At 41.4% G+C, this 124,798-nt stretch overlaps 6 protein-coding genes and 1 long non-coding RNA gene across 14 annotated transcripts; 4 read left to right on the plus strand and 3 right to left on the minus strand.

The window, feature by feature from the left end:
* Window positions 1–2,323: 2,323 nt before the first annotated feature.
* Window positions 2,324–14,163, minus strand: LOC149092170 (uncharacterized). Its single transcript, XR_016197334.1, has 2 exons — window positions 14,104–14,163; window positions 2,324–2,975 (listed from the first exon to the last, which is right to left on the minus strand). It is a non-coding gene; the product is annotated as an uncharacterized LOC149092170 (long non-coding RNA).
* A 3,837-nt stretch (window positions 14,164–18,000) lies between these two features.
* On the plus strand, window positions 18,001–21,348 carry LOC108655811 (uncharacterized). The gene is made up of 5 exons (XM_018107639.3): window positions 18,001–18,089; window positions 18,151–18,226; window positions 18,280–18,687; window positions 18,738–19,055; window positions 19,118–21,348. The coding sequence occupies exons 1-5, from the start codon at window positions 18,050–18,052 to the stop codon at window positions 19,611–19,613; spliced, it is 1,338 nt and encodes a 445-aa protein (XP_017963128.1). The 5' UTR covers window positions 18,001–18,049; the 3' UTR covers window positions 19,614–21,348.
* Window positions 20,089–99,484, minus strand: alph (protein phosphatase alphabet). Of its 8 annotated transcripts, none has more exons than XR_016197327.1 (6): window positions 25,157–26,040; window positions 24,968–25,085; window positions 21,742–21,847; window positions 21,626–21,680; window positions 21,103–21,325; window positions 20,089–20,818 (listed from the first exon to the last, which is right to left on the minus strand). XR_016197327.1 is itself a non-coding variant. In XM_018107666.3 (5 exons), the coding sequence occupies exons 1-5, from the start codon at window positions 25,967–25,969 to the stop codon at window positions 20,804–20,806; spliced, it is 1,107 nt and encodes a 368-aa protein (XP_017963155.1). In that variant the 5' UTR covers window positions 25,970–26,040; the 3' UTR covers window positions 20,089–20,803. The 8 variants fall into 8 exon arrangements, 6 of the variants coding, with proteins under 6 accessions (XP_017963155.1, XP_017963148.1, XP_089119827.1 ...); XR_016197325.1 differs by having other exon boundaries at window positions 20,914–21,325; XM_018107666.3 differs by lacking the exon at window positions 21,103–21,325.
* Window positions 29,074–29,987, plus strand: LOC108655910 (uncharacterized). The gene is made up of 2 exons (XM_018107737.3): window positions 29,074–29,518; window positions 29,580–29,987. The coding sequence occupies exons 1-2, from the start codon at window positions 29,141–29,143 to the stop codon at window positions 29,865–29,867; spliced, it is 666 nt and encodes a 221-aa protein (XP_017963226.1). The 5' UTR covers window positions 29,074–29,140; the 3' UTR covers window positions 29,868–29,987.
* Window positions 31,377–32,273, plus strand: LOC108659183 (uncharacterized). Its single transcript, XM_030383233.2, has 2 exons — window positions 31,377–31,836; window positions 31,907–32,273. Exons 1-2 carry the CDS (start codon window positions 31,456–31,458, stop codon window positions 32,192–32,194), a joined length of 669 nt encoding a protein of 222 aa, XP_030239093.1. The 5' UTR covers window positions 31,377–31,455; the 3' UTR covers window positions 32,195–32,273.
* Window positions 33,122–33,878, plus strand: LOC149092171 (uncharacterized). Its single transcript, XM_089256467.1, has 2 exons — window positions 33,122–33,520; window positions 33,576–33,878. The coding sequence occupies exons 1-2, from the start codon at window positions 33,158–33,160 to the stop codon at window positions 33,861–33,863; spliced, it is 651 nt and encodes a 216-aa protein (XP_089112593.1). The 5' UTR covers window positions 33,122–33,157; the 3' UTR covers window positions 33,864–33,878.
* Window positions 58,668–69,472, minus strand: Dr (muscle segmentation homeobox protein Drop). Its single transcript, XM_018097954.2, has 2 exons — window positions 67,767–69,472; window positions 58,668–59,429 (listed from the first exon to the last, which is right to left on the minus strand). Exons 1-2 carry the CDS (start codon window positions 69,049–69,051, stop codon window positions 59,092–59,094), a joined length of 1,623 nt encoding a protein of 540 aa, XP_017953443.1. The 5' UTR covers window positions 69,052–69,472; the 3' UTR covers window positions 58,668–59,091.
* Window positions 99,485–124,798: the final 25,314 nt, after the last annotated feature.

Here is a 124,798-nt window from a genome sequence, read left to right on the forward strand (position 1 = left end):
GAGCTTTAAAGTATTCAAGCGTTTTGTTTATATTATTTTATTCTACTTTAAGTCACAGTCTTGAGTATTTACGGAGGATTCCTGTAAGACTTGTAACTTAAGATTTCATGTAAACTCTTAATCTTTTATTTTCGACTGATTCAATTCAGCATATATCATTATTCAACCAAGTATTTCCACATACCACACAATGCCATAAATCATTCTCAGCTAATATAAACATTTTGAGTTTTTTTCATAGAATACTGACTCATATTCTGTGTTCTGTCGTTTCGAATTCGAGGAAATATTCCATTGGCTGACTGCGTTTGCTTGCTTTATTTACAGCCGCATATCGCTGGCTTGCAGTCTTCTGCAATGCCCTTAAATTGACCTTAAGGAATCAGCCAGCAGCAATCCGCAAAAAACTGTCATACTCCACTGGCCTCAAATTGCTTTGCAGTGGAGCAGCTAAATTGTTGCCTGGCAGCTCCGCGCGGCACTTTGCAATATGCAAAATGCGACAAAATAGCTGAGGCCAGTGACACGCCCAGTCGGTTGACAGCTCTTGCTGCGTAAATAAACATTCAGCATTCCATTTGAGTTTCGTTAGCATGGCCGCGCAGAAGCTGCTGGAAGAAAAAGAAGAAACAACTCAGCAAAGTATCTGAGAGCCGCAGGATGAGCTCGCAGCAGCCAATTGGCGCGGGGCTAGTGGCACGGGCTTTAGCAGTTAAGTCTGATTGTGAACTAAACACGCTAATGGCATTATAATTATCCCTGGGGTTCTCACACCTCGCACACCCCGATTACCTGGCCGGCACATCCCGAATGCAAATTAAAACTTTGCACAAAACTTTTCCACGCCGCTTTAAGTCTGCTCGCTGCAAAGCACTGGAAAATTGCACTGCGGTCACCGCCGCCGAAACACATTTAGTCCCCTCTGGGCAACCCGTCCTTCGCCAACCCATTGGGACAGTTGCGAAGCGCCGCGTCGCGTTCACCAGTTGGGCGAGATCCTTTACATTAACGTATAATCAACATTAATGGAGCTGACAATGCGCTTCCGGAGACACGGACACGGACACAATACAAAACCACACACAGTGGCCGACTATGAAACGGCCAGAGGGGAGTGGAGGGGGCGCATTCTTTATGCTGTTGTTGTGTCTGCTGGCCAACCGAGTGAAAGTGGTCCTTATGTTTAGCCAGTGCTCCACTTAGTCCAACATGGGGATTACATTCGCATCAGCTCGATGAGAAATTATGCGAGGGAGGATGCTTTTGTGCTTGTGCTTTGTTGTTTGCCATGCGCGATTCAGTTATCCGGTTGTTCGACTCTGCTCGCCCCAAATTATTGCCTCTTTATTGGTTTATTGTATAAAAGCAGCTCCACTTGGTTTATCACTAAATGCATATTTACTGGCTTATCCACTAGAACTAGAAGCCTTCAGCAGAGCTGAGTGTCAGCTGGACCAGGTACAGGCCAACATTGCGTATACTCAACGCCAACTCGCAGCGTGAGACAGGTCTCTGAACAAGCCTGACAATTTATGGTTGTGTGCGTGTGGCCATATAAATTAAAAGCAGCTCAGACTCGAGCCAAATAGCCAAACCACTCCGAGCTGAAATATCTGGCTGTGGCTTCAGCTTGTTACTGAAGACAGATTTAGATAAAAAGTTGAAATCTGTTGCGGCTGCAACTTGATGTGGCACTTGGTCCATAAATGTGGCCAGTCCGACCACTATCTGCAACTGAAACACTTTTGCTTTGCCTTTCCTCTCGTCGTCTTTTGCCCGGCGAACGACAAAAACAAAGCAAAAACCAAGAGGCATTCAGCACTCCGAAAGACAGAAATGGGTGGCACCCGAGCACCGAGCAGAGCCTACAAAATTAATGGTGCTAATGCCAAGTGGGTCTAGGCGAGTGTGTGTCAGTGTGCCCCAGCCTGGTCAACTCAATTCTGTGGCAGACGTCTTGTTACCTAAAACCACTTTGCAATATGAGCAGCAGCAATCCACGGCCGACGGAAACGTGCTCCTGACTTCAAGTGTTGTTGGTTGGGCTTGCCAAAAACGCTAAAAACAAAACTGTATCTTGCACTCCTTGAGCCAAAGGGGTCTATTAGCTTGTGTATGGTCGGGCGCAGGAGTAAAGCGAAGGACAAGTAATTGGAATGAAGTTGGTTAACTCTTCAAGTTTAGTAAGACAAAACTATATGGAAACTGTTTAAATATAAATATGTATTAAAGTCCATAAAGCAAGCTATTGACTAATGCCTGACAACTTTTTTCTCCTTTGATTAGACTTGAGATTATACAACTTGGACCGAACTAGTCAGAGTTTTAAGTAGTTGCAAAAGTTGTTTTATTTCCATCATAAAAGTGTCTCACACACTTCATTGAATTTAAGGGCAGCCAAGTCTCCGAAGCTGGACAAATATACTCAGAGTCCACTTGAGAGAGGTATTTTCGTGTTCAAGCAGTCGTTGGCCACAAACTCATTTTGATTCTAAGCTACATTCTGAATCGACAGACAGTTGCTGTCGTCATTTTCAGCGGTGATTTATTATGCAGCAAGTTTTTATGCCTGCTCTGGGCGGGTCTAGAGGAAGAAATTTGCCACTGGAAATTTGTCGGTTCACTAGGCACAATACGTGATTGATAACCCCCTAAACAAACGCCAGGGGCAACGGTTGGGTTAAATGTTTCCGAGTGGATCTGCTAACTATTCAAATATTTAATACCGAGACCTTGACCGGCATTAGTCATATAAATTGGCAAGGCACAGCGAGGCAGAAGAAACAGAAAATCATATAGAAATATTTGAATTATAATTGGCATATTAAATGTATGTATTTATTGAGCTCATCTGACCATATCTTCACTTCACCTCATCTCACATCAGTTGATTTTCAAAGCTGGAGCTTGTTATATTATAATCGATAAAAATAGTCGTAATTCAAGTCATATTCCTCATAATTGTAAGGCAGAATCTGAAAAGAGATAATGTTAACAGTGATTAAAATTTCTAGAATTAGATTAGTTGCGTTTGCTATTATCTGTGGCGGACTTTCAATGATACAAGACTTTGAAGCCCTATTACTGTTTTATAATTAACTAGCTCAAGTAAGATGAGAAAATGCTTATATATTGATTCCTGCACAAATTGCTTAGTATTTCCTCTAAGTATATGCTGAAAGTATTGCCTTGAAGTATTTTCTCCAAGTATTGCCTTCAAGTAGTGCTTCCAAGTTTTTGTTGCATGTATTTGCTCTTTATGTTTCTTTTTGCTTCACTGCACTGTACGACTGACCCCATACAAACTTGAACGACTGAAGAAATGCTGCAGCAGCTGCCCTTTATATAGGGCGACGCTCTCTCGCGACCAAAGTAAGTAGGGCTCGTTGCAGATTAATGGAAACTCTTTCTGCTGCTCTACTACTGCTACAGGTCTATATATAGAGATAAGTGATCTTCTCTAGTTCTTCATCCTTTGCGTTTCATAGTCAGACAGAGACAGAGAGAGACAGAGAGAAACACAGAGAGAGAGAGAGAGAGAGAGAGAGAAAGAGAGAGAGAGAGCGAGAGAGTGAGAAGGAGCGAGAGAGGGAGTGAGAGCGGAAAAGGGAGTGAGAGAGGGAGGGAAAATGAGAGAAAGACTGGGAGCCAGACTGCGGGATAGACAGGGAGACTCAGATATATATAAAGGCAAAATTTATTTCTATAATTCAATGAATTTATTATAAATAGGCTAAAGCACTTTCCAATAGGCTAGATCTAGCTTGAAATGGGCTAAGCGGGCAACTCTGTTTGCAATCTCATGCGTGCGTACGTTTGTGTGTGTGAATGTGCAGTTTCTTGTGTAAAGCAAAGAGTTATTGAAAGATCAATACTCGAAGGGTTCAGGGGATCTCTTATCGAGCGGTCTCGACTAAAACTGCCATTGAACTATTCTTTAAAAATAGGGAGAATGCGAATGGTTACCCCAGACAGATTCAGAGTCACATTTTTAGTGTATGCCGATGGCGTTGAACTGTGTATCTAATTTGTATATAAAATGTGGCCAGCGCCTCATTATGACTATTATTTCGGTCAATGTATTTATAGTCGCGCAAGTTAAATCTACTGGGACTTAAGGGCATGACATTTTGTAGAGCGAGGCGCACAAGAATGAGGCCAAGCTGCTTTAACGGCTGCCAAGGCAGACGGCCATAAGGTCATTGCGGGGACGGAGTGTGGGGGCTAGGGGCAGGCAAGCGCAGCTGCAAACAATGGCATTTTAAAAGGCGAGGGCGGGAAAGAACATCAGTGTAGATGAGGCAGGCAGAAAGGGGGACGGAAAGACAACATGACGTTTGCGACGCCCACGCACTCCGACACACACGCACGGCACACACCGACACACACACGCGCACATGGCGTATGCGTAATAACATTTTGCGTTACATTTGTTTTTTCCTTTTATTGCATACCGCAAGTCGGCTCGTCTGGCCTGGCTCCTTTGTATTTCCGTTCCGACCCAAGCGCCACATTCCCGGCTAACGTCTCTGTTTATTTTTGTTTCTGTTTCAGTTTCGGTGGCTATTGCCCTTTGCCTGCCGCAATTTCCGTGCCATGTGGCACAGCGAATGTAAATGCCGCACGACAAATGCGAAAACTTTAAACTGCCCAGCAGATGGGTATCGCCACAGCCAGGCGTCCCGGCTCTAGCTCTGGTGCTTTCTTTTCCTGGCATTATCGCACATAATAATTCCGTAAGTCATACGTAAGACACTAAACGGGGCCCATGTGCCCCGGGGCGCTTGCCAAGCCGCACGGGCCTCACTCACAAATGGAATACCCTACACGCTTCCCATGCGAATATTCGATCTTTGGCCTGCCTATGCCGCTCAAGTGTAGCGTACAACGGGACAGCAATCAGTGGAGCGGCAGAAAGAAAATGCGACGCCAGCAGCGGGAAATTGTGTCATTTTCATTTATCTGCGCATGCATTTGTAGCTGCTCTGTGTGTGTGTGTGTGTGTGTGTGTGTGTGTGTGTGTGTCTGTATTTATGTCTCTGCTCGAACTTCATTGAATATAACTGCGAGCTGAACAGCAAATTCGCCAGCAGCAACAGCAGCAGGAGCGGCAGGAGCAGCCGAGCTGAGGCGGATGCCAATAAAACGGAAGCCGCGATTAAATACAAATAAGGCATTAAGTGCAAAGGCGCTGAGGCGCATAATACAAATTGCGACGCTTGCCAAGCGAGCGCAGGAAGGAGTGCTGCTCCGAGCAGACACTGTGGCGTTCGACAAGGAGAAGGGGGCGCAGGAGCCGGAGGACATATTGAGAGTGTCGCACAAAACTAAATGAAAGGCTGATGGCTTTCACCTAATACCCTTCTCCAATTGATTATAGCCGCTTATAAGGCAGACATATAAAAATTTAATTTGATTTAAATGAGATTATAAATAAGTGCCTAATTTCTATTCTATCTGTGATTTAACTCAACTATAATCCATGTGTTGTATAAGTAAAAAATTTATGATAGTAATAAAATAAAAATATATATAAGTAAATATAAAGAAAACATATTTCTTATATAAAATACCTGTGTCTAAATAACATAAATAATAGTATACTTGCATACTTCTGCCTTAGCTAGACTCTAACTAATTCAGAATATTCAATGCACATTAAAGTTCCACAATGATTTTCCAGTGTTGCCATCAGGCAATAGTACAGCCTGTAAGTAGGCAACGATTTTTTTCTAGGCAAACTTTTTATTGGCTGGACAAGGAAGATGTGCTAAATATACATACATACTTGTATATACATACATATATATATATATATATATGTACTCTTTTATACTGTAGCTGGACGCGCTTGTATGACACAATAAAAATGCTGGCTATGGAAAGTTGTGCCCTAAGTGAGAATTAGCATAGAAACGAAGAGAAGCAGAAGCTGGAGCTGAAGCAAATAGATGGAAGAGTGAAAGATAAAAATTGAGTTTAATGGTCGTTGGTTGGGCTTGGGCTTTAAAATTTGTATGAATGAAGCAAGCAATTTGCGTGCCATCCAATTTCGAAGAGTGCCAAGGTTAGCAATGATATCATATTCTATGCTCTTATTTAGATATTCATCTCCATTGCTCCCCACTCGCCCGGGGAGGAGCTGCAGCAGCTGCTGGGACTTGGTTAGCTGAACAGTTTTGCGGTTCATTTAATAATTCGGCTTCTTATTTACCTGGACAGCCAATTTTGTGTGTTCGGCTTTGATGCGTCGACAAGTGGCCGCTTAGCCTGCGGCCAATGGCATTAGCCATTAGCCAAACTGCGGACCAGAACAGACCCGACCCACAGACCGGGTCGCCTTGACTCGGCACTTCAACGAGCTAACGAGCTGCCATGGCAATTAGAGACGCCCGCGTCGAGTTCGACTCTACATTGCAAATCATATGACTGCCATTTTTCCATTTCAAATTTATTTTCATTCTCATGCTTTGCTTCTTCTTCCTTTTTGTTCGCTCTTTTGCTCGTCCCCGTATTTTTTGCACACAATTTTGATTAGCAAGAAAACTCGCGACGCCAAAGTATTTGCCCAGTCAGCGCGATGTGAATAAGTCAATGATCTACGTGTTGTTGTTGTTGATGATGATGGAGACGATGATGATCATCATAAATTGGCTTTTTTCAGGTGTCTGCAAATGTGTGTGTGTGTGTTTGTGTAGGTGTGCTGTAAGTGTCAAGTGCCCCGACACGGCTCAACTCAATGACTCGGCTTGCTTTCAATAATATTTATGCACTCGGCTTGTGTGCGAATTCAACAGGGCATACATTTCCAATTAAACTGAAGCATTCAACTATAGCAACCGACATGCATACACCCACCCACCCACACACCCACACAGACACAACAATCACTTCGATTTTACTCGCCATAAAAAGTTTTTTTTTTGCCGTCAATTTTAGTTAAACTATTTTTGGGGTTAATGCCAGCTGCATATATAGAGAAGAATTCTTTAGCAGATAATTGAGATAATAAAATACGAAATAAAGAGTCGAAGCAACTGATGAACTGAGACCTATTCAGACTTTAGCTAAACAGACTAAGAAACTAATCAAGGAGGCCAATACTTAGGTCAATGAACCGATTCGGTCAATGTTAGTCATGCCAGCCCTCTGATTGGTATCCTCAAGTCAAATTTGTACAGGAGCCTCATGTCAGGTTGTGGCATGTTTGCCAGGGCAGCAAAAGCCAAACGGCCCAGGGCTCTTTAAATAGATGGCAGTGGAGGCATATTTGGCTACTGCTGATGGCAGCGCAATAGCTGTTATTGCTGCGGACTCGATTAGAATTGGCGGTGAAATCGAATCGCTACAGACTTTGAAATGCTTAGGCCATGCATAGGCAAACAGCTCATGTCAAATGGAGAGAGAGAGAGATGCGACAGATGCCACAGTCCCACAGCAGAGTTGTCCATTTTCAGGCATTCACGTCACCTGAAGCAACATGTTTATTCGTGTGCTCGCGGTCTGTGCGTTGCCCGCGTCTCTGGTCGAAAAACAATTTTGCATATCAAATGGAAAACGTCAGCAGCGCTCATCAACGTTGGCCAGGAGGAGCTCTTAACTGATTTCCGTTCAATGTATGCAGCTGGCGAATACATAGACATGTCTATCCTCTCGACAGTTGTAAAATTTATTCGGAAGTTCATCAAATTCCTGTTCCAGTTCCAGTTCCTCTTCCTCTTCCTCTTCATTTACGCAGCATGCAACAGTTTGTGCAAGCGGAACTGGAACTGCAAAAGGCATTTGCAGAGTGCGTAAAAAGCCAAACGCATTTCATAGCGTTTAATATATGCCAATTTCTTTGCCAACATGTACTGCAATATGGGCTTGATGTTGGCTCACATTCGGTTCACCTCAGATTCTGATTACAAAATATTTATTGAGTGACGCAAATATTAACTTTTGATAACAAAGTCAGAAATATTTTAAAAAATGATTATTTCATCTTATTTTTATTTTAATTTTTATATTTTTATTTTATTTTATAATATTATTTATTTTATTTTATGTTATATTTTAAAACTATGAAAGTTAGAAATATAACAAAAAATTATTCTAAGAAGTTGTTTGTTTTTATTAACTTTTTTCCTGTTTTTTAATATTATTTATTTTATTTTATATTTATTTTATATTTATTTTTTTTAGGTAATGCTGCTCTTGCTTTTTTACAAGCCATGTCTGTATATAGAATTATTCTGTTCTTAGACAATTTTGTATCACAGACATTCCATATTTATTTTCAAATTAATTTCTTCGTGTTTCAGGGCATATTATAAATTGAGTAAGAAACACAAAATAAATTAGCAAGAGCTCAAAGAGATGACTCTAAAAGATAAACGCAAGTCCACATAGCATATACGAGGAAAGTCGGCCAATTCAATGAGAATCATCCTCCCGATTATCGAGAGCCTCACAACGCCCCGGAGTACAATGCGTCAATTATGGGCAGAGGCCTATTCTGAGATTCTCCGCGTATCTGCCGAATTGCCTGCAGCATGGATAATGAATGACAGCTCGCTGATAAAACGGCGCATGATGGTTGCCAGTTGCCTCAGTAATTGTTGCCGTTGAATTGATTAAAATTGGCAGCGGAAAGCAGATCGAGACTGACTCTGCTTAGGCATGGAATAGCCAAACAGCTGCCATCAAGTGGAGCGACAAGCGACAGGCAGTCTCGCAGCTTCCTGCCACAGCAATGCATTTTGAGTTGGCTGTAGTATGGGAATCAGCATGTGTATGCATGCGATGCGTTGCTGTCAGTGTGCATGTGCGCGTGTTTCTGACGGAAAAACAATTTCGCATGTTAAATGAACAACGGCGGAATCAAGGCGGAGCCAGGCTCAATGATGGCCAGCAGCAGCTGCTAACGGTTTTGCGTTTCGACATGTGCAATAAGGGGAGTAAACACACACAGAGGCAGCTCTCCATAGTTGTCTTTTTGTTTTTTTTTTTTTTTGTTAATTCTGCAAACATGCAACAGTTGCGAGCTGCATTTGATGAGCCAGTTAAGGGGCAGGCGAATGTCCTGAAATATCGCTTTGCGTTTGCTTGTCACTTTTCTGCTTTGGTCCACCTGTGATAAAAACGCGATAATCAATGCTTCCAAGTGCAATGGGATATGCCAATTACATTCAGGGACAATTGAAAGTGTGTAATACAGGATAAGCATTACCTAAAGGCTGAGCAACCGGTGGCTGAGCTTTATAAAATATATATTTCATTTCATTATTGTCTGTTCTGTTCTGCTTCTGTCTCTTCCTTTTTTTTTTTCAAACGAGCAGAGTGCACTTCATTCGAGAGCTCTTAGCCTCACATTCTGTGCCAGCAGCAACTAACTCGATACAAATCCAATAAAAAATGCAACATAATGAACTGAAAAAATAGAATGCAACTTGGCGTCTCTGATCACCAGCTCGACGTGGGTGGGTGTAAAGTGTAACGACCAGAGAGGGAAGGAAGCACACGGATGCTTTTTATAAAGCAATTTGCATGTTGGCATCTTTTTTCATTTCTGTTTTTCCTGCGCTGCTTTGGCATAGTTGCGGCTGTGGTTGTTCAAGATTGTTGCTGTTGCCTTTGATAAGAAATCGCCAATGTGCTTCCAAGTGGCGTGTGTCCTGCGGCCACGTACTGGATTTTACACAAATATATGTATGTGTGTATGTGTGTGTGGTATGGCATAGCTGGCTCAACTTTCGAACTGAGTTCTGGCCAAATCCTGAAACATAAATCCGTGTAAGGTGCGCGCTCATTGCTCGGCCAAAGGATGCATACAAAGTTCAGGGAACATAAAACGCACATAAACAAATGCATGTAGACATAAAACACGAAAGCACGCACAGAATCTGCCATCACACACACACCCACACACATGGACACACATGGGCACACATGTGGCGTCGTCCACTCGGCGAGGAACGTAAAAAAAATGTAGGCACTGATTACATTTGCATATTATAAGCAACCGCTCGCACACTTCCCATATTGATGAGGGTGCAGCGCCGCAAGGGCTGGGAAGAGGCGGGGCTGGGCTGGGCTGGGCTGGCGATCAAATGCTGCCGCAACTGGCGAGCCAACTGCAGTTGCTGCCATTATATGAGTGTGTGTGTGTGTATGTGTGTTTGTGGGTGTATTTGTCCAAGGAATTTAATTTCCAACTTTTACGTTTGGCATGTGCCACACACAACTTTGGTAGTGGGAAAGTTTGCTCCAGCGACGCAGGCTGTGTTGATCTAATAATGCTGGTGGGCGTGCGTTTGCAGTAGGTCGTGTGTGGGCGTGGCTAAGCAGAGCATTTGCGGCACTTGTTGAGGCGTAGCTGCAACCTCAGTCGGGGATTATGCAGCTGCTAAAACTTTAAATTATGTAATTCAACGTGTTGCCAATACTTACCGCTGCGGGCAACAGGCAGCCAACACACACACACACACACACACACACACGCAAACACAGCTGCCGTATGAGCGCATACACACACACACATGCGAGCAGATGCACATCGAAACTTTAGCCGTATCCGGCAGACGCTGAATAAATGCTCTGCCTCACCTGGGGCCCACGTATTTCAATTAACGTGCCAGCACGCCCGAGTTGCATGTTATCGGCGCTAGGTGGCGCCCATGGCGGTCGTCGTGGCTGCTTTGCTACTTATTTGATGATACACCATAAATATTCGAAAATAACAATAAACTGAACTGCGCTGAGGTACACAGTGCAGCATAGAAAAGTTCGGCAAAAGCCAAGGACTATAAATAATGCCAAAGATAACAGATAAACGAGCTGAAAACTGTATGAAAATGCGGCATTCAAAGTGCATTACATAGGTGTAATGTTTAGTTGAAAAAAAAAAAAAAAAATAAATAAATAAAATAAAATAATAACAATAAAAATATTACAAATTATATTTACACTGATTATATTGAAACTTTTATAATGTAAGCAGTTAAAAAAAAAAAAATAATAAAAACTATATAACTATAATATATACATATTATAATTTAAAATATGCAAATATTTTTGATTATATAAACATAAACTGTCTGCTCTGCTCCTGCAAATTGCATTAAATTATGCCAACTATGCGCTCAATGCCTGCATAGCTAATTATGTTTTATTATTATCTCCTGCAGCAGAAAGTAAAAAATGAAATATTAAAAACTTTTTAGCTTGACGTCAAATTTGCGCTATTTTATGTTTATTGTAATTAGAACAGCTTGTTAAAGGGACTGCAACTAAAAATTTGATATGTATGTAAACTGTTTTGAGCTTGCCCGCGTGTGTGCAAACAGAGGAACTTTTCTCCACGTTCAAACTTCGCTTCCCATTTTTCGGAGTTAACAATTTCGCTCGCGAAACTTTCTCTTTGTCTTCACGTGGTGAGCAATTAAAGTGTGTGTGTGTGTGTGTGTGTGTTTTGGTGTGGGTGGCAATATTTACACATTCGCATTTACACTCACACACATCTACCATTTTTCACACGCACACTCAGTTGGCGCAATAAAAAAAAATTTATTTTTTACCTTGCAGCTTTAAATAAGAGAAATTGTTTTTTAAACACGATTTCATCTAAATTGCAATGAGCGTTGAAATAATTTATAAGCACACCAAATGCGTAAATCGCACACAAATCACATTCTGCGAATCGAGCGCTCCCAGCTCTGCCGAAAATTCGTTTGTGCAAATGCTTCAGCTGCGTGCTCTGAGGTTTTTCTTAACCATATATGTAGTATATTTATGTATTTGCAATGCCAACCACCCACGCGGTCCGGCAAAATAACAAAACTTATTAAATAACATTTATTTGCACAAACGTGTAATCAAATGAATGCAAATGAAGCAAGCCTTCGGAACGGCAGGCCGCGTGCTTTTCTATATGGATAGGTCTCCTCTCTATTGGCATGAATTAGCTTCGCATATTGACGAATTTAGGCGTGAATCCGCAAGCAAATAGAGACCCATTGCATGCTGCTCGATATCAGTTTCATCCTTTAAGCATCAACAGCCATCGACTGCGCTCTTTTCCACAATTCTACGGCGGCTTGAATAGACGACTTACTCGATGTGCCGCCTGGGGCGCCATTTGCGTGCGTATGCGTGAGCCAAGGCAGCGGGAGAACAGGGAAAATGGCAAAAGCGAGACTGTTAAGCAAACACACGTTAAGTTAAGCTTATTATACACAGAGCTGCCAAAGGCTGACTTAGACGCGGACTAGAGTAGGCAGCGCGGAGTGAAACTTTTTGCGACAAGTAAACACCGGCTCTGTCAGCCTTTATATGCGTGTGTATGTGTGTGTGTGTGTGTGTGTGATATCATTGGATTACCGCGATTATCTTTCTCAAATATCATATCGCACGAAAGCCAACAATGTCTACATTTTGCTATTACAGTATATTACAGCGTATACATATGTACGCAGATTTGCCGTGTGCTCGGCTTAGCTGACGGCCGAGAGGGCGTGTGGGCGTGTGGGCGTGACCGTGTTGTATACCGCACACAAGCGTGCAGGTGGTCGGAAGCAGCGTGCCTCTTTGCGGTCGCCCAATCGCCCGGCAGGAGTCGTCGTCGTCGTCGTCGTCGTCGTCTATGCCGTCGTAGCTGGCTATTTGCTTTTATGGCTTGTTTGCCAGCTCATGAAAACTTTGGCTCGTACGCCCAAGTGACCCATTAAACAAATTGAAAATGAACGGAAACCGTTTCAACAGCTGGACTGTACGCCTGCGATAGTTGTACGAGGCAAGACGACGCGTCGACGCTGGGGCTCTGGCGCGTATGTGTGATAAATTTTAATTGACTGCACTGCATTGCAGCAGCTGTATTGTCGGGGAAGTTCATTGGGGTTCTAAAGATTTCATTGAATCACGAGTCGGAAATCTCAACTTTTCAAAATATTGAGGCAAGTTCTTGCCCTTTTGGCCAAGCCAAAAACTTTGGCCATAAACACAAGTGTGCAAAACTCGTGCCAGCAATAAGAGTTACATAGCTACAACAACAACAACAACAACGACAACAAGTAAAGCAGCAACAGCGACATTCAACTGGGCTCGTTAGCCCTACGGCGTATACGTAATATGCAGTTAACTGGACAATTTCACAAAGCTACGGTCCAAGGCGCAGGTGCAAAGTAAATTATGGTCGCAATTAATGCTAATTAAATTCATATTTTTGCCATTGTAAATATTATTTGACTAAGTAGTTGTTTTGCTTACGGCAACTTCCGCCCGGACCGTACAGCTCAACTGTCGAACCGCTCGGGCAGCAAACGAGCCCAACAACACGTTGAGCACCCCCAGAGACCACATTAATCATTTCGTTAGCTGCGACTGAAGTGCATTTCGGATGTGCTGAGCGTGAAATATTTGCTGCTCAAACTCAAATGGTTGGCTTCGTGTAATTTGTGGCTGGAGCTCAACCAAACACACAGCAACACATGTGCATAGCCACAAGACACCCACACACACACACACACACACGCACACCCAGAGAGATGCTCGTCATTCATCATTGCACACACAAACAAATTGATGAAAATCATAGAAGTGAACTGAGCTGATGAGGAATGTCCAAGACTCTCTCAGGCCTTGCTTAGAGATTAAATTGCCAATAATTAAATTTGATGTACAATTTAATTGTAAGTGACATATTACACACAGAATTAGCAAGGTGGGTAATATAATACTAAAATATTATTAAATACTTTAAAGAAGTTCAAGGTGTGAAGTAAGCGAAATTGAATTTAAATAGTTTGTAGCATTTGAGATAAACAAACCAAATTGAAACACACACACCCACACACCCGCACACACATGCACCGTGGCACACATTCATGTTTATTTATGTGGAGCACAAGCCCTAGTTGATTATGTATATTTGCTTCTTGTTTGCATAAATTTAACGCTCATTTTGGTTTGCAAATCCCGAAGGGACATTCGTGTGCATTTTTCATGAAAGCAATCAGTTAGCCGCATGTTTAGTGTGTCATGTGTTTCAGCCGGTTTACGGCCGGCCCACACATTGAATGCTCCATTAATTATGATGAAAATACAGGAATTAGATTATCAGCTTACCTGAAATCAGATGACTGCCATTAGAATGGAATGAAATATGAAATGGCATCGCTCTGTAAATAGAAAGAGACGAACGATATAGAGAGAGAGTTGAATATGTAAAATGTTATCATGGCCAAATTGTCATTGTTTGACTTCCCAGTTAGTCTTAATTTTGGATTAACAATAATCTCTAATACATAACTAAATATACGATTCACATGACCATATGCTCTGGCTGCAATCAGTGCTCTAATGTGCGGCCAATTGGAGCAGTTATGTGAGAGATGCCACAGCAGAACTGGTATATAAGAACACCGACAATGCATAATTCATTTTAAGCACCACTTAAAGTTATGGCAGACGGCCGGAGCGCAATTTAAGACAGAGTTTAATGCATTCAATACGTCATTGGGCATGTTGTGAGCGGTTTGGGTCGTTGCTCTGATTTATGGTGCGTATACTTGATGCGGCCGCAAAGCCGCACAAAATGTTGCTGCTGTGCTACCTTCTTTACTTTCGGCTGTTGCCACTGCCACTCTGTCTGCCTTTCCCTTTTGATAAAACACAAAACAGGCCTCAAAATAAACTCGCACACACACACACACACACACACACACACACACACCGACACAACTTTGGCTGCGGATGGGTCAGAGTCTGAATTGGAGTCTTATTTTGAGTCTGAATGCTGATATTATTAAATTTTATAACATTTCGATGCGTCTGCATTTCAATTGACCATAAACGGCTTTAAGGCTTTACGACTGCGCCAGTCCTGAGCTTAAAAGTATCCACGATCCGGAGCCATTGTAGGCGCCCTGTGATAAGACGATATGTATATGCATTCATTCAACCGGCCATGCCCAATTTAATTTATCAAAGTCATAAACTGTTAAACGACTCGACCGGCAAATACTACATGAATAATGGGCGTGGCGTCAGATTCTTGGCAATGCGAGACACGATGGCCGATTAAGTGAGCATTTAGTTAGGAGCATAAGATGGGAGTCTTATATATGAGGGCGTGATAGATGCAGAAAGAGTCCGTCAGATTGTCTAAGCCAACATTAAGTTAATTAGGCCAATAAATAAATGAATCAAAATTTGATTGATCAACAACATATTTAAACAAATGATTTGCTCTTGTTTAATTATTTAATCTTCATAATATTGCCTTTGCTGGCTTTAAGATTGTAGTGGCTGGCCGGGCCCACACTCCTGCAGCTGATGGCTCTCGAACGGACTCAATCTGAGTGCTTGGCCAAGTTTCGAGAGACAGCAAGTTTGCAAAACCGAGTCAAATATAATTACGTGAGCATCGAACGTGAGTGTGTGCTCTGCCAATTATATCTAGCACTCTTGCAACTGGCAGCTTGAGAGCTGCGTAAAACTGCAGTCTGTGGGCAGAAGTGATAAGCCCCATGGGCTATGTGATGTAAAAATTAAGTTAACAACAAGTGGCCGATACACCACTCCGTTATGGCAGCCTGAGTCCATGAACCATATGAACTCGGGGTAGTAAAGTTTTGTGGAAGTGCGCGTGAGAGACAGCAGGAGGCGTATACCCTATATAGTATAGACAATATTCCTGATAAGGCTGACGAGCTGAGGCTATATAGACCTATCTGGAAACGTTTCTCATTTATAATATTCAATCAAAATTAAAATAGTTTTTAAAATTTTTAGCTTATCTCTAGTATACTATGGAAAGCCAACTGATAAATAGATAAGATTCATTAGCAGCTACATTAACTCATAAGTACATTTCTGAAAACTATACAGTTATATCATAAATTTGCACTCCATATACCCGTTTGATTTTATATTTTTTGCACAGAGAACAAAGTAATCTGAAAACGTTTTGCTGACAAAAAAGAAACACAAGATAAAAGTCGAAAATCTGTTTATGTATTAATATCATTCACAGTGTCCGTACAAATAACTGAATTTAAGCCTCGGGCTGCTGCTCTATCGGCCCGGAAACTCGTCGTCACTGCAAAAGTTTATGCCATTTAAACATAATTTGCTTAACCAAAACGAACCGGCCAGCGCGAGGATGGGTTCGCAAACTGTCGAAAAAACACGCACACACACACACACACACACAGACACACACTCATAAAATCGGCAATAATAATTTTTGTGGGTAAAGGTAGCATTCGCTGGTCGAAGGAGCGAATCTCTCCGTGGCTGAGTGGGGTGGGGGGAGGATGAGCGCGTGCGTCTTTAATTTATGCAGCGCCGCATTTTTGCGGGACTCATCCACACACGTAGGGCTCAAGGACTGGCAGGCAGCTGGCTTGCCGGAAATCAACAAAAGTTTATTGAGCATAAATTTAAATCGGCTTGATGCTCACTGTCTGCCTAGCCTCTGGGCCTGCTTTGCTCTGCTTTGTCTTGCTTTGCTTTGCTTTGTTTTGTTTACGCGAGCGTTTTATGCGCTTTTAAATTGATTTCATATCCATTTCATTTCGACGGCCATTTCCGTATCCACCTTCGCCCCCAGCCCAGCCAGCATTTGCCCTAACGAAGTAAGTCGCCAAATGAAGACATGATTTGTGACAGCAGCTGTTGCTGCCGCACACCCACGACATGGCTGGCCTCATCAGGATACGCTGTTCCAGGTTTATGCACTCGGCATCTGGCTTTCATGTTCGTACTCTGAACTATGCACTGGGCTCTGGGTCCGACGAAGACAAAATCAATGAAATATTTCAATATAAATAAGCAATTTTCGGTTCGCATTATATTATCCAATGTCTTCTTCTCTCACCATCAGACATTGCATGGCCCATTGTTCGCTTCAGTTCTGTGCGATGGTACAAAATGGGGTGTGATAATAAGTATCTAATAATTTGTTATCATTATTGGCTATGGTCATTTTGGTGTTGACTCGCTCGCCCACTCTCGCGCGCGTCTTTCATCTCTCGCTATCTGCGTTCGTGTATTAGCCTAATGGACATTGCCTCCCCCCTGCCCGCACCACCGGACCTCTGCGTCTCAGTGATTACCGAGCAAATTAAATTAGTGAAAATGTTGAAACGAGGCACGAGAAAGGTAAGACAATCTAATTGCCTTCGTTGCGGGCTCCAGTGTCTGCTCTGTCCTGAGTGTGGTGTCGAAATATAACTGTATATGTATAAATATAAATGAGTAAATACATATATGTATCTATATCCACATCCGTATATGTTTACTCCGTCTAGCATTGTGAACAGGTGGCAACGATTGGCCCCTGGAGGCCATTGAATTAAACAAGCTAATTAGGTTTTATAGATATAAGCAAGCGAAAAACAAATTTTTGCGGTGACAAGAGTGTTTTAGCAGCACCCAAGGCTGCAATTGAATAATAAACTAAGTGCTTAACGAATTTAATTCAATTGCAATCTCTAAAATATGTATTTGCTAAGCCCACTTTTGGTCTTGATTAAATATTTAGACGTGAGAATTATTTGAACAGCATCAACAAGTCTTGCACGATTTAATTCAACAATTATTTGGCTGTGCTAGCGGAGACACGAACCACATTGCTGGCGACACCTGACGGCCATTTTGTGTTGCCTTTTGCCCTTAGGCCGCCATTGTAATTTAGCTTGAACAGGCTAGAGAGCTACTGCAGGAAAGCTTTATTTGAAACAATAGCGGGCCACCAAAACGGCACAAGGAAATTTGATAGTAGTCAAGCTAGGAATAACATGTACTATAACTGTAAATATATATAGGTAATAAAATAAATAAATAGATGGCACAACACACTGGCATCACACTGCACTGCAAAGCTCCATACACCCACGCACCCACCCAGACCTACAGCACAGGGAATCGACCAAACTAGTTGCCTGCCCTTAGCTTCTCTACCGACGGGGCTGACAAGGCAACGCGCAACAAATTAAAGCAGGTCAGCAAGCACAACTCGACTCGACAAAGGAATTCCGACAGTCGCCTCACAGACAACAGCTGCGGAATGAGCGCCAATAAAATTTTCCTACGCTATTACCCGCCAGGTGAGTCTTGGATAATTGTACAGCTATGAATGTTATTTCAAGTGAATCTTTATTTCGATAGGCTTGGCTTTGAGTTATCGATCGGCTAAGGGCGGTGAGAGACTGCGACACTTCGATTTGCTCGACTTGGATGCCAAGTGAGTAGCCAGCCGGATGCGGTGCTCAATTGAGTAAACATATTGATCTACAGAACCAATGTGGAGCAATTGGCGGATAGAATTTTGTTTGAGGAGCTGCAGGTGAGGGAGTCAGGAGGAGATGAGGGCGCCGCCTGTGCTGAGAGTGCTCCATTATGCTTGCCCGCCAACTCCAAGGCCTCCAGCTCACATAACATGTTCAGCGCACTGAAGCAAGCCATTGAGAAGCTGCAGGCGAAGCTGCGCGAGCCCATTAAGAAGAAGTTCTATCTGCACAAGTGCTACAACTCGCACATTCTGCCGCTGACCAACGTGTGCTTCGATCGCAGCGGCGAGCGCTGCTTGACTGGCAGCTACGATCGCACCTGCCATGTGATCAACACCAGCACCGGCCTGGTGCAGCACGTGCTCAACGGGCATGACAACGTGGTCTTCTCGGTGGCCTTCAACACACCCCGCTGGTAAGTTGAATCGAGCTGGTCTGATAATGCTTAACGCTTGGTTTGCTTAGCGACAAGATCATTACGGGCTCCTTTGATGGCACCGCCAAGATCTGGTCCGCAGCCACTGGCCAGTGCCAGAGCACGTTGTATGGCCACACAGCCGAGGTGGTGGCTGCCGAATTCAATCCTGCGCACGACCAGGACGTGGCGACGGCCTCCATTGATGGCAAGGCGCGCATCTTCGATGCGGAAACGGCGCAGGAGCTGCAGCAGTTGAGCCACCATGGCGCCGAGGTGATTGTGGCGCACTACTCTCGCGACGGCCAGCTGCTGCTGACAGGTTCCTTTGACCACACAGCCGCCATTTGGGACATACGCAGCAAGAGGTATGTGAATCAGATGTGATGAATTTCTAATTGATTTGCCATCTGTTGCAATGCTCCGACAGCTGCTGTCATCAGCTGCGTGGACACACTGCGGAGTTGTCAAACTGCGTCTGGAACTTCAGCAGCTCGCTGATTGCCACCGGCAGCCTGGACCGCACTGCACGCATCTGGGATGTGCGCCGCCTGGACCAGGAGCTGCATTTGGTGTCGACGCACAGCGACGAGGTGCTGGACGTCAGCTTCGATGCGCCCGGCAAGCACTTGGCCACCAGCAGCAGCGACTGCACGGCGCGCGTCTGGAGCTTGGAGCCGTTCGAGATGCTGTCGCTGATGGCCGGCCACAGCGATGAGGTGAACAAGGTGTGCTTCAGTCCCAGTGGCTGCATGCTGCTCACCGCCTCGGCGGACAACACGGCACGCCTCTGGCTGGCCGAGACGGGCCAGTGCTCTCAGGTGCTGACGGGCCATGAGTCGGAGGTGTTCAGCTGCGCCTACAGCTATGCAGGCGACGCCATATTGACTGCGTCCAAGGATAACACTTGCCGCGTTTGGAGGTGATACGACTGGTACACTGTGCAGTTCAACTCTGATTAAACAATGATAACGGTTTTTTGTTCTTTTCTTTTTATCAACATTTACTACAAACTCGGGTTTTTTTTTTCATGTTCATTTTTTTCTGTTTTGCTTTAAGTTTCTTAGTATTTCATTTCGCACACTTCTTACAAATTAATAGTTTTTTTTTCTGTTTTCCATTACAGGTTTAATTTTGTTTCTTTACTTATTTTGTTTTGTGTTTAAAGTGGATATCATCTCTCATATACATATATAAAAATAATGAACAAAAATTATCCTTCAGTAACAAACATTATACAGCTTACAAAAGTCCGCTTCATTTCGGAATCAATATATATTATTATTAATACACAGTTTGAAAATTAAAATAAAAACTTCTTGTACAGACATCATCACCCGAGCGAATTTCTTAGACAGGACCAATATAGGTTTTCTATTTATTTTCTTCAACATATATATATTTTTTATTTTTCTTTTCTTTTTTTATTTTGTTTTTGCTTTTTTTTTTCTTTTTTCTTTCTTTTTTGGTAAAATTGTACACAGATGAACTTTTTCTACAGTTCGGAGGCGGGCAACAAAGACGAGTGAACAAGTACGTGATTGAATGCTTTGTTTGAAATGGTGACGGAACGATAGATAGATAGATAGATAGAGCTCTGATCTCTCAATATAGAATAGTAGTAGTAGATAGTGGCCTGTAGTGTTTCGATATTGTAACTGTCTATCTGTAGCTTCTGGGAATATATAGTATTAATAAGGTAGTTTGATTAGATGACCGAGCAGTCAGCATTTTGCATTTTCTCATTGGCTTGGAGCCAAACCTGGTTCGGTTAGTTATATAATTATATTTATTTATTTTGTCGTTGCTTGTGTTAGTTATCTCTGAGAGGTCTGCTTAGGTTCGCCCTTTTCTATAAGTATGATCTATGTAATACAAGGTTTTCGCAGTAGTGTTTAGGACTTTCTTTCGTATATACTATATAATAATGGCTATTTCTATTATTAGTAGGTTTTTCCATATGTTTTTTCTTTATCAAAGTAGAAAACGGTTTTGGTGTGTCGTGTGTGAATGTGTGTGTGTGTGTGTGTGTGTTTTTGTGTGTGTGATTATAGTTTGTTGGGTTGCTATTGCTATTGTTGTTGTTGCATTTGTTGTTGACTGTTTGATTTGCATTTTAATGCGTTGGACTCTGCAAAAATAACGAAAAGTGACAAATTATTACGTGTGTGGATAAACAGGTGGGGAGAAGATCAAAAAGAAAGCACAGCCGGGGCGCGGGCTTACATGAAGCGTGTGGAGTGGGGAGTTGATGGAAGTTTTCGTATTACAATTATTATTATTATTAATTTCTTTATTATTGTTTTTGGATGAGCATGCGGGGGTAGAGCAGCAAGCGAACATGCAGGGCGCCTGTTAGTTATTTATTTATTTTCTTTTTTATTTTGAATTTAATTTGGGTGCTGTAAATCTTACAATAGGTTCATTATCTATGCAAAAACCAAGAGACGGAAACGACAGAGTGGCGTTCGCCTTACAGTTAGAGTATATGAATTTCAAGGGCTTTTAGTTTCAATTGTTCTCTTGTTGGATGGTTGTTTGTTTTGGTTTTGGTTGTTGTTGTTGTTGCTGTTGTTGTTGATTTAGAAATTAACATTATTTAGCATTAAAAAATTCATAGCTCATCATATGCATACAGCTAGAAATAAAAGAAAGAGAATACGTAAAGAGCTTTCGATTTGTTAAACAACAATTAGTTGGGATGCAGCCTCATTCTTAGAATAGAAATTTGTGATTTCAAATTATTAGATTAGGTGATAAATGTGAAAATAGAGCATAGAGATAGAGTGAACTGAAGCTGAAGGCAATCATCTAGAAATGGAAAAGAGCTAAAGCAAAACTTAAAAGCAAATGAAAATGAATAAGCATCAATAAGCAAAATTCGCATCAAAGTCAGCGATCTCAAGTGATTCTACATGTTGTAAAAAATATTTCGTACTTCACATGGACTCTCTGGGAATACCTCCTTGAATGTTCGCTCAATAACGTGATATCTGCGATTAAATGAAATCAATTAGCAATTAGCTCACACACTTAAGATATGGGAATACCCACTTGGACTGCAAGCCGCCGCCGGGTGGAAGACCTACTATGTCATCTTTGTCTTGGAGACACTTTAACAGCTCCACGTACTCCGTGATCTGATTACTCTCAATCTCTTCTGTAAGAATGCCAGAAATATACGAATAGTTAAGTAGCTGTTGTGAATGCGTTAGCGGCTCGAACTTAGTAATTAAGGCTCTTGGTAATAAAATTTGTATGTACAATTAAATACGAGTTGTTTATATAGATATATACATATTAAAGCTACGCAAAAGCAAAATCACAATTCATAAAAATAGAACACGGAATATGTTGCAACAGCGAGGGCCGACAAAAATTTAGCAACAAACTGAACGTGAGGCTTGGCAAATGAGTTCAGGTCGATCGAATGCTTTCTTTGCCTTTCTTTTTGCTTCTTTTTGTATTGTTTATCATATAACATACAAAAGAGAAAAAAGTGTTTGACTTCTTTAATTCCATCGACCTGAGTTTGTAGCATCGGAATCTTAAATAATACAATAAATTGGGGTGTCGCAAAAATGGGCGCTTCAAAAGGTCAAAAGGGAGTACACTAAAGAAAAAAATGAAACGAAGAGTGGCAGTGCTCTGCCTTGCCCCCTCTTTGGAGATAATCTTTGCATTGGGTATTGTTTATGAGAAAACTCTTTACAGCATTCAGTGTACAACAAACATTTGAAAATATCGAATGGTAAAAGTGATTGGATAACATGTATAATAATTGGATTTATCTTAAGAGCATGCATATATCATTTACTTTTTCATTTGTGTGTTGTGGGATCTATGTGCCTTACCTTATGCTCACTCATCATAAAATTTGTTTGGCTTTCTGTTTTCTGGCATTGGCAAGACACGCCCATTTTCATATTGATTGTGTACATTATAAGAGTACGATTTATAGCACGATGCGCGATCAACGATAATAAAACAAGACCGCGCTCCTAAATTGATTTTAACAAATTTCGTGGAAAGAATACTTGGAAAAAATCATTAGTCATTAGTTTCGACTGATCCTTTAAACAAACGAGCAACTTTTAAAATAAACAAATGATCAAGTTTACGAATTGAAAAACGCTGCGCAATTGAAAGTTGTTGTGCCGAAAGAAAAAACAAAATGAATGAAATAAAAGAGTAACAAATTGAAATGAAAAGAAATTAGCTTGGATCTCGATTACATGAATCGTGCGAGTTGCTGATTTATTTGTGTTGCGTGTTGGAGGAGGAGGGGACGTGGAAAAGCAGCGAATGTTTATCGAATGGAAACTGAAAACTGAACAACACAGCAAACAAACACTTTTGGTTGATTGGTTTTCGAATCTTTCATTTCAAGTTATATTTGGACTTAGCAGCGAAAAGAATAATTAAACGTATTTGATTAGTTTTGTTGGTATTCCATTATGATTATCTATATTAAACGTTGCTACTTGAGCCAGCGATCTCAATTATGAATGATTGCTAGAGCACTTTGGTACAATTGTTCTCAGCATATCGAGGAGATGTTCGACCTGATAATCTCTAGCTTCGCTGCACCGCATCAATCGCATTTATCTAAATTCAACAATTTAAAGTAATCTGTTTACGTTGACAATAAGCACAACAATTGGTGAGCATAAGGTTTACAATTATTATTTCATTTTTCAACTTTTTCATAATTGTTCTTGTTTTGTTTTCTTTTGGGTTCATCTGATACGTTCACAGATACCCTAAGGCCCAGCATTAAATATGTTTACCCTAGGCTAAGTAATTTGTCTGGACATTTGGTTTGACTAGTTGCTTCTTTGGTTATACTTAAAACTACATATTTGGTATACAGGACAAATGGATTATTTATGGAGTGTGGTTTAAACTAATTGTAAACCATATACAATATCATTTAGGCAAAGTAATTGTCTACATCGTACATATACATATAAAATTCACTCCTGTACTTCTGAGCATGGTCGTAAGAACGTTCTTCAAAAATTCACTTTGGTGTTCTGAATACTGTGGGCTGCCTAAGATCAATTGCGTATATTCACTAGAAAATAATCTACACACATATATTATGTATATTATGACTAATAGTTGAGCGTGCGCCTAGAGCAGCTCGAAATCAATGACTCATCAAAATCAATTCCCTCAATTCAACTATAAACGAAATTGCATGCACATTTCATTTTGATGAAGCTACTACTCATTTTCCTAGAATACATGAGCTGAATGTGTTTATAGTACTTTTTTTTTTTTTTGAATATTTGCTATTATTGCTCTCTAGTGGTTTGTAAAAGTGTTAATAAACTGTCTGTTATAATTCAATCTAATGGTATTTGATCGAGCTATATTAAAATTTGTATCAAATATGGGTTAGGTACTTTATCATTTTAACACAATAATTGGGTCTTTTGGATATTGGAATATATACAGGCATATATATGTACACTGGCTGACGGGGCCTCAACTACAGTTCACAACGGGAAGGTTCATCAATAATTGCTAATAAGCTTATGGTATTACTACATGACTATATATATATATATGAGTATGATATACTGGGTAAAAATGGGCAGGATTCTTGGTTCTTCAGCTACAAGGAGTTCACTCACGTGGAACGCTTTGGCAGTTGCTGTAGCACACAAATACATATGATGTATAAATAAATAAATAATACTGTAACATACACACACGCACATACAAATAAGGTCAGTCACTCGGCCACACGCACAGCCAGTGGAAGTAGTAGATATGATAAACTAACACGCTATACAGTTATTTACTATGCATTATTGATTCATGGGACATACATGGGCTATGTATACCTAAGTGTATACGTATGTAAGTATTGAATAGGTATTGGCAATGATTATAGCAATTGCTTTCTGTATCTGAATTGAGTTTCCTTTTTGATTTTTCGTTTCAAGTGCTACGTGGAAGGAACATCTAGAGCAAGTGTGCTTGCATTGCGGTCTCGATTCGTTCAATTATCTATCTAGCTATATAAATACATATACGTATGTATTTATGTGAGTGTATAATTATAATCTAGTAATCTTTGCCAACGTTTTGTTGGGACTATCTTTGTATGAATTACGTAAGGTACAATGTATTCGTTTTAGTCGCCTATGTCAGGTCGATGGACACGTCGAGGGTAGAGGGTCGACGACAAAGATACATAAACACAATTGTGTTACGACTATCGTTAGGTATACGATTAGTTATAAACAGAGTAGACGACTTAGACAACCTCTTGCGATCTTCTCAATTTGTTTTTCCAACCGTCGCTCAGCCTCTTTAGCTTCTTCAGTTGGCTTTGGTGCTCCGGGGAAAGCAATTATTATAATGCTCATATTATCACGACTGCCCTGTGGATCCAAATAGAGAAATACAAGAGATATAGATATTGAACAGAGGAAATAATTGAATAAAGACGTACCTTGTGCAAACAGGTGTCAACTACCTGATTGGCAATGTTTACCAGGTCTGAGGTCACTTTAAGCCTGGAGTATATGAAACTGCATACATCCTCGTTGCTCATCACATCCCAGATGCCATCACAGGCGAGTACTAGGAACTCGTCCGTGTCTTGGCGGCTTTGGCAAAAGATTTCCGGTTCAGGGGAGACCAACTGCTCGCACTGGCCCTTCTCCTTAACATTTTTAAAGTCATAGTCGCCTAGGGCACGGGATACAGCAAGTGTTCCGTTGACACGCTTTATCATTACACTGCCGCCAGCATTGTGAATCCGCTCCTTCTCCTCGGGCAGAATGGGCTTGTGATCCTGGGTAGCAAACACTGGCACACCCTGGCGGCACAACACCGCGCGTGAATCTCCACAATTGGCTATATACACCTGCGTTGAGCTGATGAATGCGCAAACGGCCGTTGTACCGCCGCACTTCTCCTCCTCTTGGGTAAACTCGGGCAGCTGTCGCATCACCTCGTCAATGCGCAGAAAGCCAGTTCGTATTCCCTTTACATGATCCCCACTCTTGAATTCCTCTGTGGTAATGATACTGTCCAGCAAATTCTTGGCGCAATGCTCCGAAACCTTACAACCTGCATGACCATCGAAAACCGCAAAGAAGCTCCAGCCTTCCAAAGCGTTGCCTAAGCGGGCTTGAGCATAATACGCGTCTTCCATTTCACACCGCCAGCCCTGCATCGAGCTGACGCCAAAGAGCAACTTGTTGCCTTCGCCTTGTTCATTGTGCTTTGCTGTTTTTGGCTTATCCAGGAATCCTCCCATATCTATTGAACATAATGTGTGTGTACTAGTTGGAATTACTTTCGGTTCAGTCCCGCCTTTGACGTCGCTTGCTGTGGGGAGGAAACAGTGAGACTGTTGAGTGAATTAAAACAATTCTCCGAGTAACATGCAAAAATCTATAAAAACTAGGCACCCGACGTACACACACACACGCACACACGCACACAAACAGAATGACACTGACACATGAACGAACACTCACACAAGCATACGGAATCAAGGATGCGTATTGAGCCTTTAACCGCCTACACTTGACTTAATGCAGCTGCGCTCTTTTAATCGTCTTGTTGTTGTTGTTGTTGCAGTTAGCGGTTCCCCGATTGGCTTTTGACTCCACTCGCACATCGATTTATCAAAGACGCGGGCTCGGTAGCTAAATTTAGCGCAGGTCCGAACTGGCACGCCCACACGCCTTTCGGCTACTGCTCAGCGTGGGTGTTAGTTCGACCGTTCGCTCTTGTTGTTATTGTTGTTGTACCGTGTTAGCATTTCTTGCTTTTATTTTCTTACAGTCAAGCGTAAAACAGCTTGAATTAGAAGCGCGCCGCCACGTCTAGTGATGAGCGAAATAAGCGCGCGTTGCATTGTTTACATCAAAAAATCACATTGCTTACAGTTAAATACTTAACGATTAGAAATGTGCAACTATTGTTTGCAGATTTGCTATTTGCTATTTAAAAGTGAAGCACTTTTTAATTGAACATTTCTTTGAATGTCGGGAAGGATTGTAATCGAAGTACCCACGATCTAAATGGCAGCCTGAGTACCGCTTTAGCAGTCACCAACGGTATTTTAAAGTTACAGTTCGTATAGTGCCTTTAAATTCACAATAGCTCTCACCACTAAGTGAGTTATTTGTGCGCAGTGGAGAGCTCCATGCAGGGGGCAGGCAACACGAGGAAAAGCATATAACGAAACAGACAAGTTTCATAAACATTCACACGCCCTTTTCTTTTTATTTACACGATAGCAAATTTGCGCTCGCATTAATATAACCATATAATGTATTTCAAAACGCACCAACTATATTTCACCTCGGGTATTTCTTTTTTAATTTTCGTTTTCGATTCTTTGCCTGTTCTTGCACTAACTTTTGCGTGTATCTGTGTGTGAGTGTGTCTTCTTGGCAGCTTAACGAAAATTTGCTTTGTTTGATTTGTGCGTCATCGAAAGAAATTCACGAATGAGCCGGATGTAAATCACTTATTGAATCTTGTAAACGTAATATTTTTATAACGCAAAATAAATATATGTTTTGATTAGAAAAAAAAAAACAACCACAAACGAACAGCGACTGACGTTTATATCTTCTTTATATCGATACATTGACTCGATATATATGTATATTTAATTTTAACATCGATTATTGGAACGAGAGCATACACATCGATACATCGGCCAATATACTGTTTGGCTTTCTCTGTAATCCGATAGGTGGCGCTAGTGAGCGCATATTTCAAAACATATGTTCGATTTAAAACGGATGCCATATATGCATTTATAGATCAAAGTAAATGTTAATGTTATAACATACATATATAAAATTTTAGGCAATCTTGATATATCTCTTACATATCAGGCATTTGAATGATAGGGTCCAAAAAACATATTAATTAAGTAATGCTGATTTAACATAATATGAATGCTTAGTCTCCCTGCCTCATTTATTGATAAATTAAATAGAACAACATACAAAGAAATTTAGGAGCTACGTCTGGCATTGCACCCACTAGCACTTACCGAAATTGTTAACTTCTATCGCAACTATAAAATAGAATTATATGAGCTTAACGATTGTTAACTTTATACTTCCGTAGTATGATGGGATCATAAGCAACGTTCCAAAATGAGGTCACTAAAATTCCTCAACATTCTTTTATTGCTAACAAATATTTTGCCATTGGTAAAACGAAATGCCAAATATTATTAGAAAAATTAATTCTAGATTTTTGGTGATTCTACTTACTTCTTACTTCTACTTACATTGCTTCTAAGTGTGCAGATATTCCACAAAAAGCTAAGTGGCTTTATCCATGTAAATGATGAACACCGGACAAATTACACGTGTGAATTTTTACGAATAACGAGTGATATAATGTCGAGTTGTCCTAAACGTTTAAACAATGATTCACTTCATGAAATAGCTTCAGTTTTTGGTGTTTGCATGTACCTAGCCTCAGGTTCCAAGACCTGTAAACACATGATGTAAAATATCATCAATAGGAAAATTAAATAAGCAACTAAAGTAAGCAAGAACTAAAATTTTAAAGGTAACTAGAAATTCGTCAGATAGTAGTTCCCTCTAGTATCTCAAATATATATATAGTGATGCCGTCACAATAATGGACTATAATCACTAACCAGTGCTATAATCTTCATTGATTGCTTAATCCGGTACTTTTCTAACAAAATTTACAATCGAATTGCTCATGCGTACTATCATCATGCAAAGCTGATAACAGAATATGCGAAAAATGAAAAGGTGAGAGCAGACAATAACTGCTTCTTAAATATAGAACAAGTTCATTCACACTCAAAATATACACTTGTTGCCCAATTCAAGTTCATTCACAATCAAAAAATACGTTTGTTCAATGCACGAATTAGAATACCCTATAATATTCCAGTAATAATAAGCAGCATGCTCATTGAGCTTACATTATTTACAGAGTATACAATAGTTCAATTTGAGGTAGGAAAAATTCCAGGCAAAACTTTAAGATTTATTATGTCCATCGGAGCACCTTAAATTCAAGAAAATAATGTCAATTTCTTAGAATTAGTTATTTGTATTCCCTTGATAAAGGAAAAATGTAAAAAAAATGAAACACAAGTCAATTTGAGCTATTCAGCTTAATTATTATTAGATCATATTGAATACATCAAGTCTAATTTACAGTTATGTTTTTTATGATTTAGTTCCTTAGGCAATAGAGCATTTAATCATTTATATGCCAATAAAAACTGACCTAAATGATTTCCTGAATATTTCCACTGCCATCATGAACCGATGAATTGATATCTCGATTTGATAAGAATACAATGAAACCGTTTTCGCATTGATAACTTGCAATGCAATCTTCGGCGAGTATAAATCTAGCTCCCAGCACCTTGGCAAATCATTCCCAGTTAGTAGCTCACAAGGAAATAATGTTGTCGAAAGCAGTTCCATTGTTCTTGGTATTTGGCACCGCCTTGGCCATGATGCCAGTGAAGCCCCAGGTGAGCGCCGATCGCAGCTTGGTGGACTTTATGCTGCAGACCCGTGGAGTGGGCATTGGCGACCCAGCATTGAAGCAGTATTGCTTCAACCGGTACCTGCCAATCCTGAAGGATGTTTCGGATCAGTACGAGTCCGACTACAACAAGTGTGCGAACGACTACAAGTCGGAGTGTGATGGAATCGACGGCAAATACTACGAACCTCGTGAGAACAGTGCCAGGACCGCCAAGGAAACCTGTGATGCGCTTCTGAAGTGCGATGGCAACGAAAACTACGCTGATGCCTTTGACTGCTACGCCAGCACGGTAAGTTCACTGAGGGACAAACTGAACCTTAACACACATTCAAAACTCCGTCTTACAATAGGGCTCAACATATTCGAAAATATTGTTCTCTCTGTCCTCGGACGCCAGTGAATATGGTGGCGCCATTAGGGAGCTGTATCGCGCTGCTGAGTCCGTTGCTGAGTTCTGTGTCAACTATGCCGAGCGCGTCTACTGGGAAAGTACCGACAAAACCTACACCGAGCTGCAGAGCTGCCTGGATGGTGACATTAACGACTCTACCGTTAAGTCCACAACTACCTCGACTACGACAGCGAAACCCACAACCAAAGTAGCCCAAACGACCTCAGTCACCTCAACCAGTGCGTAATTTGTGAGTCTATTTCATTTAAATATTGAAATTGATTTGTAATTCATATAATTAAGGAAATAGCTGAATCCAGTTGTAACAAAGAAAGAAAGCAGCAATAAATATGAATTCAAATTCAAATTCTCCTGGCTTTTGAAATCTGGAGCAGAAATTCTTCTATAGTGAAATCAATTTGTCTCAAATCTTTAAAGTGCTAAAATAAAAATAAAATAGTATGTTAATAATAGGAACTTAATTTTTTGGGTTGTTTTAATATTCTGGGGTATTTTCATTAATGATTCCAACGGCTAAATTTTACTACAGAAGTTTTTTTTTTTTTTTTTTATTATTATTATTATTATATAAATTATAATTTTAATATTTAATTTTCCTTTGTTAATATAGTCATATATAATCGAATACAGGAGCTATCAGTAAATATATATGTCACTGCCTGTCTACCCTACGACATCAGACTCTTTAAAATGTGACATGAAAATGCCTTAAGGCAAAATAGATATGTTCATGATTATTAAATTATTTTTATGACTTTCTTCATATATTTTATATCGATATATCAATATTCTTAGGCCAGCATGACATATACCCTGCAAACTATTTATTATCTCGATTATCAAACAGACAACAAAAGCAGGTGCTATAAATTTATAGCTAAATCAAACCTAATGATAGTTGATTAATTCCCATACTCTAGATCTATGGGAACCCGAGGCAATATATGTTATTGGTTTAGCGTAATGGCTAGTCATGGACAAATTTTATTTCCTATGACCTCAATTAATATATACTTATCAAATTTATTTCCTTAAAGTTTATGGGAATATTTATAGCTCATTTGAAGTTTCTATCATTTTCATATTTCGATATTGCATTGCAAATTATTTGCTCGTTTATATGAAAACAAAGCTCATTGTTGTAGCTAGGGTGTTTTCTAGTCGGGGACTTTCAAAAGTTACGATTTGATTGCTTTACTGAGGTTTATAGATAAGTGGTATTCCTCGAACCCGAATGATTATTTGAACGTAAACAATGAGAACCGGAAAAAATACACGTGCGAATTTTTTGCAATCGGATGATATTGTCTTATCTGAGTATATAGGATATATCGCATATACATATATACATATATAGTTTTAATCTATAAGCATTGTGTATGTATTTAAATGGTTTCAAATCTCTTAAAGTGATACAAACTGATGAGAGAAGAAAAAAATCTTGCAACATCCTAGAAATAGATATTATTCATCTGAGCTCGAAGTTTAGCTGGGATAGTATTGACCTGATTAAGTGTATCAAATGTTTATAAGCGTATATGTAGCTTTACTTAATTATAATCTAATCAATGAGATTTTTTCCATATGAGTATAGAAATTTGTTAAAAAAAAACTTGATAAAAAAAGTTACACTTAAAAAAATAGCCTGCTGCTGTGTACATCGACATCAATAATTAAAAGATAATGGAGTAATTCGAGAGTCTGCGTCGCAACGCTTAGATATAAATACAGCGAACAATTTCAGCATTCGAGAATTCATTCTATAGCGACAGATCGAGTTGACTGTGCGCTTGTCAAACAATATCCTTGTGAAGATGTCCTTAAAGGTAATCGTGGTACTGCTGGGTCTCACCATTAGCGTTGCGCTAGCTCGCAATCTGCAGCCGTCTCTGAAAGCCGGTCAAAAGGTTCGACAGCTTCATAGCGAGAGCTTGGCTCTGGCCGAAACGCATCAATCCACATCGCAGACTTGCTTCTCTATCTACAATCCTTTACTGAACCAAGTCGCGCGCAACTACGAAGTGGAGTACGAGAGTTGCATCCAAGCCTATGAAACATGCAGCAGTAATATTGACAATCTGTATAAATCTGCCCGCCTAGAGCTTGAGGCGAGTGTCTATCAGTCCTGCAGATCTCTCAGTAACTGCAATATGATTACGAATGCCTACTCAGCCTTCACGTGCGCCTCAACTACGGTAAATAGGAGTTGCTCCATTGCTCTCTTGATAAAATTACATACTAATAAAACTTTAAATGTGCTTTCAGGCTGCTCAAGACTCAAAGGTCTTCTATTCGATTTCTGCCAACGCAACGGAATTGGCTGCCAGGAGCAAGGCTGACTACATTGAGGCCGAGACTGCAAAGTCCGTGTGCATTAACCTTGCGGAGAAGAACTATGTTGAGGACACCTCTAGGGTCTATGGCCAATTGAATAACTGTCTTCTGGGCTACGACTTTCCCAATCCACCTACTGTAGGCACCGTTACACCTTCTCCACCTTATGATGACACAACTCCTGATCCTTCTTATGATTACACTACATCTTACTACTAGCCCCCAACTTACCCTAACAGCTCCAAATAAGCGAATTCACTTTGTAAAATTTCAAATGAATATAAAAGCATACAACAAACATCTTTGTTTTTGTAAACACATTTGTAATAGAGTTTGCTTAAACTCAGAATAAAATATCTAAAAGAACTCTTGACTCTCAACATAATTTTGTTGTACAGCCAATGCCAAGAAATCCAAGTGTTTTTTTCTTTTTTAATTTAATTGGATTCATTTAAGTATATTTTTGAGTTGAATATTTTGCTGTGTATGCTCTCTCTCTCTCTCTGTGCTCAATAAATAGATGTAAGCAATCCGACCAAAGACAAATTTATCTAGTAAAAGTTTAAGACTAAGATTTCTGGCAAGGCATCTGTATCTACCAAAGCGGAATTTTCGATGCTAAGACTCAAAAGCTGCATGAGTAGGAAAAACATCGAAAGGCAGTGTGCATATCATATCATCTTTACTAAATGCTAAACACATATTAAGGAAGAGTTTTCAGGGTAATGTATAATTTGTGCTTGAATAGTGATTTCTTCAAAACTATCAATAGAAACTACCAGATGAAATACCATTTGTATAGGAAGCTACGATTTATATACCTATATATCAATACTTATATGTAGTATTTATAGATTCACAGAAATTGTAATTAAATTAGTTGTCTCGAAAATTTCAATTACTTCCGTTGGCTTAGTAGATAGATAAGACAAAACTCTTTCTATGAGAAAATTAATTAAGAGCAATTATATGTCAATTAGCGCTACGAATTCCAGCAAGCAACAGCTTCTAATTACATATATCAAATTGAAAAGCGTGTCTGATAACATATGAAGTTTTGCTACAAGTTCTAAGAACCCGAAACAGGCGTAGGGGCCATAATTGCTGCTCAATATCCAGATGGCTGCCTTATAAAAAGCAGAGAATTTTCAAATCTGTATTAAGTTTGTCTAGAGCTTTGAGATGTCGTCGACTGGCAGTCTACTGGTGCTGCTCGGCCTGGCCGTAATGGCTGCTGCCAAGCTGCAAATACCAAAGATCCAACGCCTGCAGCATCAGGCGGAGGTGCTGAGCGCACAGAATCCGTCAAGCGGACTTGTTTGCTTTTCATTCTATAGACCAATTTTAGACAGCATCGCCGACCAATACGAGGTGCAATATAACTTGTGTAACTCCCAGTACGAAGATCAGGCCGCCATAGAGTATGCCAACTGGCAGCAACCGCGTGAGCAGATTGCGTCCAGGGGCCGTAACTCCTGCGGCCGGATTGATAACTGCGCCTCAATTGTGAGCGCCGTACAGGCCTTCGAGTGCTACGCTGAAGTGGTGAGTAGTCTTCCCAGAGGACGAGTCGACAAAGCGTAACTACTATTTTCTTAAGGGCTCCGATGAGTCGAAAACTATGTACGGCATTTCGACAAATGCAACTGAAATGATGACGGAAATGGAGGCACTGAATCAAAAACTGATCTCAGCGAAGGACCTCTGCATCAACAATGCGGAGAGAACATATGTCGAGTTTACCGCATCAACATACGAGGCACTGAATGACTGCCTCAGTGGCAAAATTATTATAACTACAACACCTGATTATGAGAGAACAACAACAACTCCAACACCAACCTCAACACCAACAACAACACCAGGGCCAGATGATCCAGATTATTAATAATATGTTGATGCTCCACATCAAAATTAATAAATGAAAGATACAAAACGGCTATACAGAATGAATGAAAGAATTGAAAATTATTGAAAACGGAGAGGAACTAGATACATATGTATATTTAATTGATCAGCACCTTACTTGTTCCCCTATGAGTCTGAAAAAGTATTGTCAAATGTTACACTGATCAGAAACTTTGAAGAGCAGTGAAAGCTCTAATGATAATATGAAGACGTTCTGATAGCAAATATGATATGACTCAGAAGATTTATCCATCTATCTACATAGATACATTTGAGATACAAATAGAGCCAGAAGTTAGATGTTAGCATAGAAGACTAAATAGATGTCAATAACACAGTCAACCCGAAGGAAGAAATTTGTGACTCTGTAGATAAAGTTCCAGCACAAAGTAATTACAAATTAAACGAGCTACTTGTAATACGACTTGATGAGATTTTCATATATGTATATCGAGCTAATACTGTATTGGACTAGTTGGCAGACCACCCGAAAGCCTGACCCAGCTATCGATGCCACTAGATTTTATGTGAAAATTTTATGACAGAAGTGCGGCAACAAAAGACGCACAAATTTCCCACACGCACAACGCGACGAGGTACGACGAGGCCCTACGTCCGACGTGGAAAGATAGCACTTGCGATATGGCGATTATATCAATGGCACTGGGCCGTTGGCAGTAGCACCGGCCAAGGATTCTGAAATCCTTTGCCATATTTATGGCCTTGCCACACCCAGTTTTGTGCGGACAGGTATACGAAAAATCAGTGCACATCTTGTTGTACACGAAAGGACCTTTTCGTCCTTTTGTGAATTGCCGCCGTAACAGGCTACCAAATTTTTCGCTTAATTAATTTGAAATATTTGCGGGAAAATGTCAAGCCGAACTACTTCAATTGAGTTGTTCAGTTGTTGCAATTGTTGTTGTCGTTGCGTTCCTATGGGAAGGCATCCCCGCAATGGCCAAGTAGGCGTCAAACTGTTTTGAAAAGGATGCCAACTCGAACGTCGAACTCGGCGCAATGCAGAGCTGTGCTCAGCCTGGGCTGGGGCTATGCCCGTTGCCGATGTCGGGACTACAATTGCCAGTCATGTCTTCATAAATTTTATTGAATTGAACCGTTTGCCAGGTCTCAACATGCGCCCAACATACAAAACGGCTCCGTGTCGGCAACTCCATCGACTGGAGCTTCAGGGGTGCGGGGCGGGGTGCGCCGCCCGGCATTGGGGACTTGCGTCTATTTGCCTATTTCATCTTTTGCCGACGCTTGTACAGAGCCTTAAATTGAATCGTTACAAATTTTGTTGCTCGTTATAGCAAGCGTTTTATTGCCCAACCAGTTTGCCCGCTTGGCCCAATGCAAACCAGACATCGGGCCAAAACTCCACAGATTATGATCAGCAGACCTGATCGCAGTCGCAGTACGCCCTCGCCCGGTCTCTCGTCCTCGAACGGTAGCCTCTGGGACCGCCTCTTGGGCTCGGTCTCGGGGCGCAGCGTTAAATAACTTCATTAAATGCCCTTTGACATTTATGCTGAATGCATAGAATAGATATAGCTATGTGTGTGTGTGTCTGTCTGTGTGTGTGTGTGTGTGTGTGTGTGTATGCCTCGTCGCCCGCTGGTTATCGCTTCGGGCAGATCAAGAACGCGCGCACAGGTAGCTCCTGGCTCTATAAATTACGTAATCATCTGATAATGAAAATTGTTTACAAGCTACGACTCGCATCCAGCACGCCCACAGTAGCCGCAGAGCCGACACAAAAGGTCACAACAGCAATCAGCAGTACAGCCTTGCATTTATTTCATTTTCCTTTCTCATTTCACTGAATACGTGCATGTGCTGCATACATACATATATAGATGTATATAGATGTATATACATATATTTATGTCCATCATGTCAACGCTGATTAGTTGCTTTTTTATGAAGAGCGCGCCAAGTGCAGAGCGGGGCCTAGAGCAGGGGCTAGAGCTAATTGCTCTAATTTCTAGCTAAGCAGACTCGGCTTGGCTTGGCCTCCAAGTCGGCCGTTTGACATTTTTTATGCCGAGCTCTGCCATAAATATTGACTGTGGCATCGTTAAAAGGATCGCTGCAGATCGCGCAGCTTGCGCCGCCGATGCTTATCAAGCTGAGCTCCGCTGTTGCCCCTTTGTCCGAATTTGTCTTCGTCGTCGTTGTCTTCGTCTTCTTCTTCTTCATCTTGTTTTCGGCGGCCCTTTTGCCCAAACAATAGCTCTTTTAGCATTTCGATTTGACTGTGCTTAGCGGTATCAAGAACAAGAAATGCGCCAAGCCAAAGATTTATTGGGCTCGATGCTCTACATTTTCAAAAAAACGATAGCACTTGACTCGATGTCCTTTGCTCAAGGCATGCGACATGGAATTGAACTCATTATAAAGAGGAATTAACTTTCTATATAGAGATTATTATTGTCTCACTTTATATATCTCGAACAATCTTCATAAATAGCTTTTCAATATAATTTCCCTTATCTCTATCTCAGTTGCGAGAGCATCCCAGCTTCGTCTAGTGCCAATCTGAAAACTAACGCTGTGATTTTTGCGTATTTCGTTCGTTCGATCGGCAGGGATACCCGAACACAGTGATCGATATGCGAAGATCAGAAGAATTGCGATCTCCATTGGAGATCGCCTTTGGCTGGGGCTGTCGCCGCCTGGGCATGTTTGATCAGAAAATTATTATGTATCTGGAAACGATTAACAGACGCATTTCAATTTTATTGCGCCAGATCATTATCGTAGCCAGATCGAACCTTCTGCGTAGCCACAAGAGAAAAATAACCAGCTGAGACCAAAAGCTAAACAAGAGCGAGAGCAAATGGTTAGATTCATGATATAAGCCCAGCAGCAGCTGGAGTCGGAGTCAGAGTCGGCGACGGAGACGGAGCATCAAAGCCAGCGCCGATTAACGTGCAGGCGCGAAGAGAAACTTTGGCTTTCGCTTGGCTCGGCGACGATTTCACCCAGTGCCACACTTACAACTGGCCAAAAAGAGAACGCCAGACGTGCCATTGCGGGTGGCTTTGGTAATTAGACAACAAGTGTCTAAAGAGCGCGTTGCGGCCAGTTCAAACGATGAGACGATGAGGCCCACTAATGAGGAGCCAACCAACACAACAACACACACACACACACACAGACACACTCATAAAAGGCAGCCACAACAACATTATTAAGGTGAATCTGGGCAGCTTCCCACTTGTGCAGCTCATCTCAATGCGCGCAGCTGATCCGAGCTGAGGAGGTGTTAAAATCGTTGCCGCCTTTGGGCAATTGAGCGCTCGTCAGGCATTGTGCAAATATATTAATCATAAGAAAATCGTCGGCCTAACAAGCGCTGCCTTTAGGTTGGCCGCTAATTCTCATAGGGTTTGCTTTATCAATTAGGCAGCCACTGATCGGAGCTGCTGCCCAACTCCAGTCGGGCACTTAGCTGCCTCGGCTCTACTCGCGATTGTCAAATAATTTCGGTTTGATCGCACCGCCGCCAGCACCAAGGCAAATATGACGATGATGATGATGCTGATGGGCAGGCACTTCGGAAGCCGCTTCTGTGGCCCGGCAAGCAAATCAATTTAATTTGTTTGTCCAGCGGCGGCGTTTGGTAATGGACAGCTAAGTGGCCAAACAGTTGTTTGACCAAAATGCCGAACTGTTTGCCTGTTTACCGCTCACATTTTGGCTGACAAATTGTTGGGCCCGAAGCCGAGCGAGCTGCTTAAAGTAATTTCGAATTGAAACTCTTCTGCCTCGCTCATAATTGGCTCACAGAATCACGGCAAAGGGTGCGGATGCGTTCATTAATATGTTTATGTGTACAATACAACTTCATCGTATCGTAATCCCGACTTTACAGCGCAAGCATTGTGATGGCACTTGGAATATGCTTCTCCGCCCACGACGGGGCTGCTTAAATTGGTTTACACCAACAAAAGCCGAGGGTTAGCAGCACAATTTGAGGGTTAACGCCAACCACCCGTAGCCGAAGGCAAAGTCACAGCCCAAAGACAAGTTTGTTTATGCATTCGTTCCACCCTTCGGCAGTGGCGCTCCCATGATTATGATGCCATGATATATGACATACAAAGAGAGTGAGAGCGAGAGAGAGAGTGAGAGAATATGTGATTTTGATGCTGACGATAACGAGGGCACTCACTAGTGCCTGATCTACTTAATAACCCCTACATTCTCCCACTGCGCCACTCCAATAATTTGCCATTTAGCCAGAGCAACGGCCCGCCTATCCAGTTCCGTCCAGCCGCCCCCACCGACTGCGTTCGCATCTGTGACCCTGGTGGTTGCATGCCCATCATCCAGGGCGCTGTCTGGGCTGGGCTGTACTGCGCTGGGACCGCTGTCAGCGCATATTAATCCAATTATCATGCAGTGTGCATGGAATCACTTAATCGTTTCAAATCCGGAAGGCAGCGCCAATGACGCACGCCGGTACAGTGGCTTATGGCTCTGCCCAAAAATTATTACAGTTACGCATAGTTAGCATAGCTGTAGTTGCGATAACTGTGACATTGATCCCTGCGGTTACATGGGGGTAGCTTCTTGAATAGGGGCAATTTCGCTAGACAAACAAATAGTAATTGAATTGAATAAACTGAAATCGAATGAGTAATCGAATGATACCTGTTTATATGTCTAATATTGAGATTTTTCAAATTCTTACTATCTAACTATCTGACTATCTGATTAGCTGACTGTCTAGCTATCTTACTATCTTATTATCTATCTGTCTAGCTATCAATCTATCTATTAATCTATATACTTTTAAATCTATTCATTTATGTATCATCCACTTATCTATCTATCTATCTATCTATCTATCTATCTATCTATCTATCTATCTATCTATCTATCTATCTATCTATCTATCTATCTATCTATCTATCTATCTAAGCATCCATCTTTTAAATCTATCTATCTATATATCTATTAATCCATTCATCCATCTTTCTATCTATATATCTATCTATCTGTCTATCTATTGGTCTTTCTATTTATCCATTGTTCTATATATTTCTTAATCTATCTATCAATATTTCTTTCCATCTGTCTATCCATCTATCTATCTATCTATCTATCTACATATCTATCTGTCCATCTATCTATCTATCTTTTCATCGACTATTTATTATTTAATATTTGTATTCATTATTTAATAAATATTTATTATTCTGCAAAGATTCCTCTTCGCATTAAAGGCGTCTGCTTACAATGGATAGTTGCGACAATAATTAAATATTACTGCAAGTCGCCTTTTTGCATTATGATAAATCTGTTGTTAATATAGTGTACGAACGAAAGTCACACGGCTGGTAGGTGGCATAATAAAAAGAAAACAATTTGATTTAATTAAAAAATTACGGGATTACACATATTAATGCTTGTCGAGCCAATATATATGCAAATTGCACACACAGTCGGACAGGATGGCTGGGCGAGGGCTGGGCGAGGGCTGGGCGAGGGCTGTCCGGGCTGCCCCGGGATGACTATGGCGAGTGTCGCATATTAAAGAATATTTTATTTGCTTTTATTACACAGCACGCCCAGTTCAGTACGGCTCACCCTGACCCTGCAACGCTGCTTGCCACCGACTCGCACGTACCGGAAACTTGCAGCACAGACGCTGCTGCTGAAGCTGATGCTGACGATGCCGTCGCTGTCGCCGGTGCTGGGGACACACACACACAAACACACACATACACACACGCAAAAAAAGAGAAAGAGGAAAAAATGAAGAAAGGCAACACAGCCCACAATGAGGCTGAGAATCTAATAAATTGTGCCACTGTCACTTGGCTTAGTGAAGGATAACTGGCCACACGCCCTCTGACAACAACAACGACAACAACAACAGCAACAACAATCAGAACATGAGCAACAGCAGCGGCAGGGACAGCACTGTGGGACAGCACTGTGGGACACAGAGAGAGCTCATCAAAAATTCATAACGCGCCACGTAATAAAAATTATTCAAATTTTTCGCAGGCAACGACATGGGGGGAAACGTCAGCGGGTGGATGGGGCGCAAAAGGCAACTAAATTGCGGTAATGTTTCATAAGGATGCTGGCAAAAGGCAAACGCAGAAAAGGACAAATCACACCCTCGATTATGATGCGCAAACATGCACGCGTCGCTACCAGAGTGGGCAGCCATCAGCCATCAAGCAGGGATCGAAGAGTGTGCCTGAACGGAAATTGAATGATTTTGCGCAACAGTCGCGGAAGTTGCTACTTTATAGTCATTTAGTGGTTGGACGACAGCCACGCAGGACAATGCAGCGGCGGGCGCGGCCAATATGCTGGCTGTCGTGGCGAGTGTCACATGGGGATTACGCTTTTGGGCTCGCATCATGAGCCCAAAACCGCAGACGGCAGTGCTTAAAAATTTTACAGAAATCGATGACGCTACGGCGAGGCGAGGGCTAGGATGTCCGATAACAAAATAAAAGTGCCGCAGGACGACAGCGATGTCGCGACTCTGACAGTCGAACCGATGCCGAGTCGACGCTGTTTCCGCCGGATGTGTAATTTGATACTTTTACAGTTTGGCACATGCAACAACAACAGCAGCAGCAAGAAGAAGAAGAACGCAGAGGACGCCATTGAAAGGGGTGTCTGAGCAGCGCTAATTTTTGCAATTGACTTTGAAACCTTAGGCTGGGATGCTGGACGGCGCCTGAGCAGCGCACATAACGAGCTCCTTTTTAGTGATATTTTGTGAATTTCAATTCAATTTCCTCTTGCATGCGAAATATCACAAAAGACGTGGGACGACAGAGGACAGACGAGAGACTAGACTCGGGCAGAAAACAAGAGCGAGGATAGGAACTAGAATGGTCATAATGCATGCATTGTGTGGCAATGCTACAGTGAGTACTGCCTAAGCGCTACAGTAAGTCTATTTATAACTTAAAGCAGATAATACTAGCAGCGGCTCACCCATACTAGATATAGTATGTAAAGAGTATGTTGTAAGAGTATATTGTATGTAAAGAGTTTTCCGTGTAGATATCCCGCTTAGCTGGCTTTCACTGTATGTGCTGGCCAGTCCGCTTGGCCATTCAATGAATCGCCTGTCGATGCTGGCCGCAATGTGAGTGAGTGAACTGTCACAATTGACGTGGGGCGTATAAATTTTACATTTAACGAAAACGCAATCGAATTGAGCTCTGTATATGGACTGGTAAACAGCATCCCAGCCAGTTAGCCAGTTGTCGAGTTGGCCAGTTGGCCAGCTATGTGTGTTATGAAGACATCAGTGCATCAGGCGCACGGCAATTTGTGGGACGCCACAGAGCCTGCGCTATGCCGGCGGAGCCTGGGACGCCAATTTGATGGGGCTGCATGCGTCGAATGCATTCATCAGGCAGCAGCATTGTTTGCCGTTGATGGGCTCCCGAGTGCTTGGCATTGCTGTACGCATTCCCCGTTCACATTACTAGTCAATAATGGGCCACCTTGGAAAATAATGGCGGAGCGGGAAATCAAATTAAATGCCCCCAGCCCGAGCCTCACCTGGGGACGCATTTAGCAGCGTTTTCCAATCAGCATAAAATTTATCAAATCAAATTCAAATGCAAAACGAAATGCAAAGCAGTCGCTCTGCGAGCATGCTATAAAAATCACATGCCAATCGCATGGCAATCAAAGCACGCTTGCCCGCCCACCACACACCACGCCCCACTCGGCGCTGGCAGCTGGCGCCTTATTGATGATGGCTCTACGTGATGTTTGCTTGCCGAAAAATTTGCATGTGAAAAGGTTTTTCATTGGCTGCGCAGTCGTTCCAGCATGCGGCTGCCATGCGAGAAAAAATGGCTCTGCAAATGGCCAAAAGTCGCATGGAATTGAAATCGATTAAAATGAAATCAAGTCGCTAACGAATCGCAGCTTTGTTTGCCAACCGTCGCCGTTGCCAGCTGCGCACAAATCGTTTAACTCAAATTGATTTGTCAATATTTAATTAGGCGCAGGGCAGGCCATGCGGGCAGCAGCAGGCGCCTTTGATGTCCTGTATTTCCTGCGGATTAATAGTCGGTGTCCTTTGTGGGCGCATCTTGTTTTAGTCCGGCATAAAGGAAATACTAGTGGATTAGGCTCATCATGAGAAGTAAACGATATGATATATAGTTGACAATATTTTTTTATATTTTAAAAATGTATATACATATATCTATTATTAAATGAAATCGATAAGAAACAGTCCTGAAGCAAGGACTTAGTGTCAGCAATTTCGAAATGATTTTCGTAGTCCTTCAATCACTGCAATTGGCCATCAATCAATTCGACTCGACTAACAATCAGCTATAAATGTCAATCGCGCCTAAATACAATTAAAGGCTTTTGCCATAGCGACAAACTGACCCGAAGGACCTGCCCTAAGCGGCTTAAGTTCTGGCCGAGCGCCTGTCAAAAGGCACGTGAAAAAACGTGTCCCATTGACATTTAGCTTGATGAATGATCGTAAGCGCACTACCAGCCGACGTTCCCAAACGCTTTCCAATTCTCTGACTGACTGCCGACACGTGACTCGGACTTGGGCTGGGTTGGGTGTCACAAGCGGCGCTAGCGCTGATTGCCAAAGTTTGATTCCTAAACAAAGCCGAGCGAGTCAAGCTAAAATCACAGCTAAAACTCACTTTGTAATTATTTGTATTGAAATGAGAGACATGGGGCAAATATATGCAATGCAATTTGTAGTTTGAGCTAATTTGGTTACTTGATAAAAAATGTATAATTATATTTTAGTTTTTATTTTTTTCTTTAAGAGTAAGAGTCTCTATATGTCATATATTCTCCTTCAAGCGTAACAATGTCTGTATGTCTATTATTCTCCTAATCCTTATTATATCATTTCATATCGTATATACAGACTAGTAACTATAGCCATATCCATTTGCCGATCTATTGATCTATTCTATTCAATTCGAAATTCCCAAGAGCTTTTATTAGATAATTCTTTAATACTTTATAAATGTTACTGATACAAATCATGAGTTAATCATTTCAAATCCAACTCTTCATTTAGTCTATGCCAAGAATTCGGTGTGTTATTAAAGAGGTTTTCTCAAGTTTTTCCCTAGGTGCATTGTTCGCATCTCCCAGGTGCAACATCTCGAATCTCCTTGAGGCTGTTAATAGTTTTTCACTTATTCGCAGTGCGCTAATTTCAATCATCTCGTAAGCAATAATTTGTTGCTATTGACGAAAGTGTCAACATTTTCACATAACTGTGACAACACCTGACAGACACACACACACACACACGCACGCATACATAGACACCCACACACAGTGACATGCGGCATCATTAGCACATGTTAACATCGAACCAACATTGCAACGTCAAATGGACTTCGATTTTCTGTTTTTGTTGTTTTTTGCAATTGTCAGCGGAAATTTTGCACGAACGCAAACTTTTTTTTGTTTCCTGTTGTTGTCAATAACTAATTCGTTTGTCATTTTCCGTTTACATAACAGGCAATAGAGCCAAGGCAACAGCAACAGCAGCAACGACAACAACAACAACAACAGCAGTGACAGAACCAACCGCAAGCAAACAAAATGGCGCATGTGTAAGGACAAAGTTTTGCCTGCGTCTTGTGGCCGCTTTGTCCTTTCTGAGGATACGAGTTGTCGGTTTTGTTTATCGGCTCAACTTACGACATGATGCAAAAATGTTCGAAACATATTGAAAGCATCCCCAGCACCCGCTGGCCCCTGCTCCATCAAACGATACGCTCTATGCATGGCTGAAATTACAGGGTATGAGGATACATAGAAAGGAAACTATTGAGATATGAAAAGGTAATTCTTAATATATATATATATATATATTGTATATGTATATTTTGTGTTGAGAGGATATTCAAATTCATAGATATATATTTTTTGTTATATTAAATTTAATATTCATCTCATAAATCAGAGAAATCAATGTAAAATATTTACACACTTTACAGGGTATCTTCCAAGTGGGCACTCAGAGCTCTAGCATGTTCAGCTTATTTTCTGATGTTTTTTATTATTATTGTGTAGACGTTTAGAGGCTTGAAGTGTCAATTTTGCAGTGGGGCTCATAAAAATGGCGATAGAGCCATGAACAATTTTTGCCGCTGTGATTTACATTAATTTGCAATTTTTCATGCTGTGCGGGTGTGTGCGTGTGTATCTGTGTGTGTGTGTGTGTGTGAATGGCTCATAAAAAAACAGTGAAAATTTTATTATGTAAATTAAGCGCAGGCAGTGAAAAAGGATCAAGCCATGTGAATGGAGCTGGAGCTGCTGGATGGCCATTTGGCGTCCTGGCACGCGTTGAGTCTTATTAAAATTGTGGATTTGAATGCAGTCCGGTTTCATATCCTTGTTGATGGGCAACTGGTTTCAAGTGAAGCTAATTTGCATTCGGATTCGCAATAACATTTGCCTGCCCGACAAGCGCCTGCGAAATGTTAATTTAGTGTGCGATGCGTTTCGATGGGATGCGTTGATGTCAACGTTCGACAACGACAACGACAACGACGACGACGACGACAACGAGATGGACATCAACATCGACGGCTTTATGCAGATATATCAGTCACTCAACGGGCTGCTGCTGCCAAAGTCAAAGCCGAAGTCGAAGACGTTGCTGAGCTGCTTGTCATAAAGCGCTCAGCGGAAGGCTTGACATTTCAATTTGCAAGCCGACGAGGATCGCAGACTTGGGCCAAAGACAGCACCGAATGGCCACGAAGCCGACATGCAGCAGAACATGCAAATATGCAAATCAATGCGCTGACAATTTTCAGCCAACTCAAATATGCAATTGAGCTGAGAATTCCGCTGTTGGCGATTCCCCATCCTCCTCGCTCGCTCTAACGTTCTCTCACGAACTTTGTTAATTTATATTTGCCGCGTGCCGCACACACAAATAATCCAGAAATCGCTTCAGGCAACGCCGCTTATAGCAACAAGCAATTACAGAAAGTTACTGTAATCCTGGGCAAAGTCCTAGTCCGATTGCTGCTCCTGCTGCTCCTGCTGCTGCTGCTGCTGGTACTGCAGCCAGGACCTACTCCTGCCGCAGCGCCTGCTGCTGCCTGTCATAGTTACAAGCGCTAAGCCGCTTAGCCTTGTTGACTTTCACATGGGCATCACTTAGGGGTTGATTTCATTCGTCCTGATCCTTGCCTCACTCTCTCCGCGCGCGTATTTGTGTGTCTGTGTGTGTGTCTGTGTTTGTTGTTTTGTGCCTCGCTTTTTGATGTGTGATTAGCCTATTAGCCAAACAACACAAAAAATGAATAGAAGAAATCAGACTCAATGATGAGAAACGTAAATATTGAATCTGATGAGCAGCAGCCGCCAGGAGCAGGACCAATAAAACTCTACGGCCGCAAGGCGTTAATCGACTTAGCCGAGCGTGGGATCGGCCTGGTCAACTCATGGCAGCACTATATAGATCAGCATAATTGTGATTTGATGCTCCCTCTAAAGCAAAATTCAATGAGACATTTACATACATATATATATAAGCTCTCATACGAACTGCAAGGCGAACTGCCTGGGCCAATTAGAGGCCGCTTTTCGAGTGCCCACTGTATGTGCTGAGTGCTGTGGCCAATAAATCAGCCGCCCAGCCACAACAGCTACAAATATGTGCAAGTATTTAAAGGCTTAAAGAGCCTGGCGAATCCATGGACGAGCCGAATGTTTGCTGCATTGTCTTCCCGTTGCTGCTGGCTTATTGACGAAAATTTCAGAAATTTTAATTTAAAATATTTCTTTGAATGCTAAATTGTTGACTCTTTGCACCCGCAGCCAGTACCTGGGCCCGAGCGCTTAGCCATGGAGCCATAGAGTCCCAGAGATCGGGCCGGGCCGGGTCGGGCCGGCCAAATAAACCAGCTAAGCAAACCCCACGACACAAAGGCACAAAAGAACAAAAGCGCGCGACAAACAAAACCAAAAGCAAACACACAGCTCAAAGATCGTACAGGGAGACAGGGGGGGAGGAGAGCCGGAGCGAGCGGGCCGATGAAGCGTGCGGGTGGGGCGTGGGGTTGTAGAAAACTGAACTGAAACTGCGACGAAGATGGAGTCGAAGACGGAGAGGGAGTCGAAGTGGGAGTGGGAGACATTCAGACAGTCAACAGGATCGTGTCGCTCGTTTGTTTCTGCTGAAAATCTTAAAATTCTCGCAATTTCATGTTCGTTAAATTTTGATGTTGCAAATAAATTGAATTGTTAAACGTGCAACTTCGAATGTTGTCGTTGCTGCCTCACAGTTGCCTCTTCTTGCTCGCGTTGTTCTTGTTGTTCTTGTTGTTGCTGCTGTTGTTGTTGTTGTTGTTGTTGCTGCTGTTGTTGTTGTTGTTGTTATTGTGAATTGCAGGCGCATATTTAAACAAATGATGGCCAGATTTGGCGGCTGTACTGCAGTGCACTGACATCAGCAGTGAGCTGCTCTATGAGAGAGCGAGAGGCAGGGTGCAGAGAGAGAGATAGAGAGAGAGAGAGAGAGAGCAACGAGGGCTGCTTAAACAATTACTTATATACATTTAACATACATTGCATTAAATATAGGAAATAAGAGATGATCTAATTAAGCTCCTTCTGACTTAAACTTAACAGAACTCATTAAAGTTATATTAAAATCTGAGATAATCTACAACAAGTCGAAGCTCAGCTAACAAAAATTATATTCACTAATTAAGTCTTGCTAAGTTATTTCCTTAATAAACTCGAGCATTTTTGCATTTCTCAAATGAAAACCTTGTGCACTTAGTTTCTCCGCCAGCCCTCGGGGCTCGACTCAATGGGTTTTTAGCTTTTTGGCAGGGCATCTGCATATGCATGCTGTACGCTTGCCCTTTGTTATTGTGAGTTAAAATATTTATTTGTCGTAGCGCCTGGCCGGAGTGAGAAATTCTGATGGGTTTCTTATTTGCTTCGCTCGGCCAGTTTGCATATGTCCGGTCGCAGCGATGACTACATTAGCCGCATGCATAATAAAGCCACAGCCGAACCGAGCCGAACCAGAGCGAGCCTTGCCGTGCCGCCCCCTTTGGCCATGGCCAGGCTATTGGCTTCGATTTTATATGGAAATGCGGCCCCAACAATGGCTTCATATTTTCATCTCTCGCTCCGGCTGACTGCCTGACTAGCTGACTGGCTGGATGGCCGGGTTGGCCGAGCTGGCACCGGGGCATTCAAATCCTTGCTGCACCTTTGACATGTTCGCATCGCATGATTTATGCAGCCATGGAAGAGCGCTTGCCTTTGGCTGCCACAGCCTCTGCCACTGCCTCTGCCCCTCCCTCTGGCTCTGGCAGAGCAACTGCAACAGCAACATGTGAAAAATTAAGTGATATTTCTGAATTTGTTGGCAGCCATCGGCTGCTTCGATATCGCTGTGGACATTGGCTGTGGCCCGACTGCCAACTGAAGTCTCGAGAGTCGATTCGAGTCTCTGGCTGGGTGCTGGCTGTAATTGATGCTGCTGCTCTCAATCAATGCCCAAATAGATTCTTGAGCATATTTTTGGTTTGCTTTTTCCCATACCGCAATGGGAATTTTCCTCTAATAGAAAAATTATGAAATGCCCGTTTTTGTATTCATTGTTGTTGTCATTTGACTTGTTTGCCCATTAATTCATCATTATTAAGATGTCAACGATGTGGTTGACATTTCGGACCGTCGCTCTGCCTCCCTCCCGTCCCGCTCGTTCCGTCCTCATGCGGGCCACTTGACATCTGCCTGCCGTCAGGCTACTTTGAGATTTGCCTGCCAGTTTCTCGTTCGGCGTTTGTTGTCGTCTGCACCTGCATTTGATTGATGCTAATTTCACACGACATTATTGCAAGTTGGTCTAGAATTCCAGAGACTGTTCACATGACTGATGCACAGATATGACCGCCATGATAGCCTGTTTAATTCTGTTATTAATCGATCTGCATGTGGGTGCCCCAGATCCCCTCAGCAGATGGGACATCTTAATATGCATATGATAAGCGACATGACTCTATAAGGCAGATGCAACCCTTACGAGTCTATCTATTTGTCTAATCAGTTTCTATACTTTCTTTTGGTAAAGCATCATCAATCTTGAGTCTAAACTGAAGAACTGTAGTAATTTATTAAAGACGAACCTTTTTCATTTTTATTGTAGTTTTTAGCCAACTGCAACTCATGTTTTGCAATAAAAAAAAAATAAAGAAATAAAATATAAAAATTATAAATATATATATAGTAATATTTAAGTATTTATTTTTAAATATAATAAAAATTGTAATGGATGAACTATTATATAATCTTTTCCTACCCAAAACCCATATTTTTTTTTTTAAATCCTTGCAATATTTTCTAATATTAAATTTAACAAAAAATTAAAAATTAAAAAAAAATTAAAATAATTCAGAATAATCTTAAATAATGAATATAAAACTGTTCAAACGCCGTCTAAAAAACGTAAACCTTTTTTATTTATTTATTTATTTATTTTTTTTTTTTTTGACTAATGTTAATTTTGTAATTACTTAAATTTGTAAGCTCTGCTTTTTAAGCACTTGTAACAGTGTTGAACAGTTTGTGCAGTGCATTATGTGAAGAAGAATAATCAGCGGCTTGGAACCAGCAGTATCGCAGCTGCCCCAACCACCCGACTAAGGCCAACTGATGAAATTAACGTTTGAATGCTTAATTGGCTGGCTATCAAAGCCGTCGCATCAAATCACATGGCTATTTGTTACATCAACACCAGCCAGCAGACCCGGGGCCAGAGACAGTCGACGGCTGAAACACGCAAAGCTCGACGCACGCACAGAGCCACCCACGTCTGCCGCAGGCAGACACAGCTATTGTATGTAATACATATATATATATATGTATACACATATATATAATAAGATATATATATATATAAGTAAAGTGTGGAGTGGGCAACGCCAGACGCCATTGCAAAATCACAAAATGCCTTCCTCACTTTTCGCGCTTAATTAAACAATTAAATTTAATTACGGTTAATATGGCTCTAATTGCTGTATTTCCTACGCTCTACGCCATGGCAAAGGCTGTAGCGCACGCACATGGACACAGCTCCAGCTCCGGCTCCAGCTGCAGCTGCTCGCAGCCAGACCCAGTCTCAGACTATATAGCGGCCATAGCTATACATAAACATCAACTGGCAGAGCTTTTGGCTGCGGCTAATACAATGGCGGGGAGCAGAAGCGAGGCGCAGCTGAAGGTGGTACATAAAAGCATCAAATTAAAAGTGCCAATAGCCAGGTCACAGCAAGCAAGCGAGAGATAGAGAGAGAGAGAGAGAGAGGGAGTGTGAGAGTGAGATGGCACACAAATGTCCTGACACTGGCTATCTGTCTGCTGCGCAGGGGCACAATTAAGCGGAAAGAAAAATTATTATAACTTTAGGTTTTGTCATTCCCAGCACGCAGCTCCCAGCCATCCGCTATATATACATATGTATGTATATACCTGGCTGGAGTATATAAGGGGCAAGTAAATGCTGGCGAAACTACCCCAAAAGCGAGCTGCAGCGACTGCGGGGGCAGTTGATTGAAACTCACCACGGCGCCGTTATGTTGGGCATGCGCGTAGCTGCGTGTCGCCGTGCGCGCGACAAGGACAGCAATACACACTTTCTCCAGCGCTCTCCACATACGGGCTGGGTTCTCTGTCGCAGTCCTGTGTCTGGCTGCAAATGTTTCTTTCACTTGGCTGCGTTTATTTGCACAGTTAGATTGCAAAAATGGCGTCGCGCAGCATTGAGCTGTTACGGCGACTGCGCTGTCGCCATGGACGTCGCGACGCTATCGTCGCCGTCGCTGGCGTCGCAGCCGGCGTCGACGTCGACGCAACCATACTAATATGTCCAATTGTGGAAAATAATTATAATGAAACAAATTTCCACTCACTTGCCAAGTGAAAAGCAAAACGTCATATCCTTTTGGCCTGTCCTGCGCGCTCTCGCTCGCACTTGTGCGCGCTCACTGTCGCCACTGTCTCCATCTCTGTTGCACGCTCGCTGCAGTACAGGCCTTCGCTCTGGCTCTCCCATGTGGGTAAATGTAATAAATGGTTGCGTTTACCGTTACTTTTTAAAAGGGTTGCCAGTCGTTTGTATGAGTGGCTTTGTGTTCGTATGTGTGTGTGTGTGTGTGTGCATGCTGTAAAATATGTGCATGTGGTCGAGTTGAGCGAAATTAAGTTCGTATAAAATAAAATATAACAAGAACAGCAATTTCATAATGAAGGCGGGGGAGTTAAATCGCCTCTACTCGAATTAAGGTGAATTCTCTGCATGTGAGTGCTCGCTTATATGTGTGTGTGTATGTGTGTGCGTGGGCATAAATCTTCCAGTGTGTGTGTGTGTATTTGTGAGTTTTATTGTTTCAAGTTGGCGCGGATTTTGAGTTATAATTGGAAGTGTAAAGCAATAAATGAACACAGACAGTTACTTAAAAACGTACACACACACTCACACACACATACATGCCATTATGGCTATGACAAAATAACTGGAGAAAGAAGACTTTGTATGCATGAAAATTATATTGTAGATTGTGAAATTGATTAAGCAAATAAATGATGAATGGAAATAGATATGATAAAGTTTCTTATAATTTATATTTGTCTATAAGAAATATTAGTTCAGTGAAACAAATCCTTTCTCTGTTAAGTAAATTAATTATCTTACAATTTTTATTTTATTTTATTTGTATTTATTTTTTATAATCTGTTAGAGAACCTTCTGTAAAGTAAGTAAGGTTTTCCGAACATTGGTCACTTCATAATAAGTTAGGAAATAATCTTCGTTAAATTATTTAATAGGTATGTGATAATGTCTTTAATCTCTGCAATTTATCCATTGAAAGCAATCAGTGTTTATCTAACGGAAGCCATATAATTTAATGAAATAAACTGCTGGGGCCGGGTGCCTGGGGCTGCAGGAGGAGGAGGAGCCATTTATGAATGAGCCATTGAGCGATCGCTGGCGCCCTCGGTGGGTGGCTGGTAATCTAGACGGAATATCTAAATGTTTGCTAATTTGCTTAATAATTGCATTTTACACAGTTTTGCATTAGAAGCGACAACAACAACAACAACAACAGCTCACAGACAGATAGATACAATTTTTCTATTTGGCAAAGAACAATCAATGTCATTCATGTAGGCCGAAGCGCCTAATGGCAGCAACAGCAGCAGCAGCAGCATCAGCAAACGGCAACAACAACAACAACAATCAGAGCAACATCTACTAGTTTCATATGGCAAGCCATCAATTCTAAGTAGATGACACCGCGCAGATAAATTTGTCCCACTAAATTGGCCAAAACATGAAATAATTGCGAATGTAATTAGTTATTGCCCACAAGAGCGAGAAATGCACACAAACACATACAGATGCACACACACACACACACACACACAGGGAGGCGCTGTTGCCCAGAGGGAGCTGCCTCTGGTGGAGTCAAGTGGAATGCCATGCTGCAGATGCCACTTAATTTCGCACGAAAGTGAATTGTCTTGTAGCTACAACTGCAACAACAGCAACAACAGCAGCAACAGCAACAACAGCAACAACTGCAATTACAACAACAACCATGGCACTAGAGAAACGAGCAAGCATTACATGCTCTGCTCTGCTCAGTCCCGCCCTATGCCAGCGCCCGCTGCCAAAGCTGCCAACCTAGAAAACATTCGCCTGGTCCAACTCAATGGGAATAGCCCGGCACGGATCTCGGAATCATTGGTCTATGCTGCCCTCTGCAGTTCCTTTGCTCTGTTGCTCAGCTGCTTTTGGCTTTTGCTTTTGCTGTTGTTGTTGTTGTTGGAGCCGTTTTGAGCGCGCATGCCGACGATTAAAATCTTCAGACAAATTTTGCATTTCGCTGGCGTCTCTGTCGCACACAGATCGGCCCCATGAATTAAAATGCAACAAGGCTGAGCTAACCGAAGTCCAAACACACTACATGCAAAAAGGCACAGAGTTAATTGCTGAGAGAGAGGGAGAGAGAGGGAGAGAGAGAGAGAGAGAGAGAGAGAGAGAGAGAGAGAGAGAGAGAGAGAGAGAGAAAGAGGGGGAGACAAACAGAGAGTGCAGATCAAGTCATCTTGGCATGCTAGGCAATGGATGCTCTTTGTAGGGTATGCCAAATTGAATTGTATTTGTGGCGGCCTACACTTTCGCTAATGTATCTCACAGATACGCGCGTTCGTTTTGGGGCGCAAATTAATTGTGCGCCCAAACGGAGCGTGCCGGCAACGCAGACGACAACAACAACAACAACGAGGACGACGACGACGACGACAGTGACGGCAACGGCAACGGCGACGGCGACGTCGACGCGCTTGATATGCGCGATTCCTTGAAATTGTTCGCATGAAAATGCAAGCAGAAAACTGCAACTGCAACTGCAACTGCAACTGCCACTTCCACTGCTGCTGCATTTAATTCAATTGAAAATAGTGCGAAACAGCAGCAAGAACAACAACAACAACAGCAACAACAACTACAATCAACGACAACAACAATCAAGCAGTGGGCACAAAAATTTAATTGAGTATTCAAAAACGTAAAACTCTGACTCGTGGGCAGCCGCAGGAGATGGAGCCGAAGATGTTGGCATATGGAGCAAGGCGACTGCACCGTGCACCTCTCTCTCCCTCTCTCTCTCTCTCGCTCACTCGCTTGCAACGGTTATTTCGCAGAATTCTAAACTTGGAAATTAGGTTTCAGTTTCAGCCATGGGAGCGACGACAATGTTCTGCCTCCGAGCCGCATATCGGGCGCGTATCTCACGCTATTTTGTTTAATTGCATTCTACACATTTTGTTTCCCGGAATTTTTGCAGTTAACCACAAAATTAATGCAGGAGACTCAGCAGCCAGGAGACCCACAAGATGTCTGAATTGGACTGCGCTCATTAAACGCCTCGCAAGAGCTTCAATAGTAATAATGAAAAAAAAAAAGAAATACACACACACTCACAAAATACCAAAAATTATGAATACAACCTGCACCCACAATACCCGACTCCCTGTTACACTTATATATCATAATTACGCGCACATTTTCAGGCAATTAAAGCCGCTCACTTAAGCCATTAAAATATATACATATATGTATGTATGCGCTAGGGTCCAGTCCACGCCACTCCAGACCAGCTCAACGTAGGTGAAAATAGTCGTGGTCCCATAAAAAGTTCGGGTCGAACAAAGTGTGGCAGGGAAAATTGTAATTGACCTGAAAATTCCATGAAAAATTAATAATTTGCATAATATACAGCGGCGATAAAAGTCACCTCAAATGCTTTTGTCACCGAGTTGTGGCTAAGGCCACTGACCATGGTCTAAGTGCAGCATTTAATGAGAGCGAAGGCGGTGGGAAATACCCTCGATGCTGAGCATAGTACACGACTTGTGCAATGCGCTTTGACATGGGCTATAAGTGATACGAAAACATCTGCAGAGATCTTGAAGAAATATTTAGCATATTGTGCTCTCTTTAATATTAAATATGTATATATGTATGTACATACATATATCATATGTGATACCATGATTCTGATCTAGTTTAAGAAGATTTTTAAATTAAGAAAAATATCTGATATTCTGTTGCCAGTTAGAAATATAAAATATATATAAATATACTGACCTCGTTAATATAGATACATATTTAAATAAAAATCGTATCTGTTACTCTAAAGGAGATCTTGAAGATATCTTTTAGCATATATATTATTTATTCATATCATATCTGATAGCATGATAACAATACAATACAAATATATAAAATAAATAATAGAAATATATAAAATAAATTTATTTATCCTAATTTAAGTCAACTTTCAAGTTAAGAATCATTTCGGATACACTGATATCATATAGAAATATATTAAATAGTGTCTTACTCTAGTTAAAGTTCAGCATTTTCCAGCTAAGACTTGGTAAATATAATAATATACAAATAATATATGTATACTGATTTATATAATTTGATCTTCAAGTGAAGAATATTCATTTTTTATTTTATTAAGTTACATAAATCAATATGAGAATTTTTTAATGAATTTAAATTAAATTAATTTACAATTAAACAAAAGCTACGTTATTCACACAGTTGAATTGTTGTACCCAAAATTCAAATAAATTCAAGAAATATAACCTAAAGAAATGACTTGCTTCCTTTCAAACCGGTATACCCCACATTGCATTTGCAGGGTGGGCAAACACTTTTCCTAAAAATGATTTTTAATGCCGTCTGAATGAGTTTTTGCATATTGATCAAACTGCAAGCGAGCCGCGCCCATATCAGCCTCTGTGCATGTGGCCCAGTTCGGAGTTGCGTGGAGTTGGGGTTTGGCAGGTGGTTGGCTGGCTGACTGGCTGGCTGGCTGGCTTCTTGGAAATAATGGCAGCCCAATTGACGAGCAGCTGCTGCTGGCCGCGGATGCGAATGCCAGTCTGCCATAATGAGGTGAAAACATTATTTTTATTACCTAATTACCTCAATTTATTCGCGGTAATTGTGAGTGCTTCCCATACGCCGAGCGGCAACTGCTCCGCCAGGCCGTCTGCCAGAGCGCTGCCAGAATGGCTCTCGGCCCCCGTTCAGATATTATTACAATGTCTATAATGAGTGGGCTCCTCTTAAGTTGATCGCTGCCCCGAAGCAGGCTAAGTAAACGGATTTCCAATTCGCTTGCGTTTACAAATGAATTTTCCGTTGAATTTTCATTGCATTGCTACGAGCAATTTTCGTTTGTTGAGCTGAGCGACTGCAGTGTGAAAAACGCATTAATGAAGCCCTGCATTACATACACACAACTCATACACCTAATGACTGGGGACGCACTTGGAATGATCAGTGAATGCATTGCATAACCACCTCATAATGAGCTCATTTGCATAACTGCCGGGCGGGTTAATGGTGTTAATTAAATATGTTATGGCTGGCAAAGGGCTTCCCTCACTTACCAGTTCTTCTTAGCCAGAGCAGAAAAGAGTTTATAGCAAATAAAAATAAAGTGTTATAGGGCTGTACATTAAATTTTGACAGCAACTGTTGTGCCTAACTTTAGCTAAATTTAGTGTTACCCTTTGATTTTCAGATAAGCCATAATTCACGCAAACTTAGCTTCAACTAGACTCATCTAGCATTTGTAATATCAATCTATCAATCTATCTGTCATCATATATAGAATTTAATTTGTTTACTAATTACTGTTAAAATATGCATCTAATCTTAAGACCTCACTTATGCATAGATCTATAACTCAGCTCTGATTAATTTGCATTCCGTTTGGTATTCACAATTCGGAATATTTTGAAATGGAACTCACATAAATTACGAATTGATTTAGCATATTCAAACGTTGTCCAATCGTAGTTTAGACTTATTTATTTTCCGTATATAGACCAGAGTCGAAAATAAAGTTCTCATGGCAAACGCCTGCTACAGTTACCATTGGCGGACCCATTCAATATACCGTTCGGTGAGCGTGGCGCACTCATTGATAACTTCGGAGCACAAATATTATCATTGTAAATGCGCCGCCTCACGGTGGGGCGTTAATATCACGCTGTGCTCAGCGCCTTGCGGGGATGGGGAGACGATATGAGGTAGACTGGGAGACACAGCTTCATATTTGATTGGGTGCAGAGCGAGTGAGCGTCGCCGTCGCTGTCGCCGTCGCAGTCGACGCTTAACAAATGCGTGCAATCAGCGCAGGCGGCGCTCGGTCCATTAGGCCAGATATAAAGCTTAATTGCCGGGCCCGACAACGCGCAGCGGGCGTTCAATGTGACCAGGCTGTGATTATAATGTTGTTGTTGTTGCTGCTGTTGTTGTTGGCGCAACGGTTTGGCTTCGCCTGTTCGACCCTTGCCAAATGATTTGATTACGTTTTGATTAACGCGTTGCACTTTCCGCCGCGGTGCGTTTTGCATGCAGCACCACCTGTGGCTACCTGCTGCCGCATCAGGGCTAATTAATAAAGAGACGAGGGCGCCACAGCAACTGCCACGCCATCGGGAGTAGACATCGGCGACGGCGTTGGCGTCTCCGTCGACGTTGGCGTCAGCGTGGGCCACGTTGTAATTATATACGAGTAATTAATTGCAGAGACAATCGATTTGACATCCGAGATAAAAATACTCGGCTGCTGTACGAAATTTGCATGCGCATGACAATGCATTTATCACAACTGCAGTATAATTAATGCGACTACAATTTAATAATGTATTTGATTTGCAGCTAATAAAATGTCAATAGCTATTTGTACTTCCTCTCAAGGAAAAAATAAACTACTTTGCATAACTGACGTTAGTCTGTCTCCCCCAGGCAGCGATCACTCTCCAATAATAAATAAGCTGATGATGCCAAGGTATAATAATGTCGGAAATGCCCACTTTGTTATAATTCGTAATTAATGACAGTCTGAATAAAATGAAAATGCGAACGCATTTCGCTTATCAGCGCCAAACTGGCAAATAATATTTTAATTTATTTATTGAGCGCATGCGACTATAATATATATATATATGTGTGTGTGTGTGTGTCTGTTTGCATCTGTTAACAAATGGCAAAATAATATAAATCAAAAATCTCACAAGTTTTGACATATTTCGACTTGGACGCAGCGGCTGCCAACGGCGCGTTATTTCCATTTGTAATTAAATTAATTGGGGTTTAATTCAGAGCGATAACAGCAACAACAACAACGATTAACGCTCGCACATTGTCAACAAGAAAGAAATAAATAAATACATATAGCTAGAGCATGTGGCCCGCCGCTGCGAGTCTGTTATTGAACTCGTCTGACACTCGACAAATAGCAGAGAGTACAACAAAATTACAATTTAATAATCTTTCAATTCAATTCACTTGCTGCTGCATCTGCTGCTCAACAGCTAATGATGATCGTAATGATGATTGTTCTTAACTGTGCTTAACCTCCATAAATAAATGAATATATATGTGTATATATATTATATATGTATGTGTGCCTGATTCGAGCTGTGTTGGCAGTAAACAAGAGTAAGCATACGCCGTGTGCGCCGATCGCAGCGTCTCCCTCTCTCGCGCCCTCCACTGATTAATTAAATATTAATTGATCGACGATAAGCACGCGCTGGCGCTTTTGCATTTCGCACTTAGCTAGACGATTGTGAAATTCGACCGATTGATTGCCCGCACTTCAACAGCATCAAACAAAATAAACAACCTGGAATTTTATAGATTTTTTTTATGTATAAACACACACACACATATATGTATATATAATTATATATAAATGTATAAGCAGCTAGCAACAAGACTTTAGATTGTATTATATAATAAGTTATAAAGCCCGTGTAGAGTCTGTTTCAAGTGTTAACTGTTATGGCACCTGATGTCGTAATGGATTTTCTAGACTTGAATGAAACAATTTCATTTTTATTTAATGAATTTTTTTTAAATTAACATTTTCTGCCCCCATTTATTTAGCACAAGTGCTTTTCGACTGCTACAAACATATATATGTCGGGGCATTTATATATACATTTATAATCTACCTCTATAATATTGGAAATTTTTGACTTACGTTAGACTTGTACATATGTAAAAGCTAAAGAGGAGCGACAAGTTGGCATTTAATTAAGGCTGCAAGTCGCAACTGCTCCTAGTTAATCAGTGTCTATCACCGATCAAGGCTGTCCAGCTAGAGCACGATCAAATGACTCACTTGAGCCTCACGTATTTAAGCAGTGAAATTCATGTCTCAGCCTAAAACTGCTCTTAGCAATGTTTTAGCACATATCTGAAAATTTCTATTAACTCTATGTGATATCATCCTATCATCATTTCTACTCACATATTAAAAGTCTATCAATTCATTCCTCGAATAATTATAAATAGTCTATATATACAATCTGAATCATTAGCCGAATTCAAGTCAAGTCAGATTCACTCATTGTAAACAGCAAAAAATATCGAATAAATTGTAAAAACAATGAACATAAAATAAACAATTTCATGAAAATTGTGTTGAACTCTTGACATTAATTAAAAAAAAATATTCGCATTAAATTTTTTTCCGTAAAATTTTGTCCGATTTAGACAAAAAAATAAATAAATTCAGGGAAACTTAGTTGAATTCTTGAGATAGATTAAACACAATTTCCCATAAAAAAGGTCCTATCAAAAAATAGATTCTGGAAAATTGTGCTAAGCTCTTCACATTAATTAAAAACAAATTCGCTTTAAATTTTTTCGTATAATTATATATTTGTCCATTGATTTTTTTTTTTTGAGTTTTTTTTTTTTCTTTTTGGATTTGTTTTTTTTTTTTCAATGAGGGGATTTTGTTTTGTAATGAGTTAAGTGTAAACAACTACGTAGGATTAACACTAAATGGTAGCATTTCGTATGAATGTATGAGCTATGTATATAGGGCTGCGTATTATAATAGGTTTAATGTATAGTTAACGGTATAGTTAGAGCCGTTTAGCTAGGTTCCTTAAAGGTATTTTTTAAATACATGCGTTCTTTTAACTAGTCTTAGTATAATGCAAAGTACAATACAATCAAATATCATTTACGGCTTAAGTTTGCGTCGACTTTGTTTCTATTTATATATATATGTATATATGTATATATATTTATTGACTTGAAATTTACAAATAAATTATTCTCTCTCTCATTTAATTTTTTTTTCTTATTTTTTTTATTTTATTTTTAATTTTTTTTTCAAAAGTGTTTTTAGTTTTTGTTTTTACAGTTGACATTTAACAAACAGCAAATACTTCAAAACGCAAATTGGCTCTTAAGAATTCGTGATTGGGTTACTCGCTAGATCTCTATGTACAATTAGGAAACATTGCGGCTTTTGCTTTTCTCTCTATGGTATATATACAGAGTTCGGTGTGGGAGCTCTTGTCGTCGTTCATTCTCTATGCTTACAGTATTTACAGAGTGCATTTTACAGAAAACATTTGGAAGTATCGTAAATAAAATGCGCTAACATCACAGCAAAATTTTGGGGGTTTTCGAAGCGAGTCGCAGCGGCGGCTGGCGGCTGGCGGCTGGGCGTGGCTCAGTTATTTGGTTGTCAATCCGGCTGGTCGAGCGACTGCGGCTGGTGCGCCAGCTATCTATGAGCGCACACCAACTTGGCCGCCACTTATCCCAGGTGCATCAGGCTCGGATGGAAGTAGCCGGCCATGGCCCATTGGGCGCCCGGAGCGCCGCGTCCCAGCGCCGCCATTTTGATCTTCTCGATTTCCGCTTCCTGCAGCCGCTTGGCCTTGGCGCGTCGATTCTGAAACCAGATCTTCACCTGCGTCTCGGTGAGCCGCAGCGACGACGAGAACTCGGCGCGCTCCGCTATGCTCAGGTACTGCTTCTCCCGGAACTTCTTCTCCAGCGAGAGCAGCTGCTGTGTGGTGAAGGGGGTGCGCGGCTTGCGGTTCGGCTTGTGTTTGCGCAGATTGCATTTGATACGAGGCGGTTCATTGGCATCTAAAAGAGAGAGAGCGAGAGAGAGAGAGCGTTGATTAGTCGAATGTTAACATAGGTAAATCTAGTTGTAATTGCTTAGCTAGGTGTGCGAGAGAGAGGGGGGTGGGGGGCAGTGTGAGTGAGGCAAGTGTTGACGTCAGTTGCCGGGCCCAATTAAAAGCAAAACAGAATCCGCAGCATTTGCATACAATTGAAGCGCTGAATGAGCTGCTGTCAGCAGGCGCTGTCCGTCTGCGGCTGTCCTTGGCCTTGTCATGGCTAAAAGCGGCGGCAGCAGCAGCAACAAGCCGACAACGGCAACGTCTACAGCAAACGGTAATTACTCCTTTAAGTGGCCAATAAATTTGCTGTCTAAACTATTTGTCAGACAAAGCAGCAGCCGCAGCAGTCGCCGCAGTCGCCGCAGTCGCAGCAGTCGCCGCAGTCGACGGGAAATGCAATGTCCCCAGTTCGATTCTCTCTCGGCTGCAAAACAATTTTAATTTGGGCATTTTGTTTTGGCAAACAAAGACCGGCTGGGCAGCAGCAGCAGCAGCAGCAGAGGCAGAGTCAAGAAGAAGAAGACAAAGCAGCGAATGCAAAAAGGAAGAGGAGAAAAAACGTGCATGCCTTATAAAGCGATCGCATGGAGCTGGAGCACTGTGCGGGGCTGGCTGGGCACACAGGGCAACCAGCAATGCAGCAGCTGCCCCGAGCATCGTGCGCCTGTGGCATCCACTCGGAGTGTTGTTAATGAAAGTAATGAGCCTGCCATTGGGGCCTGCCAGCGCCAAGCCACAAAGATGCAAATGGCATTTTAAAGATGCATCCCCGGGTCAGCTCAGCCTCTGCATCAGCTACTTTATGTATAGCCAAGCCATATGTAACCCGTCCCCCATCCCCCCATTCGCTCATCTGGCAGGCGCAGGCACGCGTAATTTATGGAGCATTTTGTTGTGCGGGGCAGGCATCAAAATAAAGGAGCGGCCAAATGGGATGCAACGCTTTAATTTTATGCATAATTACACGAATTCAAATTGTTGAGTGACAAACCGAAAATTGTTGTCAGCTTCTTCTTCTTCATCATCATCATCTACTGGTTTTTTGTTTTTTTTTTTTGGCGCATTGTAATTGATTTTATGCTCCGTTGACTGGCTGCCTGCCCAAATGAGGCGTTAAACAACAAAACAAAAATTAGTTAACAGATGGAGCAACTCTACAAATGGCAAATGCTGCTGCTGTTGCTGCTGTTGCTGCTGCTGCAACTGGCAGATTCCCAGCCGACAACATGTCTGCCACATACCAAGACTTGATGTCTGTGTTCACACACACATTTTGTGTCACGTTATGTTATCAATAAACAAATAAATGTCAAAGCTGCCTGTCCATAAAAAAAAAAAACAGAAAACAGAAAACAGACCAAGCCAGCAAGCTCAGCTCGTTTGATCGCCGAGTTTAGCTTCGCTTCACCTCTGGCTCTGTCACAATGAAACCAATAATGCCACAGTGGACATTGGCATCTGCATCTGCATCTGGCAGTGGACTGGCCGGGGCTGATCAGCTCATTAAGTAATTAGTGTGACATGTCAGAGTTATGTTAATGCGGCAAGCTCGATCGTACAGATTGCGGGCCTTATCGGCCGACTGCTGCGCCCTGCTGACCGCTGACTGGCTCGCATATACATATATTTATATGCATATTATTTAATTTGTTTGTGTGTATGTGTGTGTTGAATGCAGTTGGGCAGAAGCGTTTTGTATGGCCTAACAAGGTGAAACGAAATGTGAAAAGCCCAGATAATAATATTGATAATCATTACAATAACAATCATGATGATGTTGCTGTTGCGCTGAGGATGCGCCTCAGCAGCAGCGAGAAATTTGTTACAGACTTGAAGACGCGGGCGCATGCATCTATAAATACACATACAAATATATTGTATATATTTCGTGTTTCTTTTCGTTCAAACTTGCATTTCTGATTTTTTTTTTCTTTCTTTTTCTTTTTATTATCATTATTATTTCTGTTTTGTTTTTATTGTTGTCGCTCTTGTTGTGATGGCCATAAATTAGTGGGCAAATTAGCATATAAACGATGCGGTCAACTTTTACAGCTCTGCCTCTGCCTTTGTCACATCTCGTTGTACATATATTATCTGGTTCTTGGCCATAATTATTTGGACACAGTCCACGCCACTGTGTGCGCGCGTGTGTGTGTGTGTGTGTATCTATCGGGCACCATTCGCAATTAACACCAGGCTGCATCGTAAATATGTTTGTACAAATGCGCATTCGACTTCGATTGAATTCCACGTTTTTCTAAAACCGTTTTGCGCTTTGCATTTATTTCAAAATTAATTGCTCATTTGTCGCTAAATTGCTGGAATGGGGTTTCGGTTTCCATTGCTGGCCAAAAGCACACAAAAAACTATAGCAAGTGGAATGGCTGCGTCCGTCACCAGAGCACCACCACCGCACCACCGCACCGCTGCACCGCTCGGTGCACGGATCAACTTAACCAATCGCTTGGCCCGCCGCCTGTTGCACAAATAACCTGCAACAGATCCAATACAGACTGGCATGAGGGGAGCGGGGAGAGAGGGGAGTGGGGAGCGAGAGGGAGGCAGGCTGGAGACGAAGACGGCCACGCACGTTCAAACCAGAGTGCGAGACTTGTTTGTGCTTTTATAGGCATTGTTGTTGCCATTGTTGTTGCTGCTGCTGCTGCTGGCTGTTGCTGTTGCTGTTGCTGGGGCAATACGTCGCCAGCGTCGCCATTGCCAGAGCCAGAGCGAGAGCCAGAGCAAGTACATGCCACAAACGCCAATTGTGACATTTAGCCTATGTTTGTAATGGATTTTCAATTAATTTGAGTTCTCCGGTGTATTGTAGACGACGACATATAAGACTCGATCAGCAACAGCAACAACAGCAGCAACTACAACAGCAACAACAAACACAAACAAGCAGCAATTGTGAAATTTACGCGTATCGATCGCATAGGCAATCGCCCATAGAGGCCTCTATGGCAATTCGTAGGCCTATCGGGTCGGAGCGATACGACGACGACGACGACGAATCGACAACGGTGACAACGGTGGATTGATTTGCGCTGCAAATTGCTGGCAATTAATTCTTCATTAAAGCGTTTTCGCATAGCCAAATAGGCAGCAGCAGCAGCAGCAGCAGCGAGCAGGTGGGGCAGGTGGGACAACTGGGCTTTTGTAGTGAAAAGCATTTTGCAATCGATTGGAGCAAAAGCGAGACGAACGTTTGGCTAATGCAATTACACGCTTACGGTCAAACGAGCACTGCTATGGGGAGCCCATGCCAATCCCGGCGTAGCTGTTGCCGCTGCCGCTGATTGCTGATTGGGGCTGCTGATTTCATAATGAAGGATTTTAATTAGCACCAAATAAGTAGGCGAATGAGGTGCGCAAAGTGCCAAATGAGTTGCATGTGGGGGAGAGTAATGTGATTAAGGAAAAATAAAGGCTGATAAACACTTGAGATCTCATTTGGGCAACAGATGATGAAACACATATATAAATATATGTATGTATATAGAGCTGTGATGGGAGAGTCTTATAGAGTAACATCTTCAATAAAGATGTCTTGCCTGGCAAAGGGAATAAATGAATCTAGATGAAGCAAAACTTGCTCTTTTTTTAGTGGGTTTCTAGGTGCGTTGTTCTAATATGTAAACCCGATTGCCACGCAGGCGAGGGGCGTGCATGAGAACCGGCCCATTAGAGCCTATTAATTAGCAAAGAGCGTGTTAAAACCGGCTGCCATAGATAAGTTAGCAGCGGCAGCCGCTGGCCGCGATCAGTGGACAAATCTTGTCGCCTCGCATGTTTCGCAGTTGGAATGTGTTGTCCCAGTGGCAATGAAGTGCATATTTTAATCACCAATGGCTGCCTCTGTGCAAGATAAGCGGCGATAACGAGGCCGCTGTCCGCCACTTGAAAGCAGGAGGAGGAGCAGGGCGCAGGAGACAGAGAGAGAGGGAGAGCAGTTTACATGTGGGTTGGGCACGCAGTTTCAGGCTGAGGCTGAGACTGTTTGCTGCCCACCTGCTGGCAAGTTCAAGTGCTAGAACTCTCTTTTAATTACTCAGCTGTACACACACACACTCACACACACACACACATACACGCGCATGCACATTCTGAAAGGCGTGCACACACACACAGAGACAGACATACAGTGCCTCAAATTAGTTAAAGTACCAATTGTCTACAAACATTTAGCAAATGTTTGCCGTTGTCTAAATTTACACACACACGCACACGCGCACACATACACAGATGAAATGGTAGCAACACCTTGTGGCACCAATGCAAGTCATTGGCAACAGCTCAGCGCCCCTTGGCCTCGCCCCTGCCCCTCTCTGCCGCTCCCCTTTCGTCAGCTACTGCTGCTGTTGCTTTTGTCTGCCTGGTAATTTAATGCAAATAAATTTTATTTACCAAAACATACATCAAAATGTCTGCGCCAGCACACCTCAACACAGCCCCCGTCCCCCTCTAGTGCCTGCCCCCCCTTTGAGCACACTTGTATTGCATGCAGCTATGCTGTGTGTGTGTGTGTATTTAGTACAGCTCATGCACGTTAGATGGCGTGCTGAATGCAAATATTATTTTAGCTTTTGGCGTCTTCGCTGCGGCCTCTGGCGAATGGTGTTAAAACGCATGCAAAAAGGTAACCGTCCTCTGCTAATCCCCCCCTCCCGCCTCCCGCCTCCTCTGTCGGGCTCTCCACTTGCCCAGCAGCCGTCGGCTGTCGCCGTCTGTCAACGTTTAAATTGCTGCCTGGCTGCAAATAAAAATTGCGTGCTTAGGTGGGCGTAGCTGACATGCCACACCTACCAGCTTCGCCAGTTGCTGTGCCACTATCGCGCTCTCTCTCTCACACACACACAGCAACTGTGTGTATTCGCTGGCTGGGCTGTTTGTATTTATGCAATGACTCCCAAGTTGTTGCTCGTTTGTTCAGCTTGAAAATTAATTTCTATAATGGCTGCCAAGAATTGCAGCTGCATTGGCCGCCTGCCGGCCACCTGTCCGCCACCCCCTGGGCTAGCCGGGGACTGGCCGCCCCATAAGGTACGTGACGTGCCTGCGCTTTGCAATTAGTTAAATTATGGAGCTCCGTCGCAGGCATTTTAACTGCCTGTGAATGTAAATCAATTGCGAGGGCCCAGCGCAAAAGCATAAGGCCATGACGAGCGTCGGCCGGCGGAGGGCACACAACCTCAGACCAAGCGAGCCAGACTCAATATCGAAATCGAGTGAAGTTTCACCTGTGTTTGCTTTGTGCTCCTGTGTGTTCCCTAATCGCAGCCCATTTAAGATGCCAGCCTGCGGTATTTTCAGTTAATTGAATGGGCCATGAAACAAACATGAAACTAGCGCCGCTGATAAAGCCCGCTGCCAGAGCAGCCGGAGATGGCTACCGTTCGACCTGGCCGACACACAGATACACCGATACACCGATGATACACAGCTACATAGCCCTGAGGCACTAAGTACCTAACACTTGACATAATGCGGCGACAGATAGCGGCACAGGTCACACGAATCGTCGACAATAAGATATAGGGAGTGGTGAGCAAGAGAGAGAGAGAGAGAGAGAGAGAGATAAAGAGAGAGAGAGATAGAGAGAGGGCTAACAAAGGCTACAACCTGCTGCGCTAATGAGACCTGCTGAGGATGGGTCGAAGTCAGGAACATAAAAACAGCTGCCAAAATGAAACGAAATAAAGTTGTACAAAACTGAAGTGTGTATGTGTGTGTGTGTGCGTGCGTGTGTGTGTGTGCGTGTGTGTGCTACAGTTGACAGCAAATGACAAAATAAGCGGCAAATGTTTGAAATAAATTTATTTTTTTTGTTATTTTATTCTTATTGTTGTTGTTGTTGTTGCTGTTGTCGCCTGTCAGTTTAAAGACAATTTGAATCAAGTGTGGATAGCAGATTGACAAAAGGTCTAAGCGCTCAAGAAACAAAAAAATAATCAGACTATAAAATTACAATAGGCATTAAATAATTAAAGGAACTGCCTGGAAATAATTTATATAATATAAATTAAATATATAGTATATTTATAAAATGGAAAATAGAAAAATAAAAATAAATAAAATAAAAATTATATTATCATTAACTAATCAAATGAATTGTGCACAAGTCTCTATAATATTTTATAAAATTATTTTATTTAATTTTTAAAAAACTTTGATGACTACAAAAATTTTGCAAAAGTCCCTAAAGTGTTAAAAGCTTTTTGTAGAATTATTTTATAACAAATTTCATGACTACATTGCAATAACTTTTTAGCATCTCCAATCAGACTGGAGTTAATTTAAATATTATTATGCATATAAAGTTTTATTTCAAGCATTATGAAATTCATTTTGTAAAGTTGTTTTTTCATTTTATTACAGCTCCCAGAGTGTGTGCGTGTGTGAATTCTTCAAGTGCTACGCCTGTTATATAACTGGCTGGGAAACAGCTGTCGAGCACATGAAATAGCTTTAATTTCTTGGTTAATTTACTCTAATGATTTCTAATTTTTGCTTCATAGCCTTAAATACCCTTTGCGAGAGGTATTTTAGGGCAGCTGCATTCATATGTTAATTGTTATTGAAGTAATTTGTGCTGAGCCCCAGAAGCTTGCACCAAAACACACACAAAAAATGAGCAAAGAAAACCCTATATGAAAACCTGAATGTGGCGCCTCTCCTGGGCGTCTGCCCCCTTGACAGGTTTATAAAACAATGCAGCAGGAGGCAAAAAACCCGCTGCCTGTTATTGTTATTGCGGAGCGGAAATGCAAAGTTCGCGTTGGGTTTTTCTTTTTTTCTTTTTCTGTTTGTTTTTTTTTTCTTCTTTGCCCCAAGCGTGTAAAGTTCACATGTCTGTCAGCCGTCGGAGTTTTTGTGTCCTGGCTGCTGGCGCTGGACTGCAGCAAGGTGTGACCAATGGCGTTGCAAGTGTTGCAAGTGCTGCCAGCGCCTGGCCACTTTTTGTCTGATGCCGGAAAATGCAAGAAAAGTGTGAACTGTGCATGCAGATACAAATCGGCCCAGCCTTTGCCAGACTCGCTTCAATTAGTCGGGACAGACAGTTCAGTTCCCTATCTAACTATATACGCACACACACACACACACACATATATATATATATATTCACATAAAAACATATCTGGACTCTAAGTGCGACTTGTGCCTGGGGGGCTGACATGGACCGGAAAACACACACACACACCCATCAAATGTAAATAATATATATGAAAATTGTAATAAAAACAAAAAGTGACAACGCCAAAGCAATGAATAAGCAGACGAGCCAATTGAGTTAAATCAAAACCGACGCGACAACAGCAACAACAACGACAACAACAACAACAACAACAGCAATATATGATAATAATAATTTTGTGGATGATACGAGTAAATGGTCAGCGCAATCAAAAACATTTCATTGTTTCATTTACAGCGAGAGAATAATTGCCACGCACTTTGACTACCAGACAGCAGACGAGGCAACAGCAGGAGCCGGCAGAGGGGCAGAGGGGGAGAATGCAGCGCCCGCAGCATCGATGGCACCCGTTGGCAGCCATTGTCGTTGGTGCCAATTAAGGCGCGGGTCGATTTAATTCAATTAAACTATGTGCGCACACACAGTGAGTGAAAGAGAGAGAGAGAGAGAGAGAGAGAGAGAGAGAGAGAGAGAGAGAGAGAGAGAGCGATGGACAGAGACAAAATGGAGTAAGCTGACCATAAAATGACAACTATTAATACCAACAAAATATTAACTGGGATGATCAGTGTATATAAAGCGAGCTAAGCAACAGCTCTCGATTATCTCCATAAATTACAGCTATAATGCAAAACAAGGTACAACATAATTAGCACCTGTCTGACGCGTGCTACACCCAACATGAAATATAACATATCTAAAGAACTGCTTTGAGAATTCTCTGCTTTTTCAGGAAGAGCCCTAAGTTGAAGTTTTCTCTTTTGACAATCTTAACTTTATATTATAATATATTTTATTATTTTTTTTTCTATAGAATAGAGATTATAGAACTATTCCTTTCTCATATCTAAAGAACTGCCTGAAGAATTATTTCCGTTTTCATAGTCCTAATATAACTTGGAATTTTCTATTTCGACAACCTAAAATAAAAAACTTTTTTTAAAGGTTTTTTTCCCATAGATTAGATATATAAAAACTTTACTTTCATATAAAAATAACAACCGAGCCCTAAGTATTTTTTGGCCAGTCTCAACTTTATATTTAAAAATAAATATTTTTTCATTTATCTATTTATAGTTTTGCTCAATTGACACTTACCTCCACCAAATCCTTGTCCTGGAAACAGACCCGGTGGGCCGAAGGGCGGCATTTGACGCGCGCCCGGCCATGGCACTCCGCCGCCCATGCCGCCCCAAGCGACGGCAGCGGCGGCCAAGGCGCTGAACGGCGTTGGCCGTATGGGCACATGACCGCTGGCCGCCAGGGCGGCGGGCGAGAGAATCGTGGAGGGCATGTGGCTGGAGCCAACGCCTGAGCCGGGCGGTCCGCCGTGCGAGCCTTCGAGGGATTTGCTGCTGCTGTCGAGGCCGTCGGGCGTGGAGCGCGGCGAGTCGTCGGCATTCATGTCCTCAATGTCCACAATGGAGTCCTCCTCCTCATCGTGCTCCACATCGTGCTCGTGCAGCATGTCCTCGTCGTACTCCAGCTCCGAGTCCGTATGGCTGCTGCCGCCCAGCGGCGAGTGTCTCTCGTTCTTGGCAGGTGTGGAGCTGATGCCGCCCGCGTGAGCCACGGGCGTCGAGCTGGGCGTGGAGCTGGCGGAGGCTGAAGCGGGCGGAGAGCTGGCGCGTGCATCGGCCTGCGCCTGACGCAGTTGCGCCATGGCCAGCTGCTGCTGTTGCTGCTGATGCTGTTGCTGCTGGGCGTGCGCTGCCGCCGCCGCATGGGCGGCATGCAGCAAGTGGGCGTGGTGCGCAACAGCGGCGGGATGAAATGCATGCGTGGGCGGCACTGCTGGCGGAGCTGCTGGCGGCGGCGTGCCCGCAGCGCTGCTCTGAGAGATGGGCGATGTGGCTGCTGAGCTGGACAGATTCGTTGGTCCATCGCTGGTGTTGGGCGTGCGTGGCCGGGTGTCCGCCAGCAGCGAGGCTACGCTGAAGTTGCTCAGCCTGGAGCTGCTCTTGTGAAGATGATGTGGCGCCGGATGCACTGCAGCCAACTGCAGTGCCTGTTGTTGCTGCTGCTGTTGTTGTTGCTGTTGTTGCTGTTGCTGCTGTTGCTGCTGCTGCTGCTGCTGTTGGTGCTGGGCCAGCAGATGCTGCTGATGGGCCAGCAGCAGGGCCGACGGCGATGTTGGACTGGCCAGCGGATGCAGTGCACCAGTGCCGGCGGCGGCAACGGCGACGGCGTTTGTCAGCGTGTTGCTCAGGCTGGTGGTGCTGCTGCTGCCGGAGCTGCTGAGCGTTGTGGTTGGCGGCACCGTCGGGCTGGTCATCGTTTGGCGTAGACCAGTCACTGTCATGCTCCTGTTCCTGTTCGTGCTCCTGGTCGTTGCTGCGCTCGATGCGTTCACGTTTGCCGTGTTGTTGGACAGCTTTAACATAAAGCCAGCTACTGGATTCACTGGGCGATCTCTTTCACAATTGATTGAGTGTAATTGTTGTTAATTGTAATTGTTGCTCTTGTTGTTGTTCTAGTTACTGTTGTTGTTGTTGCTTTAGATTAAAACATTCATTGCACTGGCGAGGGAGGTGCGCGCGAGTTCAAATTGGCACTTGACGGGTCGCTCAGTAGAAAATATATGTGTCGTTAATTTGTTTTGATTATCTTTTAATTAATTCGCTCGTTCATCACAAAAACACTCACTAATACACGAGCACACACACACACGCACAGATGCACACGCACGCACGCGGCTTGCTCATTTGCTGTAGTATGTGGCGTTTAATTCACGGCGGCTCTGAGACTCGAGAGAAACACGTCCTCTTGAGATCACGTCTGTTCTACAACTGAACGTAGACGGCGGCGCAGCGACAGCTCTGCTGCTACTGCTGCTTCAACAAACACGCACACACACACACACACACACATGCATGCACAGCCGCATATGGGAAACCTGCTCGTTGCTGCCGTCGTCGTGGTGGTGGTGGTGGCTGATAAACCGGCCTGCCGCAGCCCTGTTGCTCTCTCGCTTGCACGCACTGCTCAAGCGAATGCAGCGACACCATTTTTATTGGCCTGACTGTTTCGGTTATGCTCTCTCTCGCAGCGCTCTATTCAATTTTTTGTTGTTCTTATTTGCCTTTTGTTGTATTTCTTGCGCCGCCTTCTTTTCTGCCGCCGTTCATTCCAGTGTGGTGAGTTTTGTGTTGGACGCGCAAGCGAGACGGCAGCATTGTTCGCCGCTGTTTGCCCCACACGCGCTGTCCCGCTCGCACGCCTAATTATTATTGAATAATTCAATCTTCAAAGCGTTTTTGCTGCGCGTATTAGCATTTTATAACAAGCAGCCGTCGCTGCCGTCGCTCGTTCGTTTCCACTTTTGAATTTTTTTTTTTGCTGCTGCTGCTCTCGCTCGCTCGCTCCCTGTCGCTCTCTCTCTCTCTCTCTCTCTCTCTGCAGCCCTCCCCCGTGAAGCGCCGTCTCGCTCAGACACGTCACAGCTTCCACATTCATGACTTCATTTGCCTGCCGCTTTGCCGCTTCTTATTAAATTCTGCTGTCAACGTAATTGGCGGCCGCGTCGTCGCGCTGTCTGCTTACGTTTTGGAGTCTTTCGGTCTTTGGAGCAAAGGGAAAATTTAATTGGTGCTCCAGGCGGGCGCACTTGGCGTATGTGCAATGCGGCCATAGCTCAGCGATTACCAACAGAGGGCCAACGCATAAATAATAAACAATAAGCCCATCATTATGATGAAAGGCGAATTCATTGACGTCGGCATCTTATCACAAAGCTGCAATCTCTACCAGGAAATTATGTTTTTTATGCCGAAAAGAATCCTGGCCGACCGAAAAAAAAAAACAGAAATGAAAAGAAATCGAAAAGACGCAACGACACAAAACGAAGCAATGTTTATGCCTATGGCGCACACCTCAAAGATAAACCATAAAATTCTTATCGTTACGCATAAATCGACTAGCCAGCATGGCAAATCAATCACACGTAAATCTGAAATATGCAGCATCCCGAAATAAACAACGAATCCTCCGCCCCCTAACACGACCCGTCATCTACTCCAATAAGCGACAACAAAGGGATGCCCAGGATAAGCCAAACTTTGGGGTTCATTATATATATATGTGTGTATATACTTTATAAATGGCACAAAAGGCAGTTCTCTTCCTGTCCTGCTCGCTCTCACTGCCATTCACATCGCCAGCTCGCTTGCTCTCCCTTTTGTGTTTGTGTCCTTCTCTGTCTCTGTCCCTGTTCTGTCTGTCTCTGGTTATAATTTTACTTTACAAATTAAACTCATTTTAAGGATTATTATGCGAAAATTGTTGGCTCCCAAGTTTTGCCCGGCCATTGTTGCCACGCTTTCTCGCTGGGGATCCACCAGGGTTGCTTTCGGCTGCTTAATGACGGGCGAAAGTTGGCAGTTTGTTGGCTCGTAAGTATATTTAATGAAGCTGCTGTTGGCGCATAATAAACTTAATTAGAGCAGCTTAATAAACAAGTTAAGCAGAAAAATCCTTTCATTCGCAATATTCGTGCTTAATTGCCGATGGAGCAGGATAGTGTGGGATGTTCAGATATTCTTTATACACATACAAATATTTCTTATAAAGAATTAACTTATATGAATAAAAACTAAAATAAAATATTGTAGAAGTATTAAATAATAATAAAAAAAAATAATAAATAAATAAAATAATATAAAAAAATTCTTATAAATAATTATCTTACTTGAATAAAAAATAAAATAAAATATTGTAGAAATATTAAAAAATAATAAAAATTATATAAGATAATTCTTATAAAGAATTATCTTATTTGAAAAAAAAAAATTAATTAAAATATTGTAGAAATATATTCAAACAAAATATACATATAGAAAATAGATTGTTTCGTTTTATAAATAAATATATGCCTTATATATATATTTAAAAAATATTTGTTGAAGAATTTCAAATATTTGACTACTAATTTAAATGGGAAATTTAATGGGTGAAGAACAAAATATTTCAAAGCACATGAATTTGTCACAGCTCTCGATATTTGCTATAGCCGGACACGTGCTGCATAAATAATTCTGAAATAGCTTAATCCATAGTATAATTTCTGGCATTTTCATGTTTCACAAGAAATTCGAACTGAATATTCCAATATTTCAATACATATCTAAATTTTGAACTCTATTCGATTGCCAAGCGCACTCCGTTTTCCCAGCACCCTCTGCTGGCTGATTAACTCATTTTTCCATTGTCCGTTAGGCGCTTCATTAAGAGGCAAGAAGAGCGCTTTCTTTTCAATTAAAACTATTGAAATAACAAGAGGCAAGTGCGAGGCATCATTAATGTGGCCGATCGTGCAATCGCCTCTCTGTGTAGTTGGCCGTTGGCACGAACAATTATAGCCAATTACAAATATTAATTTCTCAGACGAAACGCGTCAAGAGTTTTTATAATCTTCATCATTATTCATAGCGCTCTTTGAAATACGCAAATGAGACCCGCAGCCAAAGCGAGGCGCAAATTAATATTTCAATAAACATCATAATCATATACTACTTATGGGCCGACCGAGCTCTACGCTCCACGCTCTACGCCTGCCCCTCGACACCCCCGCGCGCGTATGCTTCGACGCGACGCCTCCAATCGCATTCAACGCACTCAAAGCTTTTTCTCTGCCGGCCAAAGATGAAAAGAGGCCGGCAGCGCAGAACGACTGCCAGTCGGCCAGATACAACACCACAGCAACAACAACAGCAACAACAACTTGGTCAGTTGATAAATGGCCGTAGCGTTGGCCGCGCGTTGCCGCCGCATGTAAATGTTTTGATAGTTTTTCATAATTTTTATAATTTTTCCTTCAATTTTGTAGCTTGTTTGGTTGGCTGCTATTTGTGTTTGATTTTGTTAGCCGCGCGCCCACTTAGCCAAAGGCTCAGCGGTTGAAGGGCGGAGAAGCAGCAGGCGGAGATCCAATTGCAATTTGCTGTGCGCGTGTGCGTGTGTGTGTGTGGGTGTGGGTGTGGGTGTTGCACATTTATGTGGGCAGTTAGCTTTTCAAATAGCCGCAGCCGCCGCCTCGTCAATAAAGATTGTTATTTTAATGGCGCAATTAATTCATAATTAAATTGCGTAATTGCCTGATTAACATTTGATATCGCTGGGCATTATGCGAAATTCAAATCAAATTTAAATTGTTACAATTTTTATTGCCTTTTGTTGTTCAACACGATTATGAAAGTAAATAGATTTCCGTAATTTAATTCTTTAAGTTTTGTCTTTGTTTTAAGCAGTATGACATAATATATATATTTATATATAATATATAATTAAAGTTATAAACTCAATAAAAAATAGTTATAATAGCATTATTCACTTAAGTCATAAATAATATATACCTACATGTATGTATATACATATTTTATTTATGACCTTAGCGTAGCGAATAAACAAATTTATTTTGAATGGAGATTTTAAAAACATTTATTTTATAATACATTTTAATATATTTATTATTTTACATTTAAACAAATTAAATTCCGAAACGAAAATAATATTATATAATATTATGTGAATGTACTAGATATATTTTGTAACCAAAAAATATAATATTTTGATCTTAAATATTTAAAAAAGGAAATTTGAATTGAATTTATCGTATAATTGATTATTATAGTCAAATTACATCAACCATTCATTTAGTTATTAATGCTTTGATTATTTATCAACAACCAATCAATTTTAGTGTTGATGGGAGAAACATAACTTAAACTAATTAATCTGTGACTTAGAATTGAAATCACTCAAGTCGTAAGCACTTCATATTAAATTTATTAGAAAACTAAACTGTTTCAAATAGTGTAAAATATGAAATGATGATTACTATATACATTATTAACTTATTACACACGTTGTACATATGAAGGGCCTAGCTAACCATGCTAATTAGTAGCTAGCCAAGGTGAAGTACCTGATGGAGCTGACACTCGACACTGACAGCGATAAATACGCTTCGTTTTTGGCTAACAGATTCAGCCAAGCGGCACATAATCAAAATTTCATTATCCCTGCGATGCGTTAAATCGCTTAAACATGCTAAAAACGTTAACACCCTCGCATCGCTTGACATCCTCTCCCCCGCCCCGGCCCCCTCTCCTCTTGATGTGTTGACAGTTGAGATTTTTCGTGCGGGGGCTGGCAGTCGATGCTGGTGCGAAATTTTAGTCAATAAACGTTATTGAGCCAAGGCGAGGGGTCGATGCATTGCCATGGGGTGGTTCGCCTTGCCAAGTAAATAAACCAACCCCCACAGCACACACACACACACAAGCACACATATACACAGCCAGATTTATGTACATGTTTATACATACAAACGCAATGCGGTTGTCAGTCAGTCATTTAGTCACAGCGGCTGTTGTGGCAATTGCGGCTGGCTCTCGTACGACGAGTAGACGGGTCGTATATAGCCAGCTAAACGGTTGGGCCAGGACGAGGACAGGGATGGCAACAGCAACAGCAACAGCAAAGGGAGAGGGAGAGGGAGTGCCACTGGGACTCTGATGATGGCGCGCTCGTTTATTGAATTACATCCGCATGACTGCGCATTTAACGAGCTCTCGGGTGTCGTTTTGCTGATGGCGTAAATGTTTGCCAAACAACAAACAAATAAATAAACTTCTGATTTGGCGCTGATTGCTTTACGGGCTGCGTTGGGGGCTGTTCGATGAGCGTTGGGTTCGGTTGGGCTGGGGTTAGTGGGAGTTGAGCTTAATACAAGGTCGCCCGCTGGTATTGGCCGGCCAAAAGTCCCGTCAGTCATGGCTTGCATTGAAAGAAGCTTCGCTCCAGCTCCTCTTCTGGCACTTTGCTCGCATAATTGCCGACACGGCGTGCAGCGGCCGACGCACGTCCAAACTCGTTATGATTTCTTTTCACGCGGCCATTTTATTAATTTATTTTGTATTTATTCTATGCCCGTTCGTTCGCCTGGCAGCTCCCTGCTAGACAAGTTCTTATCTTCATTGCCGGCAGTTAATGCGATAAGCGCAGGACGACGACAACGAGGACGACGACGACAACGACGACGACGACGACGATGATGATGAGAACGACGTTCGCAAACAACAGACCAGATCCTGGCCCCTCGCTCTATCCGCCCATTCCATTTCGTTCCATTCCATGCCGAGCAACCCTATAAAAATGTAAATCAAATAAATTTACCTAATATCAAATTTCCCCTGCACTGCAGCTCTGCCAACAATCCAAACGGAGCATTTCTATGGCCCGCCCCGAGTCCTGCCCGGCAGCCCCCTCGCGCACCATCAGCATCAGCATCATCATCATCATCATTCACGCTCATCCTTTATCCGCTCGTTTAACAATCGTTTAATAATTTAGCCTGGTAAATAACACTAACACTCAGGCCCGAGCGCTCCAGGGGGAGCAGAGCTCTGTTGTTGGCTTTGTGGCTCTTCGCATTTTTGGCTGTGGCGCAACAACGATACAGTGGGGCATAATGCATAAGTTTTGACAAATTTAATTAGGTATTACTGGAAAAGGATTTTATTAAACAACTTTTTTTATTCAATCTAAATATTTGTAAAATCTTATTTATGAAAGATTCTAACAGAAAAGGAAAATTAAAAAAAAAAAAAATGATAATAAATTAAGCAAAGTCTATATATATTTATAAATATTTAAACTAATTTAAAATTAATATTTTTATATATTTTTACTATATTTTTTGTATATTGTAAAAAAACTAATAAAAGAAAAAATATATGTAAATAATCTAGATTAAAATAATAAAATTTAAACCAAATAAAATACAAATAAATTTTTTGTATATTGTAAAAAAAAAACTAATAAAAGAAAAAATATATATAAATAATCTAGATTAAAATAATAAATAATAAACTAAATAAAATACAAATAAAAATAATTCTTAATTTAAATTATAGTTATACGTTTAATAACTTAAATATTTTCGTATCTAGATAATTAAATGTATTAAACAAATTTTATGTATCGACGCATAAGTTTTTAACGAATTACATAAATTACAATACATTAGATACGTATTGCTACTTGTATTTGATACAAAATAATTACTGCATACATACATATACATTATTATATGTGTATATATTGTTGATTACCACTGTAACTCTGCCTCGGCGTGCGTTTATCCTTCTCAGCATATTAGCTGCTATCATGCGCCTAACCGCAACCCCCATATGCCAGCCCCCCGTCCACAGGGCTCGGCTGGTGGCAACCAGCCTTGGCTGAATAACAACCCAATCCAGCCTCCATTCGGGGCTACTTGGCTCTCGAGTCATTTAGCCATTTAACTTTGGCTTAATTCAATTTGCAATTTTTCAAAAGCCTCTGCCTCGGATGCTGGGCTGCTCGACTGCTGTTGGTTCTGGTCTGGGGGGTCTTTCCAAGTTGTTGAAATAACCCCGGCCACGCCCCCACTCCTGCCGCACCCAGGCAGGAGCATACGCTTTTCAAGCGTTTTTATGCGCCTTTTGGGGGTTGGTTGACTTTTGTAATTTCAGCCGGCTGCTTCCTGGCACAGGATGTGCGGTTCTGTCGCCTTTTATGTGGCTCTGGGCAAAGAACACATACAAATACACACATATACATACATACATATTTACTTATGTATATATACATAAATTTATAGGCCTTTGGTTTATTTGTCGCCGCTCGGCTAATGAATTCTGATTGCCTTTGTCTCTTGCTGGGACGAGAGCAGCGTGGGCGTGGGCGTGGGCGTGGGCGCAGGCCTCCACACTCATCATCGTCGTCGTCGACTGGCCCTAGATGGTGGGCTTATTTGTGCTTTGCTGTCGCCGCGGCTGCCTTTGTGTTGCTTAATTACAACTTAATTGCGTTTGATGCGTACAAATTTTCAGCTTCCTATCCAAGGCGCGACGACATCCAAAATCAAATTAGCTAAATGTATTTATCTTGTCAATTGGCAAATGCGAATACAAATGCCAATGCAAATGCAATTTCGATGCGACTCCGACTCCGATTCCGATTCTGATTCCGAATGCCAATCACTGTGAATCAGACTCTGAGCGGACAGTTCATTAGGCGGCCTCGAGTTGAGCCTGAAGCCCAAACTTGAAGTTGAAAAGTTGCTAAAATGTTTACAAGTCACTTTGCGGATCTGTCTCTGTGCCCGCTCTCGGCTGCTGCCGGCGCACAGACAATCCGCGCTACTGTTGTCTGCTGTCGGCTGCTCTCGGGCTGGCCCCGAGCCTGGGCCACGTGAATTGTTTGCTTGGTTCAGACGCTCTCGCCGCTCGCCGCTCGCCGCTCGCCTCTGGCTATCTGGGCAGCTAGCTAGCTGCTATTTGTTTGTCAACTGCGTAGCCGTTCATGGTCGCTGGCTTTCGTTGGCTTTCTGCTTTGCACTGATTGCACTTTGCACAAGGATCTGGCAGTAGCTTCTCGCGCGACGCACATAAAGTGTCATTCCGTAGCTGCTAATTGACATCGCACACAGCCGCCAGACACTGTCATTGCCAGCCCGGTAGCCGGCCTCTACGCCTCGACTTGGCCAATTGTTCTCATCCCAGTCGCCTGGCTCCATTCATGCAATTTGAATGCGCGCGCGGCGCGTTTCAATACCCTCACAATAGATGCAATTGATCGCAATGGGCGTTGTGGAACCTATTCATAACTGAAAATAAAATATGCAAAAAATAATTCATAAAAAATTAAGAATTTTTTTTTTTATATATTTAACATAAGTTATAAAAAATGAGTTTGCAGAGAAAGTCAAATAAAAAAAATAAACTAATTAATTAACTAATATATCTTTTTGATATTTTTTCTATTAACTTAAAATATTTATATATTATATTATTTATAAAAAATATTCAATATTTATTTTTCATATTTTTTCTCTTATTTTTAAATATTTATTTATATATTTAATATTTATTTTTAAGTTTTTTCTCTCCGTTTTCGCTTTTTTGTTTACATTTAAAATTATATAAAAATTTGTTGAACGCTGACAAACATTTAATTAAAATTATTTCTCCTCTCAGATATACAAATTTCGTCATATTCACAATTGAATGGCACAGTGAATAGTTTTATTTGCCAACTCATTCACAATTGTGGGCCGGACCGGTTCTCTTTGGCCGGGCAAAGTGTATTTGCGCCTCGACCTGCTAATTTGGTAGCCATACATTGTGATTGGGTTTATTTATAGAGCCCGGTAGCTGTGCCACACACTCAAAGTGTCGCAGTTAATTGGCAAATGTGAGTCAAAGTTTATAGAAAAGTGCCACAAACAATTGGCGTGACGGCACTTTGAAGTCATAATAGATGTAGCCGAGTGCTGCATCCACTGGAATGGACGGTCTTGGCCCGATCTTGGTCACTGAAGTGCCGACTCGGCCCAGCGGACGAGAGACGGCAGCCCAGACTGGGATCGAATGGGTTCGAATGGACCTGGATCGGAGCCACACTGTGGCCGGGCACTGTTGCCATATTTGCATGGTCAATATTGACGCCTGGTAGTTGGAATGGCCCGGCCAACTGACCGAGCTGAAGAGTTCGACGGAGACGCAAATAAATCATAAATACTGCGCTGGCCGCATGTTTGGCAAAGTAATTGAGTAAGTGGCACTGGCAGCGGCGGCAACGGCGGCGGCGACTTGTAATACCCATTAGCATTTGTTTGTGAAGGTGCTGCACGATGCTGATGGCGATGCCGGTTGCCGCAGAAGCCGAAAGTCATACGGCGTAACACAAATGCCACATTAATTGTTTCAAGTTGACGACGCGTCGGCAGCGGCGGTTGCTGCGCAAATATTTGCGCTCATTTTCAAGTGGCAAGATTATGATGCATTCACGCCAAGCGGCAGCAGCACCAAAGCGATCCATGTGACTGATATTTGCAGTAAACTCGGTAAGAGAAAGAGTGAGAGAGGCTGAGAGTGAGAGAGACTTAGGGCCACTTGTGTGTTCCAGTTATTGAGTCAAGTTGCGAGGAGTTTTCAGTTGGCAGCCTCAGCTGCAGTTATTAATTGGTATTTAAAGTAAAGAATAATGTTAGCTCAAACAAAAGGACACAACAAGCACTTGAGCCCAGAGTGGCAGAGTGGCAGAGTGGCCGAGTGGTGAGTACCTCATCCATCCATCACCCACAGCGTCTCGAGTGCGCCGACTGTGCACAGCCACACAGTTTGTATATGTATATGTATATGTATATATAGGTAGACCAAATTGCCTTTCAGTTAAGAGGCAGCTGGGTGCTCGGCTAAACCAACACTAGCAACAACAGCAGCAACAACAGCAACAACAAGCAAGTGCTGCGCACTTTTTCGACAATCGTTAGAGGGCCCGAGAACCGCAGGACACAATCTTTTTGCTTTGTTTCTGTTCGCCATTGGCAGTTTTATTATTTTCACACTCGAAAATAATTGCACGCTGTGAGCTTAGCCAGCTACGAGCGCAGACGCTGAGGCACCACACCCAGTACAGGCACTAGGCACTCGGCCCAAACAGACCTCAACGTGGTAATTGTCTGACTGTCCAAAGTTTATGACGACGACATGGCAGCTGTGGCCCCTGCCTATTATCTAATGTCAGAGCCGGCTTGGCCAGGCAGCCAGACAGCCAGGCCAAATCGAGCCAAGTCGAGCTGAGCCGTTAAAACGGCTGCCAAAACATTCAATAAATATGTTGGCTCATATAAATTATGGCGGCTAATGAACACGCGCGCCATTTGCCGCCAGCAATCCAACAGTTACATATCCTCTAGACACAATAAAGCGCGGTTGCATCTGCCGCTGCCGCTGTCGCTGCTGCTGTCGCTGCCTCTGCCTCTGCTGCTGCTGTTGCTCCACGCTTATCAACCGCCAGCAATCTCAAAGATTTCTTTGGAAATTTACTATATCAATAGCACCCAACAGACAATGTCGACACTTTGGTAGCCCGAGCTCTGCTCCGCTCCGCTTTGCCCTGCCCTGCCCTGCCCTATCCTCTCCTGCCCCGACAGCCGTTGCCTTTATGAGCAACGTATGGCAGCCAATTGTAGTCATGTTGAGCCAGAGTTTTCCCGTGCCCTTCGCTTTTTCCTGATTGAAATTTGTGAGCTACTTGGCTTTATGGATTGCTAATTAATGGAACCTACAGAAAGGAAAGACCAAAGAGTAACGAACATGTGGCCCGAACTCTTCCTATGACAAATGCCTGCGACAGAAGCTGAATTGAATTGAATTGTAGATATAAAAGATATTTTGAAATAGCATTCGTTGTCGTTAAAAGTTTGTCTGTAAAGCTATATACGTTATAAATAATGAAAGCACTATCTACTGTAGCTCATAATAGATTATGTGTTAATTCTGCTTTTAATACATTTAAACGGTGTTATGAAAGACCGAAAGTTTAATAAGATTTTACTAAAATCAGAACAATTAAAAGTTATTAAAAATTATTTACTGTCCTTAATTTTTATAAAACCTCAGGAACTTATCAGACACAGACCTATGATAATGGTTAAATGTGATATAGTTTAAAACGCATGTATGTAAATTTTTCGGTTTAAATAATTATTTCAAAGGCAAATATGCAATTTCGAATAACAAATATATTTTAAAAATCATTCCTGCATTTTTAATTTCATTGATTATTTAATTATAATTTTTATACAAAATCTAGAATGGATTAACTACATTTGACACTTAATTAAATATAAAACAAACATTAATACATTTTATATAATTTGTTTAAAATATTATCTTGTAATTTTATATTGTAGAATATTTTGCAACGAATAAATTTAGAATTTATTATTTTAATGATTTGCAATTAATTTCCTCATAAAAAAATAATATAATAAACGTATTTAACAGAAATCGTTGGCTTTTATAAATATTAATTTATATATAAAATATATTTATAAATAATTTATTATTTATACAGTTTATACATTACAGAAAAATAAAATAAAAAACAATTTCTAAAAAAAATAAATAAATAAAAATTAATAAAATAAAAATAATAATAATAATAATAATAAAAACAAATGAAATAAATAAATGGAAGCAATTATTTGTTCACTTAAAAAGTAAATTACAAAATTATTACAAATCCACTGAGACTTGAGTCCATCAAAATCACATTTTGTCAAGGGATTTGAGGGTTTTTATCAAGTAGAAAACTCCAGTATCTCATAAGTACGTTCGCTTCGCCTTTCAGCAATCAGACACAAAGCGAGATCAATAATAATAAATATCTTTTAATTATGTTTCCCAGTGCGCTGCCAATCAATAATATTTAGCCAGAACCGAGGCAGCTGTTTGAGCCCCAAACAAAGGCTCGTCAAGGACCAGGTAGGGCAGCAATTGAAAAGTGCAAACTCTATAGCCGATAAGCGCATAATGCCCCGTCTGCACTTTGACTTCCAAATTGGCTGCTCCTGCACAACAAAGAGCCAAATCCTGCTAATCCGCTTGTAGTCTCTGCTGCCTTTTTGACACTCATCAAACGGCTCAACAACTTGCCAGACTCAAGTGCTTCGTGTGTGTGTGTGTGTTTTGGTGTATCTTTTGCATATTGGCATTGTTTTCTGATTTTTCACACACAGCAAATTCAGTCGAAAAAATAAAAATAAAAGAGAGAAATATCAAACAATCGGCTTGTCAGCAGCATGGATGTCAAGGGAGCAAAGTACAGTTCATATTCAACTCATACTCGTGAAGTGGATGATGCATTCGAGTCGCATTGTCGTCGAGTTCATTATTAAATCGTTTTGGCTTGTCTTGGCCGCTTGACACGTGATCTGGCCACACACACGCGCGCACACTTCCAGCTGGACATGACTCGGCCAAAATGGCCTCCGCTCGTATGCAGATGACGATGATGTTGCCACCATTTATGGCAAATCAATTAAGGTACTGCTATCTGTAGTGCTCAGCTGCTGCCCTGTCCCGCTTAATCTAAACATAATTGGCTCGTTGCGCTGCACAAAAGCCAAAAATAATGAGGGTGCAATAGCAACGGCAGGCTAATGCAGAGACTCGGACAGATTCACAGATTCACAGATTTACTGATTCGCAGGCAATCAAAACAAACAAACAAACAAACACACAATCAAAGAATGAAACGCTGACTGCCAAATATCGAGATAAACATCTCCATAATAAGCTGAATTGGACAGATCGCCTGATATGAATTTTGATTGGGATGCGAGCGAGATGGCGCTACGATACGAATTGCGCTGGCTAAGAGGAACATATGCTTTAATTGCAGCTTGTTTGCCTCATTTATGGCAGTTGGCACAACTGACAGGCGGGCAGGCAGGCAATTAAATTGCGCGTCAAGGACTCGCATTTGTATGCGGGCCCAGGCGCAGCCTTGGAGGTGCCAACAAGCATTCGACAAAGGCCCAGTTCGGATTGCAATTGCCAGGGAATGCAACTGCAGCAGTTGTTGGACAAACGTGAACGCCTCCGCCGGCATCAAGAGGCTGCCGATCTGGGCTGGGGAGTGACCAAAACAATTTTCAAATTAAAAACCACTAAAGATGCAGTTGACACGCTTCATATATCAACGTGGCCGAAACTGTAGCGCACCTTTTTTGATTTCCGGGAAAATTGGCCGGCTCTGTGGGCATGGGGCGTTAAGGCAGTTTGGAAAACACTTTGGTGTTTGGCACTTGGCACGCTGGCACGCTGGCACGCTGGCAATTAGATGCGCTTCACTTGAACCTCTTTAAAACACAATTGCCAGCAAAAACAACTCGCACACACTCACTGAAACAAAAGAGGTGTAAAATGTTGTAGTTCGTGTGTGTGTGAGTGTGTGTGTGTTTTGCAAAAGCCGCTGCCAACAATGGCTGGCCACTGATTGAAACAATGGAGCGGGCCAGGGTCCCGGCCCAGGATGCAGGCAGACAATCCAGCTCAGACAATGGCCAAGACGCGGTGCGGCTGCTACAGTTTTTGCAATTCGAAAGCGTGTAAAAGACGTCGGCAGCGACTGCAGCGGCGACCTGCAGCCCAAAAGGTGCGCAGACAGCACAATGCGAATGCATTGTGTTGCAAGCAGAGGCGCTACAGCAACAGCAACAGCAACGGCAGCAGCAACAGCAACAAAATCTGAAACCAGAGACCAGTCAGGCCGAGTCAGAACGTCTGCTGCTTATCATAAACTGATTTGTTTTCTCGAGATTGTTGTGGCAAGTTCAATAAACCCCGAGCGAACCCCAAATTCAATAAACTCCAAAAATTACGGAGCATCGGCGATAGTTGGGGCGCTTATCAGCTCAAATTAAAACATTGCGCTTGTAATTGTCCATGGCAGGATAACGCTGCTGACAGCGAACGGCCTTATCAACGGCCGACTCACTATGTAATTGAGGCTGTCGTTGAGTGTCTGTGTGTGTGTGTGTCCGCTTGCCGCTCTAATCAGCCGGCATAACGCTTGACTAGTCTCAGTGGCAAACGCTTATCGCTCCACACTCTCTATCTCCATCACCCTCACTCTCTCACTCTCCCTCTCTCTCCCTCTCCCACTCCCTCTCTATGTACATAATTACGTGCAGTAGATAACCCCTTTCCCCGTAGCCGGAGTCGTACAGCATCTAAGTATCCCATTGGCATCGAAACTATCGCGTTGCCGGGCAAGATTTATGGACTTGGGCTGACAATTAGCTCTGATAACTTTTGGATGCGGCTCGGCTATTCCCCAGTTGCCATTGGAAAATTGAAATTGCCTGTCTAATTTCGTGAAATATTGTGCCAGGGCCCAAAAGCCGAGACTTTGCCCCGGCATTGCAATTATCAATTAATATTCGAATAATTCAAGCACTCTAAATGCCGGACTGCACTAAGCGAAAATACTGTGAATATATGTATGTACATAGAGTAAAGTAAGCTAGTGGATCATAATTAGCAATTGGTAATTGGCAATAAATACGAACTTGCAGTTAAAAATCAGTTAAACTTATAGAGCTAATAATATATTTTTAAATAATTTATGGTTAATAAAGGCAAATAAAAACGTAAGATTTTTATTTTTAAAGGCAAAGACAGATGGTCATAATATTGTAATCAACACACCATTTTACCTTGATTTCCCCTTTTCCTCGACTTCAGGGTATAAATAACTAAAGGAAAAGTGCCTCATTATATATAACCTAGGGAAATATAATGAAGGACAATAAAGCCACGATTGCGCTTCTAATTGATAAAATTATTTTTCTATCATTATTTATATTTATCCGTAACAACTGAAATATTTATCCTGAGTTCCAAGTACCCAGTTTGCAGATTAATAAAGCTTTCGCTGCCTAATATATTTCTAAAGAATGTATACCAAAGATGAACGGATAGCAAGCTGTACATTAAAGAAAAATATATAATTTTCGCTGAGTGCACAAATATAGTATAACAAGTTCTCCATATTGCTTTTTAGCACTTCTAATTTCTACCCAGCTAAAGCTATACCAAATATAAAAAATAAGAATATAAAAAAGATTTTATTCCAAGTTTTTCTCAGCTCTAAAATCAAGCACAATCGACCTCAGGCATATCTAAGACGCCATTTAGACGGTATTTCTGTATTCATCATCGATTTAAACTGCTTCGATTCTAACCCGCTCAATTAGGCTAGCAGTATTTCTCCAAGTGTAACTCCACTCATACTCCACTTAGTTGCAGCTGGCCCTTAGCCACCAACAGCACCACCATCACCGCCACCACCGCCACCAGTGGGCGTGTCAGCTTGGCTTGCCAAACATTAAACGGTAGTTAATGCGATTAGAGAGTCGACTCGAAACTTGTCAATATTGTGCTGCGCTGCAGGCAGGAGAAGTGGAGAAACAAAAACACGCCAGACAGCCAGCTACTTTCTCCATGAAGCGTGCCCAGAACTGGCGCCAGAGGTGGACACTTGTCGCACATTCCGAGACGCGTCGCCTTCTTTGTGTATCGCATTACCAGGGCCGGGGAGTTGCCGCTGCAACAGCAACAGTTGCTCGTGGGTGTTATCCTTTCCCTCACACGCCTCATTAATACGGCTCAAGTTCTTCACGCCAGCGAACGGGCTGCCTAATGTGCCAAGTGTCACATGTGTAGAATCCCAAGAAACTAGACATCGTTAATAAATGACTTGTTATTGTTTCAGATTAACTTGACTGAAGCCGAAATGCATCCATGTCCCAGGCAGAGAAAGGCAAATTAAGCAGTTTGATTGAGTTATAGTAATTGACTGCATTTGCATTTGAATTAAATCGGCTAATCACAGCTCGAGCTAAACAAACGAATCTCGCTGTCGCATTTGACGCCATTTTGCTGCCGAGCTGGGGCAATTGAATCAACCCAGTGACACATAGGCTATGCGATGCGATATGAAATGCGATTCCCATTCAATTTATTGTTATTGCAGAGCAAATGGCTGTCTGGCAAAATGGCATGCAAATAGCTGTGCCAATGGCAAATGCATTAATGGCCTGCTCCCTCTCTCTCTCTCTCGGTCATTATGCCTTTAGGGGGCAGAGGCAGCGGCGGGCATATTCATGCCGGTCAATTGCCAAACGCATTGACATTATTAACATGCACGGCGTCCAGTGAAGCGGGCTAAGCAGATTGGGGTATATTATTGCCGCTATTACGCGCATTGTTATCCTTTCAACGCAAAATGGCCGCCGACATGTGCGCTGGACCAAACATCGCCGATGCTTGACATTCAAATGCCGTTTGCCGTTTGCCATTGTTCCCAGCTAACTGTGCGCAACGAGCGCAGCGGGCAGCTGACGGCCGGCGATTAAAATCTCAGGAGCAGGCAACAAAAGTGCTCGCTCGGCAGCGCCATGCAAAACATTGGGCATGGTGTGAAATTTTTGGCATACGCATAAATTACACAGATTTCATTTCTTTTAATTTGATAAGTGCAAACTAGTTGAGGGAAAATGCATTAAAATTTTAATGCAAAGTTTACACAATCTAGATATGTTGTGGATCATAAATCTCCCTCCCTCTCCCTCTCTCTCTCTGTCTGTCTCTCTCTGTCTCTTTTTATAATAAATTGTTAGGAGTTTGGTATTCGCTGCCAAATGCAGCTGTTTCCGTTTGCTAAGCAAGTCGAATTGTAAATTTCTTAAATGTTTATTAATTGTTGTAGCTGAATTGTTAATTATAGATTATTCGGTGGCGGCATCGGCGCCGCTTAGTGTAGACAAACCTGCTCCAATTACAGCGCGGAAATTCCCACACGAGGGCGGAAATACGAGAGCAGATCGAAACGCTCATTGTCAGACTGATTGCCGCTGCAAGGATCGTTAGTGGCAGACAAGTTGGGCGCAACCGCAACAACACGATTCCCGGGAAGCAGTCCACATTCAAAGATGCAGCGCGGCAACCACACGCGGCGTTTCCAGGCCAGGCCAGGCCCGAGCCGGTTCGAGCAGACGCTTGCGGAGGCGGCTGCAGAGGCGTCGGCGGCGTTACAGATGCCGCAAGAAGCTGTCACTTCCAACACATGTTTTGACCGCATCAATAAATCATCGCATGCCAGGCGTGTCAGCATCAGATCAAGTCACTCGAAGCCTTCCTCAGCAGCTAACAACTCTTTTAGGCTAGAGAGTCTCTAATCTCAAATCATATATCAAGAGAGCCGAAACTAAGAGTCGTTTTATAGAAATTTTAATTACTCTCCCAGTCTCTCAGCCAACAATGCCTCAGCTCTCAGCCTAATAGATCCAATTGTATTTGCAAAAGATTATCTGCATTGGGTTCAAACCACATTGTCTCATTGAGTTCCCACGCTGCATTTGTAGGGACTGTGCGATTATCATAAATTGCTTGATTATCGTTTCATTTATTCCCAATAATTCTCATTTAGTTCGCGCCCGACCAGCAGAGCCTGCGTGGCATTATCTCTGCTAGACGATCTTAAGATACAAGAGGCGAAAGATGCAAAGTCAAGGACCCGGCTAACTGCCCACAGCTGAGATGCTCAATAAATTTCAATGTTAATTTAAATGAAATTCATTGCAGACGCTGCTCTCTCGCTCTCTAACTCTCTCTACCTCTCGAGAGTGACAGAGATAGATGGCGCGTTTCAATTATAAATCAAGTAAAAATTTGAAAATTTGAAAATTCATCGCCACTTTAGTAACCCCTAATGACTCTTATGTTGGAATTGTTTGGGCAATCAAGTCAAACCAAAGGCGAGCCAAGTCCTGGCCAACCCCCAGAGCTAAATTAGCCAGTAGGCAGTAGGGCGCAGGGGTTGGCCGAGGCACGACGAGCAAAAGGTGCAAAATGCACAAATGAGTATAAATATTTTCACAATTAACGAGAAATTAAAGGCGACAAAGATGCATGGCGGTAAAGAGAAAAGAGAGATAGACTGAGAGAGTGAGAGAGAGATAGAGAATAATCGCGGCTGCGGCAATGATCCTGGCTAGCATTTGATCCTGTTAGAGTCAGACAAACAAATAACAACCACTTCAAGGACTTGGTGGAGGGGTGCGGGCACAGTGGTACTCCAGCCAGACAATGGGCAGAACACGCATTTAATAGACTCCGAGCAGGCTGATGCTGCCGCTGCTGCTGCTCCTCATTGAGCTGATGATGATGATGTCCTTCTGGCATTTAATGCGTACAAAATGTCTAATAAATTAACTTCACTTCACTGTTTGTTAGCTGAGTGCGTCTGTCTATCTATCTGTGTACTGTGTGTGCGTGTGTGTGTGTGTGTGTGTGTGTTGTGTTTTGTGTAAGTGGCCTGAAAGAAAAATCGTTTTCAAATGAATTTCAATGCAACGAAGCGTAAAACATTTTATGCCGCGCGTCGTTTTTGGGGTGCGGCAACTGGGAACGGGAGCTGCATAAAAGGACATGCGGCGGCTGCAGCTACCCAAGAGAGAGACAGCGAGAGAGACAGCGAGAGAGAGAGAGAGATAGCCTGAGCAGAGATATGGATATGCTATTAAACATTTTATTAATGAATCCTTTCAATTGTTAGCGCGTGATTTCACTTTCACATGCGTTGCTCTGCGGAGCGCAGGCAAGGACAATTAAATGACAGCAGGCTGAAGGACGCGCGGCTTCCTAAATAGGGACACCAATTGCTGTTTATGAAATGCTGCTCAATGAGCCAGAAAGCATATCGAACGTTTAGTTCGCCGTAAATATGATTGCTTATAAATTTGGAGTCCTGTTGCAGTGAGCAGCGCCTATGAAAGGATAACAGATGAAAGTTGCCTTGCCGCTACTGTTCGCTGCTCTGCAACGGTGTCAAATAATTTCTTAGATTTTCCTCAACGCCTGCCTCAGTGAGTCTTCAATAATTGCCTCTCGTTTTTCGATATTTATGACTGCGGCATGAGCTGCTGCGCTTTAAAGAGAATTCACGTGCTGTGTGGATAAACTACAGAGAGAAATGTGAGTTATGCACACAAAAGTATGCTACAATCGAATGTTGCTTCAATTCCTGGTATATCGGACTTGAAATTGTTGCGACAGGTTGTCATATATCCTATTCATTCAAGGATATTCAGTAGTATTATTTTATTAGATTGAAAGAGATTTACATTTACAGTCTAAGGACATGTAATGTCAATCCAATAATAGGGTTTTTATATCTTGTTATATTCCCTAGAAATACTCAAATGATTTATAGCAATAGTATTCGAAAATCGTTATTTATTCCTTGAAAATACTACAGGCAGAAGTAAAGATGTTCTATTGACTTCCCTGAAACATTTAGTCCTGATTAGAATGATGATGTGACTGAAGTTAATTCATATCCATATAAATTCATTATACCTACAGTTTTGATTATGCCTATATTCTTCTATAAGAAAAGCATTTGCACAATTTTATTATACACATAATTTATTTGTTAGAAAGACTATAAGAAGAAGAGTAAGAGAGTAATGATAATGATCTCGTCGTATATTCTCAACTCAATAAATACGCTTCGCTTAAGAAAACTTCGCATCTGTCCCATTAAAACCTGACACTCCACCATTTCAAATTGATATTATGACCCAAGCTAATTTAGATTTTGGTAAATTATATTGAAAGTCAAACGGTTCTCGATGCAGGCAGCAGTCGGTGCCATGGACTGAGTGAATGGGATGAGCTAACAAAGGACAGCAGCGTTGCCATTATGAATTGGCTTTGAAGTGCCAATGAATGGTAGAAAAAATCGTGGTATAGTTTTCATTATGAGCGAACCATTGAACAAATTTACTCAATCTACATCTCTTTCATCTGGCTCTCCCTGTGTCTCTGTCTCACTGTCTCGCTGATATATTGTTGTTTGTTTGTCACAGGCGGCACATGCAGCGACAACGACTAATACGATTATAAATATTCGATTATTAACACTCGATTGCCTTCCGACATAATTAAGACATAAGAGTCTATAGAAAGCGTCGCCTCGATGAGGCTGAGCAAATAAATGAAGAGTCGAGGGTTACGAGCACTACTTATTTACAGTACACACACACACACACAGAGACACAGGCACACGCACACACAGACATCTGCTCAACAATGGCCGCGGCGAAATGTCACACGGTGGAATTGGCTGACATTGGCTGATAAGTGACATGTGCTGGGGATGCACTCGACTCGGCATAATGGCCTGCTAATAGATTCGTGTACAGCATTTAAAATTAAATGTGAAACCACAAACGGAACAGCGATAAATGCTGATGGAGGGGCCAGAGCGGCGCGACAGCGGCTTTACTTAAACATCTCGTGATTAATGAGCTACACGGCAAATAATCTGAATCATATTCGAGTTGACTTGACTCGATTAAAGTTGAATAAGCGAATGCAATGGAAAAGAAATATTAGGTTTACTTTTGTTCCCCTAGGTGAGCAGTAATAATAAGAATAATATAAAATTAAAAAATTAAAACAATAGAAAATTAAAATAATGGAATATTTAAATATTATTATATTAAAATACTAAAATATTAAAAAAGAAAATTATTAAAATATAAAGGACTAAAATATTGTAATACTAAAATAATAAAAAATTAAAAAAAAACGTATTAAAATCATAAGGGATTAAAATATTAAAGTACTAAAATATTCAAATATTAAAAGTCGATGATCTGTCCAGCTAAAAGATAGATAAAATATATGCAAATAGGGCAAATAGAGTATATAAATTATAGAGTACATATTTGGCATATCAATTCAAGCTTTGGCATTCTAGATCGGTCATGGAGCTATCCACAATGTGTTTGATTTGCTTAAAGTAAAAGGAATTCATATATAAAGATAGAGTTCAAATTTTATTGTAATATCTGTCGTTATATTGTACAATTGACTTTTTTTTAAAGATTTTACTATTAAGGGCTCATTATATCTTTGATTCTTTCTGTATCTGTCAGCAGCTTTGTAATTATTGGCAATCCTATAAGTTAATGATAATAATATTTAATTAAGAAATAAATATTAGATAATAATTAGACTAATTGAAAATGGTAATGCGAGTTGCAAAAGAAGCTAAAATAATAAAAAATGCTATTATTTAATAATAAATTATTGTTCACTAAAACTCGGGGCTCTCTTCCCTTAAACATATCCATTCATTTGAATCGGTTAGAGGGTATATTATATACAAAGTTTTCATCTCACTTTTCGTTTCACTATCAAAGTCTGAGCAATGACCCAACCATGAACCGACCTGCAGCGATTTATTAGCCGAGGAGATATTTAAATAAAAGAGGTGCGAATTTAACCATAATATACAACAAGATTAATAATGAAGTCGGCTTAATGGGCATAATTATGATACACAATACAGATCGTGGCAGCCTTGCCGCAACACCTTCTGAGTTATGGCATATCGAAAGGGAAAGGATGGGAGCTCGTTTAGCGCAATTAGCCACAATCGAGTTTATATGTCAAATTAATAAATAATCAAGTTGAAGGTGGCCACTGAACAAGTCGAGGTTAAGGCGCATAAATTTCACAATTTGAGGCGTTGATTTGTTGCCAGCGAACGGGTTTTTGCCTTCGGCCTGCAGCGACTGCGCACCGGCTTTTAGGTCTTGGTTCGAATCGGGATATGAGTCGGGCTGTGTGTGGGGATGTGTGCGGCCTGTCAGATGGCCGTAATTTCTGTTTAACTTTGGGCGAGCTGCTTCGATAAATTATCACAATTTGCGTTGCATTTAACGCCGCAGTCGCAGTCGCAGTCAGCGCCGCTGTCGCCGTCGCCGTTGGAAACGCAGTCGCAGTCGCAGCTAAATTAACAGAAGCCGAATGCAACTAATTTGCGACAAAACGCCCTCAGGTACTGGCCAGGCGAGCCAATAAATCACGTCAGCCCAAAGTGGGAGCCCGAGAGCAGCCGCTTGCCATCATTTGGCGCTCGAATTTGTTGTCGTCGTCTGCATGCGCGGCAAATAAATTGCCAGAGCTCGCTCGGGTCGTGGCTCACTCTGAGACTTGGGCACGGGCTCAAACTGAAGCTGAAGCTGAAGCTGAAACTCTGTCTCTGGGCTCTGGCTGAGGGCCTGGCTGGGGGCACGGGTGCCAATTGTGCAGGATCACCATGAAATGGGATTAAATCGCACAAAAATGTTCGTTAGCGTCAATGAAAAGGCCAAAAGCGCTGCAAAGCAGGCCAGCCCAATGCACTGCCAGGGCATGAATGGAACCAGACCAGCTCGTTCTGCATCTCCATATCGAACTGCAACTGCAGCGGCTGCTGCAAACGAGGCATCCTCCTAGTCGGGGCCAGCAACAAATTAACACCTTGGCTTTTGTGTTGCCACTTTGGGTACAAACAATAAATAAATATCACTCCACACGGCGCGGCCTGTCAAGGCGTCAGACAGCAGGAGGCGGGCGTCGCCGGGGCCGGGCAGCTTTTCAGTTTGCTTGAACTGCTTGCGCCGCATTCAGATTGGCAAATTTATCGTCTTTTAATTAAAGTGCAAGCGACCTGGCCCTCAGTCAGCGGAGCAAGAGCCAGCTAATTGCAGCTCAATGAGTCGCCGGCTCCGATCGCCGCTTGATACGGCTGACCATAGAGCCGGGTGCGAGCCAAGTGGCCAACTGGCCAAGTGCATTTCCGCTGCGCAGCAGCCCGATTAGATCTTGCCTGCCGTCTGCCATCTGCAGTCTGCAGTCTGGCAAAATAATTGACTGGTTTATCTGGCCCGTTTGGCCAAAGATGTGTACACACATCCATGTCGATAAGCTCCTGCACTAGCGATCGCCGATCTGCGCTGCTTCCTCATCAAAATTGAGTAATTTAACTACTCAATTCACGATAAATAACCCACTGTGAGCCGGCACACAGCAAGTGCCCAACTGCCCAACTGGCCAACTGAGGCGGCTACCCGGGCGGCGCGGGCGTCCACTGCCTCCACGTGTACCGCCCGTGTCGCTCACCGCTCACCGCTCGCCACCCTCCGCCCGCCGCCCGTCGGGCATCGTTAGCGGCATTTGAGGTGTTTTTGAAATTGCCGATCATTACGTGAAGACATACGCGGCACACAGCGAGGGCTGGCCGAAAAGTTTTCAATCTTACACAAACAGACAATAATACAATTTGCAAAATTGTGTATCTCATAGAAAATGTACATAATATATTATATTTAGATATAACTTCTCTCTAAAATTATTTACTGATCTTAAAAGCCTCAATGAGTATATATTATTACAAATATAATAATTATTTAAATAAATAAAAGAGTCTATATATTATAAATGAAATTATTATATATTTGAATTTTGAACTGGTTTGATATACATTTCTTTAAAAATTAAAATTTGTTTTTTTTTTTTTTTATAATAATTCAGGCTTTAAATAATTTATTATAAAATCTTGTTTCCTCTTCTTTTTTTTTTAATATTGAGGCTCTTATATTGACATTTTAAATTTAATTTAGACTGTAACTGATCTTATTTGGCTATTTACTTTTCTATACAATAAAATAAATTTTTTAAAATAAAATTTAAATTAAATATTTAAAATTAAATATGTATTTTCGGGTTTCATTGAGACTTTAACTGATCTGATGTTAATATTTTCTATAAGTTAAATACTTCTAAATATTAGTTAATAATTCCAGATGTCATTAATCAACCATATTATATTTTAACAATTCATAGTATATATATTCCATACCATAACTGTAACTAATAAGCTGATCGATACTATGCAGACAACCCTCGGGCCAGCCGCCGCATGATCAAAATGATCGGACCCATGTTTTGTGATCTTTCAGCGAACGTTCAACTTAATCACAGCGCACATTGTTCAGCTGCGACTTGGACTCGGACCGAGGCTGCAGGTGCGGGCAGAGAGGCTAACAACTGCAGAGATGTAAGTACGAGATACTTATTGCACACTTTGTTTCTGATCGAGCTGGTGCTGGGCCAATGCAATTTGGTTCATTGTTATAAGTGAGTGAGGTTAAGTACGAGAGTTATCTACGAGCCTTAGTCGTCCCAGTCGAACATCCTCTTGGCTCACTCTAACTGCCAGCTCGTACGCCGTCCTTAGTGTCAGCACCATCATCATCATTTGTAAAAACTGATTGCATTCCGCCGCACACACACACACACATGACAGAGTGTGTATGTGTGTGTGTGTGAGTGTGTGCTGGAGCAAAGGTGTTATAAAATTTGTTTAACTTAATTTCAGCGAGCGCCGCCACTGAGCCGAGCTGAAGAGAGAGTTGACGCGGCTGGAAGCGTGAGCGGCTCTCCTTTAATCAAGTCGCTGGGCCGGGTACGATCAATCAAGTCATCAATTTGAATGTGTTGTAGCACAAAATATAGTTATTTTCAATATATTTTCAGCAATAATTCAATTTGCAATTATCCCATCCCAAGTGTTTTGACTTCAAGACATCGGACAACGGACAACGGGCCACAGAGCTGGGATCGAGTTGGACTACGGCTGGCTATGGGCATGGGCTGTGGCCGTGGCATGGCTGGATCGTTGACCGATTCGTCGCGTCATCAAGCAGAACAAATGAGCGGCCCCGGGGCAGCTCAGGAGTTAGCGGAGATACCATGGCTGGTGTAAATGAACCCAATTGATTAAAGCGTAAATTAACCTGGGGTTAACAATGTTTGGCTGCATTTGTTATTAATCATTGCACGTATGAATGCCTAATCAGTTAATAAATTATGGCTGCCTTACGGGCGGCGACTGTCAAAGCTGAGCGACGGCTTTCCCATGATAGAAATTTCAATAAACGATGATTAGCCCAAAAGAAGAAAGTGCGATCGGACAAAGAGACGCCCAAAATCAGAATCTTGCGTGATAAACAGAGCAATAAATAAAAAAAAAAGAACTTTTTTTTACTCTGTCTCCTTTCAGTTAGTATCACAATCGAATCTCCAATTGAAACTCACTTCATCTCGGGGCTCAATTGAATACGAAATTGAATGAAAATCGTTCGCGATCCTCCTCCAGATTGACGAGAATTAATTTTTCATCATTACCAGCTCTGGGCGCTGATCGACACGATCGCCACAATAAATCAATCAACAATGCAGCCAGGCCAAGGCCAGGGATTCGGGCCTCAATGCAGCCCAGACACAATGTCTGACCAGGCCCAGCCCTATGTGGCCAATCCGCCAGACTGTTTGGAGCCGCTGCGCTGTGCCCGCTCTCGCGTTGATTTGTTTACAGTTTGACTTATCACAATTCATGCTTAGTTGGCACTTTTCCACCATTGTCGATCTTCGTGGGGCTGGGCCCGTCAGCAGCTCGATGCGAAGCGAGGGCCATGTCAATAGAACTTCTTCAGCAGCGCATTTTCAAGTGGGAAATCTGACAGCCCTAATAGTCATGCCACCGCACTTGGATTCACTTTGGGGTCATGGATTCTAGAAAGCCATGCTCAATCCAATTGGTCAAGCCTTCTCTTCGAATACCGAAACTCAGTTTGTTTCTAAATTGAAATTAAAATATTCATTAGCTGCGATTACGTGCATCGCAGACTCAGTGCCCTCAAATGCACCTAAAGACACACACACACACACATCTTATAACTGATGAATGTTTATATAAACTAATAAATTTGCAATATGTAACAGGCAACAGCTTAAACAATTTGCAATTGCATAATCCCAAGCTATAATATTATGAGTCTAGCCGTTAGGCTGAGAATTCCATATAAACAGATCTAGTTTTAAGTGGTACTATAGCCAAAATGAGAGACTCGCCAAACTAGGCTTTTGACAAGTAAACTGTCTAGTAACATCTATTTATATGTTTTATATGCTATATACACATGCAAGATATAACATGATTCGGTTTTTTATTCCCTGAACTTAATGAAAATGGGAAATTTGGGTATAATGATGTTATTAATGTGTGTTACAAACTAAAGAAGGCGTGGTGACCCCTTAAAGTATATTCTTGATCAGGACTACGAGCTGAGCCGATTTAACCCGTTAGTTTGCTGTGCATCCCTCCGTCCGTATGCTCGAACGCGTCGATCTTGGAAGATATATGAGCTAGAGACTTGAAAAAAGTTTTATTAGGTCCATGTAAACCTCGCGACGATAGAGTTTGTTTCTTTATATCAATACCTACCCCCGTTTTTCGGTTATGGATTTAGGACCATGTATATGTAGTACTTAGTAAGTATCCTAACTAAAATCCAACTACTACAATCTTCAAATAAAGTTTTTATTCCCTGAGTCCTACAGAATACGATTCCTTAGTCAGACTAAATTTAACTGCTCTTCATAACCTCATTCAGAACAAGTTGGCCGGGTGACTGTCTGGCTGTCTCTCGCCTGAATGTGCGGCTTGTCCAGCTGGCTAACGAACTCATTTGAGGCGGGGTGCGACAAGCGCGAGGCTGACTTTAAGCCGTGATCACAATATTTCAAGCTTTTTGTCGCTATGAAAATTAATTCAGTTGTCTAATTTTTGCAACATTTACTAAATAAATTGCATGCTGCCCGCGACATGGAGGGCTTCCTGCTAGCCAGAGGATTCAGCACTGGCAGCCATACGAAATGCCAGACCAAATCCCCACAACAAAGGCTGAGCCGGGGGAAGCGTGCATGTAAAATATTTTGATATTTGAGCTGTATTCATGTTAAGTTAAGCCTAGTTTATGAGTGTTGAAAGTGTGGAGCAGCCTGGCAGCCAGGTAGTCTGGAGCTGGTGCTCCGTGATTGCAACTATTGTTGCAGCCAAATGTGGCATGAAGTTTAAGGCTGCCATCAAATTTGGTAAAGACAATTTTAAATGCATGCGATATGGCTTATGAGGCGGGCAGCCGAAGAAATTCTCCGTAAAGCCCACTCGCTGCATTGTAATGCGCCTTTGTGTTAAACAAATCATAAATCAATAAAAGGAAAAACTAAGCTGCAGCATTCCATGAGCCGAGCTAGGCCGGCCAAGTCCAGGCTAGAGCCATGCCAAGCCATGGCAGACTCGGGGACTGTGGCCTGCCTTGCGAATGCCTGTCCACGATAATTGCGCATACACCTCGCTGAGCCTCGGCCCAAGACAAAACATCTTAACTTAGTGGTAAGTGCAGCCAACTAACTGCTACCACTAACAAAGACAACAGGCGAAACAGTGCCAGGCCTCAGGCAGAACGCAGCATGTGCTGTGGAAAGTCGTGCCGACAGCTCACGACTTTCTGACCGACTCCCAGTGGAGTGGAGGGAGGAGAGGAGAGGAGAGGCTGGCAGCAGGAACGAAACGAAACGGAACGGAATGGTCCAGCTCCACGTCCAGCTTGAGTTTAGCGCTTGCCCAGAGGCAAGTGCCAGCAGCTGTAAAACACTCAGCGATCGAACCGAGTCGAGTGGGTGGCGTCTCAGGGACAGGCGGCAAGGGCTGCAGCCTCGCCAATGGGCACACTATGGAAAATTGTCGCGCTGCTTAATCGACAGCAGCAGGCAGCCAGCAGCAGGCAGTCAGTCGGCAGCAGTTCGGCCAGGCTGGCAGCCAAAAAGCCCAAAGGAAAATTATTATCATAGTCGCTGCTGCTTTTTGCCTAGAAAAAGGTTGTGTCAACAAAAATGCTCAAGGTGTTGGAGAGTTCACGCTTTTGCCAACAGCAGCAGCAGCAGCAGCAGCAGCAACAACAACAACAACAAGCCAAACAACTGCTGCAACAATGCTGGCAACAACTACTTACCAGACCTTCAACAAGCATATTAAGCCACAAAATGAAGATATCGCCGGGCCGCCAAACAAAAGCTTTGCACTATGAAAAACTGATTCATGACTCTCTCGCTCTCGCTCTCTCTCTCTCTCTCTCTCTCTCTCTCTCTCTCTCTGTTTCTGTGCTGAAAGATCGTCGTGCAGCCCAGGCACGGCATAGTTGTTGTAAATTTGTTGCCGCCGTCGCAGCTGCTGCTCGTTGTTGTTGTTGCTTACCGGATTGGTGATTTACGGCATGCGTTGAGCATTGGGCTCGGCCCGAGCTACCATTGGAAATTTGCATGCCCAGCGCGATCCTGCCGATAATAAGAGTGCAGCGAGAGCAGCTAGCTATTCAGGCGAACTACTATCCTCCACCTCCTCCTCCTCCTCCTGTTCTTCGTTGTCGATTGTTGGAGTTGTTGTCGTTGTCGTTGTTGCTTACGATCTTATCGCTGGCAGAGTCAACGCTTTGGGTTTGGGCAAAGTGCCATTTAGACGCAGAGACCAATGAACAACAACATCAGCAACAGCGGCAACAGCAGCAACAACAACATAAACAACATCGAGCACAACAACAACAACAACAACAACTTAAACAGCAGCAGCAGCCACGTTTAGTTTGCACATTTTATGATTATGTTGTTTTGATTTTCATGATCGTTTAAGCCAGGCTTAAGCTCTAGGGCCAAGTATTTAGTGATCGCAGCTGAAAGGCAAAGGTGAAGCATGCTCAGTGCCTGGCCTGGCCTTTGATCGTGTTACTGATCGTGGCATAATTATTCCACAATACCATGTTCTAGGCAACATAATTAACAAATGAGTTTGTTACCACTTCAATAACAGCACTACGATGAGAATCGATGATCCTCAATTGGACTTCAAGTAAGGCATAGGAAAAGCGCAAGAGAATATTAAAATTGATTATTTTGAGTTCATATAAATAAACTAATAAGCTCTTTAACATACATAATTCTTCTTCTCTTATATTATATTTATCTAAAGATCATCTTAATATCTGTTCAATACTCAAATGCAGCTTTCTCCTAGCTCAGCACTCAAAATACTTTAAGTTTATTGAGTCAACATGAAAATCTTGAGCCGCTTATCGACTCTATAGGTATTTCCGCGTTCTATAGACAGTCGGTCTGTGCGTATGCATTTCAAACTCGTATAGTCACTAAATCAAAATTTAAGCAGTAATTAAAATGTCACAAATGCGCCCTCAAAAAAGAAAAAAAAAAAAATAGAAATTAAAAAGAGTTGTAAAATTGATTTACGATCTGGTGTGCGTATTCAAAGGAAAATCAGTTAATAGGTTCGCTCGCTGGGCATTTAATAAGGATTTATTGTTTCTCGCTAGATGCGTAAGCCTCCCGCCTGGCCCAGACGCTGCATGGAGGCATCGCAACTTATTTCCAGCTGTCAAAGGCCAATGGCTTAATGGGCTATTAAGTGGGCACAGCAGCGTATGCTCATAACTCTATGGAGATGATGTTTTAATCAACGTTCAGCATTCAGCATGCACGATTTTTGGGCTCTCAACGCTTAGTTGGCGTTTTATGAGCGTAGCCAACAAGGCCAACAGCAGGCCCCATGCCACAGCCATGCCGAATCTCCGTCCATCCCGCGCGCAGCTTCGGCTGCCGGCGGCATACGAAAGATCCCACTCATCATAACAGATATTTGTTATTTGTAAATCAAAGCGCATTTAAATGCCAGCTCATCTCTGGGCAAATAAATCACAGTTCTGTGACATGAAATTCGAGTAATTTAACAGAGTGAATACGCTGCCCCGCTCCACCCTGCTCTGCTCTGTCCAGCCCTGCCATGCCAAGCTCTGCCCCAAAGAAAGAGTTTATGACACCCGCTTCTTTAATTTGTTAATTTGTTTTTGGGCAACACATGGCGCAATTTATGTCCTGGCGGGACGCAAATGAATGACAGCCGGATAGCTTTATGTGTTTTAAATGAACCTCTATAAGAACGAAATCCACTACGAATAGCACTCGGGACAAAGCGCCTTTCCCAGAAAGACAACACATATTTATAATCGCATTAGATGGAGCTCCCTATCTGTATTATTATTATTATTTTTTTTTTCGCTCATCCACAAGGAGAGGCAACAAATGTATTTTTTATATACAATAATATTTGTAAAACTAATTTGTTGGTATTTTATTTAAAGATTTAGCATGGGCTAACTACATAGAGTTGCTTAAAAGCCAGCTAAAAATTGTATATACATTTAATAAATTTATTTAATATATTTCAAATTAATAAATTTTTTGTTATACAATTTATTTTATTTTTCATTTATTTATTTCTATACAAAATGTTAACACATTAAAATTAACTACTTGCCACATTTAAAAGCCAGCTTAAAATGTTGTATATTTTAATTATTTAATATATGCAAAACTAATAAATTTACAAAATTAATTTTATTTTGTATTTATTTTTTACATACCAAATTGTATACCAGTTTTTAAAGAAAAAAAATTGAAAATTTTGAGAATAAAAAATAATATTTAAAACAAATATATATTTTATTATTTCTATTTCTACACAAAATATTAAAAAATTATATTACATACAATTCCGTATAAAAGTCGTTTTAGTTACTGAAATGAGAAGTAATCTTAGCATACAAAAACTAACAAAATGATATGACTTTATTTTTAGGAAAAAAAAATGTATATGAACTAATTATATTTCCCATATGATTATATAAAAGTCTTCTAAAGAGCTCCTCTAAAAATCTTTTATCATGCCACAAACAAATAGCAAAACTCAAATCACTTTTCAAACTTAAAGCATTTTCCTTATCAACTTATTACTCAACTGAATACGAATAGCTAGCATATTTATGGTATACCCATTTCATATATATTCATATATCGCAGTCATCTAACTTTGCTGGTAGTAAACATTTATTGACAACCGGACATATAAGAGTTGCCAGGCATTGGCTACATATTGATGGCTTTCATTCGCTTTATTTACCTGCTGTTAATATTTTATTGTTGTATAAATGAACGAAAGGAAGTTGCAGCAATACCTTCCCTCCTCGTCCCTTGCAGTTGACAGAGTGAAGCGTGGCTAGCAGTTGTCACAGCGTTGGCAATTTATGCCCAGACTGACGATCCTGGCTGCAGCTCCAGCTCCAGCTCCAACTCCTGCCACTGCTCCAGCGCCAGCTCCGACAGCGCCCAACAGCCCCAAACGGGAGAGGAAGGAACAGCAACAGAAAAAAAAGGAACAGACATCGCAGCATCGGCACAGCAATCCTGTCGAAGCATTCATCAAAAAATGGAAACTAATTTCCTGTCAGTTGTTGTTTCTCCCGTTGATGTTATTGTTGTTCTCGCAGCAGTCGCTCACAATACCTTACGCCTTCTTCTTCTTGCTCATTTTTTATTCTATTTTTTTTTTTTTTGTATTTTTTTATTTTACCATTTCTGTTTTATTGTTGCTCCATTTTTTACTTGGCTTTTTATTAATTTTTTGCTGTCTGCCGTTGGCCGCGATACAATGAAGTGAAAATGGCGCTGCCTGCACATAAATTGACGCCGATTGCTGCGCGTATTTATTATTGTTGTTGCTGTTGTTTTTGTTGTTGTTGTTGTTGTTTGATACCTGCATCCAAAATGAGAACACAGGCATATCAGCTGCGTTTTGCGCCAAGAACTAGTAAGCATTTAAACCGAAAGCTCCAGTAGTCAGTGCGGAATTATTATTTTTTTAAATTCTTATATTAGCTAGAGTGTCTAATACTTAAATAATTTGAATTTCTACATATAAGTTAAGGGTATTTTATTATTATTATTATTATTATTAGCATCCCCAGAATAGACTAAGAAATAACTTTGCTTCCAAAAGTTTCCTCTAAGTAAGAATAAAATAGAATATAAATAAAAATTTTAAATAGTTTTTTTTATGAAATTGATCGATTGAATAAATTTTAAAATATAAATATAATATATACACACAAAATACATTCTATATTAGAGTATATTTATAATCATCAAAGAGATACAACTGATTCTTAAATATAATAATGAATATTTTTATATTTGTATAATATTTATATTTTATATATCGATGAAATTTAAAATAAATTATGTTCAAGCTTTTATTTATTTTTTTTATTTATTTAAATATTTTTTTATTAAAATCAAAATAGCTGGCAGCTTAAATATTTTTCATTAGAAAACTCGGCAATATTTTCTAATATCTATCATTCAATTATTTCTCCCACGAACGGGTGTTTCTTGGTCGTTCAGTTGGGCTCGATTTTCCTTTATATTTTTTTTTTCTCGTATTCTCTGATTGTTGACGTTGTTGCTGTGGTTGTTGCTGTTAACTGCGCGCATATGGTGAAGTTATCTTTAGCTATTGTATATGGTGTCTCGCCTGCCATTTGGCTGGGCAATTTTAATTGAAAATTTTTGCATATTGATGGAATTTTTTTGCCAGCGCTTAAGATTTATGGAAGCAGCGGCAAGAGGCGCAGCTCTAACAACTCAATAAGCTGTGCGCCATTCGCTGCGATTGCCACACGCCTCTGGAGGAGGCCAAGCAAATTATATGGTGTTAGGCAGAGCTTTAAGACAGCATCATAATTTTATTGGATCAAATAACAGGGAAGACTGCGCCGAGTGCCAGGGGCCGGCAGGCCGTAGCTGCCAATTTGCTGGCGCATTAACTCAGCTCCCTGGGCCTGATCGTCGGCTGGTCAGATGTTGGCCGAGGCTGTCTTAATTTGTGACAATAAGCTATGCGATCGGAACTGGGCGATCGGCAACTATGAAAGGAGCTGCAGTTGTTGCTGAAATTACTTCAAAATATGAAATGCACAATACAATTTACAAAATATTTGCAATTGGTTGCGCCGCCATTAAATTGCCGACACGAAGCAGCAACAACAGCAACAACAACAACAACTGGAAGAAAGAGAGTAAAAAGCTGCTAAGGCTAAAACGAAACGGAACGAAACGAAACGAAAACGAAACAAAAGGCAGCAGTAATAAGTAATCATAATAATTGCCGCGAGAGGCGCAATAAAAACCCAAGAGAAACGCTGCAAACGAGTTAATTAAGACGTTTTGCCCAACGACCGTTACAGGCGGCGTATACGCAATTAAACACCGTGGCATTCAAAATATGAAGAAAGCTGACTCCAAAGCGGCGACAACGATCCGCCGATACGCCGATCCGCCTCGCGAAGCCTTCTGGCTCTCGAAAAACGGAAGTGCACCTAATTACGCAATGCGTGCAAGGCGTCATGACAAAAAGCTGAAGAAGAAAAGGCCACCAGAAGAAGAAGAAGACGACGACGACAACGACGACGACGAAGAAAAATGTATAAAAAGATGGGGAGTTGCCTCACAGTGGGAAACAACGCACAGCAATTGTGGAGCCATCGAGCTCCGAGTGTGTGAATCACAATTTTACCAGCCAATTACGTATGTTCCACTCGTCGAATGCCTTGAAGGTATTAAATATCATAATCTGCTGCACAGGAAGTACGAATTAATGACTCTCCAGTATGAGCCAACTGTATAAACTTGACTTTAAAAATGCTTTCACTTGAATCTTTTTTGTTGATTATGCAGAAATGTATTGCATATACTTTGTAAATAAACCAAGTTGATCCTTTAATACATTTCTGATTATAGAAAGCATATTTATGATGGGAAAAGACTTGATTCTAAATATTAAGTAGCTGTAATACACATTTGAGATCTAAGCTTTAAATATATATTCCATATATCTGCTTCATCAGTTTTAATCTCTGAGTAAACTGAACTCTATACAGAGATACATGTAGATGTTGGGAAATAGAATTAGTAAATTTAAAAATGTTTGTCAGGTAGAAATCTTTATAAACCTTTTACTATAAGAGCTGAGCGTTAATAATATATCATACTATAATTTAAAAATATATATATTTTTAATATAAAATTTAATAAAATATGGAAAAAAAATTAAGTATGTTATAATAATTATTACATCTTATAGTTAAAGGTATATTAAATATTGTATTATATTTTTAAAATATATTTTTAATTGTATTGGCCTTAAAATTACTAAAAAATATATTTAAAAAAATTATTATTTAAAATCAGCTTTCAGCTATAAGAATATAAAATAAAAGATGCACATTAGAAATATAAATACTACTGTATATTAAATATTTTATAAAAATATATCTTGTATATATATTTCCTTTTGTTTTGCTAGACGAATTGTTTCAAGTTGTTTCCAGTGTTGGCTAAGGCTTTGCTGGGCTCAATTAGTAGCACATATCTCATATAGGCGGTGGAACCGCATTGAACTCTAACCTGGCTGTGTCTTGCCATTAGCCAAGCTTTTTTTTTTGTTGTTGTTGTATTTTTTTTTCTCTTTTATGTGGACGTGGGCAAGAGTCTTTGCTTAGCCACAAAATGGCAGGTAGCACTCGAAACTTAATTGCCTATTAGCAGGAGCTGCTGCGGCCTCAGACACGACCTCACTAAAAGCGGCATGGACGCTGCCAGAGGGGGCCAGATGAGGCCAGAGGAGGACGTAACAGCTATTGGCAATTAAGTGCAAGCCAATCAAGCGATTTGTACATGCCCAACACTCACATATACGTATTGCTCCAGCTGGAAGCCTTACTCTTACTGTACTCGCCCATATACATAGACGGCAAACTCATTTGGGATGATTGTCGATGATATTGGTGGCGAGACTGGAATCGCTGCAGCCGCAGCAGCAGCGGCCTAAGCAGTGCGCACTAAACAAAAGAAAAACAAAGACGAAAAAAAAACTCTTTTTTGACGCCTAAAATGCGCGCTATAAACTTTAATTAAGACATAAAATAGTTTTAACTGTGCACTAAACACAGGCCATGAAAAAGTGAAAGAAGGGCAACGGACTGAGATGTGGCGTGTACCGTAAACGAAGCGGCAGCAACTCACAAATCGGTCACGTCCACATAAAAGAGAGGTTCAAGCGTAGCCGCACTACATAGAAGGCTAGTCAGAGTAACTAATATAGCACATAGCTAGAGCTGGAGCTCCACTAAATGTGGAGTAAATTTAAATAATCGTTGTACACTGATGGTCCACTAAACGGACATTCATCAACTGCTGGGGGAAAACTCTTTGAGTTGTTACAGACGCTCGAATCACCAACCAATTAACGTGGAAAGTTCACGAAACTGCAACCGCAGTGCGCACTAAAGATCGACACATAAAATGAAGTCATTTGAGATGGTTGGGAAGCAGCAGCTACAAGCCGATGAAGATGCAAGATGATGCTCAGGCTGACAGAGAGGCAGACTAACTGAGTGGCAGAGTGGCAGGCAGGCAGTCCGACTGTCTGGCCGTCTGTCCGTCTGTCCGTCTGGCAACCGGTCGACAGGTTGGCCAGTTGGTTGGCTGCCTCGGGATTGTCAGTCAGCGGCAATTTAACGTGGCGCACATTATTCATTCCTTACGTTGTTTTTTATTACTGCATGTTCGTGTTATTTGTAATTTTAACAAGATAATTTTGTTCAAGCATTTAATGACGATGTCGAACAAGTCGTGGAACGCTCACGTAGCCCATCCGCGCCACTTGCCACCGGCCATTGGGTGCACTCCATTTGGGCTGCAGCCAATCTGTGAAGGATAACCAGAGCTGAACAGAAACACATTCAGCCATAATATTTAATTGCCAACGGCGCGGAAAGTCAATTCATGTGATTTTTATGCTGGCCGACCAATTATTCGTATGTCTCGGACGTGGGTACATCGCAGCGCAAACCCGAATGCAGAACTCTAGCAAATCTTAATTGGCAACAACTAAACGGCTGCCGGGCAAAAATATTAAATCAGCATTTCGCACAGTCAATTTGTAAGCAAAAACGCCAACAGCCAACAACCAGGAGACAGCAGCGGCCAACAGCCAGCTGCATAATGAAGCCATCAAATCGAAACGAGCCTCGACGCTCTGCGCTCTGCCTCGACTCTCGCCTGTTGACAGTCTGGCCACATCCTGCCTCGAGCACTGCTCTGCAGCAATTGTTTGACTCATCCAATAAATATGAGCTGAGCTGAGCCAGCAGCCGTTGGCCGGCCAATATATCAATTTAGCAGCCATTGTGGCAGGGGCACACCATTTTTAGCAGTGGCCAGTGCAGTGCCCAGGCCGGCATTCAAATTCTTAGAACAATGAAATAATTCCATAAATTCGATCGCTAATAGCGCGGCCACCATTTTTAAGAGCTCGCCACCATCTTTGGCAGCCGGCGAGGCGCTCGAAAGCTCCACCTACCCACGGGTAGGCGTTACCCCCGATGCCAGCCAGCGCGATCGTCTGGCCCAAGAAACTAGTTTTCGTGGTAGGTAACAACAAAAAAAAGCCAAAGCCAGCGAAACGGCTGAGTTGCTGGCCAAACTGGTTTCGCCATTTGAGGGGAAACTCAACACGGCCCGCAGAGACTGTAAACTTAGCCAGTGGATGGAGGCTCACGTTTGCTGGCACGCAAAATATTGGCTAAAAGGCCTGTCGTGGCTTGAATTATGGTCAGTAACACTTGAGCTGAACGTCTGAATGGGCTTTACAAAACGACAACCACAACAACAACAACAACAACAACCACAACAACAACTACCAAATCGGCAGCCGTCGGCAGTTACATATGGTCATGAGCATTTGATCCAATTTACGTCAGTTTTGTGTCATTCGAATCGAGTGTTTATTATATTGTCTGCTTAGCCATGGCATTATAGCATTATTATCTGCTCTCTGCTTCGATTCTGCGTGCGACTGTGATAAGGAATGCGATTCCCACCTTCGACTGGGGCAGCCAAGAAAGTTTTCTAATGAGCCGAATGCGATTCGCTAACTTGGCTATAAAATGTAATTTTTTATCGATTACAGTCCAACAGCATTCCAATACAGAACTTTTATTCATAGCTAATTTATCTGCATAGCTACATGGAAGTATAGCACTCTATTAGGAATTTATATAACTAAATAACAATTATATTTTTTTAAACATATTAGCTGAATGCATATGCTCTATCTCTATACTCTTTAATATGTTGATATATGTATTTAATAATATTAAAGCATAAATAAGAGTATATACATATGAATAGAATGGAATAGTATACAGAATTATAGAAATTTATGTTATTATTTAAATAGATTTGATCATCGAAAAGCTACATAGATAATATGCTCTATCGATATACTGTATAATATGTTAATATTATTAATAATATGAAAACATAATAAGAGTATATAGAAAGTAGTATATATGTTCATACTTCATATCTCAATCTACTATCCACTTCATATGTAAATATATCCATCTCTTACTACTTTATTTGCACACAATATACTTTAATGATATTTATATTTACGACTTTATTGATTCAGCTGCACTAGATATTACGCAAAGAGCTCTAGAACAATAAATAGATAATATTCCATTTATTTTATTTATATCCGAGCAAAAAATAAATGCAAAATCATAACTAAAACTACATATGATACTTAACAAAAACTACATATGATACGATTATTAAATATATATTAATATTATCATTAACAATCTTACCTATATGTCTGTCAATTCACTCTCAGCCAATCCCCATTATCACATATTATACCGATAGATATTAAAGTGCCTACCCGGCCATAATTTCCTGGAAATCAGTTTCATGCCTTGAGGTTTCTTCAGTTCGATATAATTGTTGCATTGCGCACATTCATTAGGCATTAACATCGCCATTGTTATTTGCATTATGCCATTGTTGGCCTTCGGTTATAATCGCATTTCCGCAAGGCCTTCGCATTAGTCATTTATCCATTTATCGTTTGAAAATTAGTTATAATTACGAAGCCCTGAGCCGGGCTGGCAGCCACAAAAGGCGCTTCCCCATCGCCGCTGGGCCAGAGGCAAGAAGTTCTGCTGCACGCCGGAGGAGCAATTAAAAGGCGCAACAGCGCGCAAAACGCACGAAACGGAATTAAGAAGGCATCTTGTTATTAATTAGGGAGAACAGTAGCTGACTGATATAAAATGTTGGCTAATTTGAGATATATGTATATTCCTTGGTCTGTCTGGGCTGCGTCCTCTGCGTCCTGCTACGCGCTGTCTCTTTTATTCTCATTCCATTCGGACCGGCGAAATTCGCGATAAAGCGAAATTCAATGTCTTTAGCTTATAATTGGCAAAAGTCAGTCGCACTCCGACTCCGTCTCCGTCTCCGACTCCGTCTCCGTCTCCGACTGCGACTGCGACCCAGCAACAGCCGCGACAGACGATGAAAAGATACAAGATACATTGCCTCGCAGCGACTGAGAACGAAGCCTCCAAGCAGGCAAAACTTTGCTGACAAAATGCTGCTTAATTTTCTATCATTAATATTTTCAGATGGCGTTTTCGTTTCGTTTCGTTTTCAGTTTCGCCCGGCGATCGCTATCGCTGCGCCAGCCTTTACCCTCTCTTATGAGCTTGCATGCCCAGCTCGGATTTTGCAGTCAAAATTAATAATTAGCATGGCTTCCGTCTGCCAAATGCGCGTATATCAGCTGCTTAATATTTGCACTAATTGGGCATTAGGCAATCCGGCTCCGTGCAATCATTTGGCACAGGAGCTGCAAACAATGCCGAGACACCTTCTCCAAATCAGGCCGGTACGCTGATCCCATCACCGACTTTCGCCATTGTTCAAGCAGTTGGCAAATCGCATGCATGCAGCTCTGGCGAATACCCTGTAAATATACGAAAAGAGATGGCTTGAGATTATGATTAAAATACTCAAATTTTTTTTATTTATAAGGTGAGTCTATACTTATTTATATATATTAAATAATTCTTTCAAAGATGCAGAATGGAATAAAGAATAGTCAAATGTATACTAACTGTATATATGTACATATATACATACATATATGGTATATGTATACTTGTAGACTGTACGGCGTACTGTGCCTGTCTCTGTCAGAAGACATAAGCTAGCCAGATGGGTTCGTTCAATAGGGACAACACTCTATATACTTCGTATATAGCCCTTCCTCTAGAGCAACCTTCATAAATTACAGGGTATCTTCAAGTCATGCACTGCCTTACATAACTTGAGATTAATACTTGTTTTCATTTATATTGCTGTTTTGTATTGCTCGAGTTAATATAAATTATTTCGAATGCATGGAAATATCAAAATTCCCCAAAATGCCACAACAACAACAAGACTAACAACAACATGGACAACATTAACACGGAATTACCTTGGCTAATAGAGGCACAGTTATCGGCCGGCGACGATCTACGGCAAACAGAACAACGCGTGCAAATTGATTTTCGCTCTTTGCATGCAAATTTCAATCAAAATTAATTAGTTAACATTTTTATTGTTGTACAAATGAGCAAAATTAATTTGCATGACTATTAAGAGGAATGACTTTCGTGCAATAAATAATGCCAACTAGCAGCAGCAGCAGCAACAACAATAAACAACACCAATAACAGCAACAACAACAACAGCAAGCGAGCAACAACTGTAAAAAAAATCAACTTTTTAAGGCACAAATCCATACGCTCAAGCAGCCAAGTAAATAAACATAAAAAAAATGGTTCTGCTTATGCGATATTCGAATGCTCTTAAATTATGATCAATAATATACAACAAATTTTAATTTTCTTTTATTTTTAAAAATATAAATATATATATATATTATAAAAATATATATAAGCAGATTTATTTTTATTTACAGCAAAGGCAATTTTCGGTTATATTTGAGCTCAGGCAGAGAGAAAGTCTATATGATATATATTATTGTATGTTTACATATACATGTTTCGAAATCCTCTAATTTTTTAAGAATTTAAAAGAAAATTTTTTAAATGTCAGACAGAGAGACAGATTCGCATTTTGTAAAATAAATTATTATAGGGTGAATTTTACTAATTAAATAAATATTCTAGCCAATTATTTAGGCCCTTGATATATTTGATAATTTAAAATTGATTTGAAATTTAATAAAATTAAACTTAAATATATATTTTATTTTCATTTAAGTAAATATAAATATTCTCAAAAATTCCACATGCTGTCTTGCTCTCTGTGGCTGGCATAAATATGTGAATGGCAATGCCTACTATAAAATCAACATTATTATTTTATCTACTCAAGGTTAGGGTATGCCGAATAGCGCTCCATTGCCCGCTTAACACCTGATGCGACGGGCGCAACAGTGAGGCAAAATTTATGGGTGCGCTACCACAAAACTACAAAACTATCGGGTTACAAGAGCCAACAAGACAACCTACAACATGTTCTGCGGTGCTGCGACCGAGCCTCTTCTTTTTTCATTATTTTTAATTTTTTTTTGTTTTTGGATCGGCCGCCTTAGAGAGACGCCCATAAGTTGATTGCGCTGAACGTGGCACGTTTATGGCTGCCACAGTGCGATGCGACTCTGGCAAGTGGCAACAGCATTTTGTTAGAGAATTTATCGAGCTGCGTGAGCGAGAGACATTGAGGACCCGATCATTGCTGTGCTGACCCAATTTGCTGTGCTATTTATGTTTATGTCGGGTCCAAGAGAAAGATAGAAGAAGAAAACCTATACGCATTCGCCCAAGGCACTGCCGTATCAGCTAGATCTGGGCAGCATGTGATAACAAATGCTTAACTAATGTCAACTGAATATCGAGACAAAGCAGAGAGACCTCGCATTAAATTATACATAAGCATTTTCAAAGGTCAAAAACTGGCTTGCGCTATCTGTTCAATCAACAATTTGAGATATGCGCGACAAATGAGCACAGCGGACCAGCATCAGGCCAACAAATGAGCCAAGATCTGGTTAGACTAAAAATGAGAAAACTAGCTACTGTTCTCCAGGCGGAGCAAGTTGATCGACTGAGAACACCATCTAGACGAGCTTGAATAATCATAATAATCGAATATAAATTCTATTTGGAATTTCTAAATTTGAATTTGAAAAACTTGCACAAAAATAAAAACAACTTGAATGAATATTGAATAAATTAATAATGTGATTGAATTAAATAAATTAAGAATAATACCCCTAGTATTGCGATATAGGAATCGTATTAAATATAATCTTAAAGGAATTAGGAAAAGGCTTTCCTATGGAATACCTAAGGATATGAAATATAAAATATTTGTTCTGAATTTACGACAAGAGAAAATATATTTAATATGTGTATTAAACTTCCAGGAAAACAGATAGATCGATTCAGCTTGTGCTAATGAATAAGAATATGTAAACATATTTAAGAAGTCTAAGACGGTTCCTAGACAGTTTCTCATTCTGCTAGAAACAACATAGGTATACAATTCTATATACATGTATAAAATATATTAAAATTAATTTTAAATAAAAAAGTAAATAAAAGTAAGTTGTAAAATAAAAAAGAACTCAAGCAGCCTCTGTCTGGCTGTGGAAGGCATGCGTGTTGGCCGATGATGTCTTTGGGCCTTGTCAGTGACAAACGTGGTGCATCAAATCATAAAAGCAAACGATAATTTTATGCTGCAACGTTCGAGCAGTCGGTAGCGGTAGTGGCAGCAGCGCCTAAATAGTTGTTAATTAAAACAAGATTCTGTCGAGAGGGACGATTTTCCGGGAATCAATTAACAAACGTTGCTCGCTGCACATTAACCAATTAACTGCTAATCTAATTTTATAGATAGATGCTATGGAATAGTGAGAAGGAGTGACCAAGGGAAAGATAGAGAAGAGAGAAAGAGAGAGAGAGAGAGGAAATCTCACAGATTGTTATTGTTTTTTGATTTTTTTCGTTTCTTCCCAATACTCGCGCGCTATTATCAATGAAATGCAATCCGTTTTAGAGCGGAGCCCTTCAACTAATTAGCATTTTTCACTAAATTCCCAAAGTCCAATTAAAAAACACGAAAACACGACGTTAAGAACAGAGCGATAATTTACCTACATCAATGAGTTTCATTATGGAACAGCCACAACACACGATGACGATGACGATGGGTTCGATGGGTTCGATGGGTTCCTTCGGATCAGAGCTGTGTGTGAGTGAGTGCGAGATCTTTATCTCAAAATGTGACTATGCCCAGCAGTGGAGATCCCAGCCCGAGCTGCAGTGCGAGCTGGTGCTGGAGTTGGCTTTGGAGTTTGAGTAGGAGTGGAAGCTGCAGCTCTGGTTTCACAGCAGGCGCACTGACAGACCACACGAGCGAGCGCCTCGGGGCCACAATGTCATTCATAATTAAAAACAAAAGTTATACCAATATGTCGAGCATAAGTTTTATTTGAATGGTCGGGAACCAGTTCTAGCTCGACAATATGGAAGCCTGCGTAGGGCTCGACATACATACATACATTCATACAATACATAAATTTCTGGCATAATCGAGGCAATGTTGAAAATCTTCTCACCTTTGCTCGTCGCTTCCTGCGCCAGCTCCAGCGCCAGCTCGGGCTGCAGGCAAATTAACATTTGTGTTTGGCTTTTGCTCTTTAATCCGTTTGTTTGGATTAATTTTAAATTCAGTTTGCCTTTGCCTGCTGTTGCCGCTGCACCACAGCACCGCAGCACCACTCTGCATTCTAGTATTAATTACTTTGGCTTCCGAAATCGAATTTACATATTAAAGTCGTTTTTAAGGCAGGCACCCAGGCACCCAGGCATGCCATCCAAGCCAGGCAGGCAGCACGATCGTATCGTGCGCGAAGAAATGAAACCGCATCGGGATCGACCGCGCTGGGTGCAGCTGGCTACGTAACTGGAGTCGATCCTCCGATGACGGTGCAGCAGGTTAAATGGAAATCAGCGCCAGCCCCCGGCCCAGCCCCTGCCCCAGTCGCAACTCCCGCCAATGTGGACATCTAAAATCAATGGGAGCGAGCGTCAACGACCATTTCACAAATCGATACAACGACAAACGGGCTGAGAGACAACGACAGTCGCTGGGTCGCCAAGTGTCGACGGTGGCCGAGTCTTTAATTTGGTTTTTTTTTTCTGTCTCTGTCTGTGTTTTCCTTTTCTTTTATTTTAATTTTTATTTTAATTGGAACAACATAATTCCTAGAAGTTCGCACGAACTAAACACAGCAAAGAGCTGCTAATGGAGTTCGTTTGTTTCTGCTGGGCTCCCTCGATAGCTCCGATCGCTCGTCTCAGCCAGCTCAGCCTTCTGGCTGGTGTCATGAGCTCGGCAATGCAATCACCACGAGGCCATCGTAAATTACCCGATCGTGTATTGCGCTCAGCCAGCGCTGGGCTCTGCCCCGCAAAAGAGGATTGAAAACAATTAAAAAATTGGCAAACACGAATCGATTGTGATTACAGTAAATTGTTGTCAAATTAGCTGCAAAATGAGCGACTGAGCGACTGAGCGACTGAGCTGCCACAGCCAAAGAGATTCCCGGCGAGAGCTGGAAAGAGCCGCGATGAGTGGGTGAGTGTTTCGCCAAAGATAAAAACAGAGATCAGCGTGTGGGCGTGTATGCCTTGTGCAGAGAAAGTTCAAGCTGGTTTCGGGCAAGAACTCGAACTGCACAGAACTGAAAATGGTTTAGTGGGGCAAAAGATTGCAGAGCATGAGCAGATGATATGGTTAAGAAGAATGGAAGGTAATAAGAACTAATGGGATGCTTAATAAGCATGCCTTATATGGAATACATATGTATTAAATTGAAAGTATAATCAGATGCTGGGATACAAGTTTTGTTTATTACATAATTAAAATTAAAACTTTAAATATTTTCATAAATTATTTCAATTTCTTACATCTCAAACTTAAGAACTTAAAAAGAACTATGAAAATATTATAAGCCTACTAAAAATCATTTAAAAGATTATTATCAGGTATATATTCAGATTCTGTTATACAAGTTTTGCTTATTATATAATTAAAATTAAAACATTTATATTTAAGATATTGTAAAAACTTATAAAAATATTTTTCAAGCCTATCAAAAATCATTTAAACGATTATTATCGCATCATCTGTAAGTTTCTAGACGACAGGCTAATCAAGAAAAATCATGTGTAGAAACCACGTTGATTGAATTTCTTTGACAAGATAATTTCAGTGATATTTAAATAAACTCAAGCCACATGGGGTTATCACAGGAGATCAACACATCACATTAAAATAGAATACAATTAGACATGTTCAAAATAATATTCATCTATCACACACACACAGAGAGGGAGAGAGAGAGAGAGAGACGCAGACACGAAACGATTGATCGATCATGAGACAAGAGAAGAGTCGCCGAGCTCGTTGCGATCGGTTGAAATAATTATGAAATGTCAAACTTGTGTTCGCGCTCGATTACGCCACTTGACATGGCCAATTAATCTCGGCTTAATTGGTTTGTGCCACAACACAGAGACAGCGGCTGCAAACACTATGGCTGAGAGAGTCAAGGCGACTCCAGTCGAGACGTTCGATATTGATGTGCCTCTGGCTGTGCCTCTGGATCTGATTTTGTCTTGTAAGATTGTGTATATAAATATATATATGTATGTATGTGTATGTAAGCCTTTTTTTTTGCCTGGGCAAAATTTGTCATATTTACCGACGCCGCCACGACCCGAGCATCCAGACCTGTGATCGATATATACAGAATGCTGGAGCTACGGGCTGAGCTGAGTCGCCGTGACGTGAGCGTGCGTGTGAGCGAGCTGCGAGCTGCGAGCTGCTTTTTGTGTCCAGGCTGGGACTTTGAGTCTCGAATCTCGAGTCTCGAGTCTGGCGGCCAACGCCCGCCGCTTGTAGACATTTTATCAGATTCTTTAATTGCGTAAAACATTTTTGGATTCTTCACGTACGAAATTCCAAAACACCGTAGCTTGTTAAAATTCTTCTATCAATGAGCAGCCAAACGACACAAAGACAGAGACAACAAAATCAATGAACGCCCCTAACCGTCAGACCCCGAGACAGAGACAAAGAGAGAGAGCGAGAGAGAGAGAGAACATCCGTTGGCCGCCAGAGCGAGACAACGTTCGATTATTGGAACACACGAGCGTTTATGAAGTGGAACGCACGAAACGCCAATTAAGAAATTGACAAATTAAAGCCGAATGCTTTTTATAATCAAAACAGACAAAGCAAATAAGCAAGCAGCTGAAACCAGTCGGACAGACAGACAGACAGCAAGACAGCCCATATAGCCAGCCAGCTAGCCAGCTAGCCAACTAGACAGACTCTTGGCCAAGTTGGAGGTTGTTTTAAAAATATTTATGAATTTCTTATACGCGTACATATATGTATATACATATATATTTATACAAGTCTTGTCTTTAATTTGCTGTTATTTAATGAATATGAATACGATATGAAGTTTATTTGCATTTCGCGGAAAGTAAAAAAAACTTTCTTTTTCAGCTGCTGGCAAGCATTTGGCAAATTAACGCAACGGCTTGTTACAGCCGCGTTTTACAATCTCAGCAAGTTTTTTGTGCAGCGGCTATACATATATTTGGTTGGTTTTTGTTGCATTTGGCCAGCAACAGCGACAGCAATCAATCGATCAAGCGATCAAGCGATCAAACGAGCGAAAGCTGCGCCGCTCATGTCAAAGTCCTTTGGCCAAGCAATGCAGGGAGGCAGGAGGACATGGAGGCAGCAGGAGATGGCCAATCGATGGCCAATGATGGCCGCTGCCTGCATTCCGAAATGACAAAACAGTTAAAAAATAATTAATTGCGTTGCCTTAAATGGCCTAAAGCGGTTTGGCTTTTTGCAGCCAACTGTTGCTGCTGCTGCTGCTGCTGCTGCTGCTGCTGCTGCTGCATTACTCGCTTGCAACCTGCTGCTGCTGCTGCTGCTGCTGCTGCTGCTGCATTACTCGCTTGCAACCTGCTGCTGCTGCTGCTGCTGCAACAATAACAACAAGTGCAGAGACGTTTCTGTTTCCCTCTCATTGCCCATTTTGGCTTTTGTTTTTATTGCCCGCCTGGAGAGGCAATCGAAGCTACCGGGCAACAGCAGCAGCAGCAGCAACAACGGCCACTTTAGGGCTTATTAATGATGGATTCTCCTCAATTGTTGCGCAGCTTTGGCCTCGCTGCGACTCTTTTATTGCGCAACATGCAACATGGAAGGCCAAGACGCTGCACGAATGTATGTCATGCGGCAGCAGTCCTGAATGACAAATGAACAAATGTTTGCAACAGGAGCTTCGCTTTTTTTCGCCTTCTTCTTCTTCCTCTTCTTATGCACAAGTATAAGCAACTGCAAACGGGCAGGGCTGGTGAGAGCGTTGTACTAAACGTTTTGGCAGCTTGGCGGCTAATTTGGGCCAAGTTGACAAAGATGATGATGAAGATGCGCTGCTGGCAGCATGAGCTTGAGCTGAAAACTGATAACACAGGCCGCATGCGAAATATCAATTATTATGCAACACCGTATCGAATGACAAATTTGTTAGTCAAGTAAAGCAGGGGACTGAGGTATGCCTAATAACTATAAGAGAGATATACTGTAGAAGTTGGTGTGAATTGAGTTAGGAATGCCACAAGACAGCAGAGTCAGCTCCTTTATAATAGATATATATGTATAGATATATATGTATATTTAACTTTTTAGTTAAAGATTAGTGAAAGAACATGTCTGTGTATAACATATCAAGAATTCTGGTTATATATCTTATATCATCGACTTTAAAAATATCATGGAAACAAGCCGTAAATTCGTTTAAAAGAAATTTCAAACAAAAAACTTTTGTTAATAATGTTGCTCTTGGCCAAACATTAATTTTGTTTCATTGCCTAAGCAAGACAATAAATATTTAGAGCTATTAGCTTAATAGGCAGCTATTTAATATAATTTTATGGTCTAGCCATAAAAGTTTCGATATGCTCGGAACATCACTTTCACTTTGGCATGAATGCAAATATTTCACCAAATTTTATTTGGCATTAATTTACCATTTATGTATGTTGTTTTCGGCCAGCCAAGAAATGGAATACTTCGAACTGTTAAAGGCGATTAAGATGCTATCGGCGACACAGATAAGTTCCTAATAAAGTATCTAGCGAGTGGAACAATCTTGTTTTCAAACACACCCAATAAAGTCCAATATTTATATCATTCACAATATATATAAATCACGATTCATGTCATTTAGACAAACAAACTAATTTTCACTATTATTTAACAAATGAGCTATGATCGAATAACAAACAAACAGAGAGAGTGGGAGAGAGGGAGAGAGACGCACACATACTACACCTTCGCTATCTCACGATCGTAAATTCTTAGACAAAAAAAGAGATCTGTAACGGCTTAACGAGCGCGTTTTCATAATTTGATCTCCAAAATTGGCAGCCACCAAAGATGGTTAGACAAAGGCTAAGGCTGGGGGCTTCCACTCCGTTATTTATGCTCTGGGACTATCTAGTCCCCCCTCCACTCGGCCAGTGAAGATCGTAAGCAAAGCCTAAAAAGAGATTACCGAACGCCGATCGAACGTAAAGCGAGAATCGACAAATCGAGAATGCATTGCCGATAAATTTCAATCAACAATTGTCGTGGGCATCGCGCATAATTAGACTAGAGAGACATCTCTATATGTATGTATGCATGTATGAGTGGAATGTATTATTGAGAATTCCATGGGCACCGGCTCTAAATTAGATTTACGAGTGTCTCTCAATGGAACATGGGGCGCAATTAAAATCAGCTTAATAATTTGACTCGAGTTGGCCGATGCGACACGAATCGTCTGCCCTGGACAACATAATAGCCGAGCATCTCTGGCCGTGCGATAAATAAAGTGTGATAATAATTTTATGAAAGAGCCAGCGAGGCAACAAATCAATGCAATATAATACACGGCGAGCCAATAAAAAACGATTTGAAGCAGGCATTTACATTCACGCACATAAATCTTGCTCTCCACAATGCTGAGCATTTCAGGGGAAAAAAGAAAATTTTTCGGACAGCCAACAATTTCATTATGAGCCATCAATGAATGAATGGCCTGAATGGATGCATGAATGAATGAATGAATGAGTCAAGCTAGACGCGGGCTCGGACTTGGAGGACCTCACATTAGGTGTTAAGCAGCGCAGTCACACACACACACACACACACACATACGTTGAGCATTCCACAAATGTAATTTATGGCCCGCAAAGACAAAGCCCCAGCCTCTGGCAAACGACTTCAATTAGAATAGGCTGGCAGGTATAGTTGACTAACTGGACTTTCTGGGTCTCTGTCGGTGGCCGGTGGCCGGTGGCCCTTGGCAATGAAGTGCGATTCCTGCACATGCGTCGCTGAACACTTGAATGATATTCCTGATTGCACCAAGCGAGTGCAGCGCTTGACCTCGCAATCCGGCAGCGCCACGGCGCCGTAATTAAGCTGACATCGTAAAAAATTAAGTTTAATATAAGCGCTGGTCTGCTAATTAAGTTATGCTTGCCTGAGCCGCTGCGCTTCACTGAGCCGCAGTGCAGCCTCCCAGATCAGCTCGATTCGAGCCGACTCCCTGTGCTCCTCACCTTTCGACAAGTCATTGAGCTGTTAAATTTATTTAATGCCTGCCACAAGGCTCGGCCATGTTGGCACTTGCTTTATTATTAATTTTTATAGCTGTGCGCGATTGCAGCCATCGATTGTTGCTGGCCGGGCAGAAGGATTCCCAGGATCCCCAGATCAGCCTGGTGCGACCTGCTGCTGAGCCTTTGTTGCGACCCCTTCGAAATTAGCTGGCAGTGAAAAGGCCCGAAGAAATTCCAAAGGACCATTTTGCTGAATGAATGCAGCACTTCATTCATTGCGAGCGATTCATTCACTCGAGGTACGGCCGGTGCCGGTGGGTGTGTCCGCACGGATTACACTAATGCGTCTGTTGTCCTGCATAACATTTTAATGCACTCGCTGTTAGCTCGAGAGGATTTAATGATGTGCAGCCCGCAGGTTCCCATCAAGTTCAAGTGCCCCACAGTCGGCACAAATTCGCAAAAGGGATTTTCTTCGGCTTTGTGGACGGCAACACAAGAATCCTTTCTCTCTTTATATACTCGAGTCCTCCTCATTTTTCAAGAACCCCTCATATTTTATGGCCGCATAATTCCCATGTCACAAAGTCAGGCACTTGAGCCGCTTCAAGTGCTTGCTGTCTATTCGCATTGTCCGCCCGGCTCAGGACACTTGAGCGCTGCCCTCACTCACTCGTTGTCTCCTGGTCAAGTGCCTGCTGCGCAGGTGCACGCACGAGCCGATCACTGATCATCGATCGCCCTGACTTTGCGCTTTTGCGACAGCAAACTGAAACTGATCCGCTTAATGCAAATCGTTTCATGCGCTTAACTCCTTGACTCTCGTCCTTTTCAACTCAAAACTGACTCGCATACAAGTGTGCATAGAATTCACTATGTGGCATATGGAGTGTAGCTAAGGTAGTTAAGGTATACATTGAAATATACTCATGAGTACTTGAAGAACTAAGGAGTTATGAAATTGATTTAGGCATGATTCATAACTCAGCAATTAGTTATTCAGTAAGCTTTCGACAACAACTATGACAGCTATGACATTAAGTGAATCTGTCGACGTATTTTTATTATTTTACCTAAGCAGACTTTGCGATAATAAAAAAAAAATATTTTTAACAATCTTTATATTTTTAATTGGTTAGTAAATATACATACACTGCGCGTCATCAGGTTAGCGCCCCCCTTTACACTCAACCTCAAAGCTGTATGTCGTATTAGGTATGCTAGAAATCAATATGCTTAATTAATCATATAAATACAACAATATGAATACATTTATACACATTATATAATCACAAATTGAAATGGAAATCGATATGGAAATGGATATAGAAATACATATAAAAATGGCAAATATGGCTAATATGATTAATTCAAAAGGTCTATTTATATTTATAATTTATATATTTATATTTATAATTATATCATATATTAAAAAAAAAAAAACAAACAAACAAAAATTATACTACGAAAAAAAATTATTATAAAATATAAATATAAAAAATTATAAATATAAATACAACAAAAAAATAAATAAAATAAAAAACTGTTTTATTTTGTTAGTTAATACTTTTCATGTTTACAATATGTTTTAGCTAAATCAAGTGAGTCGACTAAATATACTAATTAACTGTAATCAAGCTCAATATTCTCAAGCTTTATATACACCCTACCATACATATACATATACATGGTAGATCCAGAACTTGGAATCTTCTGAGATGCCTTCAATTTGTATCTAATACTTCAAGTATGAATAAATATATAAATATTTAGTCAGAAAGCTGGATTAAAATTAAACAGTTTAAATTTCAACTGAGGGAAATTGCCTAGTTGCAGAATATGTGTAGACTTTATATCCATGGCCAAAGACCTTTAATAAATATATTTCAATGCATGGTCATATATATTTATTTCGTTATAAATTAATGCTAATTACATATTTATATTCCTTTGCCTTTGACACGTTTTTTGTATAGCTATATTTTTCTATATATGCTGTTCCCCCTTTGGCTGCAACTCGATTACAAATCGGCGTTTTTAACGCCCCAGCATTTCTCCAATGGCTGCTGCATCATGTGCATCGCATGTCTCTAGCTGGCGTCAAAATCATGCGAAAATTAATACACTCACGCTCGGCTGTCAGCGCCGCAGACTCATAAATACGCATGAGAGATCCATTCAGCCAGCCACGGCAGGGGCAGGCATTTCAAAGGAAACTATTAGCCAAGTGTGCGCAGCGCCAGCCCCCGACTATGGCAATGGGGCCGATGATGCATCCATCCGCTGAGCTTACGCAATCGACGCGGGCTCATTACGAGGGTAAAGCCACGGAGTCATGGCTGGCGCAGCTGGCAGCCAAACAGTTAACAGCGAACGGGCCAACAGGCAAACAGCCAAACAGGCTGCAGCAAATGGCAACTGCAACTTTTTGTGTGGTTTTTAATTAACGCTTTTGCACAATGCTTGTCTAATTACGCCTTTGGTGCCATGACAACAACCACAAAGGCGAAGTCGAGTCGTACTAAATCATCAATATTGTCAGCGGAGACGAGCGGCAGCAGCTGCTGCCGATCCTTCAGGATGAGCAGACGCGCAGACAACAATGACAACGGCAACAGCAACAGCAACAGCAACAACAGCAACAATGACGACAACGACTACGATCATCGCATGGCAATTAGGCATAGGCAGCATATGATGCATTATTAATTGAATTAAATTTACATTCAAATGCGCAAAACTACACGTTCAGGTCCAGCTCCAGCTCCAGATCCCGGCTGTTCCTAGTCCCATGGCCATTGATGAAGTCATACAAGCAGCAGCGACCCGAGAAGCGACTACGCAACACAAATGCCAATTTAAAATGGCTGAAATAAATTGGCGGGCAACGCAAAATAGACTATCATCAATTGAAAATCAATATGTCACATAAATTGGAAGGGAAATCAACGCCAGCTTGGCTAGGCGAAAAGGAAAAACAGGTAAGTGTAGCTTGAAAGAGAAGTTGACTGACTCGCAGATACCCTACAGAGCGAGCAATGATTAATATGTTAGTGGAAAGATCAATAGAAATCATTTTAATTAAATCTTAAGTTATAGAATAACAAAAATCTTGTCTCAAATAAAATTTATAAAAAGACGTGCCAAGTCCCTGAAAATAAAGAAAGAGACAAAGACGTCTACTCCATTTCAGCTCATGCCCAAACACAAATTAAGTTTATTGGTTTCCTCTTGTTGAAAGAGAGAGTTGAGGCATTGTCTAGCTCAAACTTGATTTAATAATTTAGAGTATTCCACATTTTGTATAAGCACTATGAAACTTAGAAACTAGACATATGTTAATGCATTGCTTTTGTCGTTTCCTCTGCTTCGCTCACTCCAATGAACAACAATGGAGAACTTGAATTTTGTATTTTAGAAAATTATTTATTTTAGTAATGTGTTCAGCAAACAGTAAAATAAATTCACAAAATTCTGTTACCAGATAAAACAATGTATAGAATTATGTATAGAAATATACATAAATAAAATAGGGAAATGAATAGATGTACAACTCTAGAGAAATATATATAAACCAAATTTTGTAGCATAATATAAATAAATATTCAAAGAAATAAAAATTCAATAAAATAAAAATCAAATACAAAATTTAAAAATAATTATATGTATATACCTGTTGCCATCTTAGCAAAATATTGCCCAACATATGTATATATACATATATATAAACATAAATAAAGTTAATCAACAATTATAGGTATGTTTATATGCATACCCCCTTGGCACAAGTTCGTTTGGTGCGTGGTATATGAAATGAAAGCCAAAATGGACAACGGCCGAAAAGGTAAGTCGCAATGCGATTACTTTGCTATAATTCGTTGTTATTGTTGTTGTCGCTTGGGTTTTATTGGCCACTTTTGGCCACATCAGCGACAACGATGAGACAAGCGCGTTTCCTGCCAGCCTGGCTGCCTCAGTCTCTGCCTCTGCCTCTGCCTCTGCCTGCTTGGCTGCCTCATTGCTTCAGTGGCTCAGTGGAGGAGTCGTAGTGGATAGGATTCCCGCGACAACATGCCATTATTATGCGCATGCTGGCATTGCATTGTTGCTCTCTTGCTTATTCAAGTTGTTGTTGTTGCTGCTGCTGCTGCTGGTGTTGTTGTTGTTGTTGTTGCCGGATTTGTCAGCGATCCTCAAAGTGATAAAAATTGCTCGTAAATCCTTAACGAGTGGAACTAACACGCGCTGAGCACCGCTCGCACCACCACCAGCTCCGGCCAAACCACATACACCACATTTGTCTTTTTAGCGAACTCCTAAAACAACACACACAACAACAGCAGCAACAACAACAACAAGCCAAATGGAACAATGGCCGATCCCGTCTGTTCTGCAATGGACGCGCTCATCTCTTGATCTGCATTGTTAGCAGCCTCGAATGTGACTTCTGTTTGCATTCAGCATCCAGCAGCCGGCAGCAATCGGGATTCGGCACTCAGCTCTCAGCAGTCGGCAGTTGGCAGTCGGCAATGGGCAGTGAGCACTCAGTGTTCGGCTTTCGGTAGAACTCACACCAACGCTCCACTTTATGCATCTCAAACACCAAATTGACTCCATTAAATTCCAATTGTCCAATGTTCCTCCTGGTCTGCTTCTGCCTGACGCTGCAACTCCTGCTCCGGCTCCTGCTCCTGCTGCTGCTGCTGCTGCTGCTCCTCCACATGACAGCTAGCTCCCCATGCGGGTGTTGAGTGGCCAAGTTGAAGGTTATTATTGGACTTCGTTCACCGTTAAATTGCACGTTTCTTTCAGATCGAAACCAGCGATAATATGAAAATATTTCGGCATTTGCATAGATGTCCAGCGATAAGCGCTGAATTGAGTTTATTGTGGGAAGAGCAACAAAATTGTGCTGAAATAGCTTCAAATGGATTCAGCTTTATTAACACGCTTGTTTACCTTTTTTTTATTTTTTTTACTTATTTTAATAAGATGTATCTCATTCATTTAATTTATGTATTCGCATTTTGTAAAGCTATATTTTTTATTGGCAATTTGTTGTGTGGCCCCCTGATAAAAGCTAATTTATAATATCATTAATAAACATTTGCAACAAAGCTCAGCTTCTATTGCCGATTAACAGTCGAATGAGACTACAGAAGATGCGGAAACTAATCAAAATTAAATATTTTATTTAACAATTCGAATTTTAAATACCCTAAAGAATAATAACATCTGCTGAAATTATAAAACTTATAAAACTTTTATTATTGAACACATACAAATACATTTGGATAACAATGCTTTATTATTATTATTATTATTTTTACAAATTCTTATTTTAATTTTTTTATTATTTTTTTTACATTACAGATTACAGAGTTGACGGAAAGCTAAGGAAAAATTATTTTCTCAGTTTGTTGAGATCATATTAATATTTTTAGCTGCAACAATATGCAACAAATTAATTATATCCATGTTGACTAATACTTATTGCTTTTGAGATAAAAATCTAATTGATTTCAAAAGAAGAAGAATATTTGAATGATCGAGTATATTGGGCCTTTCGCTTCTCCTTTAATGAAGCTATTAGACCTTAAACTCGTCATATTTAAAGGGTACAAATATTCATTTATAAATAGCATATCAAAAATCAATGCACAAATAAATACATTTTGTTTAAATGTTACATATGTATTCAGTTAATTGAAATGCCCGTTGTTTGGCTTTAGTTATGTCTACGCATATGTAGATCTGCGGCTTTCACGTAGCCACAACTAACAATAACTGTAAACGAGTTAACAATAAAATATACAAATTTTTTATATGCAACGATCGGCAAATTAACATACACACACACACACACACACGCATACTCAGGCACACACGCATTAAGCAAACGAGTTTCAGTGGGCAACGCGCTGTGGTAGTGGTCGACCACCCAGTAGCCCCGCGGGACGGTCGCTTGGAGGTTGGCTGGCTTTATGGTTAGGTGTTGACAGTTCGTTGGAATAATAACTGACTTCAAATTAAAGCCGGCATGCCGATAATTAATTAACAACGATTAACGACAATGTTATCTGGCCGCCTGACAAAATGCCCAAGAGCAGCGGCTTTGCTTGAGTTCAGCTCACTTCAGCCGGGAAGCACAGCACAAATGGACGGGGGCGTGCTGTCTGGGGGGGACTTTTAGCTAACTGTTACGCCCAATTTGCAAGCGATTTGATCGATGTCTCCATTGCCAGCAGCTGCTGCAGTCACCCAATCAAGCAGCGGAACTTGCAGCCAGCAGAAAACCTACAGCGGCTGCTTTGAACCACTTTCCCGGTGGCTCTTGGTGGCTGTGACAATATTTGGAGTCCACAAAATCCTTTTTAATACATTATGTCAGATGACTTAGCCCCACATTTGTTTGCCAGACAGCTTGGTATTTGTTTTCTGCTGTGTATGTTTAGTTTTTGTTTTTTGTTTTTTCTTTTCTTTCATATTTTTTTAAAACAAACTTCACTTCATTCCGGGCGCATAATTAATGTGCCTGGCGACCCGTTTCGGGGGCCCTCGATCCTTAAGTAGGGTGCGTCCCCTCTCTAATACGCATACACATAATTACGTTGTTTCATTAACAGCATTAGTAGCCATCATATTTCACTCTCGCCCAGCGGAGAAGACACAGCGCCGCCGACAATGCACCACTTGAGGTGGATCAATATGCGCGCTCTCTCTCTCTCTCTCTCTCTTTGTTCCAGCTCTTGATTTATTGGCATTAACAGATCGTTCAAATGCCTATCACTGGGTGGCAACTAGGGATGTGTTTAGCTATTCGAGCGAGAAATGCTAAATAGGCGAAGGAATTGGAGTTTATAATAGATTATCTTAGAGATTGTAAACACTCAAACACGATTGCTACAATGGAAATGGGAGATGAAATACTTATACATATATTTTAAAATTTGATTTATATATAAAGTGGAATCTGGCTAGGAAGATGCTCAAAGAATTGTCGCTATAGCCAAAAGATGTTATAGTCATATATAAATTTAGTTATACCTATGATAAGGATATAATATGCTAAAAATTCATCCATCAAATATTGTATATATGTAAATATATGTATATCCCATGCAGTTTTAGGTGAATATGTCGCAATACTGAAACATACATAAGCTAATAATGTATATTCACTAGTTATATTAAGGAACAGTTCTCTCTAATATTTGATTCGCCTTTCCACATCACGCGCTCATCTCTAGCGTGCTGCTATGGATTATTAATGTAATGGGTTGTGCACGGGCATATGACGGCGCATTGATCATGGTCTGTGAAGTGGCTGCGACACAAAACTGACTAATGCAATCTCAAGTATGTGCGACGCGCCGTCTGGGGGCGCATTGGCGAGGCACATCGGGGGCGAGGCAATCGAGAGCTTCAACATGTGGCATGAGAAGGCATAAGAAGGCATATGGAGAGAGTCCGACTCCCTCGCAGAGTGATGCGACTTGTCCAATTTATG

The sequence above is a fragment of the Drosophila navojoa genome, chromosome 2, assembly GCF_054131105.1.
Source record: "Drosophila navojoa isolate 15081-1374.11 chromosome 2, UAZ_NAV_1.0, whole genome shotgun sequence".
Taxonomy (NCBI): domain Eukaryota; kingdom Metazoa; phylum Arthropoda; class Insecta; order Diptera; family Drosophilidae; genus Drosophila; species Drosophila navojoa.

Excerpts from the sequence above, each read along its gene's own strand:
- LOC108655811 (XM_018107639.3), top strand. The coding sequence starts at position 18,050 with ATGAGCGCCAATAAAATTTTCCTACGCTATTACCCGCCAG. Across the intron at positions 18,090-18,150 it reads CCTACGCTATTACCCGCCAG|GCTTGGCTTTGAGTTATCGA; the intron begins GTGAGTCTTGGA and ends TTATTTCGATAG. Across the intron at positions 19,056-19,117 it reads TGGGACATACGCAGCAAGAG|CTGCTGTCATCAGCTGCGTG; the intron begins GTATGTGAATCA and ends ATGCTCCGACAG.
- alph (XM_089263701.1), bottom strand. The coding sequence starts at position 25,969 with ATGGGAGGATTCCTGGATAAGCCAAAAACAGCAAAGCACAATGAACAA. Across the intron at positions 25,086-25,156 it reads TTGACACCTGTTTGCACAAG|GGCAGTCGTGATAATATGAG; the intron begins GTACGTCTTTAT and ends TTGGATCCACAG. Across the intron at positions 21,681-21,741 it reads GGCGGCGGCTTGCAGTCCAA|ATATCACGTTATTGAGCGAA; the intron begins GTGGGTATTCCC and ends ATTTAATCGCAG.
- LOC108655910 (XM_018107737.3), top strand. The coding sequence starts at position 29,141 with ATGTTGTCGAAAGCAGTTCCATTGTTCTTGGTATTTGGCACCGCCTTG. Across the intron at positions 29,519-29,579 it reads TTGACTGCTACGCCAGCACG|GGCTCAACATATTCGAAAAT; the intron begins GTAAGTTCACTG and ends GTCTTACAATAG.
- LOC108659183 (XM_030383233.2), top strand. The coding sequence starts at position 31,456 with ATGTCCTTAAAGGTAATCGTGGTACTGCTGGGTCTCACCATTAGCGTT. Across the intron at positions 31,837-31,906 it reads TCACGTGCGCCTCAACTACG|GCTGCTCAAGACTCAAAGGT; the intron begins GTAAATAGGAGT and ends ATGTGCTTTCAG.
- LOC149092171 (XM_089256467.1), top strand. The coding sequence starts at position 33,158 with ATGTCGTCGACTGGCAGTCTACTGGTGCTGCTCGGCCTGGCCGTAATG. Across the intron at positions 33,521-33,575 it reads TCGAGTGCTACGCTGAAGTG|GGCTCCGATGAGTCGAAAAC; the intron begins GTGAGTAGTCTT and ends TATTTTCTTAAG.
- Dr (XM_018097954.2), bottom strand. The coding sequence starts at position 69,051 with ATGTTAAAGCTGTCCAACAACACGGCAAACGTGAACGCATCGAGCGCA. Across the intron at positions 59,430-67,766 it reads AGGACAAGGATTTGGTGGAG|ATGCCAATGAACCGCCTCGT; the intron begins GTAAGTGTCAAT and ends TCTCTCTTTTAG.